This window comes from Sprattus sprattus (genome assembly GCF_963457725.1).
Source record: "Sprattus sprattus genome assembly, chromosome: 9".
Lineage (NCBI taxonomy): Eukaryota > Metazoa > Chordata > Actinopteri > Clupeiformes > Clupeidae > Sprattus > Sprattus sprattus.
In genome coordinates this window covers 25,600,100-25,744,278 of record NC_137928.1, presented here as the reverse complement: position 1 = coordinate 25,744,278, position 144,179 = coordinate 25,600,100, and the positions used below count along the sequence as shown (strand labels likewise).

At 43.5% G+C, this 144,179-nt stretch overlaps 7 protein-coding genes across 7 annotated transcripts; 2 read left to right on the top strand and 5 right to left on the bottom strand.

The window, feature by feature from the left end:
* Positions 1-23,414: 23,414 nt before the first annotated feature.
* Positions 23,415-24,365, top strand: LOC308370390 (olfactory receptor 52E4-like; the record flags this gene model as incomplete). Its single annotated transcript, XM_080845042.1, has 1 exon — positions 23,415-24,365. One exon carries the CDS (start codon positions 23,415-23,417, stop codon positions 24,363-24,365), a length of 951 nt encoding a protein of 316 aa, XP_080701168.1.
* Positions 24,366-28,001: 3,636 nt separating this feature from the next.
* Positions 28,002-28,985, top strand: or55e1 (odorant receptor, family 55, subfamily E, member 1; the record flags this gene model as incomplete). The annotated part of the gene is made up of 1 exon (XM_080844333.1): positions 28,002-28,985. The coding sequence occupies one exon, from the start codon at positions 28,002-28,004 to the stop codon at positions 28,983-28,985; it is 984 nt and encodes a 327-aa protein (XP_080700459.1).
* Positions 28,986-33,250: 4,265 nt separating this feature from the next.
* arrb1 (arrestin, beta 1) lies at positions 33,251-60,839 on the bottom strand (the record flags this gene model as incomplete). Its single annotated transcript, XM_080845041.1, has 16 exons — positions 33,251-33,356; positions 33,967-34,018; positions 34,175-34,242; positions 34,327-34,350; positions 34,705-34,788; positions 35,916-36,053; positions 36,274-36,346; positions 36,430-36,514; positions 37,354-37,489; positions 38,065-38,132; positions 38,294-38,353; positions 38,714-38,910; positions 39,385-39,429; positions 39,533-39,593; positions 40,647-40,677; positions 60,820-60,839. 16 exons carry the CDS (start codon positions 60,837-60,839, stop codon positions 33,251-33,253), a joined length of 1,248 nt encoding a protein of 415 aa, XP_080701167.1.
* Positions 60,840-64,877: 4,038 nt separating this feature from the next.
* atg16l2 (ATG16 autophagy related 16-like 2) lies at positions 64,878-88,627 on the bottom strand (the record flags this gene model as incomplete). The annotated part of the gene is made up of 18 exons (XM_080844835.1): positions 64,878-65,307; positions 67,291-67,392; positions 71,396-71,443; positions 72,408-72,557; positions 77,479-77,584; positions 77,949-78,069; positions 78,778-78,849; positions 79,376-79,446; positions 80,123-80,228; positions 81,672-81,780; positions 82,200-82,253; positions 82,991-83,074; positions 84,120-84,185; positions 85,089-85,340; positions 86,339-86,412; positions 87,573-87,666; positions 87,848-87,905; positions 88,468-88,627. The coding sequence occupies 18 exons, from the start codon at positions 88,625-88,627 to the stop codon at positions 65,214-65,216; spliced, it is 1,821 nt and encodes a 606-aa protein (XP_080700961.1). The 3' UTR covers positions 64,878-65,213.
* A 626-nt stretch (positions 88,628-89,253) lies between these two features.
* Positions 89,254-115,060, bottom strand: wdr62 (WD repeat domain 62). The gene is made up of 32 exons (XM_080844200.1): positions 114,727-115,060; positions 113,753-113,844; positions 113,569-113,631; positions 113,033-113,090; positions 111,928-112,098; positions 111,178-111,315; positions 110,874-111,056; positions 110,312-110,472; positions 109,677-109,866; positions 108,914-109,090; positions 107,922-108,091; positions 107,583-107,674; positions 107,188-107,313; positions 106,840-106,910; positions 106,397-106,518; positions 106,134-106,209; positions 105,818-105,929; positions 103,354-103,417; positions 103,067-103,189; positions 99,332-99,456; positions 98,945-99,006; positions 98,450-98,737; positions 97,380-97,534; positions 96,946-97,058; positions 96,512-96,652; positions 96,249-96,363; positions 95,557-95,680; positions 93,598-93,673; positions 92,774-92,917; positions 91,535-92,401; positions 91,046-91,140; positions 89,254-90,360 (listed from the first exon to the last, which is right to left on the bottom strand). Exons 1-32 carry the CDS (start codon positions 114,883-114,885, stop codon positions 90,121-90,123), a joined length of 4,893 nt encoding a protein of 1,630 aa, XP_080700326.1. The 5' UTR covers positions 114,886-115,060; the 3' UTR covers positions 89,254-90,120.
* Positions 115,061-115,748: 688 nt separating this feature from the next.
* On the bottom strand, positions 115,749-120,780 carry LOC308370623 (THAP domain-containing protein 5-like). Its single transcript, XM_080845304.1, has 5 exons — positions 120,637-120,780; positions 119,871-120,063; positions 118,746-119,596; positions 118,400-118,586; positions 115,749-116,219 (listed from the first exon to the last, which is right to left on the bottom strand). Exons 1-5 carry the CDS (start codon positions 120,711-120,713, stop codon positions 116,088-116,090), a joined length of 1,440 nt encoding a protein of 479 aa, XP_080701430.1. The 5' UTR covers positions 120,714-120,780; the 3' UTR covers positions 115,749-116,087.
* Positions 120,781-121,607: 827 nt separating this feature from the next.
* On the bottom strand, positions 121,608-140,789 carry ppp5c (protein phosphatase 5, catalytic subunit). The gene is made up of 13 exons (XM_080844626.1): positions 140,669-140,789; positions 137,709-137,950; positions 135,996-136,143; positions 135,463-135,584; positions 135,308-135,373; positions 135,034-135,132; positions 134,586-134,691; positions 130,105-130,247; positions 129,524-129,611; positions 128,979-129,019; positions 123,778-123,956; positions 123,447-123,528; positions 121,608-123,276 (listed from the first exon to the last, which is right to left on the bottom strand). Exons 1-13 carry the CDS (start codon positions 140,766-140,768, stop codon positions 123,214-123,216), a joined length of 1,479 nt encoding a protein of 492 aa, XP_080700752.1. The 5' UTR covers positions 140,769-140,789; the 3' UTR covers positions 121,608-123,213.
* Positions 140,790-144,179: the final 3,390 nt, after the last annotated feature.

Sequence of the window (144,179 nt, the reverse complement as noted above, 5' to 3'; positions counted from 1 at the left end):
CCCTCCCAGTAGTAGCACTGATATGCACATATCACATGGGTCCCCACTACATACACATCCCAGCCACCTGAAGTACAATCAGAATGTCATGCCTCCTTTGCCAAACTACCATCCAGGGTCACTTTGTTTCAAAAGCAAAATGAGAGTAGAACATGGTTTAATATTCCAACACTATCCATTTATGAGATAAATGGCCAAACATCAGGCAGAGTTCATGTAGTTTTATCTCCATAGCTTTTCTAAATCTAGAGGAGACCTGTCTCCAATGTGGTCGTTAATTCACCATTCTCCGTGCTAACATTGCATTGTAGAAAGAGGAGAGAGCATTAGCAGACACAGAAATGAAGCTATATTATCTATAATGAAAGGAGTGGCCTTGATTTCTTGCATGACATGTCAATACTTTGTACGTTTTTGTGAATGGGATTCATGCTTTTCAAAAATGCTTTTGATTTTTTTGTACTGGTTTTACTACCACAGCACAGAATGGTCTTATTCTTTTCATGATTAATATTATGACGTGTCACCAGGATGTTTAGACATGTTGCTCTGGTTTCTTCACTGTGTTAAACAGTGTCAAAGTCATATTGACTGTGAACTAGTCATTCCAACCATTCAAAATTAATTTGAATCATATCTTAGATAAGTAAAAACTATTAGAGGGGCTATCAAGTATTTATTGACAAATGAATATTATTGACCATCACACTGACATTATTATTATTATTATCATTATTATTATTATTATTATTATTATTATTATTATATCAATACAAGTTCAGGCAAGGGTGTAAAAGATATTATGTTAAACTGTATCTTTATTAACAAAAATGTGTCTATCCTGTACATTTTTGTGGTGTAGCATTTATTTTTGTCCTCACAGATTTCCCCTCAGACGTCACACACATCAGCACATGCGTGACACATGCAACACGTCACACACATTAGCACAAGCACTAACCATTAGCTCATGAGTCAATCAGTACTGTGAATTTGATCCAACCGTGTGGCACAAGATCAGACTCTGAGGGCAAAATGAATCATTTAATTTTTAATTGCTTCACACTGTGCCGTGCTGGCACCAACTGCCACATTTGGGTGTTAATGACGCAAGCTCCTTGGTGACCAATTAACTCTTTCCTTTTTCCTTTTCCTCTTTTTTCCAACTGTAATTTAATTGGCTAGTGACCTGGTGAAAGGTTCTCGTCCCCAATGGACGTGTGTGTTCTGTGAGGAGTCTCTGTGCTCTGGACCAATTTACGGTGTTGACATAATACTGAAAAACAATAGCAGTGACCAATCAGCGTAGCTGTGAGCTTGTTAATATGTGCATCTCCTGGCACAAACAGGACACAGGAATCACCTGGGTGTAGTTAGGATACACACAGTCTGGTTGTGTGTGCTGAGTAGATGTCAAATACCTGGGCTTAATGAGAACACAAAGTAACAGCAACTCCCTGGGCTTCCATGTCTTCTGCCCCACATTAATCATTTACATCTTTCTCTTTCTTCATCCATCTCTTTTTCTGTACTTCTGTATAGGATTATCTTGCTCGTTTACAGCATTAATGTTGAAGAGATTTTCATACTGTGTGTTCAGTTTTCTCAAACATACCCGACTGTCTATCTACCGTACTGAGATAATAAGACATGTAATTTAGCTGAGTGCAAGTAATTAGACCGTCTCATTAGAGACTACTGGCATGTACAGAATATTCTCTTTAAACTTGGAGAAACCTTTAGCTGCGGGTAATGTTATGTTCCTTTAAGTTCATGTCAAAATCTGGTGCCCCTAGACATTATGTGAAATTCTCAACAAGTTTATTGCATCCATGTCTTGATGACTGTTACAAAGGTGGTGTCAGTAAATGAATCAGCTGTGACAGACACCACAAATGATTGCCATCAATCTGTTCATGTCCATGAGAAGTCGTCAAATCACACCAGAGTAAGCTACGGTGTTCTACAAGGCTCTGTCCTTGGACCACTGCTTTTTTCCCTGTATATGCTACCCTTAGGTGCTGTCATAAGGAAACATGGCATTAACTTCCATTGCTATGCGGATGACACCCAACTCTATATGACGTCATATGACACGGATATTGTACTTTTTTGGGATCTGAATAATCCGCAACAGTGACAAATCCAGATCTTGTCCGAAAGCATGACATATCCCACTACAATAGGTGGCGCTGTTTTCATTACAGCTAGTGGCGATACAGCCATTTCTGCTTGACCTCTTCACCACTACCAACAACAAACAACAACACCCTTCAACTCAGTATGCGAGAAGGATGACGAACGGAGAGCAAGGTGAAGCTACGTCCCTCCACATGATGGTGTGCATGATTACTTTAGGAGTACTGCAAATGCGAACGGTGCATTGGATAAGAATGACAACATTTGTTAATAAAATACCTACAAAGTCAATCGAGGTTTAATCCATGTTGTTGTGGAGAAAGCAGATGGCATCAATGCTATTTCATAAAAAGTTCACACTTCTTTCATTGGACATAGGCTATCTATCATTGGACATACTGTATATTGCAACTTTTCTCTGATGACGCTCTCATTGTTTTTAACCGACGGTTTGCACTATATTTAAAATCCAGCATATGCGTGTTGATTAATACATTCCAGAATAGTCTGTTCCTTTAAAGCATAATAAGGGCAGTGCATGTTTGCTTAATAGGCATAAATATTAGGGTTATTCTCAAATTCCAATTGTGTTTAGGGGACGGGATTTTAAAGCACGGGATTTTTCAATATGTTGCGATAATTTTTCTAAAGCTCCACTAAAAAACACTTGCATGTCATCCATTCATATCGATGTGAATCAATCAATACTAATACAACTTTAACTGTGATGTGTTTTCATTTCATTTCACGACGTATTTACTGTATAATTCACGATAGCAGTTGCCCCTTCGTAAACATTAGGCTACACATTTTATTTGCTTAAAACACACAAGTAGGCCTACTGTAAAATCAGAAAGAAAATCAGCTGTCACTCGACTATTACCTAACCAATACCTTTCAAACTCGGTGATAGAATGAAGGACAAATGAGTTGTGAATTCTAGACTGATTACTGCACCTTTGAATAATGAAACTTATAAACACGTCATTCTGACATTTTGACACTACAGCATTTATGTTTCACTGCCCAGTGGTGTTTACTAGTACTTGTACACAATGTGCTGGTGGAGGATGATGTCCCTGTGGAACACTAAGGTCACGGCCCCCTCACCATCCTAGTGTGCCCGAACACCCTCAAGACTGGAGCTGAAATGCCATACATGTGTGGGGAAGGAGCCTTTAAAGAAAATGCAGGTTAGTGCCAGACAAACAAATGTTTACCACATGCTCGTAATCTTATCAGATCAATATGCATCTGCTTAAGTATGTCATACGTAGGTCTATCTGTGTTTGATATCTGATTATCTTTGTCCTCAGATCTGTGTGTCAGAAGAAGATATTGTCAAGGAAGAGATGGCACAAATGAAAAGTACTGAGTATCTCAGAGCGATTAAAATGGCCACCCAACACCATTAGGATGAGCTGAAACGTGTGGAGAAGGAGGAGAAGATGTTCTTGAAGGTTGACAAAGAGAACCTGGAGAGACGGAAGGCTAATTTTAAGGGAGAGGAAGAAAAAAACATGACGAGGGAGCACATGGAGTTCATCAGAGCATTACTGCTATTTGAGGAGAAAGAGATCAAATTAAACAGGAGAGCTTTGGAGTGATGGATTAGCCTGACGATGTCATACTCATAATTCTAGTCAGAATATGAGCCTGATCCTGACCCATTGGGCTGTGATTATGGGGCGTGTTTCAACGAGCAAGGAAAGAAAATGCCTCTTCGCTGAATTGGATACCTAGAGCCAATCAGAGCAACGTAGTATGACCATCTGATACATTAAACTTTTACCTGATTCCGTAGGATAGGAAGGACGGCAAAAACATCTTTTCAATTGACAAATGCCTTAATCGCGTTTCTCTGTCCCTCTTTCAAAATGAATGCGCCGTCAATATCTGTGAGATATGCTTGCTCCCGTTATACTTATAAGCAGTGAGGCTAGCTAGCTACTATGTGTTTCAATGGATTTTTGGTCTAAGCTTTAGCAATAACCTTACAATAATGGTCTAGAGAGCTTTAGTTAAGACAAACAATACGCTGCAACACAACTAACCGAGTCAATGTAGACATTAAAAAAGTTGTGTAGATAGCTTAATTCACATAAAATATTTCACACTAACAGGCCGAGACGCCACCTGGTACTATTTCAAATCTACCGGTTAATTCAACTCATGCGTTGGTTGATCATCTGTCCATCATCGTATAAAGCCCGGGGTTCAGGCTGGTATCCAGGCTAGTGATGGATGGATAGGTAGAGAGAAAGAGAGAGCTCAACTCCAAACTATCTTGTGTGAATGCTCTCAGCTGCTGAAGAAGTAGGAAGAAAGCAGGTGCAGGTGTATAGAAACGTGAACATGTCATTAATAATAAAAAAAAGAAATGTGGGTCAAATTAATCAAATTGTGAATAGAGGCATTCAATGCAGGCCTTACTCACAGCGCTGGATAGGTTATGGCGTGTCTTTACAGTTCAAATGTTGGTAAATGACCAATGAACATGAAGTCCTGAAGTACCATGCAGTGGAGGAATGACATCATTATACTTTCTTTACTATCTAACAATTCTGCAGGTTAGACTTTTGGCAGGCATTTATCAGATTCTTCTGATGTTATATTTGTAAGAAATGCTTAAGCTGTTTTGTTCTGATTAAAATGACTTTAAATACCTTGTGATCAATTACTCAACTGATTTTCATGATCAAAAGCGGTAAGCCTCCTGCATAGACAGCATCACAGTCCATCTGAGCTATCAAGAGCAAAGCAAGTTTGAGCTAGGGTAGCCTTACTATTTAATAAACAGATCCCCCCCCCCGTGAACACGATATCAGTTATCTGGGTTTTCATTTGACATGGTTATGGGATTTAGCAGACTTATAAAACATTAGAAAAACAACACTAAAAAAGAGAAACAATACAGCATATCAAAGTACAAATGTTAATTTAAAAACAATTAATAATAATAAATATAACTATCAAAACCATGATTATGTTCATAAAGTATGCTCTTAACGGAGCAACTTATTCGAAATCTGTTGCTTGAGAAGATTTCAAAGAAGAAGAAGGGGCCTAAGTGCTTGCTCTATGTAGTTCCGTGCTCTGGGCTCGGTAAAGCATATTGAGACCGTTTCTATTGTTACTGGCGCTATATAAATAAATACACTTGAATCAAATCGAAGAATGCACATCCAACTCAAGTTTGGACCAGGTGGTAGACACAGGTCATATATAATTATCCCAATCAATATCACGTCGTCCCAAACACTGAATATGCAAGGTTTGGTTTCATTTCAGGTGCTATTAAATGTGTTGGGGGTTATAAAATCGAACTTTCAGGAAAAAATGTTGGGACAATATTGATGTACCGGCCTAATAGCCTACTATATGCAGGATAGCCTACAGGTGCCCCACACAAAACATTTACATCACAGGGACTGAAACCACGTAGGACAGCCTACATGCTGTTTGTGTATGAGGGGAGGATTATACAAGTTGGCGTTTTGTCAATTGGTGAATCAGTGATATACAATTCTATGATATACACATTCATGATATCACAAAAAAGTAAATAAAGTAAACCAACATTTAGTCTATTGTTTGTTCTTCGTTATTTTCCCTCTACATTTAGTCATTAATTCCTCAACGATTCTTGAACAAAGATGCCAAAATCGTTTCAAGGGGTGTCACACGAGTATGTTACATAGGCTACACAAACCTGTAATTCATAATTCGGTCCAGCATGGCAACAAAGCACAATACTCTTAACCTCACAGCCATGTCCCTTTATAACCATAGGGAGATACCAAAGGCTTTAACGCAGGTGATAGAGTTCTATCGTTTCATCTCACATTTTTCATGGCAGGATTTAAGAATGCACCAGAGGTCATGGTCATATACGCTTATTTTAATGATCTAGGCTTTATATAGCAACTGCCAAAGGGACAACTTATACGTTTGTGGGCAACATTTTCCAACTGATCGCATGTTTATCTAGGCCTTTTGTCATTATCATGATGATGATGATGATGATGATGATTGTTATTATTATTATTATTATTATTATCATTTTTATTATTAATGATAGTTGTTGTTATTGTAGAAGTAGTTACAATGGTAATACTATTATTAGAAGTGGTTGTATTTAGAAGAAGACAAAAACGCTATCATGTACAACGATATCATTTGTTTTGGATGCCAGTGGAGGCAGAGCTTTGGAATACTGTAGGCAACGTCTCTTTGCTGTCGTCTATGTCACTGATTGTGAGGTCATTTGTTGCATCGGCAAGGATTACGTCAATTTGACGAAACAATGATGATATTCTATCAAAATGATTAAATGACCATAACGCTTCACATGCAAAGTGAATGAAGTTTAGGACGGCGAGAATAAGGACTATACAGAACGACACAAGAAGAAATAACGCAACTAAGTTTGTGGTGGGTTAAAAGTACATGAATGATATATTTATATGTTTAGGAAGTAGATTCGATAGCACTCTGGTCTGAAAACATATACATATCCAGTCGTAGTATATAAACGTTTCTTTCATTGTAATCTCTGAAATGGTGTTTGATTAACAACATTTATCACATTTTCTCTTTAGAGTTTATATGAAGATGAGTTCCTGTGGTGATCATTCACACCATCCTCAACCCCATCTGGTAAGTCGACCTCTTCCATTCTTCTTTAAATTAATATGACATTTGGACACTACAGCATAAACATTACGGTCATATGTCTGTCTGTGTTTGATATCTGATTATCGTTGTCTTCAGATCTGTGAAAAAGACATTATCAGGGAAGAGATGGCTCAAATGAGCATTACTGAGTATCTCAGAGCGATTCAAATGGCCACCCAACACCATTTGGAGGATCTGACACGTATGGAGAAGGAGGAGGTGGTGTACCTGCAGGAGGACCAAGTGAACCTGGAGCGAAGGAAGGCTTATTTTAATAGAATGGAAAAAAACATGACACCAGAGCAGAGGGAGTATGTCATACAATACCTCCTATTTGAGGAGAAGGACATCAAAAGAAACAGCAGAACATTAGATACATCGATAGAGAGAAAGAGAGCTCAACTCCAAAGAGATTTGCATGAATGTTCTAAGCTGCTGAAGGAGGAGGAAGAGAAAGGAGGACAGATGGTGAAGTTCCTGGAGAGCGAGCGGAAGGCAAATGAGAAACAGGAGAAAAGGCAACTTGAAGAGGAAGAAAAGCATCTCAGAGGCGATGAGGAGAGCGTTGGAATTGGAGAAGAAGAGGGCAAAAGAGGACAAGAAAAGATTGGAGAAAGCACTGATGGAACAGAAGAAGAAAGAGAAGGAAGAGCTGGTAAAGAAGAAAAGGAGAGAGGGGGAAGAGCTGGCAGAAAAGAAAAAGAGAGAGAAGAAAGAGCTGGCTGAAAAGAAAAAGATAGGGATGGAGCTGAAACTGCTATGGGTGGATATGAAAAAGTGGTTCCTGTATGGAAAGAAATAGAGGAACAGAGAGAGGAGGACAATAAGAAAGGATGCACCCACACACACACACACACACACAAAAAAAACACAATTAAATACAATTTTATGCACCCAAAAAAGCTTTTGCATTCATGTATACTTTCACCACTTGTAACTTAGTAGAATTGGACTCAACATTATAACATGTCTTCTTGTTTAATTACCTCATTATATGTCATACTGTTTTGGTCTTAGGTCCACATTCAAAAAGCTGCAAAGAAATGACATACATTGCAATTCCATGTCCTCAATACTCAATCAGTGAGGTCAGACAATATACAGTACTGAATGCATCCATATTATGGCACCCGTCAGTCCTCACTGCAGCCACCTGAGGGAGCCAAAGTCTTCTTTTATGAGACCTTTTCATGACAGATCAGATAGTTTGGTAATACGCTGTTCAATCTCTTTAAGGCTGGCAAAAAAATTAAGAACATCTTACTCACATCTTATTTATTTTTATTTCGCAATCGACAGTGACATATGTTTAACTCTATTTGGCAGACATATCACCACATATCATTCACTTATATATCCCCAAACTACTGATGAACTGATTCTACACAGTGTCCTAGAACCGGTAGAAATGGCATGAATGCCCAAAGAGAGGTACATGCAGCTAAGGAGAAGTAACAGGGCTGAGGGAAATGTTCAGAGTAACATCTGAGCATAGGTGAAACAAGAGAATGGAGAGAGGCAAGACAAATGCTCTGCTAAGAACAGCTGTACAGTCATGATCATTGCTCAGAGTTTTCTTTTTCTTGTCCAAAAGCTCTATTGTGCTATGACCATTGTCACTAATAGAAAAAGTCTTCAAAATGGCCGTCTGTCTATCAAGATCTTCCGCAGTGGTGACATCTGTTGTCATCCTCTGTCACGTCCTCCAGCTCTCCCTCCCTGCTTCCAGTGCTACTGTACCTGTCCCGGCATGGAAGTAAACTGTGGGTGTACTTCAGAACTTGCAAAGTATGTATCGTCCAATGTTATGCTGCACTTGGTTTTGAAGAGTGTGACAGTGTGAAACACAAATCAGAGCAATGAGGTGCTGATGAAATTGGCACTGCCTAATACATCCCAGATCAACCAAGGATATAATTGGTTGTGAGCACATGCATCAAATAGTTAACTTACCCTGGTGAAGGAGTCTAGAAGCAACCTTGGGAGGAGCCATGTCTTTGTGGGAACATGAGCAACTCAAGCTGGTGCTGGGACCAGGACCAGATCGTCCTTCCTACGGGGTACGAATACACCAGCCCATCTGCAGTTGCCTAGGGCGCCCCTCTAAAAAAAAATGAACAAAAAAATAGGTTTTTGCGCCCCCTTCTATATATCCAACCAAAATTTTTACATTAAAAAAATAAATCTCACCAATCTCACAGGGAAAAATTAGCCAAAAATCGAAAGAGGAAGGGGTACATTCTTCCTTGGTGTTGTCAGATCATGCTAGCACATTAATCGGTATGGATAGAGTGTGTGTCCAAGCAACGTCGACGAAAGAAACTATGAAGAGGCAAAAGACCGGGGTGCATTTCAAAAAGAAAAGAAAGGAAGAAGTTGAGAAACGTGCCAAGGAGAAAGGTTAATCCTTAAATCCTGTGCTTAGCCAAAAATGAATCCCAGATTTAAAAAAAACTTTCATGAGTGCCTCGGGCTAACTAGGAGCTAACAAGGAAGACGCACAGATAAAGCTAATGGCTAGTGCAATAACACTACAAATATCTTACTCGTTGCCTAGCACCCATTAAGGAAGACAACACAGCAACTTGTCAACAAGTGATAGTCCAGTACCTGGCCTGTAGACCCGTTCGCAATTTGGTGTTGGGGGAATTTCTCACTTGAACTGAGTTAGTGTGTCCCTAGACATGAAAAATCACAGAGGTGCTTGACCGCCATAGTGCCACGAATTGCGCAATGGTCAAATCAAATATGGCCGCCATCGGTTATGGTGAAAATCTATCTTTGTTGTTTCTGAATGTTTATACACATTTAATACATCTATTCTGATTAATTATGGTATGTGGAATTCATTTCTGCCATTGATATGACCATATTGGGTGATTGTGACCTTAAAAGGTCATGGTCAAGGTCATTTCCCTATTCTGAAGACCATTATTAGGAATAAAAACCAGGTGCAAAGTCTAATTCTACTAAATCTAGCATTTATCATTCATTGTTAATATTGTTTTTAACATTAAGGATCATCATGTCATTGTCAAATGTCAATGTCAACATCATATTTTAATAACACCATTAAGATGTTTTTCTTTATAGTCACTTTTTATTGTATTTTTTCTACAATGCTTTGTTTGAATTATAACAAGATATGAAGAGAAGAAACGTAACCATTATAAACATGAATTTTTTTATTTTAATTTTAATTGGGTGTTAGTACAATAATATAAAATAAAACAATTGGGTGCAAATAAAACTATGTAGCAATAAAAGTGATACAAATAACATCATACCAAATTAACTAAAAATGTACCATAAAGTCCCATTTCTCTCATGTGGATGCATGTTAATGGGATAGGTTTTTACAGGATGATTTTCCCATTTTTCCATGGCAGAATACAGTGCATGAAACTCTAGCAGCACGACAGCCACATCGGCGATTTTCACACTTGCCTGCACACTTACATACTGTGAGCAGACTTGGTGGTAAGGGCTTGAGACATTTTGATGGCAAGAGTGTGCCAAAGTGCTCCGTCCATCCATGTTTCATTGGCTCTAGTCTTGCTTTGGGGTCCTTGGCTGTTGCAAGCAAGTGGCATGCCGTATGAACAAGGAAAGACCCTCGTTGGATGTGGCCTCTGATCCCACTATTTGTAGGAGGGAGAGCATCAATGCCAGCACATCCACTGGTGTAGATTTCTACCCTTAGGTCATCAAATGTTTTAGCTGTTGTAGTTGACCTCGCCCCAGCCCAGACACGCACCAAGTACTTCTCAGCCAACACTGCATCTTGCTCTGTCAAGGTGTCTGCCTCTCCAAAGTTGGCTAAGTACTGGACTGGGTCGGAAGCCATAGCAGCATGTTGAGTCCCCACCTTGCTCATACAGTCATCTCCAGTCAGGATATGTGCTTTAATCACTGTCTTTGACAGTGATGCTCCGAGACGAGAGACTGCTTGATGGAGTGGAAGCAGTCGCCGCCTCTCACCAGTGCCATACTGCTGCCAGATCTCCTTCATCCCAAGTTCCTGGAAGTATGGGCTGTAGTGGAGAATCAATGCAAAGGTGTCTGTGTCGTTGGAGACTATGACAACTCTCTTGCACTGCTTAACACGAACAGCCCACTCAACATGCACTAGCAACCTGGCATCAGCCTCCTCAATCCAGTTCAAGAGGTCTGGGATCTCTTCGCCACCAGTCGATTTTGCTGGTAGCGCCTCATCATTAATGACAACAGAGCTGACAATGACAGTAGCATTGCCACCAGCTCGATTGCACACCATATCCCGAGCTAACAGCTGGAGATTCCGCTTGTTCTCCTCAGACGCCCATAACTTGTCAAGTTGCTGAGGAATGGGTGTGTGTCTGTTCATGCCAATGATGTTGATGCCTGTTGTTGAGTCTGTACGCCGCATGCGCTCCCCTTCCTTCAGGGACATCTCAATGTAGGAATCTAGTACAAGATGGATGAACTCTGGCTCTTGGCAGAGGGATGATGATGGCATTGATGACAGCACCAAAAGTAGGGAATGCTGTGCTAGAGGCATCTATCGTATCTTCGACATGAAGTCTACCACAACATGAGTGACATAAGTAGACTCAGGACTCCATTGGGTGAGATCAAGTTGAGGCTCAATTTCACTGACAAGTTTTGACTTGTTGACATGAGCTGGAAGGTCACCGTCAAACAGGGGAGATGCTGAAAGCACATCATGAGAAAGTATCTGTCGGATACTCGTGCCCCGCTCCTTAGCAATGTCCATACTCGTATGTGCCTCGGCCATGTCTTTAGATGAGACTACCTTCTTTTCCTTCATACTGATTGTCGGTGTCTTCTGTGGTTGTTCGTTGAACTGAGGTAGTTTTCTCTTTGATACGGTTGCGCTCATTTTCTTGGTCTTCTCAACTAACCTCTCCTGCATGTATGAGTAGTAGACATGCATCCCATTTTGCAGACAGTTGAGCAAGCGAGGAGCAACACCTCGGTCAACAGCCTGCTTGGTGAGCAGATTGTGCAGTGGAACTGGCACATTGACTGTCACTGAGTATGGATTCTGCCGCTCTAGCACAAAATCCAGCAGCTTTAAAACATTTTGGTTGAATGTAAGGCAGCGAGTTGTGCTCAGTGCATGCTGGAGATGGCATTCTGTCTGTTTCAAAGTGTGGTTGTTGGTGAGAAAGTTGAGGATATCAGTGATCATCCCAATCTCATGGAACAAGAGCTCAAACTCTGCTACAGAATTTGCATTGTGTGTGGCTCCTACTACATAGTGACCTCCAGGACCCTTTGACACTCGCTGAATGGTCTGCTCGACCTTCATGTCACCTCCTAAAGCACAGAACCAGCCAGGGCGATCCTGTACAACCCACTGACCTATAGAGAAGCGGCGGTAGAGCTCAGAATGTGTGAACTCTAGCACCTTGATTTGTTCAAGATACCATGAGCCATGAGGAAGGTAGTTTATGCAGTCATATTCTGCAAAGATTGGCATAGAATCCTCTATAGTAGCCACGTGTAGGTTCCAGTTTCCTTCTCTTTCAGAGATTACAGCATTTTTGATGACCGCCACCAATTCCAGCCAAACTCCAAAGAATTGGCAGAGCTCTGACTTTGCTTCACAGTCCTTCTTAAACTCCAGAAAGTCCTGATTCAACTTCTGCACTTGTTCAATCAAGGCCTCAAACTGCTCTGGGCAATGTTGATGTGCAGCCAGTGTAGTGTGTAGTGCCTCTACCTGTGCTAGCACTGGATATTCTGCTTTGTCCATGTGTTGCCAGAACATCTCCCACTGGAGCGACCTAATCACATCCTCTACAATCAGCATGCCAGTGAGAGCCCGGACATAATGACTACCATTTAACACCGACTCCATCACACCAGGTCCAAACACTTCACACTCCACCAATGCATCATCCGGGCCAGAACCTCGAAGCAGTTTACCCTGGCATCTGAGTAGAACACGGGTCCAATGGAAGGGACCCATGCAGAGGAACAGATCCTTCAACTGTTCTGCAGCTAAATATCTACAGCCAGGGCAAACACGCTTTCATCACACCAAATCGCCATTGACGCCTGACTCAGTTGTCTGCGAACACTTTGGAAGTTGGTGAGGCAATGTCTGACGGTGGCACGCTCAGTAATGGGTTTTGGTATGACAGGGAGGAAGCCAACACGCATCATCGGCACCACAGAAGATGAGACAAGTGTGTGCACAGCGGCCCATATCAGAGGGTCTGCTGCTGATGCACCGCAGCGAATTAGACTGATCAAGAATTCTCGCTTTCTAGATACAATTTGGGCAGTTGTAACATCAAGTAATGTTGCTTGCCTGTTTTCAGGATGCAGAAGCATGTCTGGTGGCAGGGCAGGTCGAACCATTGGCTTGGCATGGTGAGGTACCTCTTGGCATGGCAACTTTGTCCGCAGGATTGGATCAGCATGGCTTAATCCTGTGCTTGACACTGGAGGCTTATGAAGGGGTCTGTTCACTGTGGCATCTTGGAACAGTACTAATGCTGCATAGTGTGAACCCTTGGTACCAGACAGTGATGATTTATCAGCATAATCAGAGTTGTCCATGCCTGCCATAGTATAATCTTCCCTTGTAAAACAACTTGGTATGGGTGTCTCTCCATCTTCTGAGCATTTCACAGCATAGCTAGCAAGAAGACTGCGAGCAGATCTGATTGTCTAGTAGCTCGAGCATGAACCAATCCTGTTGAAAGTTGTGAGAAGGCTCTTGCTGCGATCTCTTGCATAAATGGCATGGCCAAGTATAGTATGCAATGGTGTTCGCTTTTCTCCACTGTGAATGCTATACACAAGTATTTGAGACAGTGCAGTTGTGTACTCTTGTGATCTCACCAATTTCCCCTCTTCGTCTAGTAGAGACTGTTCGCTCAGTAGAGGCTCTTCTCCATGTGTGAGCTGTTGCTGTTGTGGCTGTTCCTCTGCCAGCTGGCTGCCCATCTCCTCCCCCTGTGTGGACTGTCCATTATCCTCTCCCTCTGTGGAATTCTGCTGCTGTAATAGCAGTTCCTCTGCTGCTGGCTGATTGTCCTCATCCTGTAGAGGCTGTAAAAGCTCCTCTAGGTCTCTAGCACTGCTTCTAAAGAGCTTGTGCTTGGGGACCTTGAACAGAGCTGCTAAGAACGTAAGACGAGGCGCTGGCATCATTGTTGTCTCCCATGATGCTTTCAAGTCAGTACTGTCACAGAAGCTGTCTTGCAGACCAAAATCAACATCCAGTAGCACTTCTCTCAACTTGGTGCCTGCCTCTCTCATTATGTCCTGATTCTTCAGCTTGATGGCCAAGTCAGTAGTGTTAATGTCAGATGAGAAAAAAAGGTCAGATTCATTCATCCTGCTGTTGGGAGCAATTGTGACCAATTCTCCTCACCTTCTTCCAACAGGCTCAATGCAAACTCCACAATATCACTCACAGTGCAACACTCTCCATTCGCCAAAAGCTCGTCAATATATGAGAGGACACGAGCAAACAGCACTTGCTTGATGTTGGTAATGGCCGGCTTCTCTGGTGCTTTGACTTTGATGCCACGTTCATATTTCCGCATGTAGTTCTGGCGACAGAGATTGTGGCAAAACAAATCAGCTGATATGACTGATTTAATAGAGCTATCTTCATCGTCCTTCAGTCGATCTGCAATTCGTGTGAAAACTACATCTTGGTTATGCTTTGCTGCAGCAATGAGTTTCTTCGCACTATCATACTCACAAATTCTGTACTTGTCACGACATTTCTTGTGTTCCATACATCCACATATAACACAGGGCAATGTTCTTGCATCCTTGTCAGAACTTGGAGGTGCACAAGGTGTAACACTTCTCCGTAAGGTTGTTGTGAATTTAACACTTGTAGAAGCCTCATCTTCTGTCTCACACACCTTAGATTCTTCAACTCTTTTCTTCTCAATAGATGTCAGTTTGCCAGAATGAGTGTATGACTTGTAGCATTTGTTGGTATTATGGTAAACAAACATGCTATTAGCATTTTCCTCATCATCATCCCCCATCAGAGTTTTGATACGATTTGTAACCACATCATTACGGATTTTAGCAGCTTGTTTGATTCTCTCACGTCCTGTCTTTTCACTTGTTAGATGCAATTTATTATCTTCTTGACAGATGATGCATAGCCTTTGATTTAGATTGTCCTGATCTGTCACTGAAGCAACCAAATTCAAGCGTTTGGGTCCAGGTATTTTAGAATGCTCCATGTTGACTGTGTGATGCTCAATAGTGAGACGAAAACTTTGGAAACCTTGAAATCTTTTAAATTTGACGACTTCTGGTAAAATACAAGAAACATTAAACCTTCTCCTCTTACTTTCTGTGAACTCTGTGTGAAAGTGAAAAACAAATACACAGTATAAGGGCAGATTGTCATTTGAGTTAGTTTGCACGTACATGTCTTCTCTTCAGAATAGGAAAATGACCTTGACCATGACCTTTCAAGGTCAAACTCACCCAATGTGGTCAGAAATGAATTCCACATACAACAATTAATCAGAATAGATGTATTAGATATGAATAAACATTCAGAAACAAAAAAGATAGATTTTCACCATAACCGATGGCGGTTTTTTCATGTCTAGGGACCCACTAACTCAGTTCAAGTGAGAAATTCCCCCAACACCAAATTGCGAACGGGTCTACAGGCCAGGACTATGAGAAAAAACTGGTGAAAATCCAAGTATTGTATTCTCAACTTTAGCGAATGGATTGTATGTCATCTCGCTAGTTAGCTAGCGCGCCAGGAGTGAAGCTTGCCTAGGGTTGGGACAGGGGCTGGGACAGTGCTGTCTGTGTCACTTATACTTTACTCAAGAATTCAAAGACTGACACGTCTGCAAATAGCCATTCAATTGACAATGGCTGCTTGAAGATACCTTTGCCATAGACTATCCTTTTTACCTTCCTCCTCGTGTGTTCCCGGCATTCTGGTTTTTATGGTGGTTTTACAGGTAAGGCCAACGCCGTAATCAGGCACAATTCGAGTGGGCGAGAGTCGCCACTTGCGCTTCACGCAATCTGGCAATCCGCGAGTGGGCGAGACTCGCCACTTTGTGAATGAAGCGTGCTTCACTTAGGACGCAATCTGAATTGCACAGAGACGGGCGCATATGAGACATATACGTTGTTGAGACTCTTATCAAAGATCTTACTCATTCTCACAAAGACAAAACAAATAGCTACAGCTACACTTGACACAAAAGAGAAAATGATAAACAACAATTGAAAACAATAAACAATGGGGGGAAAAACTAAAAAAACTTAAAACTAGCTGTGTCACTGATATTGGCACCCTTTGCTGTTAATCAGTTTGGAAACACAATATGACTCACCTGTGGTAAATCACAAATGAGAATCACCTGTGATACATTGTCTTTGCCCATGTGACATGAATTAGCCAATGAATGACGACTTTTGCTTTTTAAAACCCCACCTGTTATTCCCTGTTCATTTGTTACAATGGTGAAGACAAAGGAGCTGTCTGAGGACATCAGAAAGGCTATTACTAGCAAACACAAGACCTCCAAAGGGTATAAGGCCATCTCCAAAGACCTTGGTATCCCTGTTTCAACCGTGCGTAATGTAATCAAGAAGTTTGCCAAGCATGGAACTGTCAAGAATCTCCCTGGACGTGGGGGGAAGAGGAAAATTGATGAGAGAAGTCTTCGAAAGTTGGTGCGAATGGTGGAAAAATCACCACGTCAACCCTCCAACAGGGACGTGCAGTCATAGGAGGCAGGGGAGGCAGAGCCTCACCTGTCATTTTGAAAAGTAAAAAAAAAAAATATTAAAAAAATATATATTTTTTTTTTATAATAATCATATATATTTATGTATTATAAAATAAATATTCATATTTCTCTAGTTATCTGTGTTACGAGTGTCATTTCTGCATGATTCCGATCATTTCGAGCATTTTTATTATCAAAATCGCTGAATTTGAGCATTTCCGGTTCCCAGTGATCAGCCAATGAACATTGGACGTGCGGTCAAGGGAGGCAGATGCATTGCAGTCTATGGGCAGGGTAGGCAGTGCCTCCCCTAGGATTGCGAAATCACTCCAAACTGGGTTTTACGCATGCGTGCGCAAGCGTAGAACCTTTTGAGTTGAGCTGAAAACGCATTGAAAAATATTGCAAGGGAGGCACGCACTACCACGGATTCAAGAAGGGTGGCGAGCGAGAGGGCACTTGTTGGGTATATAATCTGACGTTGGACTTTCTTCTTCACTTCTCTACTTGAGTTTGACAGCGAAAATGGAAGATTGCATTGCTAACCTGAAGCTGTTCTCAAAACTGAACTTTCAGTCCAAACAAGACTGGAGGCATGTTGAATTAACTAAGAACGTTTAAGTATTTTAAGTTAACACAGTAGTATTACACATTTGCATTGGAGTATTTCACGTTTCCCAACGGGACTACATATTCATGCGCAACACGAACCTAAGCTAAAGGCTGTTGATGCAGGAAAGTTGCCTTGAAGTTGTGAGCAGACTAGGTAGGTGCTAATCCTGAGCTAAACTAGCCACTGACTGCATTCACTCAAGAAGAGGACAACGGATTTCCACTGATCTATACTGATAATCGTGAGTGGATTAATTTTGTTTCACCTCAAACTGGCGGTTATGAGCTCCAACGAAAGTGCACCAACTTTAAATTATACTGGCCAGTAGAACATTTTGGTATTGTGTGCTATGTATGCGGTGTTTAACTGTTTACATGTTAATATGTTGTTTAAATAAATATGGAATTGTTTTTTCGAAGCTGTCCGAATTGGTTAAATGGTCATTTAAATTAGCATCCCACCACCGTAGTTATATTTTCTCCAGACAAAATGAAATGAGCCATATCATTGGTGGGAGGGCTACATACACTAGCTTGCAACTATTAATATGTTATTAATAACTCTTCATAATACAATAAAAAAAACAATCGTTTGAAAATAATGGTATTAGACAATAAAACAACGTTTTTTCAGTTCTGATCAGATGACAATTTTAAAACCATAGACATATATACATGTATATATTATATATATAGTTTAAACTAGAGCTCAAAATGACGTAATCACTTCCGGTTTCTGTGCCTCACCAGCTCCGAACCTCACTGCACGTCCCTGCCCTCCAAAGACCTGAAGGCCAGCCTGGAACTGTCTGGGGTCATGGTTTCAACAAGTACCATACGCCGCACACTGAACCAAACTGGGCTTTATGGGCGAAGGCCAAGGAAGACACCATTGCTGAAGAAAAGAAATAAAAAGGAACGACTGATCTTTGCCAAAGAGTACCTGGACAAACCGCAGTCCTTCTGGGAAAATGTTCTGTGGACAGATGAAACTAAAATAATGATTTTTGGCATTTCACACCAACAGTATGTTTACAGACGGCACAATGAAGCCTACAAGCAAAAGAACACCATACCCACAGTGAAGCATGGTGGAGGATCCATAATGATGTGGGGCTGCTTTGCTGCATCTGGTACTGGAGGCCTTGACCGTATCACAGGAATCATGAAATCAGAGGATTATCAACAGATTTTAGGGCGAAATGTCTTACCCAGTGTAAGAAAACTTGGTTTGAAGCGACGATCATGGGTCCTCCAGCAAGACAAAGACCCAAAGCACACATCCAAAAGCACCCAGGAATGGTTGAAAAGGAATAAATGGACTGTTTTGAAATGGCCAGCAATGAGTCCTGATCTCAATCCGATTGCAAATCTTTGGGGTGAGCTGAAATCTGCTATTGGGCAAAAAAAACCTGCAAACATTCAAGAGCTTGAAAAAATTGCAAAGGAAGAGTGGGAGAAAATACCAGCTAAGAAGTGCAAGAAGCTTATAGATGGTTACAAGAAACGTTTGGAAATGTCATCTTTGCCAAAGGGTGTACAACCAAATATTAAGGAGGGGTGCCGTTATTGCTGCACATGATGTTTTTTCTGTTTCTTCTTTTAAATTTAAACATGCAAGTTGAAAAAAATATTTTCTTTGTTAAATTACTTTGGACCATCAATTCAAAGATCCTGATGATATAAATTTGGTACATTTCCATTTATTTCTGAAGATATTGTACAGGTTATGCAAAAAATTAAAGGGTGCCAATACTGCTGGGCGGGACTGTATCTTGTACTGTCATATCATACTGTATGTATCCCATCAATTTATTTTTATATTACCACTATACATATGCAGAAAACTCTGCACTCTTCTGCTATGGTTCTTCTGGTTAGATTCCATTGCATTGTACTTATATCATATCATGACTCTTACCTCATATTCATTGTACTTTTATCTTATCATGTCACTTACCTCATATTCATTGTACTTTTATCTTATCATGTCTCTTACCTCATTCATAACTTATATTGCTACCTTCACCTGTACCTGTATCATATCTGCACTAATGACCAACTATTGCTGCCAATGTTACTACTGCTCATACCCCATATATCTTGTACTGTCATATCATACTGTATATATCCCATCTATTTATTTTTATATTACCACTATACATATGCAGAATACTCTGGCTATGGTTCTTCTGGTTAGATTTCGTTGTCTCAGTACTTGGCCAACCCCCTGTGTGATGTCACATGTGAGCACCAGTGTTGGATGTTGTATTGTAAAACGGTAAATACTTTGGTAGATTTAAGTGTAAACTTTGAATACAAATGCTAGTACAATACATGATCTGTAAGGTTGTGAGTGTGCAGTGGTAATGTAAGTTTGATTCGCAGAACGTAATAAATGACATTGCTTGACCGTGTGGCTATTTGTCTCTGTTTTGTTACCGACCACGAGAATGAGTAAGATCTTTAATAAGAGTCTCAACAACGTTTAAAGGTTACGTGTAGCTATTTGTTTTTTCTTTGTGAGAATGAGTAAGATCTTTAATAAGAGTCTCAACAACGTATATAGTAGGCTAAGATCTTTAATAAGAGTCTCAACAACGTATATGTCTCATATGCGCCCGTCTCTATGCAATGCAGCGTGGAGTGCCAGATCGCGTCCTAAGGGAAGCGCGCTTCATTCACAAAGTGGCGAGTCTCGCCCACTCGAGGAGTGCCAAATCGCGTGAAGCGCAAGTGGCGACTCTCGCCCACTCGAATTGTGCCTGATTACGTCTCGGACCTTAGCTCGGTTTTAGACAGGAGCAATCTCTCCATGCCACGACTCCAAGAGTGCTGGCACAAATTACTGTGGTGCGTGGTTCATAAGAGGGGTCTCTGTTTGGTACGTCTGTATCTGAGGGACCTGTGAGGGAAAGTACACCTGTCCTCGAAAGTGGAGCAACTTGAATAAGTGAAAGGATGAAAGAGTTTCTCCTGAGTGGGGCTGATTGGACAATCGAGAGTCCATCACCAAAGTACTTTTACATCCTCTCCCAGAGGAGGCTGATGTCTTCTTTGAGCTTTTAGATATCGGACAGGCAGAGTGTCCTTTTGTCACACATTTGGAAGCAGTCTTTTTTTGACCGTTGACTGGTAAACTTTGGAGCTCAAAGAGTCTGTTTCCACTAAAGAACTTCTCCTGCACGGGTGAACAGGGAGAGTTCTCTCAGTTGAACTGCTTGATGTGTTTGAACATTTCAAAGATCTCTTCTTTGGAGAGGATGCAGGTTCAATGTTCACTATGTGTACAGAGGCAATCAGTTTGTACTCTGATCTGTACTGAGATTTGGTAAATTACTTTGTGAAAAATCAGTACATCAAGTTGCCATGGCTATATTATGGAGAAGGTGTTTTGATGCCAGCTACAAGCCATGGGGCGGAGTTCGAGCAACAGCAACAGCAACAGCAACAGCACCGATTTCCTTATTCTCTTTTTCTGTGTTCTCTTTCACAAAGTGTTCAGCAGAGGACTTCCTGGCCACAGAAAGTGTCTCCTCAGGCCTCTTCTTTTGGGATTTCACACCAGAACCCCTCCTTGATATTGAAGAGTCTGTTTCCTTAACATGACTCCTCCTTGGTACAGGAGCAGAAGTAGCACACACCTTGGGCTGGGAGGTAGATTTGTCTGGTTCTGATTTGCCTGCTTCTTTGTGTTCAAATATTGGTGCGCATACTTACTGATTTGATCTAAAATACTTGTTATTTTAAAGACAAGTGTATTGTTTTGTTCTGTTTTATCTATTTAGTCATTTGTATATCACTTTCTAAATGAGTAAAGAAACCAAATAGATCAAACAAAACACTATCTGAGAGAGAGGAACACCAATTGAAATCAATGGTCACCTCGAGGTGGTAAAAGGACTATCTCTTGAGTCTTGAGATAACTAAGGCAATGATTCATAAACATATTTTATATTACTTTATTTAACTGACCGCGTCTTGACAACATTTTCACCGCTGACCAAAAGATGAAACGCAAAATAGTGCCCTCTGGGGGTGTTTTGTATTTATCACCAGTAAAGAAACATTCCTAGAACTCACAAGAAGGCATTAAGGTATAATGTGCAATGCCATGTCAAGTTTTGATCCCCAGTATCATGCTCAGGAAAAGCTTTGTTGAAACTTTTTGTGACACCAGCATATATTCTCTGTTTGTGATCCTTCTGTTAGTTATCATTATTAGCCAACTTGATCTAGCCCTTTATAAATAAATATACACGCATATGGAGCATCCGAACACGGACTACCAGACTCACAAACAGCTTTTTCCCCCAGGCTGCAAGGCTTCTGAATCAGAAACATTGATCCACTGAACAGTCGCCATCACCATTTACTCTCTGCTCCCCCACTCATACAATACACTTCCTAGTACATATATTTGCACAATTTTTAATTTTTAACTTAATTTAATATTCCTCACTTCTTCACACTTTAAACTGCTGCTAGCCCTTCTTGTACTTTAAATTGTTGTATGTTAATGTTAATGTTAATGTTAATGTTAATGTTATATGTTATATGTTTTATTGTTATAGTTATAGTGTTATATGTTATTTTTGGTATATGTTATCTGTATGACGTCTACTGCGTAGATGTTGCTGGCCAAGTCTTAAGAATTTAGCTGTGCTGAAGCAATTTGGTGCATTCGACAATACACACTTTGACTTTGACTTTATGTGTCCATTCAGGACTAAATGGTCAAAAGAGTTGTTAAGAACCTTTGGTCTTTTTAGGGTAGAAATACAAGATAACCAGAAGAGGGCAGTGAAGGCCCTTTCATTTGGGAGATATCTGTTCATAGAAGGTTGAAGGACCAGTTAGAATTGACTGTCATTTATCATGTGAATAAATTATGTCCATATATTAGATTATATGTATACATGATAACAAACATAAAATATTATTCTACAATGTCCATGTATTAGATTATAGATTAATATTTTATATTTGGTATTATGTATAAATATAATGTATTTATAAAAACATTATATCTGGCTCTTTATTTACTTCATTGCCTACTTATCAATCCTTCTTCATTATTATAAAGATTGAAAAAAATAGATCTAACTCTCTAGACACTGTGACACTGACTCTTAGAAGTAATCAGTAATCACTGGTCTAGTGGACTGATTACAGTGTATTGAGCTTTTTCCAAGAGATGACTCTGATTTGCCATCCACATTGAACTGGCCACATTGTGCATATTTTTCTGAGAGGTCAATTGGCTACATATAAGTCTGGAGCATTTTATATAGGATATTTGTTGTCCTAATACCCCATCATTAGGATGATGTTCTCGTCATGCATATATGATGCAATAGGCTACACAGTTCACAAAGTAATGTTCTGTGCAAGTTGCACTGTGTTCGTCCAACAAGCCATAGGGTCTATGTTCTTCACTGGTCTGCACAATGTTTTTCTGCTTCTAGGTCATATAGCCTTTTGACAGAAAAGCCATGGCACCAATGGCACTCTTCGTTTCTACCTCTGATGCTCCGTGTTTTAGATACTGGTACCTCGGATAACCATAATTAAGCCAATTCCCAAACTTGTTTAAGTCATGCGTCAGAGGCATTTGTATTTGAATATGTTCTGCAATAGGCCAAGAAAGCCATCAAGGGAGGACAAGATGGTGTACTTAAGAGCACACAGTGTCTTTCTCTTAGGGTCACCTACAGCCAGCAACAGGTCTCTAGTGGTGTTTGGGTACCCAGAAGCCCATGCTTCAAACCAGAACAGTTAATTTGCCTCTTGCCTCCTTTTCAGGTAATCATGCATGATCATTTGTAAATGCTGTGTTCAATATCGCTGCCAGTTGTGAGGACTGTACCACTGTCATTATTGCAGGTGTAATGATGTGTCATTGAAATTGTATTTTAATTTGTCATGAACACATAACCAGTACACAGCATGACATGTCTTTATTCTGTAGGATCTTCTGAGGATAAAACACGAAATAACATTCTACAGCCTGTCAAATATTTAAAATGGCAAGCCAGTGTGAAGTTGCTGTCCTCTTCAGTGTAATGTTATGCTTTTAGTGGATGTAGTAAAACTGAGACTCAGATCATGATTTGGTCCCTGCGACTGGGTCCAATGTGAGATTAACACGCATTCTCCTATCCTTTCTCCTATCCTATGCATTCTCCTATCCTTTCTAAGTGCACACGCTCAGTATTAGCACACAAGATGGACTACAGACCAGGCAACAACTCCCACAAGGTCTTCTACCTGATGGGTTTCACCAACCTTGGGGAACACCGTCGCCTGCTTTTCATTCCTTTTTTTCTGCTTTTGCTTTATACGATGACCGCAAATGCTATTGTCACTTTTGTCATTGCTACACAGAGGAAGTTGTATGAGCCCATGTACGTGTTAATAGGAAGCCTAACGCTTCTGTGTTTCTTGTTCCCTACACTATTTGTCCCTCGGATGGTGATTATGTTTTTGTCAGGCAGAAATGAGATCACCAAAGAGGAGTGTCTCTTACAGATGTTTTTGGTACACATGGGTGGGTGTTTCCAGAGTAGCATTTTGCTTCAGATGGCAGTCGATAGATTTTTTGCCATATGCTGGCCTTTAAGTTACCACACCATTGTCAACCTGAGAAATTCCATAATATTCACTGCTCTTCTTGCCTTTCGGAACACTTTGACTATTGTCGTGAAGGTGGGCTTGTTCATCCCGCTCACGTTCTGCCACACAGACGTGATGTACCACTGCCTGTGTGAACACACCTCGGTAGTAACACTGGCTTGTGGAAATGTAGCGCGGAATTACATAGCTGGTGTAGTGGCTTTCTCCCTCACCACCAGTGACTGCGTTCTCATTTCTGCCACTTATGCCATAATTTTCATAGTCATATTTCGGAGTCCTTCAGGTGAGTCCCGTCAAAAAGCCATACACACCTGTAGCACTCATTTGATAGTGATCTCTGTTGCATACTTCAGTGTTGTCTGTGCGTTTGTTGGGTACAGGGTGAACAATATTCCACCCGATGTAAGGGTTATGTTGACTTTAGGATATCTTCTGATCCCGAGTACTTTTAATCCAGTTATTTATGGCATTAGGACAAAGGAAATTAAAGTCAATGTGGTCAAACTGTTGAAGCTGAATAAGGTTGAGTCTGAGAAGACATGAGAGGACTACAGTGAAGGCTTCCTCCACTGTGTCAGATAATGAAACTGTGTCAGAGAGCATTTTATTGAAAAACTAAATCGGAATACAAAAACCAGTTCATTGTTTGCTTATTCAGAGCTTGCTTCCAAAAGTAACAACCATGAACCTACATTTGTGTGACTTTTTTTCTTCTCTTCTGCCACCTTTAATAGATCCTCAGATGTTAGTAACTGTTGTTTACTAGTTATTTGGCGTATGCTGTAAACTGCTGTCTACATCAAGATGTCTTGCTATCATGTCATTTCATCCTGTTGCTTTGCCCCTAGATTAATCTGCACCACCTATTAGGCTACATTGTTATTATCATTGTATAACAGAAATGTACTACTTCCTTACATGTGTGACAAACTGTTCATAGTGTGACATATCTGAAACCGTGCAGTTGTGCTGAATTAAAAAGTACTTTTCAGGGTGAATGTTATCTTGTAGCTCTTGTATGTATGAGATTGAATGCTTCAGTGGCAATGCCTATTCATCTTCATGGACCAATGTGACATTAACTCAGAAAACTAGTTTTGATACGTGGTTCTTAAACTAATCTCCTGTGTTTTTCCAAACATAAACTGTACATGATCTGTAATATTTTCTGTAACATAATCTGTAATATTTTCTTATGTCCATTAAAAATATAATTAATACCGGTGTTGTATGTTTGTTGGTTTTTATTATGACATTTATGTATGTATATATATGTATAATATATATATATATATATATATATATATATATATATATGTATTTACAGAAAACATTCCAAACTTTAATGACCGTTATGAAAGCACATCTTTGCTGTGCAGTTGTGTTGTGTTGTCTTCAACATCCTGAATCAGTGAGCATTCATTGTATAACTTGCACTGGCTATTAAAAATAGTGTATGCCAAACACTGATGAATGATGAAAAGGTCACATCAGTTTAGAGTCAAAACAACTTCAGTGACCTCCCGGTTACATCATCTCTCTGGTTTGTACACTCGGTCCACGACTCTAATTGCAACTGTTGATGAGGAGAACTGGCCACACTAATGCGGAGCTCCCTCAGTACTAACTAAGAGGGATGGTAATTGGTCCCTTTGCAGTGGTAGCCATGCCTCAGTAGTGCACCCTGATCCAGCTCCCTCCTCAGGAGGGGGATCTATTGTTTTTGCCACTGACTCCATGTTGGGAAAATACTTAGAGCTTGACTGGACTAAACGTGACTTGGGCCCAGAGCAGCAAAGGACCTGGCCGTGTTAGAAAAAAAAGCATAGATAGAGATAAAATGAAACTATGTGTTCTGCAGTCATTTCTTGCTATTGAGTAGCCTAGACCTATTTGATTATTTCCCACAGGCTTAGCTCATCAGTGTAGCCTATATATGCTCTCTTGGACAGACTCACTCCTAGCCTTAGTACACACGATGCAAACACTGTTTAACACACTTCCTCTGCATGCTTGAACATGACTACATATTTTCACAGTATTACTGGGACACATTGATCACTGGCTGTGTATTGAGGTATCAAGGTAAATGTTGTATTTGTACTTCTCTATACACTACAACATACTGTGGTGTGGTGATTTCACCCAGCTAAGTCACTCGCACATGCCACCATCAAGCGAAGCCCAAATATGAGGTGTCCTGTAGATAAGGGTAACTGCTGGTTCTCTGGCTTATAATATTTGTGTGTGTTTCTCAAACCATCTCTTAAGTGTTCCCTTTAGAGAAACCTTCCTTTGTATACCTTAGAGGCTAAATCCAGTAGAGTTTCTGAAATTGATTATTGTCATTAATGTAGATTTGAGCTTGTGTCAGATGAGATTATTGTCATTAATGTAGATTTGAGCATCCGTGAGATGAGATTATTGGGCATGGCTCAGACTGGAGTGCAGGTGATCATTATTAGAAAGAACATCAACAAGAAATCAAGTCAAAAGAAAGTTCCCAAAAAAGGACAGCTGTAGGCTATGTTAATCATAGGTTTGTATTAGCAAGGGATTAAAAATGAATGGCTTAATTAATTAGACTCTGTTTTTCTTTAATGAAGCACAGAATGTTATCTAACACATATATTGGTCTTACATAGCAGTCAATTGTAGTGCATACATCAAGACACTTACATAAAATGTGTAGGCTCTAAAACGTGTGCCTCTGAAAACTGTGTGAAGTTCTAGTTAAGAGTGGTCCAGTCCAACCTTACAAAAGTATCTCTCAGAGAAGGTATACCTTAGCTAAGGATGTTCTAGGACTAACCTCAAAATGTTGAGGCTCAGCTTAAGGTATAACTTACAAATGCAGCATTAAAAAGGGTTTGGGAAATTCAGTCCAATGCTCTAAAATCAAATATACAAATTCACATATAAATGTTGCCATCTACTGTGATCAATTTTTCTGTTCATTCAATGTTATTTACATGAATGATGGAGGAAACACTATATCATTTAGTGATAGTAAGTAATGTTCAGATTATCATAAGAATGATTAAAATGCCATGGATCATATATATCATCACTGCATTGCCTGAGGTAAATATTGTGTGGTTATTGCAAAGAACTACAGTACTGTACGTAAGTTGTAGTCGTTCACCTGGAGTGCACTTTATGTGTGAATACCATGACCCCAAAAGCACCCTAACAAACGTGCTTTGGCACTCTCTTATATAGCACTATGAGTTTATGACAGGCCATGAATATACATGTATGCACAGCTATTAAAAATGTGTTATGCAGCATTTGAATGTTGTTGTGTTGATTGCTGTTGTTGTGTTGCTGCAGCTGCTGTAATGATCATAACACAACTAATTACTGGTCAGTAGGGCCTAAGTGAGTTGGGGATGGCCAGCTTGGAAAATTAGTTGCAATGGTTTTTCCACAAAGGTACTGCTGGGGTGAGTTAGACCTGTAATTGGCCCCATGGCAAAGGCTAGTCAATTATAAGTTGTATTTGTAAACAGGCCCAGTTAAATTAGCTGGTATTGAAACATTAACAATGAGCCGAATGCACATGTGACTCTCGAAGGAATTGATCAGGAAATATGACAAAATATTGTTATTTACAGATTATTCTATATAGTGCAAAAGATTTCCAAAGATTTTGCACTTAACGCCAAGTTTTATACTAATGCGTAATTGTTAACAAGGTCCCTGGAGGTCGAGTGATGTCAATGGGCCATAAAGGGGGGAAACATACAGCAAAGAACCTATAAGTGGTCCATAGGGAGAGACCCCTACTCTGTATAAATAGATGCAGAATCCTCCACACTGGCCAGTGGTCATTGGACAAGTGACCACAAGAGCAGAGAGGTAAAAGAAAACAGAAACTCACTGCTAGGTACCGTATAACCGTCTTCATTAAGCGTCTTAGAGAACTTTGAAGAGCGTTATATAAATGTGATGTATTATTATTATTATTATTATTATTATGACTGTTTCAATAGTAATGTCTGAATTTCAAATCAAATGGTCTATTCCTTGATTGATGGAATATTCCATAGTGCATTGGTTTGCCTGCTGTAATTCAATATCATGTCTTTTCTTGAATGGTGATATCAGTTTTACTCATGTGCATGTTGTTGTGAAACCTTCAGGTAGGACCTCCGGCTGTTATTGTGTTCATGTGCCATGATCGAGGAAGCCCAAGGAGCCAATGTTTCACACACCATGTTCGTTTTCATTGGTTTCCCAGAGACCTACAAGCACAGGCCCTGGTACTCCGTGCCCTTGGTCCTGAGTTACTTGCTTGTCCTGGTGGGGAACTCCCTCCTGCTCTACATCATTCACAACACAAAGAGTCTCCACAGCCCCATGTACATCCTCGTCTCCACGCTGGCCGTGGTCGACATCGTGAATCCCACAGCGATTATCCCTAAGATGCTGCTGGGCCTCTTGTTTGACCTGAGCGAGATAACACTGGCCGGGTGCCTGACGCAGATGTTCATCACGCACTTCTTCTCGTCTGTGGAGTCTACCATCCTCCTGGCCATGGCGCTGGACCGCTACGTGGCCATCTGCCACCCGCTGCGCTACGTGGAGATCGTCAACAATGCCCTGTTTGCCAAACTGCTCATCTTCACCCTCGTCCGCAGTGGGGCCATCATGCTAACGCTAGTTGGCCTGGTGGTGCCCCTGTCGTTTTGCGGCTCGAACATCATCAGCCACTGCTACTGCGACCATATGGCCCTCGTTAGCCTGGCGTGCAACAACACAGACAAGAACAACGCCATGGGGGTGGCTGTTATTGTGTGTTTCGTTGGTTTCGATATATCGCTCATATTCTTCTCCTATGTCAGCATCTTGCACGTTGTTCTAAGGGCGGCGGCCGGAGAGGACAGGTGGAAAGCCTTTCACACCTGTGGTACCCACCTGATGGTGATGATGAGCTTTTATCTGGTGGGTAGTGTGACGTTCCTCTCCCACAACCTGCACACCCCCATACCCGTGGACGTTAACACCTTTCTGGGTTTGCTCTACATCATCTTCCCCGCCACTGTTAATCCCATCATCTACGGGGTGCGGACTAAAGAAATAAGGCACACAATAGTGAGAATGTTCAAGGTTCAGGCCAATAAGGTGTTTGTGGTACAAATTTCATCTGTGAAAAAGTGACACTGTACGGTATGTGGCCTACACAGAATTGTCTTTTGAGTTTGCATACTTTCATATTGTCAAAACTGTTTCATATATATAAGGGATAATGTACAGTCATTCTGCATGATTCTGAAGAGCTGTATGATATGTGTGTGTAACAGACATCTTACTCTGACTCATCTCACCCTACTACTCCTAGTCCTGTTCAGCGGTTTCAGTGTCATACAGCCTGAATGTGAATATCAATGTCTGGACGCTGAAAGATCTGATCTGGTCCTTGCCTTCACATGTGATGTTAATATGCGTCATTGTATTATATTGTCATTGTGATCAGATCTACTGTTAAATGATACTGTCAGAAATGGAATGTGTGGACAATACATTCTTTTTCTGAACACAGAATTTGAATTGCTTTCGATCAATGCATGTAATGTGTTATAATTTTTACCAATCCAGGTCGAGAATTTACTTTTGTCCTAATGTATCACCTTTGTTAAAATCTTTTGTACCATATTGTATTGCAGTATGTTGGTCTATCCTGGTCTATCGTCCTGTTTAGCCCTAGAAAATAAACTGAATGATGAAGAGAAGATGTCAATAGATGCAAGGTGTAAGCATAAACCATGTGAAAGTTCACCTGTTTCTTTTTTTAGATTCAAAAGTCTACACAAGGTGTTAGATAATAGAAACAGACTTGTCTATTATCACTATTTTTAAAGTTTCAGAAAAACTCTGGTAAAATACAAAATGCAGATCAGATCAGATCAGATCAGATCAGATCAGATCAGATCAGATCAGATGTGTTTCATTCCATTTTAAACACAGTGTCAGATCACGAGACAAATTTAATTCCAATAAAATACTTGACTAAAGTCTAATGAATCTTTGTGTTCTAATATCTGTTCACCTTTAATTCTTAAACTCTGTCCTCCTCCTCCTCTAGCCTGTCCTCTTCCTCATACTCATCCTCACTTAAGTAAACACCATTAACAAGCACCGCTTCTCATTCTAATCAGGGAGTTCAAACATCATTCCTTAGCTCCATTTATGATGGGCTTTCTGTCCCTCTTCCTTCCAGAGTATTTCTCTGAATAGAGATGGCAAACTTTTAAATGCCAGTGTTGAATTGAATGTCAGTGTGGACTTAATTGTAGCTTGCTTAATTGTAGCTCTTGTCTATAAATAGAAATGCATGTATCTTGCAGCACATGTGGAGGTGCTCTTGGTATGAGGATGGAAACGCAATGATATGGAGTTGGTTCCACCACACACAATGTTGTACACAGCATACACTGTTGAAAGTTGTTCACATAAGGAGCTATATAGCCTTTCCTTGAGACACATATCCACTCAGTCATTTTCCAACTGATTTTCAATACAGTTTGGCCCAGTTGAAGCAACATGATTCAGGCAGTCAATTGAATTTCATGGCAGATAATTTGTGGTGTCTGTCACAGCTGCTTCATTTACTGACACCACCTTTGTAACAGTCATCAAGACATGGATGCAATAAACTTGTTGAGAATTTCACATAATGTCTAGGGGCACCAGATTTTGACATGAACTTAAAGGAACATAACATTATCCGCAGCTAAAGGTTTCTCCAAGCTTCAAAAGAATATTCTGTACATGCCAGTATACAGTCTCTAATGAGACGGTCTAATACTTGCACTCAGCTAAATGACATGTTTTATTATCTCAGTACGGTAGCTAGACAGTCGGGTATGTTTGAGAAAACTGAACACACAGTATGAAAATCTCTTCAACATTAATGCTGAAACCGAGCAAGATAATCCTATAGAGAAGTAGAGAAAAAGAGACGGATGAAGATAGAGAAAGATGTAAAGGATTAGTGTGGGGCAGAAGACATGGAAGCCCAGGGAGTTGCTGTTACTTTGTGTTCTCATGAAGCCCAGGTAATTGACATCTACTCAGCACACACAAGCAGACTGTGTGTATCCTAACTACACCAAGGTGATTCCTGTGTCCTGTTTGTGCCAGGAGATGCGCATATTAACAAGCTCACAGCTACGCTGATTGGTCACTGCTATTGTTTTTCAGTATTATGTCAACACCGTAAATTGGTCCAGAGCACAGAGACTCCTCACAGAACACACACGTCCATTGGGGACGAGAACCTTTCACCAGGTCACTAGCCAATTAAATTACAGTTGGAAAAAAGAGGAAAAGGAAAAAGGAAAGATTTAATTGGTCACCAAGGAGCTTGCGTCATTAACACCCAAATGAGTCAGTTGGTGCCAGCACGGCAAAGTGTGAAGCAATTAAAAATGAAATGATTCATTTTGCCCTCAGAGTCTGATCTTGTGCCACATGGTTGGATCAAATTCACAGTACTGATTGACTCATGAGCTAATGGTTAGTGCTGGTGCCAAAAGGTGTGACGTGTTGCATGTGTCACGTGTGTGCTGATGTGTGTGACGTCTGAGGGGAAATCTGTGAGGACAAAAAAAAAATGCTACCCCACAAAAATGTACAGGATAGACACATTTTTATTAATAAAGATACAGTTTAACATAATATCTTTTACACCCTTGCCTGAACTTGTATTGATATAATAATAATAATAATAATAATAATTATGTCAGTGTGATGGTCAATAATATTCATTTGTCAATAAATACTTGATCGTAGTTTTTACTTATCTAAGATATGATTCAAATTCATTTTGAATGGTTGGAATGACTAGTTCACAGTCAATATGACTTTGACACTGTTTAACACAGTGAAGAAAAAGGAACAGGACAGTTTCGGAGCAGAACCATCCTGGTGACACGTCATAATGTTAATCATGAAAAGAATAAGACCATTCTGTGCTGTGGTAGTAAAACCTTTACAAAAAAAATCAAAAGCATTTTGGAAAAGCATGAATCCCATTCACAAAAACGTACAAAGTATTGACATGTCATGCAAGAAATCAAGGCCACTCCTTTCATTATAGATAATATAGCTTCATTTCTGTGTCTGCTAAGGCTCTCTCCTCTTTCTACAATGCAATGTTAGCACGGAGAATGAATGACCACATTGGAGACAGGTCTCCTCTAGATTTAGAAAAGCTATGGAGATAAAACTACATGAACTCTGCCTGATGTTTGGCCATTAATCTCATAAATGGATAGTGTTGGTATATTAAACCATGTTCTACTCTCATTTTGCTTTTGAAACAAAGTGACCCTGGATGGTAGTTTGGCAAAGGAGGCATGACATTCTGACTGTACTTCAGGTGGCTGGGATGTGTATGTAGTGGGGACCCATGTGATATGTGCATATCAGTGCTACTACTGGGAGGGGTTTCCACGAGGCAGGGAATACAACAGTCTCACATCACAAATCAATCTCTCTCTGGATTATCAAACAGCTACTATCAACTTGTCATGTCTAATGTAAGGCGAAATGAAATATATGTTTATATATATTTATATATTATATGTTTACTTGTAAATAGTTTACAAGTTCTCCCCTTACCCCTCTACATTTGTACACTTAGTAGTTTTCCCTGATGGAAGGTGCATTCGGCAGCTCGTACTGAATTTGGCAGTAGTCATGGTTATAACAATCCCAGTTATGTACGGAGAGAAAAGTACAGTAGATACAATACATTAAATATATTATCATTACAGAGTTGTGTCTTTGCTCATTCCTATTGATACAAAATGCAACGCAACAAAACCAAACCAAACCTAACAAAACGTTAAAAAAACATGTATTACAAAGTGAAGTTTATTTCAAGGCATGCTTCCACTCAAGTTAGATTTAGCCATGATGATAACTGCTAAGACCTCCGTTTGAGTGACCCTTATAGGAAATCCCAGATGCCTAGAAGGTGGCCTAAAGTAGCCTACGCACAGAAATCTCTCTTTCCCTCTCTCTCTCTCTCTCTCTCTCTCTCTCTCTCTCTCCCTCACCCTTGCCAACCAACACTGATGACTAGGTCACACAAGTACCTAAGATGTAGAGGTTTTGTTTTCTAATACTTGTCCCGGCTGCATGGAAAGACAAATGTAAACAAGAAACACGACGACGGCACCACTGAGTGTGTGTGTTTGTTTTCTCTCTCTCTCTCTCTCTCTCTCTCTCTCTCTCTCTCTCTCTCTCTCTCTCTCTCTCTCTCCCTCTCTCTCTCTCTTTCTGTGTTTCATTGTAAAGGGGGCCTCCTCGCTTCAGGTTTATAGCCAAAGAGGCTCTCGGTAGATCCCAGGAAAAAGCAACACCACCGCCTCAGAAGAACAGTCAACCCCGTCACACCACGCTGCGCCACTCTTCACTTATCTGTCGTTCAGCCGGGGCGAGTCTGTGCCCTCCTCATCATCGTCGTCTTTCGCCCCGATGAGCCGCTGCCGTGCAAAATCCTCAAAGATGATATCATCGTCACTGTGGAGAGAGACAGAAAGAGAGAGGATCCCTTAGCTTCATCTAACCCTTCAAACTCACTATTCTGGGTATTCACAAGCCCATATCACTAGAGGATGCAGTGTCCTGGTTAAGCACAGCCACCAGATACACATATTTGAAAACCACCTGCAGTAGTCATTTTAAGCCTTCAGTTCTTCAAACAAACATGAAAAATATATGAGAGTGGTGACTCATGAAGTGCAGCTTGTTTAGCAGTTTAACTTGGGCTATGGCTATGCTGAATTTGGCCTGAAACAATACTGGATATGCAAGCAAACACTAGTATCACAGATACAAACTGTTAGAGAGTAGAGTGTTTGTACTTCATCTGAGTAACACTTACATAGTAACATGCTGACGACAGCTGGAGTAATTCAGTATCAAGGGTTGTGTGTGTGTGTGTGTTTTTTGTGTTTGTGTTTGCGTGCTGCTGTTCCTGGTGCGGAGGTGTGGCAGCCAGGGGAGCTGGATCTGGTGGAGGCAGCTGAATGCATTATTGATGGGGCCCAGCACAAGCACAGCCTCTGTGCAAATTTCACAAAGGCTAAAAGGACGGGCGCAAGAATACAGCTGCGACAGCGGCTCTTACTTTGTGTCAAATTCTATCAAGTTGGTGTCGATGGGCGCGTCGCTCTCAGGAGCTGTGGAAGGGACAAAACACAAGTAGGGCAATTAAAGAAAAGCTTTGAAGGTTATTCAGTTTGCACAAGTTTTCCCCACACTCAGCCCTGGGTTTGTATCCATGTGAAGAGACAGAGGGAGGAGAGAGTGAGACGACTCGTGATAAAGGGACGTACCGTCTCCGTAAAAGTCTTCAATGGGTTTGGGGTGCATTAACGTGAAAGGCAGTTCCACAGCAACATCACTGTGAAGTAAAACCAGGGAATTAGACTCAATCTGGTCCCTTTACCCAAAATATGAATGACATTGTAATAAATGCTGGTCCTACCTTGAGGCAAGATCTCCCAGAAGTCTGGAAATATAAAAAATAAGTTGAAGTTCCTGCAATGTTGTCTAGTAAATGTTTATTTGAGGAGTGTAACACCAGTCTGAGTTCACACACCAATTGAAATACCAACATTAATAAACTAACATGTTTATGTCAGGCAGTGCAAAATAAGTTGCTTGGTAAGAGGATCTAAAGTAGTTTACTTCTTGTAACACCTTTATACCACCATAACTCCCACCGCAATATCCTGATTTAGAATACATCCCTGTGTGCAAAACCCATCAACAAGAGACCTGAGACTATCTGAACAGAAAATGAAAACATACAAACAAACAAAAAAACAAACAAACAAACAAAAAAAAACACACATGCACTTACCCGCCTCTAGACACCACCAGCTTGACTTTGACTTTGTAGGAGACAATAATACCCAGAATCTCCTTGTTGGCCCCTTCTCTCAACCTGAGGAAGATAAACGTAACATTTAATTTCATATTCCTGTCCCTGGAAACATGAACACAGGTAAAACGTACAGTATATGCAACACATACAGTATATGGGATAGATATAGTAGAAAAAAATATGGATTAAACTATTTGCTCGACAAATTTAACATCATGCATATCAATATACAATACTCATCAAGGCAAAGACAATACAACGACACTGTGTCTTTTCTTATATGTAAGATATAAATTCCAAACATTTACAGGTTTCCTTTCATTGTGAGGACTGCACAGAACACCTGGTCAAGCCTTGAGGAGCAGAGCCTGCGCTGTACTCACAGTGTGCTGGAGGTTAAGAGCCTGATCTATACTCACAGTGTGCTGGAGGTTAAGAGCCTGATCTTTACTCACAGTGTGCTAGAGGTTAAGAGCCTGATCTATACTCACAGTGTGCTGGAGGTTAAGAGCCTGATCTATACTCAGTGTGCTGGAGGTTAAGAGCCTGATCTATACTCACAGTGTGCTAGAGGTTAAGAGCTGTACTCACAGTGTGCTGGAGGTTAAGAGCCTGATCTATACTCACAGTGTGCTAGAGGTTAAGAGCCTGATCTATACTCACAGTGTGCTGGAGGTTAAGAGCCTGATCTATACTCAGTGTGCTGGAGGTTAAGAGCCTGATCTATACTCACAGTGTGCTAGAGGTTAAGAGCCTGATCTGTACTCACAGTGTGCTGGAGGTTAAGAGCCTGATCTGTACTCAGGGTGCTGGAGGTTAAGAGCCTGATCTATACTCACAGTGTGCTAGAGGTTAAGAGCCTGATCTATACTCACAGTGTGCTAGAGGTTAAGAGCCTGATCTATACTCACAGTGTGCTAGATGTTAAGAGCCTGATCTATACTCACAGTGTGCTAGAGGTTAAGAGCCTGATCTATACTCACAGTGTGCTAGAGGTTAAGAGCTGTACTCACAGTGTGCTAGAGGTTAAGAGCCTGATCTATACTCACAGTGTGCTAGAGGTTAAGAGCCTGATCTATACTCACAGTGTGCTGGAGGTAAAGAGCTGTACTCACAGGGTGCTGGAGGTTAAGAGCCTGATCTATACTCACAGTGTGCTAGAGGTTAAGAGCCTGTGCTGTACTCACAGGGTGCTGGAGGCTAGGTTTGTGTCCTCATGCTTCAGCTTGCCATCCAGGGCCAGGCCCCTCTTCTCCCGGTTGTTGACCAGGAAGGGCGTGAGGGTGTAGACCCTACAGAAGGTGGAACTCGGAGCTACTATGTCACTGACAGATGAAAGAAAGAAGGTTAATCAGTTTTAGCAGATTATATAATTTTTCCATATAAAGAATGAAAGATTCAAATATAATTTTAGGCATTAATGAGCATGTATCATTCCAAAAATCTCTTTCGGATGAGAAAGCCAGAGGCTTTAAATCTAATTTGACTTACCACATACAGTTACATTTGTGCAAAGCATTTGTGTGACTCTGGGGCTGTACTTACTCTGATTCTTCTGTTGCTACGGGGCACTTGTACTGGGCAGTGTTGAACAGGCATATGTCTGCATACTGACGCACTAGAGGGTCAAACAAACACTGTCCAGTTGAAATGTCTATTTTTGAACAGCAATATATTCATGAAGGAGCTAGTGATACGTACCTGAAATCTTCATTTTCTTCACTGTCTTGTTTGTGTTGTTAGTGACGTGAACATTGACACTTATGGGCTCGCCATGGTAATAAATCTATAGGGGAAATCACATGATTTGAATAAAGCTGTCGGTCATGACCTGTAACATGGGATTATGGTGCTTTTATACATTAAACATTAACATTACTAACATTTGCAAATGTGTGTAGTGGCCTTGTGACAGCAAGGTTGACTTCCTTTGAAGACTCTGATGACATGTGTTTTAGTAAGTTTCCCTGCATCTCATACAGTAATTCCACACAGCTGTTCTGCTTTAAAAGAGGCCTATGAGAGCAATGATCACTATCACAGCCGTAAGGCCTCAAATATCACATCTCACTGTCTGCCATTAAGGTTCTCAGCACACAGCCTCAACATGAGCGGTCAGCTGATTGGGAAGCACCCATCAAACAGGTCTGTGTTGAGCCTCTAGGGAACAGAGTTTGGCTCCTACTGCATTTACCTAAATGTATCACTTTATGATGAATATTGCAGTGATACACTCTGGAATTATGAATTACACAAAGGGAGGGCAGTAAACATACAATGAGACCTACAATAATGGTGTAGTTCAGGAGGAAGAATGTAAAGATAACAGCAAATAATTATTTTATTAGACATTCTATATGAATTGTTTTAGATTCTTGGGCCAAGAAATTGTAAGCGAATGCCACAAACGCCTTGAAATATATATTGGCAAACCCTGTGCTTTCGTCATTCCCTCACAATCACATTCTACCAATAGTTTCATATTAAAGAAAACAAATAAACCATAAAAAAACATAATCCACTTGCAAAACCTGGCATGTGAAAATGAATCGATGTTGGAGTCTGGAGCTATGTTGGAGCTATGTTGGAGCTACTCTCTCAAGCATCCAGCAGGGGGCTCCCTACCTCCTTGTCCAAGGAGGCCTCCAGGTGAAGGGGCTTGTCAGACATGAGGAACTGGCGTGTGGTCTCTGCCATGGGCTGTGGACCCGGCTTCTCTGGGGCGTACTGCACCTTCCTGATAACAAGGCGCACAGAGTTCCTGCGACACACACACAAACACACACAGAAGGCTGTCACAGTCAGATTACAGCACTACTGACATGGCTGCTTTCAGATGTTGAGGTAAAATTCTGGTATGTTCCATTCATCCTTCAGTGTGCTGGACAGGAGCCATCCAGATATTATATTTATAAACGTGACTGGGTCCCATCCAATAATGCGAGGGGAGAACATCCAATTACTCAAGAATCATTTCACACTTACCATTTAAAATTCATGGGCTGCAGCCCTCTCCCATTGCATGCGATCAGGCCTGAGCTAAAGTAGCTAACATGCTAATTAAAATCAAATATTCTTGAGGCTGTACGCACTCTGAGGACTCTGAGGGTAATTCTTCCTGACACATACATTCAAGGTCACTCCATTTGTCGACAGTGAACTCTATCTCTCTCCCTCACTCTCTATGTCTCTTTTTCTCCCTCTCTCTATCTCTCTTGCTCACTCTCTCCCGTAATTTGAAATTAAGTCATGCACCTTAGTGATTATGCTCTTAATAGTGTGACAGATGTGGATGATGTATTCCACATGGCTGACAGAGTGGTAGGATGACTGTACCTTTTGTGGATTTTTTCCTCAACGTTCTCTCCGCAGAAGGCTTTGACTTCAAAGTCCACCCCGCAGGCCTAAGCAGGAGAGGACCGAATGACATAAAAGAGAAAAGTCACTTCATTAAAGAGCTGGAGACGTGCAGCCGTAGTGTTACAGAGCCAAGCATGCTAACTAGCCCGAGCGAGCCCCACACACTTATCATGCGTTATAGCCTGTGAGGATGATCCTGTAGTACCTTTCCTGTGTCCTCAGGGCCTGGCTGCAGAGTGACAGAGCAGGGCAGGTTGGGAGGAATCTGTGGGTGGAGAACAGAGATGAAATTCAATGACATTTCGATGACAAACTATCTCCGATGAGTGGTAGTTCTGGAACGGGTACAGCTAAGACCTGGGCCACCTCTCCTCCAGAGTCTTCTGCCATCTGAACCTCAACAAAATGATTTCCCTATGATGGTGGGGACTGATGGAATTTCATAATAATTTTATAATAATCCATGGAATTATTCTATACAAGAGTTCAGTCAAATGGAAGCATGACGATTATGGTAAAACAAACTGCACTGGGAACAAACAAACAAACAAAGGAAAATAAATATCAGCACTGAGTGAAATCCTGTTCCAGATAACAGCTGAAGCAAAAGAAGAGAGTGGAGTACCTCGAAGGTGAAAGGATAAGCATGTTCCCCGAGCTTCTTAATCAAGCGCTCCTGCAGGCGAGTGAGGCCTTTCTTCTCCCCTGGCACTGGGGGGAACGCCTGGATGTTGGCCACAAAGAGGTCCTTTCGGAACGTCAGTCCCAGAACATCCAGATCCTCGCGGCCATAGCGGAAGGCACACGTCAGCGTGACAAACACTGAAAGGGGGGGGGGGGCACAGAGAGGCACAAGAAGCAGGGCCTTTGAGTAAGTCTTTACATAATGGAGTGCGACATCGTGCAGAACATTCCCGCTCAAACTAATATGGAAATCACTCGGCACAGTGATCCGTAACACTAAAGATTTTAGAAGGCTAAACAAGATTGAGCAGCGTAATTCTAGTCTATGGGCACAAAAGCAGGACAGTTCCAGTGTCACCAAACATAAACCTTCTCTCCCAATAAACAATAAAAGAAGATAAACCTAATTTTGTGTGCTGTATTACTAATTATGATTGTGTATAAAAACACTGAGTCACTCTTTTGGACGTGGAGTTAATAATTTCATAGGGGGGTCATCCTAGCTAGTTAGCTAGCTAGCTAATGGAGTGAGGGGCCAACTGGCAGAGCTCTGAAAAAGACCTCAATCGTATGTCAAATAAGATTTCTTTACTTTTGTCCATTTTCTCATACCTTTCCTCTCCTTCAAATACTCTGGGTCGATTAAAACAACTCCATCTGGAAGAGAAGTAGTATAAAAAAAAATTAAAAAAATCAGAGATTTCAAATGACATTTAAATGTATAATCTCTTTTAATCATGCTCCATGCAGGTACACATACCGACTGGCTCTACAAGGTCCACATGGTCAACAAAGTCCCTCTTCCCCAGGTAGACTGTGAGCTGAAAAAGACACCAAAATGTCAATAGGTGAAAATGCCAAAGGATTAAAAAAGTATGAACTGTCATTAGCACCTCACCCTTTGCATTTGAATACATCAGAAATACAGAAATACATTGTGAACTCAGTTTGTTGGGCTCGTTATGAGTCTGGCTGCTTTCTCGAAGCGCTTCAATGTTCTTCAATATTCACGGCTGGAAGTCTTGCCCACAGATTGGCCTTCTCATCTGTCTCTCATTACTGTCTGCATGAATTTGTTGGTGTGACTCTGTAGAGGGCTTTAACTTCCCAGAGCGTAAAGCTGACTCAAGCACACACACCCACGCACGCACGCACGCACGCACGCACGCACGCACGCACGCACGCACGCACGCACGCACGCACGCACGCACGCACACACACACACACACACACACACACACACACACACTCACACGGGTCTTTCATATTCTCCTCACAACCCCTTGCTTTTCAACGACCCCAATGTACCCTGCCTCAGACGCACTCCCCCCCTAGCCAGGCTGCTAAAGTGGTGGATCTGACCGTGACACAACACATGCAGACAGAACCACCGCCTCTGCTCTACTCTGCACTCTTCTCTGTCCTCGGTTACCACGGCGGCGCCTACAGACAGCCCATGGCCATCTTGACGCATGTGCCACCATGCTCCAAACGAACGTAACTTCGACCTGCCAGGAGGTCGTCTCGGGGAAATGCAAGGGCGTCTGTGTGAGAACGCGACCTCGGCGCCTCGTCCGGGGCCTCGTCCTCATGGGAGCGGACTCTGAGTCCTCCCCTCCTCTTCTCCTCTTTAAGAGCTCCGACTTTGAAAAGGCCTCTGCTAGGCCGGTGTTGGATCTCTGATATCGATTGATTCACGAGACAAAGGGGGTTTGATTAGAAAGGGCAGTTTTGATGCTGGAATGGAGTGTGCTGACGGAGGCTTGTTTGGTCCCCATTACTGACACTCGAAGCATTTCTCTGTTCTACATGAGCACCTTGTTATCAGAGTAGGGTTGTTGACCTTTAAAGATGAACACAAAGGAGAATATTACCTTGCCATTGGGACTTGCTTTCTTGAACACCCTGAAAAACAGGAGAAAAGAGCATGAATCAAATGAGACCACAGGCAATATTTTAGACAAAAAAAATGGTTAATAGCCGCACATCTGTAACTCATGTCAGACCACACCTCACTGTTTCCAGGATAGGGCCCTTACGTGGTATGAAAGTGTGTCCAGAATTAGCTATAGCAGATTGTGTCGCTTATTAATCACTATGACTTTTCCAGGAAAGCCAAAATAAGCACACAAAAAACGACTTGGTATGGAGGTAGAGAGTTATTGGCTACAGCAGTCCAACCATCACCATTCTTGCATTCGCCGTGCCACAGGATTCAGTTAAGGGCAGGGAAGTGGCTCTGGACGGAGGCTCCCAAGAAAGGGAGCAAATGTACTGCTTCAGAGGCACAGGAACGACTCCAAATGTGAGAACAGCCCACTGTGAATCAGGGCATCAGTTACTGTGACAAGAGCCTACATCAAATGAGCCTTGGGCTAAGATCAAGTCATAAACTACTTGCGGTGTCAAAGCCTGTGAAAATAACTGCTTTAGGAGACATAAAATCTTACTTTGGAACTAATGAAAGCCTTCCAAGTTTAAAATAGAGAATGTTTTTATATTTAATGATGGTTGGACCACTCTGTGACAGGAGATTCTATCTCTCTTTCTCTCTCTCTCTCTTTCTCCCTCTCTCTCACTAAGAAACTATAAACTGAATGTCAAGATGTAATGAGGATGTGTGGTCAAGGCAGAGACGGCAACAGAGTTGTTGCCATAGACATTAATAATACAAATAACAACAACAACACTAACAATATTAAAGACATTGTTTTATTTTATACCATACACATCAAGCCAAGAAGATAATACTTTTATATTTTTTGCAGAAGGCTTCTTTTATACCCTAGGATCACAGTGCAATATCCTATCTGAAGAGCCCTAACAAATTGAGATTTTATTTTTATAGTGTTTAACAGCTTGCAATGACCAGGAATCAAAGCCCTCTCACAAACCTCAAAAATCCACAGAGTTGCAATTAAACAAATCCATTAACTCTCTCATAAACACACACACACACACACACACACACACACACACACACACACACACATTAACATACACACACATTAGCACACACTCACAAACGCAGACACACACACAAACTTTAAACAGCTCCTTCCACATAAAACTCATGCTTGGGCTGGGCCAGTGATAAAACCATGTCCCTGGAGCAGTGAGAGAGCCAAGACTGTCCCACGAGCGTGTGAAGCATCGCAGGGAGGGGTCTCTGAGCCTTTTTAATTGACCTCCTTCCGATAACATAATAACAGTTTGCCTGGAATCAGCAGGCATTTGGGTGTGGGAGGGCAACATGTCCACATTATCTAATGGAGCACAAAGACTAAGAGGCACGTGGGCCAGATCTCTCTGGAGGACAAGGTTGTGGAAAATGACCAACACTGTTTGGAGAATGACATGCTGAGTAGATATGGTTGCCAAAGATACATCATGGCTTGCCATATTCAGAAATAAAATGTGTTATGGCTACAGACATAAACATGTGTTGCATGTAATCAATGACTCTTAATGGATTTGAATGAGACCTGTTGCAAACCCCTAATGCTGAGGCAAACAGTACACAATCAATACATCTAGTGCAGACTAATGTTTCAGTAGCTCATACATGAGTAATTATCAATAATGGCTTTACACTACCATGCCACTCATCACTTACGCCCTAATTGAATTGACGGGCAACTGGCAGCCAGCAAAGCAACGAACAACAGGCAAAGTCCACCCACGCACAAACTAAAGCAAAATCATTTTGCTAATTTAATACCTTGAGAAAGATCCTAAGCGCAAACATGGGTGGGTCAGCGCAAACACGCCACACTATAGCTTTAGTTCATGCTCAACAGAGTTCTCTGCTCTCCATCAATGAGATTAGGGTCCAGAGTGTGAACAGAGAGCTGTTAAGCCACATAGAGAGGGGAGCAAGGGTGGAGATAGGAGGAGGCGGAGGAGGAGGAGAAGAGATAGGAGGAAGATCAGGACGAGAGCATGGGTGGAGATAAGAGGAGGAGGAGGAGAAGAGATAGGAGGAAGATCAGGACGAGAGCATGGGTGGAGATAAGAGGAGGAGGAGGAGAGGAGATAGGAGGAAGACCAGGACGAGAGCATGGGTGGAGATATCCATCAGGCCCCAACACAGCCCACATAAATCTGCCCACACTTTCTCAGGCCCCTCTGGGGCCCGCGCTCCTCCCCATCCTACTCCTCCTCCTCCTCTAAGACACTCTGACTAATGACATCAGCATCCTCATCAAGCCCGATCCCTACTGATAAACCACTGATGTCCTCCTAACACGTGCCAGTTAGTTAGGCTGTTGTGTGTGTCTGTGTAGGACAGGGGAACACACATATTATTATAGGATCTGTACTGAAGTGTTAAATAAGTGCTAAATAGCTACTGTAGGTCTTTAAGAGTCACACACTGTTAGATTTTCAAGATGGACCTGTCGTCTAGCTGCTTGTTATCATAGTCGTCATTGCAGTAGAATACTGGCTATGTAAGGGCAATACTTGGAACTATCACAGTAAAATGCCTGTCTGTCGATGATTTGCCCTGAATCTGGGCTCACTTTACTGGATATAAACGTGTAACCGACACATTCAGCAGTCTTAACTCTGCGACTCCACGCCAAACCTTCCTCTTCTTGTCATACATGCAGAGGGCTGTCGGTTTGTGAGAGTGACACGGTCACTTGGCCTCTGACTAACAGACCATTTAGCTTCTGCAAATCCCTGTGTTGATCACTCATTTGAACGTCTCCAATCAAAGTAACCATGAAGCCCATGGCTACAGCTGGTGCAGCACACTGCGATGCAGCACAGCGCAGGCAGAAATTAATTCAAAGCAAAGGGGCATCTGCACGCCCTTCCTCTTTAAATTATGGTTGACATGGCAACAGCAGATGGCTTTTGTCACAACGTCCAGTGTTTCTTTTTTTTCCCTAATTAGCATTAGGCTATGACTCCAGGCTCTGTTAATGACCATATTATGCACTTTACAGTTGGCTGTGTCAGGTTTAATTTCGTATAGATTTTATTTGCTCAGTTGCTATGCCCACGGTGGGGCATGGAGCTGGAGGTTAGTGCTATTGTGTTGCTAGCTTGCTGCCTTCCAAGAAATATGATGTGATGATGACCAGGGTTAGCCAAGCGCGCTGTGAAAGTGGTTGTTGAACAAAACACAACAAATGTGTTTCCAGAATAAAATCGGCCATGTCAAGGTTTTCCATTATTTACAAGCATGACCAGTGATGTCTGTCTGTATTTTATTGTAAAAAATAAAATAAAATAAGCTGCGTAACAGAAAAAAAGTAGACTATTCTTCCCTCTGAAAATGTGTATCTTAAGTTTTATGTTGCCCCAGGGAACAGCTGTGCCTGTGTGTGGTTTGAACAATCTCATTTCTCTTTCATTGTTGTGGTCGTCATTTGTCCAATTGTGTTTTTCCCTCTGCCTGTGTGGGGTGTAAATCCACAGGCTGATGTCAGACTGGATGAGTCACACCCCTCTCATGTCTGTTTGTCTCCAACGGGAGGCATCTGTTGCGCCCACGGCCCAGTGCCAACACCTGTGACAGGGCACGCATTCAGCTGTCTGGAGGCTCAAATCATCTCTGCCATGCCATGCCCACTGGATCACTTGTGCCCCCACTCCCAACCTCCTCCCCCGGGAACCGGCTCTCCACTGGGCACGGTTTGCCCCTGCAGATGGACGGGTTTAGAAACAGCTTGTCTCATGAACCCTAAAACCACTTCTTCATCTTGGAAGCTAGTGGAAGAAACATTTCGACTTCAACCTGCTGCCTTGAGCTTTTTTTTTAATGAAATGAGGTTTTCAAATCTCTTGGTTTCATGGTTATCTGCATTGATTTTCAGGCTGGTATTTTTCCGTGCAGCAGGCTTAATTAGGAGGCAAGGACATGAGGCACATTTGAGCAAATCAATATGAGTACTGTGCAGTGATCAGATACACAATTAACTTAAAACCCTCCGCAACAAAGATTCTCTCTCTCTCTCTCTCTCTCTCTCTTTCTCTCTCTCTCTCTCTCTCTCTCTCTCTCTCTCTCTCTCTCTCTCTCTCTCTCTCTCTCTCTCTCTCTCTCGCTTGACATTTCATTTTTATGGCTTCAGTGGTGAAACTGCACCGAGGATCTGTCTCAGCGCATCTCTGCGTTTAACCATAAGGCTTCTTCTGCAAAGAATGTTCTGCCGGTGTGCGTTTTCAGGCTTGTAGCTGTCAAAGACCTTTTTACGACATGTAGAAAAATTATTATCATGGCAGGCTGTGTGACTAAAGCCCATGCAAGGCATCTGTTGAGCAATTTCTCTTCTTTTCACTGCCGCCCCATCCATTCAGCTGCTGGGTTTGTCTTTGTGTGAATGAATTATACATCATTCCATTAGGCACATCCACAGGCCCCGCTGCTCTGCTCTCAAGCCATACAATCTGTAAATGGTTAGGGGAGGAAGGACATTGACTTGCTTTTGATGGATGGTTGTCAGTCAGGCATCTCACTGCTTTCCAAAGGAGAGGGTAGAAAGGAATGACGATGAGAAGCTAAACAGATGTCATGATGTGGGATGATTACAAATGATGAAGACCTCGTGGCTGCTAACAGGTGAAATAAATCACACTAAACTGATTCTGAATGTGCTATGAATGCACAGCCAACATAGTATCACATGAAATAGAATTAGATGTAGATTCTTAGTTTCTAGCATAACCAGTACAGTGATACAGTGGTCTTTCCTTTTTAGTCAGAAGTCCCTGCATTAAACCTGAAACATTAAACCACTGCATTACATGAAAATTAACAAAGTAGACGTCTAACACTGTCTGTGCAAAACACGTAAACTATCGTATCATTCAAAAACACGAGGCACACCTCATCATAAGCTACCTCATCATGAAGCATCAGTAAAACACGCAGACATTGTTTTAGAATGTCTGTGAACTCTCCTCGAAAAACAGCAGCAGGAACTAAAGCTCCTGACACGGAGTCCAGACATGGTTAAAATCCCTGAGAAAAAATGTCTGAGGAAGGTCATGGTAAATTAGAAGAGCAGGGGAGGACTTAGTGTCGTGTTGCCCATGCCAGGGGCTTGGCCTGTTCCAATAGCCCAAAAAACGAAATCCTAAACAAAACCGGTCCAAATAAGAGGACGGTCCAAACACAGAGCTGTCAAAGTATCGTCAAGGGATGCTGTGCATTGCATGCGTCATACAGCAACTATTGATCAATTTGATCCAGAACAATCATGACCTGATTTAGGTCAATAACTTGTGTTTAGTTTTCGAATAAGCAAAGTCCCCCAAGTTGAAAGAGAAAAAAAGTGGGTATTATTGTTCCATTTCCACGTCTATTCTTTGGCACAATTTTTTTCTCTCTCTCTGACCCACATTCCATCTCATTTAAATGAACCACTGCAGAGCTTTTGCTTCGCTCGGAGAAGGCGGGGGCTGAGCAACGTCTTCAAAGGACCAGACAGAAACACACAAGTAGCATTTGATCCTTTCCTGCGGGGGTGGAGAGGAGAGGAGAAGAGAAGAAGGGCAGCCCAAATTCTCTGTTCTCATTTCTGGAATAGTTTATCAGGAGGATAAGTGGATTCCTGCCGAATCCTAAAGACTCATTTAAGGAAACGTGAATGTTTAACGAGAGAGTCCAAACCTTACAGACTCTAACTCAATAATAGGCATTCCCTTGATCAGTCAGAAAATAGCATGACTGTCTTATACTGTACAAGGATTCAGTTGTTCGGATTGTGGTTGTTTCTTGTTGCCAAAGACTTATTTAATTTTATTTGACTGATTGTGGTTCAGCCTCATAACGTGAGGGTAAATCACATTTAAGGCCCTGTAAATACATTTTCCCTCAAAGTTTAACTGAATCAGTATTCAAACACTGGTCAGATAATGTTCAAGAGAGCAGACAGAACTCTGGTATGGCTCTGGCTTTGATCTGGCCATGACGTGGCTCTGATCTGGCTTTGACATCACTCTGATCTTGCCCTGATCTGTTTGTGATGTTGCTCTGATCTGGCTGTGATGTAGCTCTGATCTGTCCGTGATGTAGCTCTGATCTGGCTGTGATGTAGCTCTGATCTGGCCGTGATGTAGCTCTGATCTCTCAGTGATTTCGCTCTGATCTGGCTGTGATGTAGCTCTGATCTCTCAGTGATGTCGCTCTGATCTGGCTTTGACCTCACTCTGATCTGGCTCTGATCTGTCAGTGATGTAGCTCTGATCTGGCTGTGATGTAGCTCTGATCTGGCAGTTATGAAGCTCTGATCTCTCAGTGATTTCGCTCTGATCTGGCTGTGATGTAGCTCTGATCTCTCAGTGATGTCGCTCTGATCTGGCTTTGACCTCACTCTGATCTGGCTCTGATCTGTCCGTGATGTAGCTCTGATCTCTCAGTGATTTCGCTCTGATCTGGCTGTGATGTAGCTCTGATCTGGCTGTGATGTAGCTCTGATCTGGCTGTTATGAAGCTCTGACTTGGCTTTGATCTGGCTGTGATGTAGCTCTGATCTGGCTGTGATGTAGCTCTGATCTCTCAGTGATTTCGCTCTGATCTGGCTGTGATGTAGCTCTGATCTGGCTGTGATGTAGCTATGATCTATCCGTGATATGGCTCACGCAGGCATGGATCCAACAGATCAAACCCCATCCCAATCTTGTCTCTGATAGGTCTAGAATGGTTCTCATTACAGAACATCACCAAGTGGTAGCTGACAGAGTTGGCTCTGAGTGACCCTTACTATCCTCAGGGCCGGATCGGAGGGGTGTTGAAATTCAGCAAACAGATGCAAACTTTCAAGGTGAACACATTTCAACTTTCAAATTTCCAAACTTATTTTGTGTAACCATTTCGAACCATTGACTTAAAATGTATCCCTAATCCAGCTCCTATGGTTATTAGCCAAGAAATACCCCTCAGACTATCTGGGTGTGTTCGCAAACGCAGTGAACTCAAAGCAAATACCAAACGTTCATGAACATTTGCCATTGTTCCAATGGCAAACTCCATATGTGGGCCAGATCTGGGCCTAATCCTCTGCTGACTCTGCATCCGTCTGGTATTTGGCTCCGTGAATGATAAATGACTCTACTCTGTGTGGTGCTAACCCTTCACTTCATCATGCTGCAGAGTGCAAGGGCTCTTCACCCTGATTTATCTCAATATTAGACTATCGTCATGACCACACTGATAACACACTGACATTCTTATGTCTCCCCACAGCTTCGCTTTGCAAACACTCCCTCGCTGGTCAGTTGATGAAGTATTACATCTTCAAGGTCTCTAGAAGGCTGGAAAAAACACACTGTTGTAGTGATTCAGAGCATAAATTATAAAACGTCCCTTGGTGATTCCCTGCAGTAAACAACAATAACAACAGCTCACAAAACGAGATCTTCCCAACTATCATGCGCGTGAGAGTAGGCTCATGAATTCCAGGAAGCTTTCACAACCTTACTGTTTTTTTCTCTCCTCTTCACTCTAAAATAATAGGCAGGGAAACATTCAGTCAGGCCTTTCAGAGTGTGCATTTGAATTTTTAAATAAGTGGCCCCAACGTATAATGTACAGACACGCCCTTCCTCCACTATCTCCAATGCTGAGTTGGCACATCTTTTGTGCTGAATCGCTCTCTATTTTATCATCGGGAGAGTTGGGGGTGGGGATAGGGGGGGTGGGGGGTGAGTGTGTGTGGGGGGTGTTTGAAACACTGTTTTGGAAAAAGTCATTCTCACTCAACATCTAAGTGTTGCTCTTCAGTGGAGCAAAACAGAGGTGACAGTTTGGAAATGCTTTATGAGATTTGAGAAGAGCTTGAAAGATTCTGTCAGGTCCTGAGAAAACTGATTATTTCCAGGCATAATGTTGTCCCTCACTTAATAGCCCAAGAAGATGGTGGCACTCATTTTGAGCGAAACAAGAAAAACATAGATTAATGCTGTCTACTTTACTGGAACAGTGTAGAAGGCAGTCCTTTGAAGGAAAAGTGTGCGTGATCTAGAGATTAGGCATATAATATCGAGTAATAACAAACTACAGTACAGATTTGATTTGAAATTAACAAGCCACGTTTACAGAAATACTGGTATTCATTGACTGACTTGTCTGGATTGACCCCCCATGAGATTTTGCACCGATCCGGTGAATTGATTTTATCCCTGCGTGAGTGTGTCGCCCACGTCTCCTCCCCTGCCTTGGCTGTCTCTTCTTGTTGTTTCTGCAGGGCCGAGTATTGGATTTGAATCTGGTGTTACATCAGCCTCATCATCTCTGGTCTCATCCCTCCTGGTGGGTATCAGTGTGAGCCCAGGTTCCCACCACCACCCCCCCCCCCCCACACCCCCCAAGCAGTGGTCATATAAACCAGGGTCTCAGAGCTATTGGAGAGGAAGGAGAGGGAGAGAGTGTGTCCTCCCCCACAAAAAAAGAAGAGGTGGAGGAAAGGATGGACAGAGAGGAAGCAAGAGAGAGAAAAGAGAGAGCGAGAGAGACGGAAGAAGTGGAGAAGCAACATGAGTGAGGGATGACTGGGCCTCTGTTTAACACGCAGGGCACGGGCGGGCACATCTCTGCCTGCGCCATCAGTGCCACATGTGCGTGTGCGTGTGTGTGTGAGTGTGAGAGAGCGAGAGAAAAATAGAGAAAGAATGTGTGTGTGTGTGTGTGTGTGTGTGTGTGTGTGTGTGTGGCAAAAGTGTGAGTGGGCCTTCACACTCCCATTTACTGAATTGACGGGCCATGACAGAGAACAGAGGTGGCTACACGGATAGGAGAGTAGGGAATGAAAGAGAGAAAGAGCAAAAGAGTTGAGAGGAGAGAATAGAAAGAGAGGTAGAGAAGAGGAGTAAAAAGGAGAAGAGGTAGCTGGAGTGAAGAGGACAGGAGAGGCCAAGGTAGAAAGAAGTGTGTGCTGGAGAGGAGGGTTAACCAATGAGAAAGCAAAAAAGATGAAGAGAGGAGCTTTAACCAATGAGAAAGAAGATAAGTTGGAGAGAGGAGGGTTAACTAAGGAGAAAGAAGATCAGATGAGAGGATCGTTGACAATATAGCAGAGAAACAGATAAGATAAAACTAAACAACAGAGGAGAGAAGAGAGGAGAGGGAAGGAGGAGAGAGGAGTGGAAAGGAGGTAGGAGAAATAAAAAAGAGAACAAATGAGAAAGGATGAGCGAGTGAGAGAGAGAGAGAGAGAGAGAGAGTAGAAGGATGAGAGAGGTGTAGAGAGGAGAAGGATAGAAGACGAGAGCTCAGGAGATGAGCAGAGTGGAAAACAGACAAGCACAAAAGCGGTGATCCGTGACGGCAGCAAGCCTGCCCTGCATGCATTACATCTGCTTATGTAAGAGAGGCAGCCAGGGGCTCCTCAACCATCCCCACCACCACCACCCCACTCAGGCTGCACAAGAGCTACTACAGACAGAGAGAGAGATGGGGGGAGAGAGAGAGAGAGAGAGAGAGAGAGGGACACAGAGAGAGAAAGAGTCGGAGAGGACAAACAGAAAGACAAATAGAGATTTTATACACAAGATGCACAAAATGAAACACAGCTAACACACAACCTCAGAGAAAGACAGAGAGAGAGAGACTGTAATCAGAGTGGAGAGACAAGAGGAGAGAGAGAAAGAGAGAGAGAGAGACTGTAATCAGAGTGCAGAGACAAGAGGAGAGAGAGAAAGAGAGAGAGAGAGACTGTAATCAGAGTGCAGAGACAAGAGGAGAGAGGGAGAGAGAGAGAGAAAGAGAGAGACCAACAGAGAGCATAAGTGAGAGTAGTGCCAGGGGGAATGCGGATGTCCATCAGTGCCTGTGGTCAGCTCTGTCCATTAGCAGAGAAAGATGAAGCTAAACTGCTCCACATTTTTGAGGGGTGTGAGAAGGCCCTCCCTTTCTCCTCTCCTCTCCTCTTCTATCCTCTCCTCTCCTCCCTCTCTCCCTTCCTCAACCTCAGATGCAAGCGTGGCTAAGGGACAAGGGAGAGCAAGGTGATTTATTGACACTGGCTTGAGACGATCTGACTAAGTGGAAGGATTTTCCTCTTGGCTATGTGTGGCTCCAAGCTGCCACTGAAGTGTCGTTTACATGGAGCCTAGTTTGTCAATCTGATACGGATAGCTAATACAGATAGCCCTATCATACATACGAACACTCTCTATCCGCACCTTGTTTCTGCAACGATCGCAGTCCGGGGTAGAAAGTGAGTAGATTTGAATCGGTACGGCGGCTGGTGTTCGTCTGCACGGTTTCACGCAACCTGATGACGTCACTGCCCCACGTGATCTTTTCCGCCATCTCCAACCAATATATATATGACTTGTTCTCCCTCAAAATCTCACTCATGGTGGGCCTCGAATTCACTAACATTAACCCAGTCTTCTGATTTTTGATTAGCCCCCTATCTTGATCTAATTCTTCTTATTCAGACGTAACATAACTTTCATGACCACAAATATAAATTGGCCAGCGATTTAATTTGCTTTTTTATTCATAAATGTATGTAAAATGCTCGGAGCAATGCATCGTGGGAAATGGGATGACAGACATGTCATGTTACTGTTCCAAACTCTTTATTATCAATAGAAAAAATAATTCATTTTCGCATATCCTTTAGTCTGACCACTGATTTTATTAACCATCATAATGTAATGTTGTTAATTGGAGCTTGAATGTCTTGTGTAATTTGTTTATCCGTTTGCTGCTTCCTTTACCTTGTGCTTTTGAGTCTCTTCTTCTAGGTTTTTCACGTTTTTTCATTTGTGTAAATAAAGCGCTAAAGCGCCACCCACAGGCGTGAGGTATGTACTACAGTCGGTTCACCGCAATCTGCTGCCTCCGTGTTTACGCAAATCTCTCGTTGCCAGCCTCCGTATGTACGAAATTAAAAGATTCGATTGGTGTGAAAAGTAAATCCGATTCGGAGGCCCTAGACTTCGTGTGCATTGCACCTGAGCTTTGTTAGAGTCCTTCACACACACACACACACACACACACACACACACACACACACACACACACACACACACACACACATACACACGCACACACACACACACACACACACACACACACACACACACACACACACACACACACACACACACACACACACACACACACACACACACACACACACACACACACACACACACACACACACACACACGGGCAACATGCTCTGTAGGTGATCTCATATCTGGATCAGATATTAAGGACTTAATTAAGAAGAAAAATTCTCCTGAGAGAAAGCCCCCCCTTCGACTCAAAGACAGTATGTAACACAGATGGCTTTTGCATCCGTGATGTATTTAGGTCGACGCTTTGTTCATTACTCAGAGAGAGAAAAGTGATTGACACATGATGACAGAAGTACTGATAAGACGTGCATTCAGTAATAATAACCCAGTATGGTGTAATTTAAAGGTGCTGACACAAGCGATAACGTAGCTAAGACACATTCATTCACCTGAATGCATTTACAGACTCTAAAGGGTGAACTCTAGAAAGTGATGACTGCACCTGGTTGGTTAAACTCGCTATGGATAAGATAAATATTATAAATAAGATAAAGGATAAGGGAAATATATAGGTAAATCCATATAAAAACGTATTCCACAATGCCACAGTATGAATACCATATTTGTAAAGAAATGATATTCAACTCAACTAATTATCCTGCCATTGGGAATTCTGATACTCATGAGGGATACTCCCTAAGAGATATGCCCTAATGCTTCAACACATTCTATCCTATCCTGAACTTGCCAACCAGTATTGGAGCTGACTGACTGACTCATCCTGTTGTCAGTAGCTGACACCTTTGGTCTTAACAAGCATCTCCACAGCCCATATGTAGGGGCTGTGACAGCGAGCCTTTCACACGAAAGCCCTCATAACTCTGAGCCTGGTCTAAAGCTGTCACAGACACACACTCACACTCACATACACACACACACTCTCTCTCTCTCACACACACACACACACACACACACACACACACACACACACAGACACACACACACACACACACACACAGGGGTAGGACAGGTAGAATGGAACACCGAGCCCCAGGAGGATACGGTCTGAGAAGGGATGACTGTGTACAGATGGATGGGCAGTGGCACAGGGCGACACGCTCTATGAATCCCAATGGCTGTTGTCCTTAGTCCACCCTGATTCATCATATTGCACTCTGCCACACTCACAGACTATGGTGTCCTGGAAACAGCAGACCACGCACAGCTCTGCCTTCACTCTCTGAGAGTACAACCAGGCTTTAGGCTACATATTTCCACACTTACAGTAGATCTACTGCTTTAGCAGAAGCAACAAATAATACAATACCACTATACATGTTCATCAGTATCTGGCTATTAAACCAAAGACTACAGTGTTTTTCGCTTGCACCTTGCTCTACCAGCTGAGAGCTATGGAAACTCTGATACAAAAACCACTTCTGATTCTGATTCAATTTTGAAGGACCTGGCCCACTAATCTAATGCACTGGCTTATGGTTTCAGGGTTTACTCTGCGTGTCTATGCAAGATGCTGACAAGAGGGGAACCCTGACAGGTCACTCAGTGTGATGTTGGCCCAAGCCTGACCGCTCTAGTGGGTCAATTGAACACACCCTGTGATTTGTCACTGAGTATGGTTGAGCCGTGGTATCGATATGGACATTGGTATGGTTTTCTTTTTGTTCATTTATTTATTTATCTATATATTCATGTGTGAGCTTGTGTAAGAATTAGGATCCTGAGTGGATCAGTTCCTGTTGACATGCTGGTTATGCAACATTTGGCTCCTTTGCATTGCGCTGTGGGTAAATCATGTTGTTTCATAATGTTTAATCATCCGTGTATCAACCCATGGAGTGTCAAACGCCTGCCTCAAAATACTGTTGTGATAAAACATGCTGGTCTTATAATAAAACAAATGTTCACACATTAGCACCCTCACACACAGCGATCAATGAGACTGCTCTATGGCACAGCCATACCCCAAGGATGCAGGGATGTGTGTATGTTGGTGATTACATAAAGATGGCAGGAGGCTCATTTAGCTCCTGAGAGTGATTGTGACACATTCCCTCCTGTGCACTCTCACAATTACACACAGATGTGGCGGACCATAATTCCTTTCCTGGAGAGAAACACATGGCGTGACGCATAGAGAGAGGTGGTGTGCGAGGCGTGCAACAGCTAGTGTGGCCATGTCCTTGCTGGCACAGCACGCCACATGGCTCACGTGTCATCACGCTGACAACGAGGAATGATTCAGAGAAAGAAGGAAGAAAAAAGAAGAAATATCCCTCGTTTCTGAGGGAAGCTGAGTGTGTTGTGGCAATATGGTTCCTCTTCAGGTCAGCGCTCCCTTGGTGGCATCTCTATACTGTACTGTCAGGCTTATGTGTGTGTGTGTGTGTGTGTGTGTGTGTGTGTGTGTGTGTGTGTGTGTGTGTGTGTGTGTGTGTGTGTGCGTGCGTGCGTGCGTGTGTGTGTGTGTGTGTTTGTGCGTGTGTGTGTGTGTGTGTGTTTGTGTGTGTGTGTGTGTGTGTGTGTGTGTGTGTGTGTGTGTGTGTGTGTGTGTGTGTGTGTGGGACCCACACACTGTGGGTGGGTGGGTGTGTGTATGGACTGTTATGTAGATGAACATCAGGCAGTTCATCAACACTCCCACAAACTGCCAGTAGGGTTGCCAACCGTCCTGTAAAATACAGAACCCCCCCACCCCACCCCACCCCCAATGATCTCATACTCAGGGCTCACAGATTTCATCCAAACGGTCTGGGGAGCAAAGATTACGTTCTGTGGCTCATGGCTCTGTAAATGGCAATCAAGCACCGACATGACACTGACCAAACAGGCTTCCAGCCAATCAGCAACAGGGAGTGTTCATGCTTGTGCACAGGACAAGGGAAAGAGGAGAGGGAAGGGAAGCAGAGTAGCAGGAGAGTTGGGAGTATCACTGTCTGGAGAGGCTGTGCTGGCTCTGGGGAAAGTCCGACTCGTCCTCTCTGCATGTTAGCTTCACAGCAGCAACTCTAGCGACAACCACTGTGTTTTGTGTGTCATTTGATGATGCTTCATGCTAAAATGTTTGTTTTCTGAATGAGCACTGAAGCGAGGGATGTATTGGGTTGTCCAGAATCGTTGACTCGGTGCCCAGATGCCCCAGTCATTCCAGGACTACAGACCAGGGACAGGAGGGAAATTAAAAAGGCGTGTTTGCTTGCTTGTTTGCTAATCCCGGGCTATTACCACAGCTTGCCTGGAAAGCGTGACCCTGTGACCTTAGCGTTTTAATCCCAACAGCCACTGCTTTATCCCTATAGGAGGTAGAAAGCAGGAGCGCAGGGCCCCAGAGAGAGGAAGAGAGAAGAAGAGGAACAGATGAGAAGCGGAAGAGAGGAAGAGAGGAGGAGAGGAGGAGAGGAAGGTCCCAGGGAGAGGAAGAGAGAAGAAGAGGAACAGAGGACAAGCGGAAGAGAGGAGGAGAGAAAGAGAGGAGAAAAAGAGATGAAGGTCCCAGGGAGAGGAAGAGAGAAGAAGAGGAACAGAGGAGAAGCGGAAGAGAGGAGGAGAGAAAGAGAGGAGAGAAAGAGATGAAGGTCCCAGGGAGAGGAAAAGAGGAGGAGAGGAAGAGAGGGAGGTCAAAGGGAGAGAAAGAGAGGAGACTCTGTGTAATTGACTCTGTCATTACACAGATCCTCTTATACAGTTCATAAATTTTGGGGCCTGCTGGATCTGTGTAAAATCCTCTTACAGGTGCACAGAAGTACATCCAACCACGCCTGCAGAGCCGAATTAGGTCGTTTGCCTATGTCCCTGGCCATCACAAAAAGATCTATTAAATTCTGGATGCATTTAAAAAAATTCAGACCCCCAAAACCTAAATCATTAAGCACTGCTTGCAAACTCAACAGAACCAGACAAAGATAACCTCTTAAATTTGAACACGAAACCAAAACGACTAAAAGAAATCCACAACAAAAACTAAAATGCCTACACTTCCCAATGGCTACAAGATGCCCAACAAAATAAGAAAAATAATTGTTACCTTAGATTAAATCGAAAACATGAATTAGCAATTACCTGACTAAATTAAAACAACCACAAAGTCGTTACCTAACAAAATACAGATTGGGCGACCATAAATGCAAATTGAAACTGGACGGCATAGAAGATCCTGGCAAGAGAGACACCAAAGAATTTGCTCCCACTGTGACCTCATGGAGGTCGAGGATGAAAAACATTTCCTTCTGAGGTGCACCAAATACACTCCACTGAGAAAAATGTTTAACCCTAAATTTCTTGAAAAATGTCCACAATTTGCAGGAATAGACGAAAATTAAAAAATGAGAACCCTCCTAGGTGAGGTAGAACAAACAATACAGATTGCAGCACAGTTTGTGTATAAGTGCCACAAGCTGAGAGAAAACACATAGGTAACAAAGATCAGACATCCAATCCTAGTCTATATATATATATATATATATATATATATATATATATATATTTTAATACATATGTATTCTAATTGTTTTTCTTTATCATTTATCTTAATTATCTTCTGGCTTTTTTTATTATTATCATAACACTGTCTTGTTTATCTTATATATGAATTGAATTTGTATGCTTTGACAACACAAGCACTCTTGTCATATCAATAAAGCTTATTTGAATTTGAATTTGAGAGGAGGAGAGGAAGAAAGGAGGAGCGCTAACAGGAAGGAGAGAAGTATTCATCTCCCATTTCAATGTTCACAGTGTCAACACGACTAAATACCAGATACACTTCATTTTACATATGAGATGTGTGCGAAAGAGATATATGAATATGTGTGTGTTTTAGAGAGAGATGCCGGACATACAGCTCATAGACAGAACAAATAAAAAATATTTAAACAGATAAATAGCTAAAGATAGATGGATTACAAAATAAGTCAGCCACTTCAGAGATAGATAGATAGATAGATAGATAGATAGATAGATAGATAAATAAAGAGGGAGGAGAGAAGAGATGTTGAGATGTTTCTGCCGTCCCTCTGCAGATGTGGAGAGAGTTCAGGCTGCAGGCCAGTGAAGGAGACGCCCAGGCAATCTGAATTTAAGTAACCATGACCTCCAGTGCTCCTCTGAGACACACCAAACATGACTCACATCAGTCTCCCTCTCTCTCTCACACACACACACACACACACACACACGCGCGCGCACTCAAGCACTCTGTTTTTCTCTCTTGCTTTCTCTAACACACACAAACACACACACTCAACTACTATGTCTCTCTCTCTCTAACACACACACCCACACAGTGGCTTACATGCTCCCTTGCAAAAGCACACGCATAAATCTAAGACAGGAAGCAAGATACACATCCCATCATGCACAGAGACACATGCACTTTCTCTCTCTCTCTCTCACACACACACACACAGAAAGAGAGAGAGAGAGAGAAAGGCTTCCATATTCCTGTGCACAAACACACATATACTGTAAATCACAGGAGGACACCACACACTCTTACACCCACACCTCCTTCAAAATACACACACTCATGCACAAATGCACAAAAAGACTATTTAAAAGACTAATTCATGAAAACACACACACACACACACACACACACACACACCAGGCATAGCGCTACATGGCCTCTGACCATCTCTGCAAAGTGATGAAATATGAATCGGTAGCTATTCCCAGTGCAGGTCACATTTGAGAGTGGAAGGGAAGGAGAGGAGAAGGGCGGAAGTCATTGGAGTATGTCAAGATGAAATGTGAGACAAAGGTGCAGAGATGGGAAGAAAGAGTGCAGTTCAATAATGCAGGGTTAGACTGCCGGCCAGCCGGACGACACGTTTACGAGATGTCAACGAGAGTGCCTCTGTGCTTTGACAATACCAGAGGCCTCGTTGGGAAAGAGGAACTTGATGCCCTTGTAAAAACTTGCTGATCAAATCCCAATTAGTATCCTATGATTCAGAAAGTGAAGTGAATAACATTATAGTCATCTTAAAGTCTTCAGCCAATCCAGTAGATCCATCTGTAGAGAGCTGTATATTTCCAGGGTTACACAAGACAGGTTAAGTTAATTGTGTTACAGGTCAGTAAGGCTAACACAAAAGGCCAGATCTGTCTTTCTCTCATCCGACACCTAAACAATCCATCTGCCCACTAATCTTATCTGGTCATAAATCACACCTTACTGTGGCATGCCACAGACTAGCCTATTCTGAACTAGTGAAAAGTGGTTCACATTCACCCTCCTGTCTTCAGGCTGTCTTCATTGATACAGTATCGGGGGGTGTAGACACTGAGTGGTGTAATTACAGATGTACAAAGCTTGTGGACGGGCTAAGGCTGGTTTGTGGAGGCTTTGCAGTCTGCTGACAGAGGAAGATTAAACTCCAAGAGGCTCAGACAGCAGGAAAGACAACCAAAGAGAAAGTGCGCCAAAGACCAGCACCACTACTCTCTCTCTCTCTCTCATCCACCCCCGGGCTAGATTTCCTTTCTTCTTTTCAACAGAGGTGGAGAAAGTACCAAACTCTATGACTTCAAAGTCAAACTATACTGATGGTACAATATTATTCTAATACATGCGGAAGTTGTTAAGTCAAATTTAGACTTGAATTAAAGTACGGGATACTTGCTTATGTATTCGAAAACCTGACTGCATTGTTGTATTGTTTGTGTGTGTGTTTGTGTGTGTGAAGGAGCTCAGCCTCGTCACAGAGAGCAGGAGAGAAACTGTAGCATCATAATAAATTACACCAACATGTTAAAAAGTATATTAAAAAACTGTAAGATTAGAGATTATCATTACTATGGTATTTAATAATTTGGCCCCAAGGCCATTCCCTACTAAAAGAAATGTGTTTATTTTACAAGAGTACAACATATGTTTCTGGAAGGACTTTAGTCAGTAATTTTAACTTGCCGCTTCGCTAGCTAACTATCAGTATGGACCGGCAATCCCAAACTTGGCGGGAAAATCCATGACAATCCATAAAAAGTCACATGACCAACCACAGCATAAAAACCACAACTACTACAAGCGCAGACAATTTTGTTTAAAATGTTTATCTGGAGTTAAATACCTCAAAATACTTTCTCAGGTTAAAGGCAGTGATAAAATCTGTGCGAAGTGAACAGAGCAAACATTTAAAACGACATTATGTCTTTCTTCATTTTACAAATCTCAAACATGGACTTCAGATATGGCCATGGGTGCTCTGATGTGGCATTGCCATCTTTATATGCCATAGCCATCAGTACCACCCTAGTTCTACATTATTGAACTGCGCAGCAAGCACTTTGAACTTGTGACTCATACAGCATATGGCCTATGGCATATTAAAAAGAAGAAACGATATTGTACCCGCTGATGGGTCCCATCATAGAATTGTAATGAAGTCTAAAGGACATGATTTATCTCTTTAAAATGAAGTGGAGTAATAGTCCCAAAAAATGATACTTAAATAAAGTAGCTTCAGCACTCAAGTTGATGGACTTCTTCACGGTCCACCTCTGCTTTTCAGCTGCTGTGCTTTTTATCTTTCTCCTTTTCTCTGCTTACTTTTTCTGTCTTTTTCCCCCTCTGACTCGTTATCTTTTCTGTCTGTTTTCCTCTCTGTTCTTCGCTTTAGCTTTCATCCAATTTCCCTAACATCCTTTCCTCTACTCCTCCACTCTGTCCTCCTCAGAGATGAATAGTCTAATAGACCTCACAGGAAGCTGTGTGTTCTTCAGGGGATTGGGGATGAATGAATGGATGGATGGATGGATGAATGGAAGAGGCGGGTATGTTTTCTGAGAGAACCTCCCTCTCTGGAAGATAACAGAATTGACAGAGTAACCTACAGAAAGTCATCCAGGTCTAGGCATCCAAAATGTTCGTATCACACACAAAACATCATGACAGACTGTGGCTGGCACTGTGATTATAATCACTGAAGGTGAGAGGACAAGGGGAGATCCCTACGCAGCTGGTATTGATCCCGAGGGGTAAAGTGTTTTGAGGGCGGCGTTGGGATTGGAGGGGACAAACAGAAGCGGCCAGACAGAACAATAAGTGGGTAACTTAATTGGATAATTTAATTGGCTTGTCATTATAATGAATGCTGAGGTTTGACTGCCCTCAACAGTACCCATCCTAAGGCAAGGGAGAAGCACCTCGGCTGCTGTGGTGTGTGTGTGTGTGGGATGCAACTGGGTGGTGGGGGCAGTGGAGGTTGGAAGGGGGGAGTTGGGACCAGGTGGAGGCAAACCCAGAGGGGTTTCTCACCATGTCAGCTCTGTTAAATGTCAGAGTGAGTTCAGCAGTGCTCCCCCCCCCCCCCCCCCCCCCCGACTCCAAAATCCTACCACCTCCCGACCCCAGCAGAGCAGAGATGGTGTACAGCTAGCTGCCTAAGTTCCATTTACACACAAACACACACAGTCACACACACACATACGAACAGTTATAAACACGCTGCGCAGGCAGACACATTACACTTGCAGTCCCTTTCTTGCCCTAACTCTCCCACAAACACAGAGACATAAATGTTAACCTTTCACACACACAAACACACACTCACACAGACAGGCAAGCATAGATTCATGTATTAGTCTGTAATATGGGGCTCTAATGATATTACTCCTGGCAGAAAGAGAGAGAGAGAGAAAGAGAGAGAGAGAGAGAGAGCGAGAGAGAGCGAGAAAGAGTACAGATGGCTCTCTGACTCATACATCTCATTTGTAACCTCTGGGATAATGATCATCAATACGACACAGACTTACATGCACAAAGAGAGGGACAGGGAGTGAGGCACACCAGCTCCTTAACCATACCCAGCATCTGTTTGTTTTTGCAAGTCGATCAAGATAAATAGGCAGTCCCTTTCCCACGAGCAGAAACCCTCATGCACCACCAAGGTAAATTCGGAAATTCACAAAAAGACATGACTGCTGTTACCATAAACAACCACTCACACAAAACCCTCTCCAACCTGACAACCAATGTCATCCCCCCAACCTCCAAACACCAACCACACACTAAAAAAGAGAGACTCTAAATCACATTCTTACCGTGTGCCTTTATCTCCCATCGCGAAGGTCTCTCTCCCTGTGTGTGTGTGTGTGTGTGAGAGAGAGAGGGCGAGAGAGAGAGGAGGCGAGAGAGAGCGAGAGAGAGCCTAACACCGTTTATCACTCACACAGCGAGAGGACTGGAGCAGAGCAAGAGTTGGGGGCAGAGAGAGAGAGGGGATATAAACAGAAAGAGAGAGAGAGAGAGAGAGAGAGAGCGCGCAGAGAGACCAAGTGAGCAGACAGAGGAAGAGATGTGCAAATGAGAGAAAGTACTACAGCAGAGGAGAGAAAAGAGGAGAGAAAATAGAAAGAAAAGAGAAAGCGAGAGAGCAGAGCATTGATGTAAACTGGCAGACAGGCTGTACAGCGGTGGACATTGGGATAGAGACAGCAAGAGAGGGCGAGTACGGGGGAGAGGATCTGTAACCTCGCCGACTCTTCCCGCCTCGAGAGCAGCTCAGCAAGGCTCTCGCTCACTCACTCACTCGCTCACTCCTGCTGCTGCCTCCGGACGCAATCCCCACAACGCTGACCAACAACCTCTCACCCCAACAAAAAAAAGAGAGACTGAGCGAGACAGACACAGAGATAAAGGAGAGAGAGAATTGAAAGGATCCGCCACAGACAGGCAGGTGATCCTGAGTCAGTCTCCTGTATGGATAGCCTGTAGCTTGCTGAAAGTCTTTCGGACGAGCAGTGGTTCTCAAGAGGAATTATCCAGGTTGGAGCGTGCAGATGATGCACAGGAATCCAAAAGGCAGCAATCCTTCTTTCCTCTCCTCACTGCTCTTCTCTACTGTGAGAGCCTTTCCGTCTGAGATACCACGCGCAGTGCCTGCGTCTCTCACTATCCCCCTGTCTCTCTCTCGCTCACTACCTCCCTCCCGTCTTTTCTCTCTCACTCTCTCTTTTACCTCCCCCCCCCCCAGCTCTCTCTTCATTCTCACTAAATCTTTGAGAGGATGTGGATGCCTTATAGACGGGTAGATCTCAAACATAGCGATATCTTTGCCTACCATATAAAGCTAAATGCCTCTGGACACATACAAAATGAAAGCATCCCACAGCCATGAAAACAACAATGAAGTACAGTTGAAATGGCAGGATTTCAGCAGTTCCATCATATACATATTGTCAGTCAATCCAAAATAACGCACCTCCAAACCATATGAATTGTGTCAACAGTAGCACATTCAAAACACAGCTGTTTCTGTGAATGCTTATAAAGCAAACAGCACTTAAGCGTCTAGCATGAGATTTGCCATGCTGGCCTGATTTAGGGTTGGGAGGCTGCTAAGGTGTTGACATCACTGTAAGCAACGTCTGTGTGTGATTCAGTGAGTAGACAGCAGTGGACCGAGGACTGTAGATTACTCGAGGATCGCTGCTTCACTGATGTCTAGCCCCGAGGCCATTCCACAGTTGAGGAAACCTCATTGTTACTTACAGCCGGAAAAACAGAGTTCCAGAGTCGTTACTCTAACAGAGATGTGTTCCTGCGTGATCCTCTGTGCTGTGTCATCTGAAGTGTGTCTCTGTGTTTAGTGGATATGCACGAGATCAGGGTCAGAGCTGTGTCAAAGTCTGAAGATATCTCGGCATTTATGTGACCAAGAGATTATCAAGACATCCAACGCCCACAAAGTCAAATATATGTTTTATTTCTTGGAAACACAAATGGGTGCCAGACAATACATCCCTTGATAAAAAAAAACCTGTTGGTATCTCTTGTATTCCCCCCCTAGAACAACACTATTAATTATATATAAAAAAACATCATGATAAATCATGGCGATGTAACATTATTACAGACAAACATGAAGCTTCATAAGAAGACATTTCAATTGCACAGCTAGTTTACATACAACTGTATGTGACACAAACAAAAACATGCAAAACAAACAAACAAAGAATGGGCCTCACTTTAAATACATTATAAAGGACATAGTAACACTGTGTAAGCATTGATAGATATAGATACGGTTGGAGTACAGATTATTATTGAATCTAAGCTGTTCAACAATGATAAACATCAGTTTGTTGAACTGTAATTGTTGGTAGTTATGTAATAACTGCTATGTAATGTAAAGTGTCACCCCCAAATTCCTTCCTTTTATCTTAAAACAGCAAAAACAGACAAAACTATTTTACAACACACAACTGACACCCAATGAACAAAGAACAACTTGTAGACAATTTCAAGTATACATTTATATACAGCGCTCTTCCAATTATAAACAACCAAAATGTTGGAAAGATGAAGACAAAAAACATATCTTAACGGATCTGAAGACATATCTTAACTGATCTTTGGAATTCATTTCCCCATTTAACAGAACAGACATTTTGGGTGTCTGAGGTCTTTCCTTCCGATGGCTGTACATGTTCCTTAACCAGTAATATGTTCACCTCTGACTCATCACATTTGCAGGTAACTGGTGGTGGAATGTATGCTGAGTAAAGCCTGTATATTTAATGTGTTTGTCTGTACTTCACAACCAAATCCCTACCTCACTACCTATGCTCCAGGCTGGTAGCTAACTAATTTAGCTCCAGTACTCTCTCTCTATCTTGAAGCCACAGAAATACACTCTATCCTAACAATTTAAAAGACTGCCTTCATACAATGAATAGATGAATGCTTTATAACCTTACATGTGAAACAGTCTACAGAGGAACATGAAAAACTAAAATGTCTTGAGACCTGGCAGCTGCAACTAACGGGCAAGTACCCTCTCTCAGGGAGACCATGCTCAGACATATTTAGACTAAAGAATGCCAGCTTGACCTGGGAAGGGCACACTTATGCTTGCACAGACGCATCAAACAATCTTTTCTGCTGACAACTGCACTTCTTTTACATGACTTGCATACAGTGCATAATGCTGCAAGTGACCTACTTCTCCTACAACCAATGCAGGCACTTCTTTATTAAAGAAAGGGACAAGGTCACGTTCAGAGGCACTGACGATAGTTCTGAGCTAAACTCCAGTTAACATAAAGATGAGCACGAGAGGTAAATTATGCACAGCGGCCAGACCTCAGCTTCTGGCCCCGGCCATGTGACCCATGCGGTTCAAAGTCCTGGGGGCTGATTAAAAGGAAGCAGGGTCCTTTTTAAATGTAAATGCCACGGCAGCTGACTTTGGGAGGGATCCGGCCACTTGACGTGGTGCTTAGCTGCCGGATTAGCGCCAAATCTGGGCCGAATCCCTGCCAGAGTCAGCGGGGGGGATGTGAAAGCAGACAAGAGTCCTTGTGACTGCAGAGGGAAGAGAGAGAGAAGAGGAGAGAGAGGAGACGGAAAAGGACAATTAAGGAGATAAAGAGGCAGAGGCAGAGAGAGATAGCACTGAGCAAGTGCAACATTTCAGCTCATCAATCCTTTCAGAATTGCCAACACAAATCTCCTTTTCTCTCATGAAGAAAGACACAAAAACCTTGGCAGCATTTCAAAAGCACATAAACAAACCTCTGCAAGGGTCCAAACACGCAACATCAGACAGACTAACACATGTAATCTTTATTGAGATATAAGAGTTGTTCCCCATCACACAAACACATGTATTCTTTATTAAGACATGAGCGTTGTTCCCTATTTCCAGTCCAGTTCCCCATTTCCAGTCCCCTTTTCATTTTTTCCCTTTTTTGTTCTTCACAAAACAGCAAAACAAAAACTTCACAGTGGTGAATAAGCCCCCATGAGTATAAAGTGTCACGTGAGTGATGTGGCTTCGTATGCACTGTGGTTGAATAGGTGCTGAAAACAACATTTTAGTTTTACTACAGGTCCTTTTCGGGCAGAGACACGGTTAGCCCTTGTTTTTCCCTTTTCTGTTTAAAAAAAAAAAATCTTTTTTTGTATTTTTTTAATTGCTTTTCCCCTTCCGTCAGTAAAACTACTCCCTCTGTTCCCATGCCACACTCATTATGACATCACACATTCACAGGAAGTGAGGAAGTGCTTCTACTTAGCAGTGACCCCAGAGAGGAGCAAGAGTGCCCAATTGCCTTTTATGCATACAGAAGGTCACTGATTCGTTCCAATTGGCATGAACACATATCACTTCTGGGAGAAAATACCGCAACACATATGCCGGCTCAGACTCTTGAAAAGACACAAAAAATGTCCGTCTGTACCATCTGAGGCTTTGGAAGAAATACAAAACAGAGATTCCAGCCAAGCTGTAGACAACCAACCAACTGTTGCGATCAATGTACTTTCTGCCCCCTGGAGACAGCGTAGCACCAGGGATTTGGCATCTGTGTGTTTCAGTATACCCACAGGAGCGACAGAACTTGTTCAGTTTCCCTCATCCTTCTAAAGGTGCATTGTCGTCATGGTGATGCGAAAATGAACTCGGCGTCCCCCAATCCTGCCTCTGAGGCGCTTAGATGTCGCTCCACAGGACGGCACGGCGGCTCTTGTCCACGCTCACCACAAACTCCCCCGAAAGCGACCATGCCACTGCGTTGATGGAGGAGCTGTAGAGGGGACAGTGGAACACACGCACGCACGCACGCACGCACGCACGCACGCACACCACACACACACACACACACACACACACATAGTGTTTCAGAAACACATACACGCACAGAGAATGTTCCAAACACACACAAGCACACCAACATAGAAACACACCCCAAGTTAAAAACACACCAACACCAAGTAATGCAACAACCCCCATCATCAGCTGTCTCTGAGTTGGATATGGCGCTGATCTGACCTGGCCCTCAGCCTCTCTCTGGGCAGAAAAACACACAGACACACAGAGACAGAGACACACACACACACACACACACACACACACACACACACACACACACACACACACACACACACACACACACACACACACAGACACACACAGACAGCGAGAGTCTGGCATCAGGGGACAAACTCAGCCTGTTGACCAGTCCTCCCTGCCTCCCAGAGGACACAAAGAGCCAAAGGACAGAGGGAAGAGGAGAGAGAGAGAGAGGAGAGACAGAGAAGGGTGTCACCCATTTATTAAACAATGGCCTTACTTTCTCACATGCTAACACTGATGAAACACGTACAACATTACAATTCTCTACACACAAAGCCTACATACTCACAAATACTAACCTCCCTATCACACTTCTCTTCAAACCATCTCCTCATTACTAATAATTTCACAAAACAGCCCCCCACCCCCCAACAGAAAGGGAGAGAGGAGAGACAGAGGGAGAGAGAGGTGTGCAGTGGAGAGACAGGAGAGAGGTCAGAGGGAGAGGGACTAACAACGGGCCTACTGGTCACCCACGAAGAATGCTGTTAAGAGCAGGACCACAAAGATGCTGGAAGCTGGCTGCGGATAAAATGCCCCACTGAAAAGAAATATACAAGGAAATCTGCAAGGACTAACATTTAAACTATGACAGCTACAATGACAGGTGTTGAGCTCCTGGTTCAAAGGCCCTCAGGGAGAGACTATAGATCTACAGATCAATTAGTGGGGACTTACTTCTCTCAGGGCTATCTCATCAACCCATTCCAACAATGAACGATACAATACAATACTGTAAGATACAATACTGTGCAATATGAGAACACGTCATGAAACAATACGTTACAAACCTGTACTGTTCCTCACCAAGTAAGATAACATTCACTAAGGCACAGGTTGTTTTTTATTACACACACACACAAAAACACACACACACACACACACACACACACACACACACACACACACTCACACTACCTCAGAGCTCCTGTTGCTAACTTGCTGCCCTTTAGGTGCTTGTTACCTTACCTAACCTATGCAGTGCTACATGAGTTAAACGTGATCTCTTTATTAGCTGTGCTTAGAATAATTGCACAAGCTTGAGTGGTAGTAACAGCACTTCATTTGACCTTCCTTCTAACGCCTGTGGTATTTTCTCATTAGACGTCCTATTAGTTCAGGTTCATGAAAAACACTAATTAGAAAATCCAGGTCGTTAGCTCACAACATCATAAGACTTTGCTGCTTCCTGGACAAAGACTGCAGGTGTCTTAAATGTATCCACACCACACCAGGCACATGTCTGCGCTATGTGCTGCTATGTGAGCTGCTATGTGGCCATGGATCCAGCTCTGACAAGAAAGACCATTTATGTTCCATTAGTAGTAGTATAATGACTAGCAGCAGCAACAGTAGCAATCAGTAGTTAGTTCAACAGCAGTAGTAAGCAGATAGGGAAGATGACGGGTGGCACTTGCCCCTGTTCAGCTGACTGGGAAGCCCTGTGGATAAGCGGGGGTTGGGGAGGGGGCTCCTGTTACTGCAACCAGTATCACAGCTAGCACTACATCAGTAGTTCAAGCAGTACCAGTGACAAAGCACTATATCAGACAGCAGCACATTTAGTGATAGTAGTAGTTGACTTGAAAGCCCCTGAATAGAAGAAGGATCTTTTGGCTTTTTAGGGTGACTGCAAGGCATGTGGGTATCTCACCTGTGCATGTCAGGCAGGCGCTTCTCCAGGTTTCCGGAGTGGACATTCCAGATGTAGACGGCCCCATCTGCAGAACCAGCTGCCAGGTAGCTTCCATCAGGACTGTATGGAGGATGAGAGAAATTGACCCAGAGAGAAGAAAAAAGACGTAATGAGAACAAAGAGAAGGATGGAGGGAAAAGGAAAAAAGGAAAGAGAAATAGAGAGAGAGAGGTCACTCACTGTTCATGGTTTCACTGTGAACTTACTCAATCTCAGGAACACTAGTTCACTGCTGATCATGAAATGTTACCCCCAGGATGCTGTGCTCATCTAAAGAGCGTCGTTTAGCACTGCCGACTGTGCAAGTACAGTAATCTAGACTTTTCTCATTCGTAGCTCCACGTTGTTGGAACGAGCTGCCTAGCACTACCAGAGCAGGGGCGTCCCTCTCTCCCTTTAAGAAGCTCTTGAAGACCCAACTCTTCAGAGAGCATCTCCTTTCCTCACTTGCACTTCCTCTCCCTTCCACTCCCAACTTCTCCTTATCCTTCCTCTAATGCTATCTCCTCTAACTAGTACTTAACTCGCAATTACAGTAGTTACATTCCTGCACTTTTTTATTTCTAATGTAAAATAGTACTGTTAGCCTAGGTCTCTATTGCTCATAGCTTGATTGATCTCTCCTTTGTACGTGGCTTTGGACAAAAGCGTCTGCTAAATGGCTAAATGTAAATGTGATCAGAGTGTGCCTTGCTCTGAGCTCCAGACTCTAGGGAGTGTTGATCTCAGTGTTGGGCATGTGTCGTGATGGTCGTGTCGTGCTGTGGGGCAGATTGAGCGCTGGGGTGTCAGTCTGGAAGGAGGTCAGGGGCAACAGATAGGGTAGGTGATGGGTGACGGGTGGCGTCTGCGTCTGTTCAGCTGACTTGGAAGCCCAGCGTCACTGTCATCTCCTCTCTTTCTTTGCACTTCTCTATCCTTTCTTCTTTTGGCTTCACTTCTCTTCTCATCCCCTCCCCATCTCTCTTCTCTCTCTCTTCTCATCCCCTCCCCATCTCTCTTCTCTCTCTCTTCTCATCCCCTCCCCATCTCTCTTCTCATCCCCTCCCCATCTCTCTTCTCTCTCTCTCTTCTCATCCCCTCCCCATCTCTCTTCTCTCTCTCTCTTCTCATCCCCTCCCCATCTCTCTTCTCTCTCTCTTCTCATCCCCTCCCCATCTCTCTTCTCTCTCTCTTCTCATCCCCTCCCCATCTCTCTTCTTTCTCTCTCTCTCTCCTCTCTGTAGTTACAGGCCTATGAAGGAAAAAAAATGTGGGGAAAAAGAAATGGCATTCTGGTTTCCTACTGTTGCCGTGGCAACAGCTGAGTGTATGCCGCGGTTGGGGATCTAGAAAGAGTGCGACGCACAAGGGGAAAAACACCCAGCATGTTCTATTTCATGTGTGATTATCCCTCTCTCCCTTGCTCTCTCTCGTTTTTTTTGGTCATCTTTTTCTCTGATATATAAAGAAATGGTAGACAGAGCAAACAAACACTGGTGTCTGAAGTCATCTTGCGTTGTTTTTCTGTGACCTTTTAAAAAATGAAGCTGAAACACCACTGAAAGCACTGAGCGGACTGAAATCAGTCAGGTCTACCCACAGGCATTATGAGAATAATAGCAATAAAAAAGCCCTAAGACAGTTGACTTCACAGATGCCATGGCACCCTCCAACGGTCTGAACAGACCATCTATCACCATAGAAGGATTGCTGTTTCTCTTTAGATGGAAGTATGACAAGCAAGAAACTAAATAAGATCTATCTCTATCTCTACTGGTTTGGTGAGAGGTATGCTATTGCTACCTTAACTGACGACAGAGTATTATGACATAAACTACAAAAGCTCTGAGTCAACCCAGGTCGGGACAACCAGAAGAGAAGGTTCTCAAAAGAGGTGGTATACTGAGGCCCAGCCACATCCCCCTCCCATCCAATGCCACCAAAGCCTTTCACACTTTCTTCTTTTTCTCTTTCTTTCATACACAGTTCTTTCATTCTTTCTTTCATTTGGTCTTTCTTTTATTCATTCACTCAGACTAAATTTGCACGCATCAGCTCTCTCCCAGGATTGATGAGGGACTGTCTGAATCGGGTATTTCTCACCCAATGAAACCAAACTGAGGTTTTTCACAACCAATCAAGCACTGCAATCTGCAGTATCAAAGAGTGGCCCAGAGGGCAGGTAGTCTACTGTGTGCTCCTCAGGGAGATGATGGAGGATGGCCTGATTATGACTGAATAGAGCAGCGCTACTTCCACCATGAACTCAATGGAATGGTTCATTTCCCATGATGCATTGGTGTAAGGCTGCCATGACAACATATAACTGGACTTGTGATGGAAGGGGAAAACAAAAGAAAAAGAAAGAAAGAAAGAAAAGCCGAACAAACAAAAATACAAGGTTAGATGACCAGGGCAGAATTTGGAGTATTTCACGTAGACAAGATCCAGAGACAGAGATCCACCCTCCCACCCATCCACAGCTCCCGCTCCTGCCTGCCTGCCCGCTCGTGGTCCTGTAGTAAGTGGTCATTAAAAAGCAGCCATCTGCTTATCCAACCCCCAACAAGGCCAAACACACACACACACACACACACACACACACACACACACACACACACACACACACACACACACACACACACACACACACACACACACACACACACACACACACACACACACACACACACACACACACACACACACACACACACACACACACACACACACAGAGAAACAGAAAGAGAGAAAGGCACAGCCTAGCAAAAAATAATCCGCATGATGCATTTGTGGTCACTGTATGACTGAGATTGAGACTGAGATGCACTTTCTCCATTATGAAAACTTAAAGAGTTCACGATTATAATATTTTTTTTTAAACTTAATACCACATTTCCATTCAATGACTACCATGCACAAACTCACTAAAGTACTTGGAGAGGGACAAACAGCGCCTCTGGCCAATCAGTTTGTCACAGCCAGCCATGACCTGAGAGACAGTGACCATCTACCATTTGATCTTATGTGCTTGCCAGAACCTGAGAGACAATGACCATCTAATGTTTGATCCTATGTGTTGGATGTAGAATCTGAATTCCCACTTTCGCGTGTTCATGTTTGTGTGTTCCTTTGTAGTTAATTTCTTTGTTAATATTTCCATTTCATTACCAAACCCTTTTTCGTTTTCCTTTAATGTTACACCTTGCTTTGGCAACACTGTACATGAACGGTCATGCCAATAAAGCTACTTGAATTTGAATTTGAGAGGCAGAAGAGGAGGAAGACAAAGCCTGTAGGTAATACGAATAAAATATCCTAAAAGAGTTCCCACACTGCTAAGCTGAGAGGGCTGTTTAGCCATTGGATGAAACTCAGCACAGAGACTGAAGTGATTTACCAATCACCTTCACTGCATGGTGTCAGTCAGTCAGTCTGAGTGAGTGGTGAGCATTCTAGAACGTGTACAAAGAATCACATGGAACACAGGCGGACATGTTTTAGTGGGCCCCAAGAGGAACACCTGGAGATCCTTCTGGTAAACAATAAACAGACCCCCTTAATCTTCCTTTCCCTTTCCTTACTAAAGTGTACTCATAAAAAAAACAGTTCTTTGTTAGTAACATTCCATAAGAAGAACCAACTCGTTGCCTTATCTTAACCATAACCCCAAATATTTTTTCCAACAATTCGCAGTCCACTAAGGTAAGAACTACCACTCAGTTAATTACGTACTTGATGAACAAGTTTCTTGTTGTATGACCTCTGGAGAAAGATCTAAACCATGAGGCAATTGTAGGGTTAAATAACAAAAAACTCTCCATTGTGAGACTGACAGATAATGTTTCTGGTCATAAGTTGCCATGGCAACCAGCACCCAGTGATATCAAGGTGTTGTGTCATCATTACCTGCAACCGTCATATCATTGGACATGACAGTTACAACAATTGACTGTCACGATGAGCCATGACAGGATATGGCTTTAGCCAGGACAGCTTTATGTCAAGTTCCTGTCACTGTTATAGTGGCATGTCAAAGTAAAGTGCTACCCAATAAAGAATGGAAGTCCCAAACACGCACCTGAAGATGGCCTTAGTGCTGTCACATCCACACTTGAAGCCATCAGCCCTAAAAAACAGAAGTTCAATCAAACCTCAAACAATAAATCATTATAAAAACAGTACAAAACATCACAGTAATATAAATGGACTATTTTCATGATTTGATTAAATAAATGAGTGTGTGTGTGTGTGTGTGTGTGAGAGAGTGAGTGTGTGTGCATGTGAATGGCAAATCAACTCCCATTTCACAAAGGTAAGAATCAGTATTAAGAACAAATTAAGTAATCGCTACACATCAATACCAGCACTCACACACGGTGCACGGTCGCTCCACCATGAAAAACGGCAACACAAAACGGTATGAAACAGCGTAATGGAAATGTTTACACACTTAATGAAGCACGTCCATAGCGTGTCAGTGATATATGTTCCAGTTGTTAAGGCGCCTGGAGGCACACACTTGTTTGTCTGGCTATGCTAGTGTGTAGTAAGGAGAATAGATATATTCTCTAGATACCAACTGCATGCGTTTTTTTAACAATAGGGCGCAATGAAAGAAAATAAGGCAGTAAGAAAGGAAGGCTTAACCTTCATCGTCCGTTGAAGGTTAAGCTGAAACAGTCACGTTCATTCGAGAGAGAGATCACATTCTCATAACTGTATACAACACCTAACAGTATATTGTTATAATTGTTTTATTTTATTATCAGTTATTGTTGTTAATGTCTTATTGTGAGTAATTTGTAAATTAAACTTCATCATAGCTATATAAATACATGAAAAACAGGTTGTATATGGTGTTCTGTCGGCTATCTGCAGTAAGCCTTTTGGAATGTATACAGAGCCACTAACGGATGGTGTTTATATGTATATGCATCTGTGTTTGGAGGTGTGTAAATATGCATGATGTGCAAGTATGCCTATGTATGTGTGTGTGTGTGTGTGTGTGTGTGTGTGTGTGTGTATGTGTGTGAGCATGTGTGTGTGTATGTGTGTGTGCATGTGTGTGTGCATGTGTGTGTGTGAGCTACCTGAAGGAGATGCGAGCGTTGCTCATCCTAAGGTCCACCACCTGCAGGCAATCGTCTCTGGAGCAGCTGAGTAACTGCCGATGGTCTGGGCACATGTCCAGAGACGTCACCTTCCCCTGCAGGGGGAGCTCCTGAGTACAGCTTGCAGCCCTGGGACAGATAGAGAGAGAGAGACAGTGAGAAAGAAAGAAAGAAAGAGAGAGAGACAGAGAGAGAGAGAGAGAGAGAGAAAAAGAAAGAAAGAGAGAGAGAGCAATTTTGTTTGTGAGAGAGAGAGAGAGTGAGAAAGAGAGAGTTTGTGTTTGTGTTTAAAAATGTATGAAGTGTTGGAGAGAGAGTGAGAGAGAGAGAGAGACATGCAAAACACATGCCTGATTAGACAAGGGTCAAATTCCATCTCATGATTGAAAGATGATATAGATTTGATACATGATTGACTCATATAGCACAGAATAAGATGGTTTTACAGTGAACTACACTGTTGACACAACCCTGATAGCCTGAAATTCTACAAAGGATAGATCTAAAGGCATCTGAAAGTGCAAGGCCGCCGCTGTGTGTGTGTGTGTGTGTGTGTGTGCGTGGTGGGTGTTCGTTAACGTTATTGATTTCCTGACGCTCTTTCCCTCCACGACTCCAATGATCAGCTGGGAGCGGCGAGAGGCTTAGACAGAGCACATATCAGATCAATGTCACTTTAACATACAACCCCGACCCATGGGTTCTGCCATATTGCATCCCTATACAAAGGCGAACAAGGAACCACACACATACATATAATCTCCCTCTCTCTGTCACACACACACACACACACACACACACACACACACACACACACACACACACACACACACACACACACACACACAAACACATGCATGCATGAAGAAATGTACACACCCACACCCTTTCTAGGTCTCTCCGTCTCTCTCACTCCCCCAAAGATCCAACAGTTCCCCAAATGAACACAAGGAAAGAGGTAGAGTAATGTCATAACAGAGAAAATCCCCATCATCCAGGGACGAGGCCAGAGACAATTATGTGGGCTGCCTGTTGCTAGGCGACAGGGTGAGTGGGAGCAGCAGCGAGGAGCTGAGAGAAGTGGTGTTGGCGGAGGAGGCGCGCTGGGCGGCCGTCGAGGGTGGTGGCGTGGCGTCGGCTGATGGACGGATGTCAAGGATGACTAAATCACAGCTTACGTTCCCGTATCACTACGCTCAGAGGGAGCGGAGACCAGGGAATTGTGTGTGTATTCATTTGTAATGCTACGCGAGAGGGGAGAGATGAGGCACACACACACACACCAACACACTCTCAAATACTAACACACACACTCAATCATAGACATCTAGGGTGCTTCACAAGCTCAGTGATGTACACTCACACAGGGATACACACACACACACACACACACACACACACACACACACACACACACACAAACACACACACACACATACAAGGAGAGAGTGTATCTGAATGGCTGTATTTCATCACTCCAAACATGCGACTGATTGCAGATAAAAGTGCACATTTAAAATGCCTGACAGTAATGATCACACAATGACACACACTCACACACAAAAATACATTTACAAGAAGAACTCACACACAAGCACACATGATATGAGCGAGGGTGGGGGCTGCTGGGTATGGATATCATGTGTGCTTCTGATGCTAAGCACGAGAGGTGGGATGAAACACACTCAGATGAAGCTATAGAAACGCATGGCAGATCATGGGGCAGAGTGATGCTTCAAAGACACCCCACTGCCTCAGATACTCACAGAAAAAAACACCAACATATGCATTCCCTCAGAGTGGGGAGATACAGACACAGGTGCATCCACACACACACACACACACACACGCACATGCACGCACAGACAAACCCAGGTGCGCACACACACAAACAAAAACTGCCAAACCCACTCATGCGCGCACACACACACACACACACACACACACACACACACACGCACACACACACGCACTTAGCGATGTGTTCTATAACATATGCTCGGTTAGGTCCTACTGTATACTCAAACCTTGAGCATGGAGTGCAGCCGAGTGGAGAAGACTGGGAGGGGAACGCAGCTGTCCCCCCCCCTCCCCCCCCCCCCACTAAGCCACATCTGGCCTATGGTAAACACAGCAGTGACAGCACGCCTCTCATAGCAACATCACTCCAGGGCTGTCAATCACAGGCATCACGGCTCCAGAGTTAATGAGACATCAGACGCCCGAGCTGATACCAGTCTCTCTCACACACACACACACACACACACACACATGACACACACAGACAGACAGACACACACAGACCCACACAGACCCACACACACATATGCGTGTGTGTGTGGTCTGACTACGTTCACAGAGACATACACACTCATATTGGCTCTCTGATGACAGGTTCAGTGACAACTGTCATATTAACACTATGTGACATCTTTATTGATGACCCAAACGCAAACACACTGTCATTTCAACATGACGGTTACAGAAAGTCACCATCACACATTTTTAAACACACACACACACACACACACACACACACACACACACACACACACACACTCTTGAGTTTCACGCCTAGGACTGTTTTTGATTGTTTCAAATTAGAATAAAGTCAAGCATGATTGTGTTGTGAAGCTGCAGGTGCAGCCTACAGTATGGACAGGTAAGATTTGGACATGATCTATTCCTTTCCTTTTGTCAACCTAGGTGTGCACTCGGCCACATTATGTGTGTGTTCGGAACATAGATTCTTATTGAAATGTGTGCCAGTAAGTTTCGGGTTGCCCGGTAAAATTAACTATTTACGGACACCAGGCGTCAAAAATCCAAGCAAAAACTCTCACATGTGATACACACAAACACACACACACACCTGCGGCAATGTAGTGCTTTTAGGTCAGAGCACCAGGCTGTGGTCGTGACTGGGTGAGGGAGAGCTGGGGTTGGGGGAGGGGGGGGGGGGGGTTGGGGGGGGCAGATGAGTTCTACTTCTAGCCCCCCCCAGGCTTCTGGCCCAGCTGTGCTTAATTATTCTGATTTTAAACAGCCAGCACTGATGGGAGGAAAGCATGCCATTCTCATCTGTCCTCCACTCATGCTCTCTCACACACACGCACGCACACAGACACTTACTGAGAGACATCCTCACAGCCAGACAGACACAAACAAACACACAAACACGCATAAACAAAGACACACACACACACACACACACCCCCACACACACAAGCACCCATGATGTTTAAATAAACGCACGATACATTCTCCTTCGCACGCAACCTTTTTCGACCTTTTGAATATTCATGAATTGAGCATTTTCCCTTCTCTGTCTAAATAAGCTCTCTGTTCACAATTTCAAACTCTCTCTTTCAAACACACACACACACTCTCTGACACAAACACACACACACACACACACACACACACACACACACACACACACACACACTGTACAGATACAGTCATATGCTCCCAGACAAATGACGGGCCCGCGGTGAATGGGCGTCTTTAAATGATGCATCGCTGTCTTTTGTCTCTTGATCTGTGAGGCTCCACGGTGGCTGTGGCGGAGGAGGAGGAGATATAAATACCCCATTGGTGTGATTCATCTCTGTTCCAGAGACCCACACAAGACGTGGACGCACCGTTCAGACGCGGTGCGAGCGTGACATGACGTGATGTGACGAGAGAGGACAGGACACCTGCCACAGGACGACGGTGGAGCATTATCAAGTTTCTGAAGACGGAACATTTTTGTGGAAATAATAAAAATGAACAGCTTTCACAGGACTGAAAGCCATGCCACCTGATATGGGACAGTCCCCAAGCCTACTGCGATGGCCAAGATAACCCATGTGGTTCAGGAGCGCATGTGACAGGGAGCCATGGTGTGCCGTGACGACAGCAGACAGGACAGCTGCCACACGATGACGCTGGAGCGATATCCTGTTTGTGATGGCAAACACCGTGGTGTAAATTCCCTTTTAATGAACACATAGGGCTTCCAGAAATAAAATGTACAGCTTTCACAGGACTGAAGGCCATGCAAACTGAAGTCCACAAGACCTTGTTCTGACCAAAGAAATACAGCCTGCTGCCTCGACGGAGACAGAACGTGTTAGCTTGTTGTTTGGAACCGAACGTGATGAACAGTGAAAGTAGACACAGGCATGTCATTCCACATTGTTTCACGGTCTGGGATGATAGGGGGGGCTGTCATGATTTCCGAGAACATTCATATATTCCTGACAGGGCAATTTCCTCCAGAAAGAAAATCAGAATGACATTTATTAATTTAGCTGATGTCATTTACGGAAAGTCACTGACAGCAAGGGGGACGCAATCTACAGCATGGATAATGATGCGATGTTGGTCATGGCTCAAATAAGTATCTTTCATTATTTGATCACTGATTCAGTTTTACTGATTAAACTTCAGTCTGTTTGATCTCTTGATTAAATAACTATGTCCTAGGGCCATCCTCTTTGACAGGCCCTGTCATTATATTTGGACATGTCTACATGTTTTGATCATCACATACCTTAAGGCAGTAAGACACCATCAGGATTCATCTCAGCAGTAAATGTTAATCAACTGACCTTGCCTAACTGCTACAGTAAGGTCCTTCAACTCAAGGTCCATCATTCTAAATGCTGCTCATGGAGCTCACATAATGAATCAGTGATCAATCACACTGATCCTTGAGATCTGGGATGAAACATGTCTGCCATATAAAACACAGTTTTTGGGAATTCAAATGCTCAAAATATTATTCAAACAAGTAACTAGCCAAATAACTAACCATATGACCTCCTGATGTTTCATAAATATCCCATAACTCTAAAGTTGAATAGCCACGGGGCATACAACATTATATAAATAAATATACCTGTTCTGCAAGTTGAATTAGAAGAAACCGTGTGTAAAAAGAATACATGTAAAAGTGTGTTGCAAAACGTAGGTAAGTAGCATCAATCTGCTTTAAGTGTCTCTCTGGGCTAATGGTGTTAGCTGCTGTCCCAATAAGGATATAGGGTCCGTGGGGCGTTACCTGCTGTCCCAGAAGCGGACCTTGTTGTCGTAGTGACCACTGACGATGAAGTACTCTGAGCAGACCACATCACTGCAGTAGGACAGCACCTCAATGGTCTGAATGCCTGCCGCAGAGGAACAAGGAGAGGTGGAGACAGGGACATTGAGGTGGTCAATGTTAAACAGAAATCATTTGAGAACTTGCCCCCCCCCCCACCACCACCACCACACACACACACACACACACACACACACACACACACACACACACACACACACACACACACACACACACACACACACACACACCTTCATACACACAGTGTATGTCCAAGTTTGTCTTCAAATGTATGACTGCATGGCTTCTGTGTATGTATATGAATGTGTGTTTTGACTGTATAGATACGTATGTGTACGAATGTAATTGTGTGAATGAGTGTGTGTGTGTGTGTGTGTGTGTGTGTGTGTGTGTAACTTTGCCACACTCACATGCTGCCCGCTGCAGGTCCCACACCTTCACGGTGCGGTCAGCGCTGCCAGTCACCACCTGCCGCTGGCTGCACCTGAACTTGGCCGCCGTCACCTTCCGCGAGTGGCCCGTCAGAGTGAACTGAAACAGCCAACATCACTTCCTGTTAACCTCTGACCTTTTACATGATGGTAGGCTTACGGTGGCACCACATGACTGCACATGCAATGCACTGAGTAAACACACTTCTAGTTTACATATCAACATGAAAACGTGTCAATGTCATATTCACATATCCCCTACATGCATAAAGCGCTAAAAACTGATGTAAGAAATAAAAACTTGTGAGTATGAATAATTAAACCCATATTTCAGATTTTGACAGAAAACACTTTCACTCTCTGGGCTTCCCTGCCACTGTTGCCCATCTCTCTCCTTAATTCCTGTGCCTTGTTTAAATCATGGCCCCCTCTGTATAAACTGGGACCATCGTGCCAGGCCTGATGTGCACTTAGCTTTGGGCCTCATGACGGCGGATGTTTCTTTCAGCACAGCGCTCTGCTTTCCATCAGACAATGCCTCCTGCTGGAGGATTCAAGCTGGGAGCTTTGAGTGTGTGTGTGTGTGTGTGTGTGTGTGTGTGTGTGCGTGTGTGTGTGTGTGTGTGTGTGTGGGGTGTGTGTGTGTGTGTGTGTATGAGTGTGTGTGTGTGCGTGTCCCTTGTTTAAAGGGACACCCCCTCCCCCCATTAGGTGGTGACGTACATGCTCACCAATGTCTTGCGGTGAAAATCACAGATGATGAGAGGACTGGCAAAAAAACTGAAAGTGAAAAGCTATGCTCTGTTACCTTGGGAACACAATCATCCAGCTTCCAAAAGAGGGCTGATTTGTCGTATGATGCAGCCAGAATCCTGGTGCCCTGAGGGACGAGAGAGAGAGAGAGAGAGAGAGAGAGTGAGAGAGAGAGAAGAGAGAGAGATTGGGGTGAAGGAGAGACAAGAGAGAAAAAGGGGTTAAGGAGAGAAACAGAGGTGAGAGACAGAGGAGGGACAAACAGAACAAAGACAGAGTGAAGACGTTGATGAAGAGAAACAGAAAGGCATGACAGAGAGTAAGAAAAGTGAAGGGGGTGAAGGCAAGAGTGAGGGAAGCAGGGGAGGGAAAAGAGAAAAAAAGAAAAAGAAAAGAATGCACAGCGGGGCCTGGATCTCTCCCATCCGACACTCCATAGATCCTCCAGGAATAATTAGAGCACCTCCACACCCCTCTTCAGCATACACAAGTGGCTTCCCACATAACCCAGACAGGGCAATCACAGCCAGCGTTATGACAGATAGACATGGTGAACCTGGCCTGCAATCTGGGTTCTGGGCCAAGTGCGGACAGAGAGTCCTTGAGCTGATTCATAATTAAGGTACAACAAGTGACGCAGCTTTCTCCCTTACCGTCGGGTCAAACTCAATGCTTGTGATGCCCTCGTTGCTGCCCTCTAGTGTTCCCCTGTGGTGCAGCATGCCTGGAGAGAGGTGGAAATGAAGCATGAAGGGGTTTGAACTGGAATCACAACCTGCTTCACAACGTGCCTGTCACATACCCGTACAGTTCTTCTCTGTTAATCATCAGATCAGGTGGCAGAAGTACACAAACATGTACACTAATCCTTTTATTATTGCTAACATTTTATAATACCTTCAGCACAGTGCCAGGCCAAGTACAAAGGTTATGACACAGTTACTGCATTCCTTGTCATCTTATCTAATCAACAGACGAAAATCTTGAACAGGTCTGATAGGGTCTAATGGAGGACACACATGATATGGAGCAGGTGAGGAGTCGTCTGGGAGCAGGTTGACCCCTGCTGGTAGGAGGCTGTAGTCACAGGACCGTGACAAACAGATAGAGAGAGAAAATGATAAAGGACAATTGAGAAATTAAAATACTGAAACAAAGACAGTCACTAGTGAGAGAGCAGAGATGGAGAGAAAAAGAAGACAATCAATCAAAAGAGATTAAAAATGAACAAGAGATGAGATGTGTAGGCGAGAAAGAAAGAAAGAAACATAGAATGAAAGAAAGAAAGAAAGAAAGACAAAAGGGGAAAGAAAAAGCATGCATGAGCGAATGAGAGGAGAGCCGTAGGAGGCCCATATAAGGCGCAGGCATGTCTAATGGGCATCTCCTGCACTGGGTACCTGCTGTGATGTCCCAGAGCTTGATGACCCGGTCTGTGCCACCTGTGGCCAGCAAGTTGGTACAGGCGCTGAAACGAACCGCGTTGATGCTCAACTCATGGGCGTCCTGTACAGAAACAGAGGAAGGGATCAAATAGTGGCGGTAATGAACCAACAACGCCCATATCAGAATATGATCATTCACTATTCTACCATTCTTGGACTGAAGGATCATCATTACAACAGTTAGTAGTGCGGTTTCTTGGTTAATGTACCTACACTTGATCCTGGGACAGTGTATCGATCATTCCCACCCAGCTTTTCTCTTTTCTTTCCCTTTCTACGCTTTTCAAACACAGCACAACGCAATGCAACGCAACGACACAATCTGAAAAAGTAGGAAGTTACTGTCATCCTTTAGAAATGTCCAGCACCCATAGCAAAATGACATAATTGTTTCTTCAAAGCATGCAGAGCACATTGGACTGGAAGGCTGATGTTGTGCATGTGTAGTGACAGCTCCCTACGCTGGGAATAGACACAGGACTCACCGCACAACTAGTGAGAGACATATCGCTGCATTGAAATGACATCTAGAAGTCTTTCATCTTTTGCCATCTGGCAAGCACAACACAAACGAACAAGCGTGACAATCCCCGGTTAAAAAAGCAGAAATGAAAAATAAATAAATAAATTGATAATGAAAAAAAAAAGGACTGTCACTTCCTGCTTGTGTGGGCTCCCATCAAAACCCTATGCGATGACAAACTATGCAAATCAGGCCAAATTAGGAAGTATATCACCGCAATGCCCCCATGCTCATTATGTGGGCGTTGGGTGTGATGGGGAAGGTGGTTGTTCCCTTTCTGACTGTTGCCCTCTCCATTCAGATGAAAATGGCCCTGGATGTCTCTCGGCGACGGAGCAGAGCAGAACGGGCCACACAGAGGCGCTCTGTTAGATGCTCACAGACGCCCTCTTTGTGCCTCTCCCCGGAGCTCCTCTCAGGCTCAACCGTTAGCTTCCTGCGGCCACCGTGCGTGGGCTGGGGTGGAGGGGTATGGGGGAGGGTCACTTTATCAGCTACAATGACAACGGGGTCCTTCTTAGTTCCTCCCGAGATACCCGATGATGTCTTCTGGCCATAATGACCAGGAAATGGACTTTCAAACCTAAGGAAGTAGTTCTTGTCATGCGCACTTCTCAGAAAAAGGTGAGGGGCTACAGAATCACAACAGCAAAAGACTGTCCAGGTTTCTTTTAAATGGAAGAAAAAATGTATGTTATATTGGGCTGACAAGTCTACTCTGTTTGTGGCTGGAACCGGAACCCTGGAGTCTTCATCATTACAGGTGGCAAAGCCCACAAGCTACTCCACTTCCATTTATTTAGATGAAGAACCTAGGTGGACAGACGTCTGTGTGTAGGCTTTACTACATATTATTACTCTACCAGGATGAAGATGATTAATGATGACTGTTGGTAATGACGGTAATATTGATAGCAATGCCAATGACGGCACTAAGGGCTTTGTGTCTTGTGTGTTGGCATAGCGCTGGCTAGTTCTCACCAGCGAGTGTTTGGCTACTGCAGGGACTCTGGCAGCCAGGCAGATCCCCACAGGAGAATACATGTCCTCCTCCAGACAACACACAGAGTTCCCTCTCCTCTTCTTCCTACTGAACACACAGACACAGACACAGACACACACGCGCACACGCAACGCACGCACACACCCACGCACACACCCACGCACACACACAGTCAGTGCCATCAGGACACGACCAATCTTTATGGTCTATTACACTATCTCTATGGTCTATTACATGAAACCTACAAGCTAATCTTGACTCATAGTGTGAGGGGTGTTTTTTATTACCAATTGGACTTATAGGGCAAGGACCGATCTCCATGACTGACTGCAGTATGTAAGGGTCTGTTAAACTTACAGGAGAGAATATTTAACCAACCATGAGCTATACCAAGCTCCTTTCCAGTAAGTGTGTAAGTGTCAGAGAGGCTGAGAGAGTTCTAGAAAGGTGACTGAGATTATATAGAACCAGGAGAGGAAAGGGAAATGATGTAACGAGGCACTCACTCAAAGAGATCTCTCAAGGAGCTAAGGATCCTGGGAGACGTTGCAGATGCTGACCTGAAAGTTACATGTTAATTTAACACGTTAAATTATTCATCCTCTAATATTCAGTTCAAAATTATACCATCGTTAATGGACTGGTGTTCTGCAGGGTTTTTTCCATCACTATCTCTGAAACTCTCAACTGAAGAACTAAAATAGCAGAAGAAAGGCATTACTTAAATTTGTATCGATTACGGCTTAATAATTGATACTGCCTGTCGTCATAGGTGACAAACACAGGGGGTGTAATTTGTATTAATGCCACCTGCGAAATGATGAACACTGCAGAAATACAAACTATGTATTGCCCTTGTTCAGAAAATCAATACCCTCCTATAGTCAGCAAGTGCTTCAAATAACAATAAAAACACATGTCTGCATATTCATCATTTGCATTCAAAAGAAGCAGTACCACAACACACATCACACATTTATTAACATCTAACTTTTCAGCTTCATGTAGAGGGATGGCTTAGGGCTTGTGTTATGCGATCAGCTGTTTTAAAATGATGTTGTGAGTATTCAAACATGAAAAGTCAGCAAACAATCTGACCAGGGGCGGCTGCACTCAATATTTCAATCTAATGAAACTGAAACCAGGAGGACACCCACATGTATGCCAGGGTCAAAGGTCAAATATACATTTAATTGTTTGAATTGTTTAATTGTTGATAGCTTTAGCAGCTGTAGTAGAAACCCCACATTAGGTTAATGATAGCAATAGTGGATTTGACACTCATCTCTTTGTATACCTGAACACGCGTGTATGGCATTTCTCCAAAACACCTGTGTCTGCAGAGGTGGTGATTTTCAGCTTTGGCACACTTGCCAACCCACTGTGGAAAAGCACAAGCATGCAGTCAAAGTATGACAAGGCCTGAGTCTGGTTTCTGATTGAGCAGACTTGTGCAGACATTGTTGATGTGGAATTTGTTTGTTATATAACTATTTTTTTTAGCCCCTTTCATATCCTTCAGTGTTTTGTTCTTCTGATATACTACAGGGTTCTTAAGTCAAAGACTCTCTCTCTCTCTCTCTATCACACACACACACTTTTTAACTCTCTCCTCCATTATCACACTCACTCCCCCTCCTCTCTCTCATCAATGATCATTTTTTTTTTTTTTTTTTTTTTTTACATGTGAGGGCCCCAAAGGACAGATTCTATTTGACATCAATTAGTCCCAGCTGGGTCCCTCCGACAGAATAATGTCTCTGGGTGACAAAAGTCCCACTGAAGAGACAAGCAATAATTACCCTTAGCTACACACCCCTTAAGAGACAGTCTTTCTCGCTCACTAACACATATATGCACACACACACACACACACACACACACACACACACACACACACACACACACACACACACACACACACACACACACACACACACACACACACACACACACACACACACACACACACACACACACACACACACACACACACACACACACACACACACACACACACACACACACACACACACACACACAAATGTCCCAGAGTCCTGGCCCTATGAACTCCAGAGAGCTCCCACTGCAGTCTCAGTCATCAGCTGAAGTCTATTAGCACTCCCCATTAAGCATTTCTCCCCCCACCCCCTCCCCCCACCCCCTCTCTCCTTCTCTGTACATTGAGCCTGTCTGCCTCTCTCTGTCTCTCTTTTTCTCACTCTTTCTGTATTTTTCCTTCCCTTTGTGCACAGTCTTTTTCCCTCTCTGTCATTGTCTCTCTCTCTCTCTCTTTCTGTCTTTCTGTCTTTCGTTCTTTCTTTCTCTTTCTGACCACATCAAGTCTATCTGCCTCACTCTGTGATTCTCTCCCTCTGTCTTTAGCAACGCTGGTTGAATGGAGCGTGTGGGGCCGGGAAACCTACTAGTCGATGTCCACCGTCTTCCTGGCAGCACGCTCTAGCTCCTTGTGAAGGTTGGCCTCTTTGGCCCTGAGAGGTTGGGGGAAGTTAAATAGGATGAATGTTGAAGTCAGACTGGGCTTCCTGCTAAAGCTTGTGTCACTAACATCTGTGAATAACCACAGGCATAATGCTAAACTGCTAAATGCACAACTAAAAAAAAACACTTAATGAGGAGAGAGATACAAGGATCCTGTCAGGGGAAGGAAGAGAAATATCTAATTAACTTCCTGAACACTGCACGTGCATAGCTACAAGGCTGTGTTAATATCTACTGGACTTCCTAACACTGTACGTGCATAGCTACAAGGCTGTGTTAATATCTACTGGACTTCCTAAACACCGCACATGCATAGCTACAAGGCTGTGTTAATATCTACTCGACTTCCTGAGTACTGCATGTGCATAGCTGTGTTTGCTTTGCTCGGCAGGTTTCACGGTTAGTTAATTTGGCCTGAATGGAGTTCAAGCTGACAGGCATGATCAATCAAGGAGATCACTGAACTTCCTGCAGCTGATATACAGTATATGTGTGTGTGTATATTACATCATAGCAATACAAAAATTAAGGTATATGATTCCATGCAGTACACAAAGTTGTTGATTCATTTACAAACATAAACTTTTGAGAATGTATACAAGAGAAATCCCAATCCCACACACAAGGGTTTTTCTAACACACAGTCTTTGCTTGGATGACTACCCACCATACCATGCCACAGAGCCTCAGCCTTACAAAAGAAACCTACCAGATTTGCAGGACTACTAAACTCTTAAATAATTATTCAAAACTACTGTATGTGCAACCAACAGTCATGTATGTAACATATGCACATCAGCAACACAAAAAGAAACAAACACACATAAACCATCAGACAACGAAACAGACAGAAATAATAAACAGGAGGCCCACGGATGAGAGTTGGTCTGTACCTGACTCTCTTCTCGTTGCGGTTGTTCATCTTCATGGCGGCCTCCTGCTTGTTCTTGATCATGTCCTCCACCATCTCCTGGCCCATCTCCCTGGCCTGCCGGTACTCCTTCTCCTTGTCACTGCGCTGCTCCAGCAGGGTGTCGTACTCCCGCTTCAAGGACCGGTTCTGCTCCCTGATCTGGGTCACGCTGGCCCACAGCTCTCCCCGCTCGGACTCCACCTGGGCCAGCCGGGTCTGCACCTCACACATGCTGGGAGAAGGCACAGCCACAGACAGGAGAGGATAGAGAGAACAGTTACATATATGCCACTTAGGTTTAAGTATATAGTTTGCCACTAATTAATTGCTTAAGTATTTAGATTAAGCATATAGTATGTCACTAAAACATTGCTTAAGTTTTTAGTTTAATTATATCATATGCCACATGCGGTTGTTAAAGTATTTAGCAGATGCTCTTGTTGAGCAGTCATGTACACTATGATGAAAAGGGAATAGCACCATCTTTGCTCATTAGTCCAAAGTTGTCTGATCAATAAAACCAATGCAGTATGTGTACTATTCAAATGTTAAGGACATATCATAACTATTAACACAAAGTTGGAAGTTGAGCCTTTTGGATACATAGTACACTTTGCGTCTATACTGATCTGGGAACTTTGCTGAGGGCAGAGCTCCTGCTAACAGCATCCTGTTAAGTGAGAGAACCTACTCACACATATTTCTTAAGCCAAAGGTCACATAATTACCAACAGCTAGCACTCATGGTTCAGTGAGTTCCGGAGCTGAGCATTTCTTGTACCACCAAAAATGTAAATACACACATTCAGGCCTGGGGGATGTTCAAAGTATAAACCTGAGTCAAATAACTCTGAGTAAATTGTACACCTCCTAATAGAAAGGCCTTATGGCTTCATTCTCCTGGAAAAACAAAGCCATTGGGCTCTTCTATTAGGAGGTTTACCACTTAGTCTGAGTTAACCTACCCAAGTTTATCAGTAAACCACGTACTTGGAATAACATCCAGAACACTTATTACACACTCCTGCCGTACAAAATGTACACAATCTCACAAAGGACAGGCTTGCAGACACTGTTTGCTAGCATGGAGGAGGATCAGAGAGAGCTTCTGAAGAAAGAGTCCCATTTTGTGCAGCGAGAGGCAGAACAGAAGAGAGTAGGGAACGCTCCCTCCTAAGACGGTATGCCAGACGTTCCTGTTTTTGAGCTCTGGGGAATACCATGTCCTACCTGGCATGCTGCTCTTCGAGTACGACATCTTTGATTTCTATCTTCTGCTGAAGCTGCAGCACCTGGTATGCCAACTGGGAAGAGCAACAGAAAGACAGAAACAAATAGAAATGATTAAAAACATGAAAACAGAGCAACACATATACAAGAGTTTCACCACTGATTAATTAAATAAGTGTGTCGTCAAATCTCTCTGAAATGATACAGTGTGATGCTTAGGAACCCTTCCAAAACACAGTGGAGATGGGTGAAATCGAGACAAACGCTCATAAAAGCAGATGCTGCAAACTGATAGAGCCAGCGAGTTCTTTCACATTTTCTTTTCAAACCTGACAGCTCTGTAAAAGACCTGAGGCTAAGGGTGTGAGAGAACCACCCACACAATCAGAAAGCAGTTAGGCCCAAAATACACAACTCCAATCCAGCCTTCTCTGAGCATAAGAAAAATATATGTCCCAGAACATTCCGTAAGTACTCTACAGCGCACTCTTGTTGAGTTTAAACTGACTACCACTTATCCCGGTAATGACACAAAAAATAAAACAACGATTTGTCATTCACTACATGCACAAGGAAGGAGACCATTTTCTATTCAGTGGAGTGCCACCTTAAACCTCTGCATGACAAATCAAGATGACATTTATGTTGCATTCAGCCGACATTATTCTGTGCAAAATAGACACTCATGCTGATCAGATACGCACATTACAAAACAAGTGTAAGTCTGATGATTTTTGATGAAGATTTCTATAAACAAATATAATGACAGAACTGGCCAAAGCTAGCAGTCACTAGCACCAAATGACGAAATAATTTTATAACAATTTGAATTTCATTTCGAGTGATCATTTCAATTGCTGGTTTTAGAGCTGGCACTGAACAAAAACTTCTGACTGGAAACCACGCAAAAACACCCATCTAAGCTAAGTGTCAATTCCGCACTGACGACGATGACAATACACAATCACAACACCAACAACCACAGGTACCACACACTCAGAGGAAGTCACGGCACATTAAAATCCTCACCCCACAGCCTGCAGTTGTTTTTCAGCCCATTATTTGCCCAAGAACAGCACTGACATTTGTTTTCAAATCTCTGGCAGCTAATTTTTCACAAAAGTGATACTCGTGACACAGTGAATGTAACAGTAGGTCTATCAGTGGTGATGTTGAGCTGTCTGGGTGTGGGAAACGTCTGTGATGCAGCCATGCAGCGCAACCCCTTCCATACCTCCCCCGTGGTCTTCTCCAGATCCTTCACCAGGTTGTTGTGATCAGAGGCTTGAGCTGTCAGGGAATCCCAAGTAAAGGTCACAGGGGGAGGCCTGCAAAGAACACACACAAAAGAATCACACACAAAGGTAATACCTCTGCCACTTTCAATATAAGTACTTTTATTGTATAACGTGGTGCACTCAGTGAATGCATAAACATATTTTTGTTGCTTAGTGTATGTAGCTTCAGACTATAAGCGAGAGAACTGTTTGAAGAGGGGAGATTGGCCACCTTGCCATAGAGCCCAGGATGAGAGCTCTTTGTTTGGTCCTCTCCAGCAGACTGATATCTGTTAAAGTGCAAGAAGAAAACTTCAGCCAAAACAAGATCAAAATGTCATCCCAACTGCAACAAATCGGTCAGACATCACGCCTCAGAGACACATGCGTGCTAATGGGTAGTCTAATTTACACGCATGTGTCGGTACCTGGCGGAATTCCACAGGGAAGCTTTGAGAACTTTGCAACACATAGTAGTATAACGCAATGCTTATAAGAACGGTGGAAGACATCGACATTTTTGAAGACAAGTAGCCTAATCGTGCCCATTGAAAAGCACGTATAGGCTTCAATGGCAAAACCGCCTAGAGAGGAACTTCTTCATGACTTTTATGAAGAAACTCGAACAGAATAACACGATCAGGTTTGGTGCATAACCATTTTCAGTTTATACCGTATGCTAAACATTTCATAGGATTTACTGACTGGGCCAGTATTATGACTCCTGAGGCTATTTCCTGGAAATCACTGAAAATCCGGCGCAGTCATTCAAAACAATCTGACGGGTTCAATCAAAACAAGTTCTAGTAACTTATATCGAGGCGTCGAGTACAACTATATAAACATACATACACGATCGCATGACATCCTGAAAGTTTTTAGTCTGTGACTTGTCCCGATGTTTGAGTTGCCGGATGATATGACGTTTCCACGTCTCCATGGGCTCAGCTGAGAAATGTATCCTCCCAAGCATGGTTGAGGGCGAATCCCGATGGCATTCCAACGACGCCATGATGGGCAACTCCCTGATGTTCGTCAAAAGTCATTGCTGTGCATTTCCATAATGTCACTGGAAGATACCTTTAGATTTTAGCTAGGTCTCAGGGACAACAACTTGGTCAGCCAATCAGCCGAAACTTTCCACCAGGAACAACTTCTTCAGCCAATCACAAACTCCTCTATCGTATGTCGTCATTATCATTAAAAACACATGTTAAAACGAGTCAGATTGTTTTTCCAGTCGGAAATTTTAAATTTCAGTTACACCGCTACACATTTCAATACAAATATTATTAGCAGTATTATTATTGTTATTATTAATAAATAAAATGTGATGGTCTTCAGAAGTCTTGTGTTTCTTACACATTTAAGATAAATCACTGTTAAAATAGGTGGGATACTCCCTATGCCCAAGCACTGGTCAATGTCAGCAGATGAAAGTTTAATATGTTTTAATATGTAAAGTGAAACTCTTGATGATCATCTCTTGTTAAGCCCATTTAAAAAAAGGAGAGGGGGTGAACAGTTATAGAACAACACCCTTTGAAGATGACAACTTATTTGACCTTTTAAAACTTCTCCACAGAGTGGACAGCTCAGGGCTTTTTGTGAGAGAGTAGTCCATTGATACATGACATCTTATAGAAAGGTATAAAACAATTTATTATCAAATTAAAAATGTAATGAAGGTTTTTAAAATAATACTGAACATATTTACATGTAATTTTTACACATGGAAACGAAAAAGATGACAAACAAGGATATCAGAGGATTGCACATTGATAATATTACAGACGAAAAGGAACTTTTCATATGACAAATAATACTGTTTAAACAAAACAAAACAAAAAACAAGATAAAACCATCTCTGTGCACCAGCATGCCCTGTGCCTAACTTGGCTGTTAGGATATGATATATGTAAGGTATACCAGAGGATGACCAGAAATACAAAAGAAAACAAAGGGTAACTCTAGGGTAACTAACCACTTGATTGAGAGGAAAACTCTGGTGCAGATCACAGGCCAAAACATATTGGTCAGCAGTGATTGAAAAATCCTCAGCTGGAGCTAGTATCCATTCATCTAAAAGGACTTTGTCTGATTCTAACTTGCAATGTAATAAAAGCCAGTGTAATATACTTAATTCGGCAAGTGTAAAAACCAAAACATTTTAAAAAGAAACCTTGGAAAAAGGACCACTCCTAAAATCCCAATGTTTGGTGTTTGTGAAGAAAGTACTTTTTCACCTTGGCCACATATGGACATACAAATATTAGGCAAATATCTTCGTTCAGTCAACATGTGTAAAAACAAACAAAAAAAGGTACATTAAAACTGTTTAAGGTGGCTGGTTGCTGTAAAGTGTTCACAGTAAATAGGAAGTCCCAGATTTGTGTGTGTATGTACTCCACACCCTCATGCATGTTAGAAACTGAAAGGCGAGCAGTAGGGCATTGATATCTGACGTGGATTTAAGGGGTGAGGGACTGGGACTGGTGAATGAGTTCAGTTGGTGTCCATCTTCTTCTCCGCCATCTGGAGCAGCAGCTCGGAGTAGCGCTCTAGCAGAGCCACGGCACGCTGGTCCTTCAGCTGGCGGCCGGGGGAGTCCTCTGGAGGAGGAAGAGGAGGTCGGGGCGAGGGGATGCAGACGGAGTCCAGCTCGTGACGCACCCCTACAAATGCCTCCTGCAGAATGGACAGCATCTGGGCCTCCTGATCTGGGAGGTCAGCCTGGGAGCAGAGCTGTGGAGGGGGAACAGACAGACAGCATTATATCTTACTATATCTTTACAGACTTCAATCTCATTTACCTGAAAGGTGCAGTCTGCCATTGTAATCCAAAACACTTTCAGTCCACTAACTCTCTGTTCTGTGTGTGCACTAAAAACATCAATACTGGCGTACATAGTCCTGGCTTTCTAAATAGGAAACAAAGTGGCTCGGACCATACACTATTCCAGCCAATCAGTATGCTGCTTCAAGGAGCATGTAAGGGAAAGGAGCTCTTTGATTGGCTGCTGAGCTCAAATGTCAACAGGCTTTTGCCAAAACTCGTGGCTTGTACCTTTACAACTGCTGTAAGAAATATTGACGTGTCAACGTCTACCAGACTTGGCCAGTAAGAGTCTGCCTTTCCCTTTTAGGTGTTGTGAAAGTTTCCTGATTCTTTAATGCAGCTAGAACATGTAGTCATTTCAGTTGTTTTTAACAGACCCAAAGTAAAGCAACTTTGCCTCTGAAATGGTCTCTATTCCTGTGAAGGTCATCTGAATGGTAAGTCCGTTAGCTTAATCATTCTCACACTCAAGTTACCTTACAGCATCACTATGTGCAGAACTCATCCTAGTATGACACAGGCACCGTTGTGCAGGCATTAGTGGAGAGTGGGTATTTCCCCTGAGACAAAGACCCTTGTGTTGGTGCTCACCTTGCTGTACAGACCCACGGCTCTCTTCATGGTGTGCCTCAGCTCGTTCACCATCTGGTTACACGTCTGCAAGGTCACAAACTCCACTGGATCAGCTAGAAGCCCAAAAGGAGTAACCAGTAACCAGATTAGTAGCCATTCGCCAGCGTTCAGACATGAGATAGCAATGCAACTCAAGACAGAGTACGTGTATCTGGAACATGACATCAAGAAAGAGCACTCTCAATTCCAATGACTTCTGTTCAGTCGTAAGACTACCTTAATCAAAGATCAATCAAACTGCAGGACTAACCCTGCCTACCTGACACCTAATCATTATTTTCCCTGTAAATGCATTGTATGTACCTTGAAATATTAGTACATTTCTGTAATACAAAGAATACCCAACATTTTTTTGGCTTAAATTCAGAGTACAAAATTAAACACTTTGCATGAAAATTGACAAGCCGCAGTACAGTGGGTCAAACCTCCCCCATCCGCCCTACTCACCTGAGTCCAATGGACTGGAGCATGACGCTGGGCAGTCTGGGAAAGACATGTTCTCCACGGCGGGAGATGCCACTGAACCGGGGAGGAAGTCGGCCTGCTGTGGCTGGACCTGGGGCTCCGATCTGGGGCATCCCTCTGCCGCTCCGGCTTGAGGGGGCTCTGGAGATGGGCAGTAGGCAGGGAGAGTCGTGGGGGGTATGGAGCCGAGAGGACAGCGGGGGGTCATGCTATCCTCAATGCCGCTGATGCGCCTCTTCCCTTCCTTTCCCAACGACCTCATCTCTGTTGGGGTCACCAGCGCCTGCCGGGCTGCGCCCTCTGGAGCGGTCCGCCGTCGGGATTTCTGGGATGCGGGAGACGAGCGGCCAGAGTTGCAACATTCGGAGACCGACAGATCCAGGCGGAGGGCTGCCCTAGCGCTGTGGTTGCCAGGAAACGCGCTCAAGGAGGCCGCAGTGGCCATGGGTGTGGAAGGGAGGCTGGCTGGACCTGTCTCAGAGGTGAATGCAGCGATGGTGGAAGAGGAGGCCAGAGGAGGAGGTGGTGGCAGGTTCTCCTTAAAGTCTCCGTGCTCCATGCTCAGGTCCTGGATGGAGGGGCCCCTGGGGCCCGAGGCTTTGGCTGGCTGGAAAGGCTCCTCCGTCGTGGGGCCTCTGGGGGCCTCCCCCTGAGCCCCTGTCCGGGACACCTTGGCACGGTAACTGGTGGTGGTGCTCATATAGCTCTGGTGAGAGGAGCGGAGCCCAGCATCCTTCTCTGATCCCGGGAGGGTGGGTTTGGGAGAGGGGCCGCTCAGTGTGTTTTGGGCTGATGAGGGGGCCATGTTCTCAATGTAGGACTGAGAGGAGAGGGTCTTGTCTGTTATCTCTGCAGGGAACAACAAAATAAACACATTTGCAAATCAACTCAAAAGAGGAGGAGAAGATAGGGGACTGTCATCTGGACATTTCTCATGCCTGATTGGTTGATCTACATGGTAAATGGCACCCACAGGCCCCCCGTACACCATAGGTAAAGGAACAAAACAGACCAGCCTCTTTGGCCAAAAGAGGAACCGTGAACAGAAAATTATGAAAAGGGTGCAAACCAAAATCACACAAAGACGCGTTACAGCGAGAGAAAGAAAATAAGAGTCTCAACCCCACTGTGACCTGATCTTATCATCATCTTGTGCAGCACCGTCAAACCCAGTCCAAAACACACACACACACACACACACACACACACACACACACACACCTCCCAGGGGGTTATTCCACCCAATGGCAGCTATGCTGTGGCGACTCAGCAGGGGGCGTGTCCGGCGTTGGGTGGGCGCCGAGTGCTGCTTCCTGGGCCCTGGTGGGCGGGACCTCAAGCTCCTCACCGCTTCAGCTTCATAGCCAATCAAACCATCAACACCGGCATTATTCCAAAATCATCAACAAAATGCCCCTACCCACAGGAATGAAGGCCCATCCAGCTACAGCATAGGTCAACCCCTGCCAAACCCTGTCCTGTGCATCTTCTGTCTGTCCCTGCTCCAAGAAAACCTGACTGAAGTCAGCGTTACTACAGGCCGACTGCTCTTGCTTAGCCAAATTAGATGGTCAGGCTAATCAGGACTGCTACTGAGGATTTAAGTCAAGTATGTTGAAGATGGGGGGGGGGGGGAATAAGAGTAGGACTGAGATCCACCCATCTGTGGGAAGATGGTTCCGAAAATTCTAATATCCAAAAGGTGTGTGATCCCCAAGTCAACACGGAGCCATAATTATACCCATGGAGTTCTGAGAATCAAACTAACAGGCTACCCACGTACCAGGCACCGTTTGAGGATGCCAATGACATCCTGAAAAATTCAGTCCTACATACACACAGAGATCTTTCTTTTCAGCTCAAACAATCTCACATAACGAGTGGTACAACAAAGAAACAAAAAAACTCTGCCTGCATTTCCACAGAAACAAAAACAAAAACTAATCTAATACTGTTGGCTGCCACAGATGACTCAGACCCAGCCTGCTACTGTACACTCACCAAACAAGTGGAGCAAGAAAGAAAAGACAACAGCCATGACTCACCTCGGCTCCTGCCTTCCTCAGGCACTGGGGGAAGGTCCACAGAACAGTCACTGACCTGCTGAGGCTTCACGGAGATCTGGGGCGCAAAGGGAACAAACCGTTTATGTTGAAATGTGATTACAGAGCAGAGCCTTAGGGCACAGATAATCTTAGTCTTACAGTTAGGTCCATAAATATTTGGACATTGACCCAATTTTCATCATGTTGGCTCTGTACACCACCACAATGGATTTGGAATGAAGCAATTCAAGATGTACTTTAAGTGCAGACTTTCAGCATTCATTTCAGGGTATTTACATCCAAATCAGGTGAACTGTGAATTACAACACATTTAATACAGGGGTTAAAGCAAAAAAAAATCCTGTGCCTGAACTTTTTTTGTATGTGGTTGAGTGCGAGGGGGTGTTTGGTCCTGTGGCGAGGACACATTTACAGGGTCAAAAAAACCAACAAAAAACATTTAGAAATGAATGATGGCAGATTATGGTGGGACTTTCGAAGCTGCAATCCCAAGAAGGTCAGCAATAGTACTCACTACAATATGGTACTAACACATGTAGCATTTACGATTTCTCTTGATATCAAGTATTGCTGCTAAGCTTTGTCCTTGGAAGATTTCAAGATGACCTACAATCATAAGGTGACATGTTATAAGGGTATGTGAAATTCAGTCAGTGGAAGAAGATTTGATTTGCAACCATTTCACTGAGAATATATATAAAAGGAAAGGGATCCACTTTTTAAACCGTTAAAGTGCAACAGTGAACTATAGATAATAATATTGCAACATTTCCATAATTAGGCTACTTTGTTCAAAAGAAATAATCGTAAATTAAAATATACATATTTTATTCTAGCATAGTTTTTTTTTCTAGTTTTTACTGCATTGTCATCTTCATTAAAGAAACGAACGAGGACATTGTCTATGTTGTTGTTGGTGGCTTCGTCGTCATTTAAGAAAAACATGCAGTTTTCTAGCTTTTCCGAAATACGTCTTTTGGTGTTATGCCGTGTGTTAAAATACCTGGCATGCTGATTGGATACTGACAGTTTAGTCAAAGCAATTTTGACTTCAGCTATTTTTTGGCATAAATTCAACAGGGGTTGGGCGAGTATGGAAGACAGATTGTGTTCTGCAATGAACGTACTCACGCGTATTTTCAAATTTTTAAAAGCGTTGCGTGTTGGATAGCGTGAACAGCCGCTCTATGAGCGGGGTCTAACTCATGAAGTGGAAGCACTGGAAGCACTTTTTCCCCGCTAGTTGCAAACAGTGGCTTTCTTGAGCACAAGAGAGCACCTGCTTCTCTTAACTTCTTACACCGGCTACCAAAAGGCTTACTGTCCTTCCCTATCTCTTCTATCCATGCCCAGCGCCATTTATTTTTCAATCCTTTATCAACTAGGAGGGCATCATCCCAAGGATTCTTGAATTTACTCTGCTTCGGTGTGACAGTATCTCTACTTTGGTCTCTACGTAGCATAGGGCAGAGCGATATAAAAAAAAGACGGTGCTGAAAGCACATTTTCACAAGACCCGCCCCAATCTACTTCTGATTGGCTAATAATGATATTTTGAGCGCCTGACAGTTGTGCTCCTTTCATATCATTGGCAGACGAACTCATAAACTCGAAAGTAATGGTGATGATATTGAGACGTGTGTTTAAAAAGAAAAAAATAATTATTATTTTAGACTTTTTTCCGCAGCCAAACGCCGCACACCAGAAATCCGGCACGGTGCCGGAATCCTTTAATCCCTGTTAATATGTGAACCCCCCCCTTTGGCTTAACATCAGTGAACTGTGGTTTTTGTCTGGTGTGCAGAACATTTGGTCATTAATGTCTTTTCATTGACTATACACAGCCCCCTAGAACCCAAATCCCCAAATGGCCAACATCATGTCTCCTAAGTATGAGTGCTCTCTGCTGAGTGGCCTGTCCAGGGGAGCGCTTCTTACCTGTGGGGTGTGGTGAGTGGGGGTGGGGGTGGGGGCGGGGGGGCTGCTGCTGGGGGACGACTCCTCTGTGATGCTGGGGGGCAGTACTGCAGACCGGGGGGCAGACACGCCACAACCCACACCTCTGAAAGGGCAGAGAGGACATCAGTGAACTTAGCGCCACTGAAGGAGAGCGTGTGTGCGTGTGTGTGTGTGTGTGTGTGTATATATATATACAGTGCCACTTGAAAGTATGTGAACCCCTTGAGCACTGAAGAGTTTTCTGTTGTTTTACACCCAAATATGTTTCACCGAATCTGTTACCTGCTTGACTTTACCAATTCAGCTGGGGGTTCACTTACTTTTGAAAATACACTAATTCCATGTTTCATTTAGCTTTTAGGCTACTCAAACAATTCCCTCTAAACAAGTACATGCAAATGATAAACATAAACCTGACATTTCATCTGTGGAAAATTGGTGATGAAAAAAATGAAAAATCATGGTAAAACAACAGAAAACTCTTAAGTGCTCAAGGGGTTCACATACTTTCAAGTGGCACTGTGTGATATATATATATATATATTTGTGCAGTCAGTCATGCATGTTTAAAAGGTCAGAGCTGGTGAACACTTTGCTTTCCTCCCCACAACACACTAATAGGCACAAAAGGGATCAGTACATGAGTGTGTGTGATTGTGTGTGTGACTGACCGCACGCGGTTCTGGAAGCGAGACAGGAAGCGTGTGGAGATGCTCAGACGCGGGTGGAGGAAGTTGCTGTCAGGCGCTGGCTGCAGGCTGCGGAGGTCGGTATCAAACTTCTCCGCTTTGGGACACACACACACAAACACACACATGAATATATAGACATATTTGCCCCGTGAACAGCACCTGACTGGGTGAGTGAGCAGACACACTTATGTGTATTCTTGCGTCAGCCGGACTCTGAGGGTAGAGCGAAGTTGAGAGCTCACCGTCATTGGCCAGGTTGTTGGCCAGCGTGTCGAAGTGCTGCCTCAGGAGCATCTCAGGCGCCTCCTCCTCGTCCTCGTCCTCCTCCACCCCGGAACTGCCCGTGGAGCTCACCTGACTCATGGAGTCCGTGTCTGCTGCATCTGCAGAGAGGACAGGAGACACACATGGAGAGAAGAGAGGATGAGACAAGATGTGAAAAGATGGATCGATGGATGGATGGATGGAGACGAGAAAGAAAAAGCAGATGAAGACATCATGGATGTTGTGCCAATTATGAAAGCTGATGGTTGAGAAGTAGAGAAACTATGGTGGACAACCCATGCCCTTTTCTGAACTTAGAGTAATACAGACTATGACCATGTGAGTCAATGTTAAACGTCTCTATGTTGGGGGCGGTGGTGCTGAGGAGAGGGGTCAGTAGGTAAGGACTCACGATCCATCGCCGGCTCCTGGTTGGACCCCCGGCTCTCCGCTGAGCCCACGCAACAAGCACTGTCTGGGCTCAGCTCCTCCCCTACTTCACATAAAGCCTTCACGTCAAAGTCACTGAGAAAGAGAACCAACACACACAGACACACACACACACACACACACACATATTTTTGAGTTGAGATTGAAACACAGTGCATAATATTGGTTCCCCCCCCCACTATGACCCTGGTGTTTGACAGTTCAACTGTACTTAGACAGTCGGAAACACGTGCAGCAATACAGAGACAATCAAGTCTGATTACATATTGATTCCACTATAAATGTGTCCTGCCAATTTGGAGAACATGCTGACTCGGTGCGGGTGGTTCTGTATGCATCTGGGTGTGAGTGTGTGGGAATAAGAGTGTGTGTGTGTGTGAGAATGTGTGTGTTTACCCATCTCCTCCTGTGAGTGTGGTGCTGTTGGCCGGGTACAGGATGTAGTCGCTCCTCTCCAGAGAGCTGCGTTCAGGGCCAAATAGCTCCTCCACGGCAGGCAGCGGCAAGGAGCCAGGCCTCTGGAAACCCGCCTCAAAGTGGCCGCTCAAGCTCTGCACACACACACACACACACACACACACACACACACACACACACACACACACACACACACACACAAGAGAGAGAGGAATACGGTGGATATTTAGTCACCCTTTAGTAACCTGTAGTAACCCATCCCAGAATACGCAAGAGCGAGGGTCAGCGATCTGGTTTCCGTGGTTACAGACATAGCGATGGGCTCCATTCACCTGTGGCCATAGGCGTCAGACTGGTGAAGACGGAGGTGCTGACTCGCTGCTGCTTTGCTGCAGTGAAACTGAAAGAGGGGGAGACAGATGAGGGGGGGAGTCTTTGCCCTTCATATCTTCTCTCTCTGTTTCTCCTGTCGCTGGCTGGCAAGTGCTCCCCCCACAAACACACACACACACACACACTCTCTGCACTTGCTTCTCCTTTTTCTCTGACCTCCCCCACTCCTGCCAAAAACCAGTGCCAGTTCCCTTTAAGTTTACACCACCAACCGTGTTTCAGAGGGGTGATCTCCGAGTCTCTCACATACACACAGCATGACTTAACTCTCTTCACTCTCTCTCTCTCTCTCTCCCCCCCTCTCCCTCATACAGACACCCACACAGTATGACTTCACTCAGGAGCTCGTTCTCAGTCACATGCTGTACGGGGTACGTGTGTGTGTGTGTGTGGAGTGTGGGAAAAGTGAGTCACCCAAATCAGATCACTCTCATGTGACTGGGTGAGGGGGTTACAGTGAAACAGCAGCAGTCGGTGAGTCCTGATGGGAGTCAGGAGGAGAGACCACTAAAGGCTGACACGTGGAAAATAATGTATGGATGGGTAGACTCTCAGTGGAGTCACAGGAAGCATGACAAATACACCAAACATCAATATTTAACATACCTCATGACACACACACACACACACACACACACACACGCACACAGACCCACCTTCTCATCCTCCTCCTCTTCTTCTTCCTCCTCCTCATCCATGAGGCTATCCAGGCTCTGGGGGTGGAAGTGAGAGTTGTCAGCCTCCTCTTCCTCCCCGTCTGCACTGTGTTCCCCGTCCAGTCTCTGGGGGCTTGGTGAGAGGGCCAGCTGCAAACTGCGTGTCTCCAGCAGCGAGCGAATGGCCTGGGGGTCCGACTGCTCCGCCCAGCGCCCCCGCGGCTGGTAGGGGCCCGCAGCAGGAGCAGCAGCAGCAGGGGCCAGGGGGTCAGCGGAGCTCATTGCAGCCTGGGTGGCATAAGAGGAGAGGGGGATTAAGGGAGAAGAAACAAGGAGAGAAGAAAGGAATAGAGCTGGGCGGAAAGAGAGGAGAGATGAAAATGAAGAGAGCAATTATTAAAGTCAGGGTCTGGGTCAAAAGGTACAGTCCCCTGGCATACTGTAATTATTTAGATACACGTTTGTTTACTTGTCCATCTTTCCCACAGTTCTCACCAGTTTGCGAGCCCACATAGGCAGTCTGCCATTGGTCTGCAGCAGCATGGAGTCACCAGGCTCTGAAACACAAGCAGGGATGTCCAACAGTTTAACAGCATCACTAACAAAAACATTACAGCTTTATAATAAAGTAATTCTCTACGTCGTAATACTTGAACAATTCACATTTAGGCCAGAATAATCTAGGAATAAAAATTCACCGTAGGCTAAAAGCCTCAAGAAGGCCAGGGGGAAGAACTATCAGAGATGTTCTGGTGACATCATTTCAGGGTCATATCAGTTAGCATTCCTTGCCGTTAGCCACTCCTAATGAAGTTTCTATTGACCCCAGAGAGTCTGTGTGGTCCGATCGGCGTTTCGTCAGCGCAACCTCTCTGCACTCACCCTGGTATGATTCAACCCTAGCTGGGGTGTGTGGCTCTTCGTCACACAATGCTGCATCCTCCTCTGCCTCGTCCTTCTCCTGGGCCACATCTAGTACTGCGGGCACCGTGATGTAGGTTTCTCTCCTGGACACACACACACACACACACACACACACACTTCTTTAAATCACTTGTATCGGTTGGGCTGATCACTGGTGCCTCAGATACCTCTAATAAGGTAAAACAATAGGCAGCACTGACTTTTAAGAGGCAACTACAAACATGTGGGGGGAATAAAGAACCCGATGTGGCACAACCATAAATATAACTATTGTAAGCTTTCACAAGGTAGGAGCAGCATTAGCCACCTCTGCATGAACCAGTAACTTGTAAATATGTAGAGGGAAACAGATGTATAACCACGGTCTCCAATTTAGCTCACCTGCGGAAGAAATGTTATTACTGCGGTATTCGAAGAATGCCATCTTGCGGTTTGTGCTAATACCACAACAAAACCCCTGTGTTTAATAACTTCCACAAAGGAGGTTATGTTTTCGTCGCAGTTTGTCTGTAAGCAGGATTTTGCAAAAACCATCAGCCTGATTGTCATGAAACTTGGGGGAAATTGTAGCATGGGCTAAGGAAGAACCCATTCGAATTTGAGCAAATCCAAATCACGGGAAATGGAGGTGTGCACTCTTCAAGGGCTCTTCTAGTTCATTAATTTATTGTTACTTGTTCCTTAATATGTTTAAGAACTAATAAATAAATAAAACAGGCAAACAAACCAAACATAATCAAAAAAGACTATTTCTGCATGGCATGTCTAGCTTGTCTATGAACGCTGCCATGATATGTCATTATTTATTGACTTTATTGGGTAATTATTATTAGGTTGCAGCAGTCGCTTATTGTTAAGGTCAATTCACAGTCCAGGCCACAAGTGCCTCTCGACAGAAAATTACGTCAGAGTCAACATTTGTGTCTGCTAGGGTGTCCCAGAGCTTTTTTTTAACACCTGAACTATGTTTAATGTTATATTCAAAATGTACATATTTAATTTCTGTTTTCCAAGCAATTAATTGTCAGTCGACCAGAAGGTTACGATGATGTGAAATGTTACGTGTGTGCTCAGTGAAAAAATTATAGACACCCATAGACATGACCACAGACAAAGCCACAGGCTACATGGGGATGGTAGCACTCTCTGATAAGAGTTAAAAATAGCTCCAGATAGCTTTTTTTTTATGCCACTAAACACACTGTAACAGTTCATTTAAACTGCTTACTTACGAAGTCATCATGAACACACTGGGCATGTTTCTTCCCCCTTACGGCAATTAACTACCCAAGTATGAGCCAAGTCAGGAATAGCACGTAGGGAAAAAAAAAAACAGGCTTCAGATGACTGGCTCTTTTCCAAAACCACTGGTCACAAAAATGAAACTAATACAGGTTTAATCTAGATGAACGTGGCCGTGATCATAAACACTGGAACACCAGTGGGGGTGGGAATCTCTTTTCTCCGATTCAGAGGTCAACGATTCGATTCTAACCCGGTTATCGATTCTTACCCGATTATCGATTATCAATTCTAAAACGATAAAACGATTATCGATGAATCTCGATTTTTAAAACATTTGAGTTTGCTACTCAGTCTCAAATCACTGTCTACTTTGTGTTTGATAATTAAAGAAAATCAACAGATGAATTACCTTCTCTTTTTTTTATTAGAGAAAAAGCTTTTCCTTTCACAATTATGATTTTCTATGAACAATGCAATAATCGATGCAGCTTGCATTTCAACACGAAATGAATGTGTAAAAAAAAAATATAATAATAATTTTAAAAAAATCGATTATGAACTTTTCTGAATCGAGACAGAATCGTTCTAGAGACAATCGAGAGAAATTGAAAAATGCAATTTTTTTTCCCACCCCTAAACACCAGATTATGTTTATACCAGCAGAACACAGACTCAAGGAGACAAAAGGAAGCTAAAATTTGAGTTACAGTGCCTTAATACGTTTCAAGCTTCAGCAGCTGGTATGGGAGAGACTCTGCATACAACAACTGTTGCCTGGGTTCTTCACCAATCAAAGCTTCATGGAAGAGAGCCACTGTTGAAAAAAAAGCTCCACTTTGGTCTTATCAAACCACAGAACCTTCTTCCACTTGACCATGGAGACTCCCACATGCCTTTTGGCGAACTGTAGTCGATACTTTTTTTCAACAGTGGCTCTCTCCATAAAGCTTTGATTGGTGAAGAACCCAGGCAACAGTTGTATGCAGAGTTTCTGCTGAAGCTTGAAAGAGTAGTCATAGGTCTATTGGTGGCCTCTCTTACTACTCTCCTTCTTGCACGGTCACTCAGTTTGTGAGGACTGCCTGATCTAGGCAGATTTACACATGTGCCATAATCCATCCATTTCTTGATGATGGATTTAACAGAATTCCAGGGGATGTTTAGTGCCTTGGACATTTTTTTGTGATTTGACTTATACTTTTCAACAACCTTTTCTCTGAGTTGCTTAGAGTGATCTTGGGTCTTCATGCTGTGACAATAGCCAGGAATACTGATTACTGAATACTGACCAGTGATTGGACCTTCCAGACACAGGTGTCGTTATACTACAATCACTTGAGACACATTCACTCCACACAGATCCCCATTTCACTAATTGTGAGACTTCTAGCACCAATTGGCTGGACCTCTGATGAATTAAGTCAGTCTATTTTAAAGGGGGTGAATACTTATGCAATCTCTTATTTTTATTACATATTTTTATTTCATTTACATAACTGTGTAGAAATCTGTTTTCACTTTGACATTAAAGAGGGCATTTTTGTGAATTTATTTGTCCAAAAAGCAAACTTATATTGACCATGGCTGATTTATAAAAGCAATAAAAGGGTAAAACATCCAAGGGGGTAAATACTTATGCAAGGCACTGTACATATATGCACTGAATAGGACGATCAAGGGGACAACAGATATGATACTGTCCCAAACAATGGTATGTATGTGTTATTGTTTAGCCTAAATGCACGTATCGTAGCCTACTGTTGTTTATCTGTAACATTTTAGTTGGCTAGGTTTCTTTGTCCAGAATGGATCATAAAGAAGTTGACTATGGCTCTAAGACGAAAATTTGGTATTACATTTGAAGAGAAGGTGTATGCTGAAGAACATTGGGGAGAAAAGCAGTTTGACATTGACCTGAGACGAATTTGATACGGGAAGAAGCAAAATAATGAACTGAATGCAGCCAAGTAGACCAGATCCCGACTAGCAGGTGGAGGTAGGAAGAAAGTTAGTTAGGAAACCAGCCTCGACGAATGGATTTTTTCATTCCGCAATAAGCATAATAGAGTGTCTAGAAAAATGATTAACAAACAAAGCTTTGGAAATCTTTTCCTCTGTGACTGACAGTGGAGACCATAACTTCTATGTTTATTGTTACGTTGACACTGCACCTAAAGCGCTACGCAATATGCAGGAAATGTTGAACGCATGCAATGAATGATATTAGCCTACTGTAATTATGCCCATTATTTGATTTAAATACCGGTAATAAAAGGATATAACAGAAGGTAAGTAAGTAATAAAGGCCTGCCCCAAATAAAGGCCGGTGCGCTGTGCAGCCTAAGTAAATAAAAGCCCCGGCCACTATTTGAGGATTTACGGTAAGCAGATAGCTGCAGACCAACTGAGTGTGTATTGTGTGGGTGAGTGTGTATGTGTGTGTCTAACCGCAGTGCGTGCTGTTCACTGGCAGCACATGTGTTCCTGAGGCCATCCTTCTCCCTCTTCTCCGCCAGCCTCTTCCTCATGGCGTTTGTCATCTGGGAGTCCAAGCGCCACACAAACACACAGCTACACGCACAAACACACAGGAAAAACATACATCAAAAGTTTGACTGATTTCAGTGGTTTTCCCCCAAAGTTTAAGGTGATTCATGCGACTAATGATTGAGTGCATTTGATTACATCATGTAAAAAGACAATGTCCATAAATTCTGACGGACTCCCTTGCTCACCTGTCCCCAGACACAGTGATGAGGTGCCTGCAGTCCTGACTGAACCTCATGCCAGTCACGATTTCTGAAGAGCGAGAGAGAGACACATAAAAAAAACGGAGTATAGAACAAGTTCATAAATCACCTGAACGTTTATTTGTCGTTAACAAGGGAACGGAGAGCATGTTCTTAATCCCACTGTGTAACAAAAAAAACATCCAAAAGATTCTTGTGCTTTGTAGAAATTGAAGTCAAGAGATTTGTTTTGTTCAGCGCCTACATCTCTTTAATAAGCTCTTCCCTATTGGGTTTCAGGAAAAATCACACACTAGATGCCCAATCCTCCCACACCCACAGTATTTTATAAATGTGTCTGAGGTCACCAACACCAGTGGCGGACCTAGTCATTTGGGGGCCTAAGGCGAAAACATAGCCAGGGGCCCTCTTCATCCGTCCTTTTAATGCAAAAAAAAAGGGCCACCTCAAAGCAGGGGCGGACTGGGGGGAAAAAGTGGCCCGGGAGTTGTCTGTCAGAGCGGCCCACTTAATATACGGCGCGTTGCCCGCTCAATGTATGCAAAATACCCATACACTTAACATAATTTTGGATGATTACAAAGAAATAACATTATATATGTTTTTTAATAACATTTGGATCCACAAATTTGCCTGGATGGACACATGGAATAAAATGATACTGGCTATTGTAACACTCCAAGGAAGGTAGGGCCTATAGTTTGCTAGATGAATATGCTTAACTCTGGGCTAGTATCAGATGGTTAGGCCTATATGTATAACTACAGAGCCTTTAGGAATAAATGTCAGCAGAGAAAGAGTACACAATTTTTTTGATAATGATTAGGGCGACCTACATTAAGCAATATCATTTTTTTTGTAGGCTGATTAACTCATACAGCAATACCTTTTTGTATAGTAGATGGCAGCACACAATCAAAATATTTCCCCTCTACCTACATAGCTACAGTAGCTAGTTATATGGAAGAAAGTTGCATTCAGGAGCCTTCATAAGCAAACATGATTTGGCTCCGCATTAAATTATCCCACTTTTTCATTATCCACATGTCTCAAATGTTGTATGATGCAACATAGCTTTACAGGACACATAAATGTCCAGTAACAACGTAAAGAAGGGGGCAACATATAAGTCAAAACCAACTATATTTATTGACTGATCTCGAAAGTATTGGCTTACAAAAGCTAACTAAGTCTTCACAAAGAAAATAACTCAGTGTTAGGGCAAAAAGCGAACATTCACACTGTACAACCTGAAAAGTGACAGCGGTAGCCTACAAATAAAGAAATACAGACCGCGTTAGCCACTTCACAGCGTGCTAGCCATGATTTTCTTTCGTTCCAATTCTTGGATGTAGGGTTCCACCCTTTATAGAAACCTGTTGAATCGATACATTTGGTGTAGGAAGTCCTAATTGTTTTGCTGTCAATTTATCTTAATTAGTACGCCGACAGAGAAAAAAAATCTCCTTTTCCTGAAAGCAGTTCGTCGCCACAATCGCCCTTAAGGTCCGCCGCCACTGGTTTGAACTTTGTTGTAGAAATGAACAGAACAGAACATACGATGGGGTGTAAACATCAGTGGTAATGGTAGTGTTGCATGCTGGGTGTGTGATTATGTGTGTGTGTGTGTAGGGGTGTTAAAGGTGTCTACGAGCGAGACATGCAAGTATTAGGCTAGAGTGATTAACATTTAATAACAAATAAACATAGTAAGACTGACGGAGGAGATTAGAAAATAGTAAGACAATAGTAACCATGAGTGTGAATACAGGTCACTAGGAGTAGTATAAATAGCAGACAGTGAATCCCGTTGGTTATCATGACAGGTATATAATGTATTCGCTTAAGCAAGGAAAACTGTCGCAACCGACGATATCTGCGGGAGGGCCGGTTGGTTATGGACTTAGGCCGTCCCATCAGTGCCTGGGTGGGCAATTTATCGTGGGCTTTCTGCTGGGTGAGGGCCTAAGGCAGTTGCCTAGTTCGCCTTAATGGTAGGTCCGCCACTGACCAACACGACCTTATTAAAGCCATCAACCTTGAATGTAAACACAAGGTCAAGTTCATCCAAGCCATTTCTCTGAACAATAGAAACATGATTTCTAAAAGACACCATGTGCTTGACCAGAGGCTTTTGGCCTCAAACTCTTTTGTGTCGTGGCGCCAGGTTAGATTTTCCATGCCATGCATCCAGCAAAACGTGGTGTGCACCTCCGAACTATGAGCTAAGCAAATCCAAAACAAACAAAGGATGAACACATACGTACCTATATGAATTAGCCACACACGGCCAGAACTCACTCGCAGCATGGAGAGTGAGAAAGCTATATATTTGGATACTTGTTTGTTTACAGTCAATCTTTCCGGATTGTATTTATTAATTTGTTTAAACTGTGAGACTGTTGGACAGACAGATCAGATTGAGGGTGTAGAGAAAAGTGGGGCGTACCAGAGTGCCCAAACAGGCCGGCCACACACTCTCCAGACTCGTAGTCAAAGATGCTGATGTTCTTGTCAGAGCAGCTGGTGGCCAGGTAAATTCCAGAGGGATCCATCTGAACCTGTGGAGAGAAACAGACGCAGTCTCTACGTTACCCATCTGCATCACTGCTCGAGAAATCACACTCTACTGACGTCACTGTGAGGAACGCAAGTCAAAATACAGACAGGAAAATAGACCTAAACTCTGCATTCAACATGCCATCACCACACACACACACACACACACAGACACACACACACACACACACACACACACAACTTGCCTTCAGCAGAGTACCTTCTTCACTGAGGGAGCCCTTGAAGCACCTCATCATCTTGCCACTCTTGATGTTGTACACTCTGTACAGAGGACACAAACAGCAAACATGTCCACACAGAAAAAAATAGGACGGTTCGATAAAGCCTGTTCTATTTGAAATTTTGCCGAATAGACTGATCTACCAGTCAATCCATCCATCCACCATCACAATTCCAATCATTTGAGCAGAAGACCGACAGACAGTCAGAAACAGACAGAGAGCCATACCTGACGTTGCGGTCCTGACAGGCAATGGCTGCCTGTGTGCCTGTGGCATCCAGGTCCATGTCGTAGAGGGTGGTTTTCTCTGCCACGTAGTGGGTACGGGCAAAGGACATCCCCTCCGCTGTCTGCCGGGCAGAAGCACACAACCAGAGACAAAGCACATTCAGAAAGCTACAACAAACAAATGTACTTGGCAGATACTCTTAGCAAGAAACGGAAGCAACTAAAGATGTTAGAGATGCACTTTCATCTAAACTGGTTAGAATGCTGCCTATTCGTGGAATTTTCCAGCCATTCATTTTTTCAAAGCTTCGAAATCTCCACCAGTGTCTAACTTTAACTTTGACCTGACCCACAGCTTGGACTTTCTTTATCCTAGACCTGGTATGTAAACACGATGTGCTTCAGTTACAAACAAACAAACACACACACACACACACACCTACCTGCTCGGCTGTGCGGAAGTATATGCTCTTATCAGCCCCACAGCTCACCATGTTCACATCTGAACCCTCACCTACACACACACACACACAGTAAAAGTAAGTCTGTGTTACTATTGCACAATAACATGTATTGAGGGGGAACAGAATGGGGCCTGTTTTGAGATACAGTGTGTTAATCACATGTAAGGACATGTCCTCAGGGACAGTAAAGAGGTAAGCAAAGAATGCATGGTCTTTCTGAGGCAGAGAGAGATAGAAGGAGAGGGGGATAGACAGAAGGGCAGGGAGAGTGAGAGTGGGGGAGGGAGAATGGAGAGAGTGCGGTGGGGCACACGCGCGCACACACACCGGAAAACTTGATGGCAGTGATGGAGGCCGAGTGGTCGTAGACGGTCTGCTCCAGGCTGTAGCTGTTCTCCATGTTGAAGATGTGGATGAGGCGGTCACGGCTGGCCGAGGCGAGCAGACGCAGACCTGACACACAACAGCGACAGGTCACGTCACGTAACCCTCAGATACGAGGAGACAATAAACGTCACAGTGGACTGCAGAACAGAAATAAGAATGCCTGGGGACATTCATTTTAAGAACGTTCATTTCAAGTGTACTTTATTTAATGCGAATCACTTAAGGCCATCTGGTGTTATTCTGCAATAATGAACCCCATCCAATAAACAAGTTTGAGGATTCCAATTTGGCAACACAACTTTCGTCAGTGGATTTACAAAAGAGTCTTTACAGACCCGTGTCAGTGGGTGAGAACTCCAGACACAGGACCTCTGAGTCATGGGCCACGATCTTGGCGATCTCATCCAGGAACTGCAGCTCAAAGATCCTGCCAAGAGATTAGGCCACCGAGGCAGCCAGTGAGTAGCAGGTTGAGGAAGTCGGGTTCAGACAGCTTCAGTGAGTGCACACACACCAAAAGAGATTCATGAAGAGAAAGGAGCACCATACAGGTGCTATGAAGAACACAAGTAAAGCAATGGTGGGTATGTGTAAATGTAACATTTTGGTGCGAAGGTGAAAAAAATATGTGTGTGTGTGTGTGTGTGTGTAATATATATATATACATATCTCACCGCAGGCTGCCATTGCGGTCTCCGGCGGCGAGGTGCTGGCCATCTGGACTGATGCCCAGAACCCTGATGCCTGATTTGCCGTCTAGTGATCCCCCTTCTGCCCGCTCGCCTGCCCGCTCAGTTTGCAAGTGCTGAGTGTCCTCCCCCACATACACGATCCTCATCAGGTCCTGACAACACACACACACACACACACACACACACACACACAGTCATTAATAGGCCGATAAAGCATTTGATTACACAAAAAACTATATTTATCTAATTTTGGTAGCCACCCACCACCCGCCGAGCTAACGCTAATCATATACAACTACTGCTAAATATCAGGGAAAGTGATCAAGTGCAACGTGTCAAAACTAAGAAGCACACAACAGCAGAAAAACAACTCATAGGCGTTTTACACTCTCAGCTTTGCTGTCATATCCGATCAAGTCAACTCTGACAGCTGGGTTCTTACTGTCTCCGTGAAGCAGGGCATGTCCTTGACTATTACTGGCGGACAGACACATGCATTGCACACACACACACACACACACCAATGCTAGAGGGCATCTCAGTTTGTGTCCTAGTGTATACAGAAACTCAGGCTTCTTTCTCACTTTTTATTGATCCAATGTTTTGAGGCATGGATGCATGTACATTTGTGTATGTGAGTGAGTGTGTGTTTGTCTTTCTATGTACAGTATGCTTACTCATATGTGTGTTTATGTCTACATACCTATGTATGTATGAAAATGAAATTGCATCATGATCTTCAAATATTCAACGATTTACAAATGTTTTTTTTTTCCATCCACAAACATCCTCCTTACTGTCTTATAAGTACATACCTGTGTCTGCAAGAATGTGTCAATGTGCATGTAGATCTGTGTGTCTACATATATATATATATATATATATATATATATATATATATATATATATGGTCAGTTTGTGTGTCTCTTGCATGGCTTTGGATGCTGCAGTGTCTGTGTCTCTCTTGCACGTACATTGCTGTAGACGTTGCGGCGCAGGCTGGTGGGCAGGCCGTGGCCCTGGATGGAGCCTTGGCTGGAGCCCTGCTGGGGGTCCAGGAGCCACAGGCGGATGGTGTTGTCAGACGAGCAGGTGAGGAATGAGTTGGGGGGCAGGCAGGCTGCAGACGGGGCCTCCACCTCAGGGTACGTCTGCAACAAAACAGGAGTGAACACACACACACACACACACACACACACACACACACACACACACACACACACACACACACACACACACACACACACACACACACACACTCTAGTTCTTTCACCACGCCCAAAAAACTGACAGCTAGAGGACCAATTCTATAATTTTCATAAAAAGGGTACTGGATTTAAACTTTAAAACTACCCCATAAAATCCGAACCAGGTAGACCGGGGAATGTAAAATTAAGATGGTTACAATGATAGCCCTTTTCCACCAACATAGAATGGGTTCTGGAACCGGTTCTGTTGAGGATTCTTTAAACCTTGGTGACATCTAACGAACCATCCCGCGAGCTAGCGAGTAACGTCATCATGGCTCTAGCTGCGAACCAACTTTTCAAGTCCTGAACCAGTTAGTTTTTAGTTCAAAAAGCTCAGAACAGTTCGAAATTTGGCGTGGATGGGAGATTCGGTAGCACAACAGAACCCGTTCCCCGTTGGTGGAAAAGGAGTATCAGAGTTAGGCCTTCCTGAATGGGACCGAATGGTTGCCCATTTTTCCCTTTCCCTGATCCGAGCTGAACACACCTCCAAGCTCCACACACAGCCGCTGTGGTAGAGGGCCGAGTAGACCTTCCCCACGTTCCTGATGTCGCGCAAGTCCCACACATACACACTGTGGTCATTATACACACAGGTCAGATGCCTAGCAACAGGGTCAAAGGTTAAGGCCAGCATGTCTGGGTACTTTGCGCTCTGGTCTGTAGTGAACAAGTGCCTAAAGAGTGAGAGAGAGAGAGAGAGAGAAAAAAAAGCAATACTTAATGACAAATCACCTAAAATTGTTCCATAAAAAACTAATCAAAATGGATAGTCACATGCTGCCTAAAAGGACTATGAGTCATACACTAAACTCTGCAAGCTGAGGTCATTATTTTAAAAATAAATAAATAACTAACTAAATAAAGCCCCCACAAGTTCTGTTTCTCACCAGGCGCACAAGTCTGCTCAACCTGCCTGGAGGGCCATGTGATGTCTACTTGCAGGCAGAGTGCACTTGATTTTCTTTATGTTTACACACAGGCATGTATTACACATTTACATTGCCATTTGGAGCACAAGGGTACCTGAATGTCTACTATGTGTGTGTGGCTGGTCGAATGCCCTTTGTGATGTCCATGCCATGCCAAGGCTGTGTGTGTGTGTGTGTGTGTGTGTCTCACCCTGGCTGGATGCCCTGGGTGATATCCACTCCGAGGCGGTGTGGGCGGTGCAGAGTGGTGATGAAGTGCAGGTCTTGAGGGCGGAACACTCGCACCAACCCGTCAGCACACCCACAGAACACATAGTTCTCACTCACAGACAGACACCCCGCTGAGGAAGTCTGAGAGAGAAAGGGAGAGAGGGAGAGAGAGAGAGAGGAAGAGATTGGATGCAAAACTAAATCTGTGTGGACAACAAGTCTGAGAAGAACATTGTAAATGGCATTAGTATATCTGACCACCACTGTATCCTGTGTCAAACACTTCAACAGAAGACCTGGGGGGTATTCCAAGTACATGGTTTAGTAACTCAAGAATTAAACCCCCTAATAGAAGAGTAATCTGATCTGCCATCAGTATAACTATTGATATTTAGTCACTTTAACTCCTGAAAATAGCGTTATAGTATATAACAATACTAATCAATAAACAAAGGTTTTGTCACTATGTTGTCCTGTCGGCTGTACCATAACTGGAATGAAGGAGGAAGGGCTTAGGTTCAATCTAGGGGTGTTAATCCTACCTTGAGGTCAACGCAGGACTCCAGCTGCCTCTTGTCGTTGAACAGGCACAGCAGGCCCGTGTGAGTGATGGAGTAGGTGCTGCCCGCCATGGTGCCACGCCCGCATGCCAGGCCGCAGAACGTGCTGTTTCGTTGTTCTCCCAGCAACCCTGAGCGGCCAATCAGGGGCACCGTGCTGTTCACCTAGGGGGTGGGAGCAGAACATCTACTGAGTGAGTTTGCCCTAAGAGCACTTGATTTATATTATCTGAAAGCCAATGGCATGCATTGCAATGTCTTGCTGAAGGGCATGTTGGCATAGTACCCGTCTCTCTTTGGAGGCATCCAGGTACCAGAATTTTACGTGTCTGTTGCCAGCGGTGACAAAGTAGCTGTTGTCCTCAGAGAAGGAGACAGACAGCACTCGACTGGAGACCTTGTTTGACGCGATAACAGTCCCCTTCTGCATAGAAACACACACATGGACAAACACACAGTCACATAGTGAGTGCTGGTTGATCTTATGAAACCTTGCAAACACATTTCTTCAGTAAATGATTCTGTTATACTGCTCAGACAATCTTAGATTAAACTGATCAATACTAAAAGGTACCAACTGCCTCAGAAATAGCTCATATCTCATAGGATAAAACAAATAATACATCACTTCTCCTGGACATTGATATCAGGCTCAAAATCAAACAACCTAACCAGCCACGTTTTCACAACAGTTAATATACAATATCTATTATGTATAATAGTTATTAAACAGTACATTTCCACAACAGTTAATCAACCAATCTCTATCCGGGGCTGGGGGTGTTCATGCCCTGGGCTCTGTCAAGCACCTTCAAACAATTGCATTGATTGTTTATTATTGTTTATCTGCTTCTTACTACACAATTCACATTCACTTAAAACGATTGAATGAACAGATTTCAGAAGAAATGTATGCAGACAAAAGAGGCTAAACATAAACCCCCTTCATCCATGTCAACATGTACAGTTCAGGACATCTATGCTTAACCCTGATTGGCTGGGCAGATGTCATGAGACGGGTATGTGCTCCACTTACCCTCCACTCCCACACGCTGACGGTCTGGTCGTGCTGGTATCCCACGGAGACGATATAGCTGCCGCTGGTGGAGAACGCCACGCAGGCGACCCCATACTTGTGACACTGGACCTCTGCCACCTGTGCCCGTTCTGCCACGTCCCACACGCGCACACATGGCATGTGCCCACTCTGTGTGTGTGTGTGTGTGAGTGTGTGTGTGTGAGAGAGAAACCAAAAGAAGAACATAAGTGGGGGGTGGGGGAGTTGAGGAACTTGTCAGGGCAGGACATCTTTGACTCTCCAGACAGTCATATAAGGACACAAACACACACCCACACACACACACACACACACACACACACACAAAGAAAGAACACAAACAAACAACCCTAAAGTCAATACAGTGCTTTGTTGAGTATATAGGTCAGAATGCAAAGTCTGACACATCTTGTGCTTATTTCTGCACATCAGCCCAGCAAACCCTTTTGTTTACTTCAGCTGACTAACAGGGCTGGATGAGAGAAAGAGGGGGAAGGGGATCCTTGGAACCCATAACCAGTGCACACATGAGTACATGTGTTTACAAACTCCATTTAAGAGGCTTTGCACTTCTCGTACTCTGCAAAAGGATTATGTGGGGGAATTAGAAGGGGGACCTTGTATGTTGCTTGTCATACAACACCAGCATAGCAACAAACACACGCCTGCCTCATAGACCAAACTGTTTGTTTGTGCGTGTGTGTTTGTGTGTGTGTGTGTGGTTTAAAAACCCTGCATGTTGGTACAACAACTTCCCCACCACCAACCCACCTCTCCATGGCAACAGCTACAGACCACATCAGAACACAACAACAACTGGTAGCCTAGCGCCCTGGCCCATAACTGTGACCTACGGCTGTGCAGAAAGCACTTATCCTCCTTCAAAGTCACTTGTCTCGCCATCTCACATCACTGGTGATTATAGGCATATGCATGTGTGCATGTTGACCCCGGTCAATCAATCACTGATAGACTTGTCTGCCCTCTTGTACACAAACACGGGGGAGAACATGCAGTGCATGTAGGGTTTTTTTTAGGATCTTTTTTCTTTCTGTGGATTTTAGGAATGATTCCAAGTACTTACCTCACCAGTGACCAGATATTTTCCATCCTGAGAAAAGGCCAAGGCAGAGAAGGTTTTCCTGTGTAACACACAAACGCACACACACACACACACACACACGCACACACACACACACACACACAAACCTTAATATTCAAGGCTGCAATCTGGCATCGGAGTAAAAATAGCATGGTACTAATTCATTTTGTGGACATTTCAAAATATAGCCTCACATGGAAAAGGCCTGGGAGAATCTAAATATTACTTTTTGTGTGACAAGAAGGAATATGCAGCGAATCCCTTGTGATGGCTAGCAAGATAACCTTCCCTATAACCTGGTACAGCTGGCAGCAGCTACTCTCCTTCAGACCCATGAGGGGAAACCTGTGTTTACAGGAGCCTGCGAGTGATGTTGATTGGACTAGCATTCATCCAAGAGGACCACCTTGTAATTAATAGGGCTTAGAAGAGAAAAGGGGCTAACCATAGAATTACAGGAGTAACCTTCTTTCTGGAGACCTTTGCATGCAGAGTTAAACACGCACACAGATGCTTACCGAGATGTATTGAGAATATGACTCTGCTTATTCTTCTTCGGGTGCAGAATGACAACAACGCACCTGTGATTAAAAAAATATATAAAATCTAAGTGTTCAGGGAACAAGGAAAGGCTTTCATTCAAGGGTCTCAAACACAATTTAAATTATTTAGCAAAGCTGAAATTCAGCATAGAGCTATTACCCTGCTGGATACGCGACCAAACCCGTGTTGGGGTCACAGGCCAGACCACTACTGCTAGCTGTAGTGATGCCTAGAACTTTCTCCAGGACCACCTAAAATGACAGACACAGTTATTACAATCTGCTCTACTAAGACCACCACCATAAAGTCATCTCATTCTTGTTGCTTCGAGGTTCGCCTCATACAGGCTTGTCCTTGTCATCATCTCATTTTGCACTGACGATTTGGAGCTCGCCCGGCATTCCCTAACAGTGAAGAAGCAGCAAGCAGGTGCGGCAAATGCAGCGCCAGAAATATAAGGGAAATATGAGCTCTGCTATTGGACCAGGAATTGTCCCCATTTGCGACCCACCTGTGCCCCTAAGCTACTACTATGCGCCCGTTTGTTTTTTAGTTAAGTCAGGTAGTTAGTGGATTAAACAGGCCGCGAGTGTGGCCGCTCTAAGCCAAAGGCTTCTCATCTAAAAGGCCTTTTCCAGTTCTGAAAGGTGTTGCAAAATTACAAATTCTGAATGCAATACCGGAGACTGGGCTACACAGGTCCTCCCAAAGGAACCTGATTGAGGAACGATGGGTCTTTCCATAACGTTTTATAACAAGCTTATGTCAGGAGTGACTTCCAGTGCAGTTCAGTGAGGTTTCAAGGCATAGCGTTACCAGGAGTCTGTCAGCGGGCTGACATAAAGTGTAGAAGCAAAATAAGGCTAGCACTATTACCTTCTGTAAACCAAACCTAGGGATACGCACACTGAAATGAAAGCAGGTCTGCTTTAAATAACGTTAATCAAGTCCATTCAGAGTGTTAGAGACATATTAGAACTCCAAGCTCTTTGCATGCAACTTGACGTCAACCATATGAGGTAAGCTTTAAAAGAAACAAAACAAAAAAATCAGGAAATACATTGTTTGTAACACCATCACTCAGCCGTATCTGAATTCGCAATAGCATTGGGGAAAAACCGAAAGTTACATACCCGATTGTGAATATTTCTTCTGTGAGACTGGCGAGATTTCCGTTTCAAGTGTGTAACGTTAACATTTGATGCAGAGTTGTTATTGCTTGCTTTCTTCACTGTGTTGGTCACGTTAAAATTGGCATTAAAGCCTCCGCCAAACTGCGATGTTTCCGCCATGGTGTCTTTGCAGACACAAATAAGACAAAAACCCGGAATGCCTTGTTGGCCCGACGATAGTTGTCGGTGCCCTCACACGCTCTTACTTTTTCAGGAAGACAACTTAGTTTCTTGAAGGGAATACAAAGTTAGCATTTGCTAACAGTTTTTAAGCAGTATGGATATCCGAAGCTAACAGGGTTTGACTGCCCACAGATAACTTGGCTAGCTGCCGTCAACATAAAACAATCATCCAAATGAAATTTGCAACTGGAAACTCTTCTGTAGATGTGCTATCCAGCTCAACATGAGACGCTATCCAAATGGTGAGCTCCAGAAGAAAGTTAGGTATGCAGTTCGATATGCCAACAAATATGTAGTGCTAAAATAACTTCAACACCCTCCGACTTTCCCACTGTCCTTAAACTCTTCGGAAAACTCCTACGGCAAGTCTAAGGTAAACTTAACTTCAGCCGTCAACGACGTTGTTGCGGTGAATCAGCGGCACACATTTTCAAACATACACCGCCCTCTGTGATTGCGTGGTTTCAGCATAATTCCTGGAATCCCTCCCCCATGCTCGGTTCTCATTGGACAATTTCCCAAGATTAGCAACAGCTGTATTTTCGGTTGACTTTTCAAACATAATGTCATTATACGTCATATTATAATGTCAAATCATTTTTGAAAGTTGGTACGTGTAATTGATTGAAGACAATCAATGTATTCTTCTGATATGAATTCTAACTTCATTCTTAACAAAGAAAAAGGGAAGAGTTGTTGAGAGTGAAAAAAACCCTGTTCTTTACTTTTACCAGTCATTTTTCTAGAAAACAATGTACACATTACTCACAGAAAACACAGAATGCCAACTGTGCAGGCTCACAAAATATTCCACTCAACAATAATCATATCTGGAGAATATATCTTAACAGCAAGAATAACAAAAGGTGCAAAATATATATATTCAGCCTGTGCAAACTTTATTTCCATTGAGACTATGCTGTTCCCCAAAGAGGTTGGTGCAAGTGCTAAGGGTAGCAAAAAAAAATATGGGCACATTGCCATCACATGGGCGATCCGAGGATTTTAATCATAACTATTGAATCATAACATAACTAATGCATAATATTCTTTGTAGCATTTCTTTCCATACATTTCATGATATTTTTGAGGATTGGGATTCACAGAGTATTACAGTTTAGAAAACTGCCAGTGTCATTTTATAAGTGCAGGTCCACTTCCTCCTCCCCTGTCTTCTGTTGGGCGTAAAGGTAGGCTGTGTTGTCGTCCCCATAGATGATGGCCACAGTCTCGCCTGCCTCAGTGACTGCCTCGCTGGTCTGAAGGTAAGCCTGGAAGAAACAAAGGGTTCCATTCACATCTCAAATTAGAGTGAAATCTGTATGCAGATAACAATACCTGAAAGATCAAATGTCTGATCTCACTATTGTGTGTCCACCTCCTATGTGTATGCATACATGTTGTCAATGTGTACAGTCTTTGTGACATTATTTCAGATGCAGTGACAAGCATGCTTCATCCAAATAATGCCATTTTTTGTCTAGCAACCTTTGCATATGCTTTTCATTTGATCACAATCTGAATCAGGCCCCTACATTCCAATCTCAACATATCTAGTGCATCTTTAAAGACATTTCTGAACATGTTTTCTACCTTACAATGCAACAAATAACATTTCAATAACAAGACTGCCAGACACAATAAGATTACGTTTATTGTTGATAAAGCTTTTCAGGGATGTGCACAGGAGTGTGCTAAGGTTGCTTGGGCAACTGCCCGTTTGCCCTCTTCGACTGAAGTTGCCCCTCCGAAGGAAATAAGTTGCCCCTCCTAAGGAAATATTTTATAATAATAATATTTGCGATTACATGGCGAGGGCGTGGCAGTCGCTGTAAGTGACAGTTTAAAATGATATTCTGAAAATTTGCGATTACATGGTGTGTGCGTGGCATTCGCGGTAAGTGAAAGTTTAAAATTATATTTCGAAAATTTGCGATTACATGGAGGGGGCGTGGCAGCGGCTGTGAAAATAATATTGTGTTGCCCCTTTTCTCCAGGGCAGAGCAACTGCCCTTCAAAATTCCTGTACACGTCCCTGAAGCTTTTTTACCACTGATATTTAGTTAAACACTGTTGTGAAAAACTCATCTCCACTAGGGGGAATTTTGTCCTGATTAACTACATTCACTAATAGGCATCAGCCTTACCTCATAATTGGTGCTGTTTCTGTATCAGTGTTCACGTTAGCCGGCTATGGCCGGACATTGGCCGATTGAACGCATGAATGGCCGGTATAATAAGATGTAAACGGCCCAAATGTCCGATAGAAAATATGTATGTAGGCTATGATTAATCAGTAACATATGAAAACAACAAAACAACTGTAACATAAACCTGAATATAACCAGCCTGCTAGGTCATTAAAAAAAAGTTCTGAAGCAGATTTGGATTGCATTCGGAACATGCGCTGGTCGAGGTTCCGCAACACACGCAGGCTGGTTTCCCCGCTAAAAACTGTTCACTAAAATAAACAATAACAAAATTTCAAAATGGCTAAGCAGACGTCTCTCGGTCAGTTCTTCAAAAAGACAACTGATAGCCTTGATAGGCCTAATGATTCGTCAAGAAATGATTCGACTCCAAGTACATCATCCGAGGCCCCGACGGATTTAGGAAATGCGCCTGCCAAAAAACATAAAAGGAGTTTTAAAGCTGAATGGGTCGAGCAATTCCGTTGGCTAAGGTCGGAAAAGGTGGATGGTCGTGCACAATGTTCTGTAGCATTTGTGAGAGAGCAGGCAAGTTAAACGGCTTAACGAAAGGCTCCATCAATTTAAAAAGATCTGCCTTAGTTGACCATAGCGAGTCGTCTGACCACAGAACACCCCAGCAAAGTGCAATGAGAGTGCACTGCGATAACGCCACTAAATCTAAAAGAGACGCACTCGTGGCACAAAGGAAAGTGGTGTATCACATGGCTAAACGTGACATCCCAAGTAATCAGTTTTGCGGATTGACAGAATTACTTGAGTGTTTGGAAGCTCCAGATTTTCAATGTGGTGCTAACCTCTATCAGCACAACGAGTCTCTAAATGACATGGAAATTGCAATTGAGAGGACGCTAATGGAGGAACTTGAAGGAAAACTGAAACCCAATTTAACGTCTAGCCTACTTTCTTTCAATAGGCTATTTTTAGTTCCAACATTATAGGCCTAGTTTTAAAACGTGATATGAATGGCTTTCAATATTTTTTTGACGACTACTTAGGCTAAATAAATTGCATTTATTGAAGAAACTTATGCTAATTTGTGTCGTTTCTCATTTGGAGTTTTGGTGGTTATTTAATTAGGCTATCAGTGAATAACGTCCGGTAGACGTTCCAAATGGCGGATATTCTGGAATAGCGTCAGACATTTTCCGGCCAAGAAAAAGTCTAGCGTGAACCCTGCTCTGTATATGTGTAAAGCATTTTATTTCTGCCCGTGGAGTGTTTCCTACTCTGCCCCTTACCCTCTCCAGCAGCTGAAGCCTCTCCTCATTGACCAGGTTGGTTTGCCTGAGCTGGCTCACTGTGGTCTCCAGCCCCAGCAGTTTGTCCAGGTGGCGCCGGTGCCTCTGCTGCAGCACCTTCACCTTCTTCTGCAGCTCAATGACGATGGCCTCCAGCTGCTCCTTGCTCAGGCTGTTCTTGTGGTAGCTGTGGGTGAGAAGCAAATGACAGGGCAGTCTAATAATGATGACTTCTGAGGGCCTTTAAAGTAAGATTCCAACAAGGTTTTATAGCACTGCCTAAATGTCATAATCAATAATCAAATGTCTCCCCTGATCTAAACAGCATCTTTACCACCCTCTTTACCGATGTTCTTCCAGTCGCTTTCCATGTAGTTCCACCCCATTCTCAGAGAGCCCATCCCCATCATCCTTCTCATCTTCCAGCCGCTCCAGTGTCAGAACCAGGGAGTCCGGACAGGGAGGCATGTGCTTGGACACGATAGGGACAGTGGACACTATGGGCCGCGACCCAAGGGAGGATGAGAGCACAGTGTCGGGCGAGACGTTGACCAGAGCGGCTGGGCCGCTGGCTAGCACGTTAGGGATCGTCTCGAAGTACGCGATGAGCTGGACCCCAGGCTCCTCCTCTTCTTGGAACACCTCGGCCAACTCCTCCTCCACTTCAACAGTGGACACGTTGTCAATGGTTAGCTCTGTGGGTTCTGGAGAGGCCAGGCTGCTGCATACGCTGTCTGGCGCTGCTGTGGTTCTCTGCCCCTCAGATAGCATATCTCCTACAATCCCATCAGCCTCCACATCCTCCACAGGGTCTGAGGGAGTGTCCACAACTACCACCACATCGCTGGGCTCCCCCCCGGCAGCCGTATTTAATCCCCTCACTGTCGGCCTAAATGCAACAGGAAAGTCCCCACTCAAAGCTGGAGCGGCCTCCAGCCCAGGCAGGTGCACAGGCGTCTGAAGAGACCCCATGGCACTCCTGATGTCGCTGGGGTCCAGCAGCACAGCCTCTCCAGGCTGGTCAGGGGTGACGGAAATGTTGTAAAGCTGCATGGTGCTCGCTGGGTTGTCCTGGCTTGAGCAGGCGCCAGGGGTTGAGGGCTCAGGGTCTGACGGAGTGGCCAGTGCCATCTGCTTCTCACCACTGCTACGCTTACGCTTGGCTCGTCTTTCAAAGTGGTCTACTCCTTTGCGTTTCTAGAACGGGAAAATGTTTGAGAAACTGAGCATATAACCTGGAGCATAACTGTACTCTACATTCAGGCTATGCACCCCCAGATGATAAATACCAATTACAAACTGTATGGAATAAAAACTATATATAGACAAATAAATAAGAATAAGCATAGGACACTATTACACTCTTGCCATTATACACCTCATCAAATGTCAATAAATTATTAAATGTGTATTAATTCATCTACATATGTATTCTCTCATTGTTTTCTGTCGTAATGCTTAATGCACTTACTCCTTTGTTGCCAGACAAATCGAAGATGGTCGGCACAGCACTGCTGTCCAGGTAGCGGATGCCCCAGCGTACGGTGAAACAGGACGGCAGAAAGTGCTCGTTACAGAGGTACTGGTGCCGTGACGGGGTCCAGTCTTCACGATCCATATTTTTCAACCAACTCTGCAGCCTGGCCGGGTCGTGTAAGGGGAACCTGCAGATATCCAGGTATTTTCACTTTACACTAAGACGCTTTTTAAAGGTTTCAACGTACAGTTAGCCAGCCACTCAATCAAGTTCTAGCATGTCGGATTTTCCTAACATAAGTCTAAATGTATTGCGTAAACTATCTTTTTGTTCCTCGCCAATCAGTCTCAGACAGTGTCCTTTGATGTCCTACATTATCCGTAACTGAGGTCGGCCTGGTTGGTTGTTCTATCCAAGCCTAGAGCGATAAAAGCCTAAGGACACCTTCACGAGGCAGACACATGGCTAAAGACGATTCAGTAAACACTACTACAGACGTATCCAAGGTTAAAGTGAGTATGGAGGCAGGACTATGAGTACGAGTTAAAACATCAATTACAAGTGATTTCAAGTGAATTGTATTACAATGATATATATTCCAATGAACATTTCGTTCGTTCATTTAACCTATTATTTAAGTTAACTAGTAACCCACTGTAGTAGCTTTGGCACGGCTAACGTCAGCGAATGAGCTAGCTATGCGGTTGTTAAACAAATGGAAACTAGCTACATGCTGATGACAACGTATATGCGCGCTTACTTATAGAAGCTTTTCTTCTCTGTCGTTGTGTTTCCAGAGTCATTCTTGCAGTTTGGGGCAGAACAATACTTCGGCATTGTAGACAACCCGACGGTTCAAATGCTCAAGGAGAAGATCCGACGCTGTTAGTTATGTCCAGGTTGTCACCCCAGCTGATTGAATAAAGTGACAGGGGGAAACTTCCCTCGTGCGAGTATGACGTAAAACGTTTGTCGACGTAATGACGTATTACGGACTCGGATATGCATAGAAACACGTCTTTAAAGGTGAATGCCAGGTATTTACCAGACGCTTTTATCAAACCATAGTTTGTCACAAAAGTTGATAGGTTGCATCTCGATATCTCTGATACTTCACACATCAATAAATTCAGTACAGACCAAATATTTCAGATGAGAATAATGTTCAAAAAAGCTCCTTTACCTTGCATTGTTTAAGTACACCGCCTCACGATCTTGAACATGGCATTCTGTAACTTTACCACCAGGGGTCATGATTAAGCGCGTCGTTTTTAAGAATTTCAATACTGCTGAAAGATTATTGAAATCTCAGTGACTGAAAAAAATAATTCATTCACCCACTGACTATGAAAAAAAGTATGTAGTCTGTATTACTATATACCATTTACCATTTTTAAGTTAAAAAAATCAGACCCATATGTGCATACATGCATAACTCATCAACTGTGAGGAAAGGCCTGTGAGTGTTGGTCTACATCCAAACTCTACTACCAGCAGATATGACCACAGAATACGTGACTGCTTTTGTTGGAACTCCGGTATGTTTACTATGTTTTTGAGCATCACATTCTGTCCCTGACAAGAAAGTGACTGCCACTTCAATTCAGTTACTGTACATGCATGTAGAAGTTGATTGCACAACTTGTTTCCCTCTCAGGTGTTTTTTTCCCCACAAACAAGTAATATGAAGCAGAAATAATTAAACCCACACATTTTTAAATCAATGGACTGGTGTTTTTTAATAACGTTTTTTTTCCAAACATGTACACAGGATCTCATTTAATGTTACAGTATATATACATACACATTTGTGTATATATTATCTAAAAAGGGGAGCATGGGGATCGACTGCTGTGCGCTTTTGAAGAGACAGAGAGAGAGAGAGAATAGAAAGCGAGAGGGAGAGACAGAGAGGGAAAGATAGATAGAGGCAGCGAGGGGGGGGGGTCTCTGTGGACGTCTGCTCATTTGTCTTTAATGGGTACATACACTGCCGAGGACACTGTTGAACACACACACATACACTGAGGGAACAGGAGCGTCATCGGTGCATACTAAAATTGCAGAGGAAAGAGGAAGAGGGCAGACGGCAAGGAATAAAGAAGGGAGGGAGAGAGATGTGTGTGATAGCTGCCAACAGAACGGAGATGCACTGAGTGGTAATACTGTGTTGTTGCCACGAGCTGGTTCAGGGGGAGAGGTGATAGTGCAAAGAACTGTTAAGTGCTACTACAAGACAGGTCAGTTCCTTTGACCTCCGCACAATTTGGATGTTTTGGCCTACTCTCACTCTCTCCACAAAAACTGGAGAATAAAATGGATATCTCAATGTGACAGAAAGCCCGGATAACAAAAAGAGAGGGGGACTGAGCCGAGTTGAAACCAGCTTTGCGGATGACATTTGTGTGTGTGTGTGTGTGTGTGTGTGTGTGTGTGTGTGTCTAACTTTCTCCTGAGATAACTTGCTGGTCTCGCAACATTGAAAGCACAGGTTTATTTGAATTGCAGTCAATTGAAAAATGCTGGCAGCAAATTATGGCTCTGAAAACTACGGAATCACAGACACACATTACTCCATCTCTCTGCTGGGCTGGCAGTGGCTTCAGGCGAGCTCGGAACCGGATTAGACACAGGTGGGTGGATGTAGGGATGAGGGAAACGAGAAGGCTGGCGATCGGGGGGGGGTTGGGTGGTCGTTTAGGGGAAGGGGTCTGATATTTACTTCCCCATCAATCCAAATTCGGATCTTTGGTACAATCCAGCTCTAGCTGTGCGACCTTACAGCTGAGAAAAATCAAGCCATGGAACCATTCAAAGCCTAGCAGCTCCAAAGAAAGGCAGAAAAGAAGGGAGGGCAGATCAGAGACAAGAAAGACAGGCAGACTTCTACACCCCCCTCCATTCTCTGGACCACAGGGGCTATATTGACAAATAAGGGTAGGTTCCTATTTTGCCAACACATCTTGATAAGCACTGGGTCAACCCCTTGGCTACCCAGAACTGGCACCCCACTTCCTGGAACACAACAATATGTAAACGGAGTCCGGTATGTGTATGCGCACCCTTTGTCTATGTTGTTTTGTCTTTTGTGTGTGCACGTATGGGTGTGTGTGTGTGTGTGTGTGTGTGTGTGTGTGTGTGTGTGTGTGTATCCTAGAGACCCCACTAATACCAAACCTGGAATGAGTGTGTGTTTGACTACTGGCTGCAGGGACTGTCTGGGGGTGGGGTGGGCTGCGTTGGGGGAGTCTACAGTGAACGGAGGAGAGCAGGTGACCAGCTGCTGACCAGCTGTGGATCAGCACACGGAGACAGACACGACCCAACACGACGGCCTCTACATCATTCCCATCTGCATCAAGGAGTTGGCGTAGGCCATGGGCTTGACATTCGGATGAGGCTGGAGGAGGAGGGAGAGGGGGAGAATAGACAAACATTGTAAGCCATGGGATCTCCGGAATTACAACCAGCACATACAATTTACATACATACAAAAGCCACTATACTTATTTATCTGGAGGAGGAGATCAGTGAGGTGTTGCAGTCTGGTACTGATGCAAGGCCACTTACCACAGCATTGAACTGATGAAACTCTGGCTTGAGGTCATTTCCCTTGAGGTGGATATAGGCTCCTTTATTTGCCATCTGGTCACTAGAGGGCAGCAAAGGGACTAGTTAGTGCAGGCAACAGGAGATGAGTCTCTTTGCAACAAATACAATGGGAGAGGCAAAAAAGAGAAATACTGCAAGAGACTGAACCGAAGTTGGATTCAGAAGGTTGAAAAGACAAACAAAGATAGAACACAAATAGACAGAATGCGAGAAAGAAAAACAGAAAGAAAAAAAGTAAGACAGAATGAAAGCAGGCAGGACAGAGGTCTAGATGGCAGCTGTGGCGTACCAGTAGTTGGGCGCTGAGAACACGGTGATGCACTTCCCTGAGTGGGTGATCTCGTAGCCTTCGCCCTTGACCTCGTGGCTGCGCACAATGTAGTCCAGCTTGTTCTGCTCCAGGAAGCGCTGCGTCACATCCGGTCCGAACTGGCAGCTCACGCCCCTCTTACTGATGGAGCGGCCGTTCTACCAGAGGAGGAAGAGGAGGCAGGTTTATTTAACACAAATTATTCATATTGGTCATTCTGAGTGCCTTACAAATGGGCAGATACAATAATGTAGAAAAATAAAAGATTAAAAAGGCAGCTACAAAAACAGGGAAAAAATAAAATAAACTAGACGTAACGCAAAGCGTTACAAAATATTACCGCCAAACTGTTCAGTAGGTTTTGGCACAGAATGAGTCATGGTTGTCAGTGTGTTTGTGTGTTTTTATGTGTTTTGTGTGTGTAAATTGGTTTGTGTTTCATTTTTATGTATTAAAGGAATTATTTGTGCATGCGTACATATGTCTACTGTGTGTGTATGTGTGCATACGAATGTCTACTGTGTATGTGTGTGTATCTGTTGCAGCTTTGACCATGCATTATTGTGCAGTTTTGACCATGTCAGCCAGAGATACCTGCAATTACATCACCTCATGTTTGCTTTTTCATTTTTAAGTAGGTGGCGCTATACATAAAATGAGTGGTTATGGGATGGGCTGACATGGCCCCTTTAGACAAACATACAAAAAACATGTGGCCCTCCTAAGCCCTACAGTTCTCGGGATATTCGTAGAAAACTGTGTCAGCCCACCTACAGGCCAGTTGGTGTACAGTCACATAAAAAAAATGATTGTATGGCCCCCCATGGACAAAATTGCACGAAACTTGGCATGCATTCAGAGGGTCTCATAATGATCCACCACTTTCAATTTCGTGCACTTTCGACAATATATGCATAAGTTATAAGTGACTGGACTTGTGAAGAGTGCATAGTTTGAGGGTCTGCCAGGCCCACACCCTTCAAACTTTGTAAAAGACTCTCATAACTTTTAATTCCCCATTGCTGAAGAGTAACCTGACCACGTTTGAAGGCATTACCATTAAATCTGTAGGAGGAGTTCAATCACATGCGAGGTGTGGAAACAAAGTGAAGTTTCCAACCACCAACAGGTGGAGCTATAGGTGATATCAGTCAGGCATATGTACGCGTTCGGGCCGGATCCAGCGACCACCCTAAGACATTGTCTCTGGATCAAACAATGTACGCAACAGTTATAAGACACTTTGTGTTTTGTGGCAAGCACTAACAAGTTGGCAAAGTTTGAGGGTCTGCCACGCCCACACCTTCCGACTAATGAGAAAGTCCAATATAACTTTTAGTCGCCCATGGCTGAAGAGTAGCCGGACTTGGTGCGTCCAAGCATGATGAAGACGTGTACCGAATTCCGTCAAGCTACGCCAAAATAACCCCAATGCGCAAGGGTTTTTGCAATGTTCTAGGGGGCGCTACAAAGCCATTTTGCTCCATCCATGGACAAAAACTCTATCGAAAATGGACGGTTACAGGCTTGATGTCCCTGGCAAATTTGGTAATTTTTTGAGCACTTTGACATATATTCGATTAAAACACCTCATTTTTGCTTTTTAATATTTAACTAGGTGGCGCTATACATGTAATAACTGGTTATGGTATGGGTTGACATGGCCCCTTGACACAAACATACAAGAACAATTTGGCCCTCCAAGGACCTACGGTTCTCGGGATATTGGAAGAAAACTGTGTTGCGCCACTTTCAGGCCAGTTGGTGTATAATCATATAAATCAATTTATTGCATGCCCCCCCGTGAACGGAATTCCACCAAACTTAATGTGCAGTCAGAAGGTGTCATAATGATCCCACACCTCCGATTTCGTGCAGTTCTGACCTTGTCAACTTACAATTAAAATGTTTTACAACACTCCATTTTTGCTTTTTCATTTGTAACTATTGGCACTATTGGCCGCTGTCGCGCGTCGGTCATAATAAAAAAAGTAGAGTGCTAACAAACAGTTCAAACTGGCAACAGTTGGAGCACCTTTGATGTCACCTAAAAGCTGCTTCACCAGGTTTAGTTCTAGCAGTGATCTAAGGCAGCCTTTCTCAAACTTTTTTGTCCTGGGGCCCAGTCATGTCAGACGTTGGGGTTACAAGGCCCAATGCCCCCCCCCATCATACATTATATAACTTTTTTACACCAAGGGTTAGGGTTAGGGTTAGCGATTTTACCTTACAAAAACAGCTTTAAAAAATGTGCCGCTCCACTTGCCGTTTAATATGGAGAATGAGCTTGGCGCCACTGCCGTACCAAGGTCTATAGGCGAATTACTGAACTATGCAGGTTTCTGGAAGCAGCCCTGGACTACTCTCTGCCTGACTAGCAAGTACTTGCTTGATGTTTGACTGTGGTAGGAACGGTTTTTTTTATGTATTTTTTTTTTGTTTTTTTTTAATCATTAGATTTCTTTATAATTTTATTTTGGCTGAACATGAACCACTTTTTTATCATGAGATTTCTTTATTATTTTATTTTGGCTGAACATGAACCACTGTGAACAAAAACAATAGCCTACCCCAATAACCTATTAACAATTTGGGTTGCAGAAAATAACGCGATGACAAAGATTAATGACGCCAACCTAATGCGACGGGTGCGCCTGCTTTCTCGCAACTAACCGATCTAAACGAGGAAGACACGATGACAAGGCCACTCTAAGCGTGTTTTTTGAGACAAGCCTGTTTCTGTATTTTGTCTTTGTTGCTGTGAGGTGAGAAAAGGCTGTCTCGCACAGATAGGTAGAATGGAAAGGCATCATTGTTTTCACTGCCATCTCACTAAGATGGGGATATTCCTCAAAGCATGACAGCCAGACCTCCGAGAGTGAAAGTCGCCCGAATCGCGAGTGTAGGCCTGCATCGCACGAGAGCTTCAAAAGTTTATCCTGCGTCACAGGTGGCAGATCACTCATCTCTGGATTGGCAAACGGATCTCGTACCCAATTCATTCCTGAGAGATGGGATTTTGAGGGGAAGTACAATTCGAAATGACGCAGTGTTTCGCTAAGGTGTTGAACTATAACATCAGACACTGGTCCCAGATGCACACCCTCATCAGCAAGAGAAGACACACACTGGAACATATCGTACACACCCCTACCAACTCTGCCGGCCCAGACAGAGAGCTTCTTTTTAAAGGCCATAATTTTGTTGTTTGCCTAAAAAATGTCACACGCTCTCCCCTGGATCGACAGGTTTAGTTGATTGAAATGGTCCAGTATGTCAGACAGATAAGCAAGCTTTATAGCCCAGGCCTGATCCTGCAGATGTGCGGCAAGACTGGACTGTTTACGAGTCAAGAACGCCTCGATTTCGTGTCTCAACTCATAGACTCTGCTCACCACCTTACCCCGTGACAGCCAACGAACGTCGGAGTGTAAGAGCAGGTGAACATGCTCAGCACCCATCTCGCCACACAAGGCAGCAAATAAACGGGAGTTCGTTGGGTTGGCCTTTATGAAGTTCACTATACGGACTACTTGGTTGAGAACTTCATGCAGTTCGGTGGACAAACGTTTGGAGGCAAGTACCTCTCGATGGATTACGCAGTGTGTTGCCTGAACTGACGGAGATATGGCTTTTACCCTAGCTACAACCCCTGTATGCCTACCGGTCATCACTGCTGCCCCATCCGTGCAGACCCCAACACAACGCTCCCACAGCAACCCATGCCCTGTTATGTACTCGTCCAGCACACAAAATATTTCCCCAGCAGTTGTGGTTAGAGGCAGCTCTTTGCAACACAACAAATCCTCGTAGAAATGACCCTCAAAAGCATATCTGATGTACACCAGAAGCATAGCTGCATTGGAAATGTCAGTGCTCTCGTCTAATTGAATGGCAAACCAGTTTGACGTTTTTGACCCATCTAAGATTTGCGTTTCAATGTCGGCTGCCATGTCCGCAATTCTACGACAGACTGTGTCATTAGACAGAGGGATTTCCCTCACATTTGCAGCAGCAACTGGACCTAACACCTCAGAGCAAGCACTCACTAGCGAGGGCATAACAAGTTTCTCCCCCATCGTGAATGGAGCCTGGCATTTTGATATGTGGTGAGAAATTAAGTATGACGCTTTAGCGAGTTTTTCGTTTTCTGTCAAATTGTTTTTAAGTACTGTTGTTTGCTTAACCAATTCATCCCTTTTCCTTTTAAAGAAATCCTCTGATTTATCTTTTAGATGCGCATGTTTAGTCTCTAAATGCCGGCGCAATTTCGAAGGCTTCATAGCCTCGTTGCTTAGCACAGTTTGGCAAATCACACAGATTGGCTTTGGGGGGAAGCTATCATTGGAAATAAAACCTAATTTAATGTATGTGGAGTCGTAATTTCTGGTAAATGGGCGATGTTTTTTTGCCTCTGGTTCATTGTTTACCTGATCGGTAGATGATGGTTTCCTAAAAAAGGAATCTAGCTTAACTTGCTTGGATATTTCCATGACTAGCAGCTCAAGTAGGTAAGACTGAGTGTGAGTGAGTTCTGAAATGACTGAGAGAACGTTTTCGCTGGCAGGAAAACTTAACATTCTAGAATCTTGAATACAACATTACTATTTTCGAAGCTAGAAACTCAGTCAATGGGGGAGGGGGTCTGACGAGTGACAGAACAACCGAGCATAATTTGACTGGCGCAGCGGCAGGGTGTGGACCACTAGCTTCCTCGTCGCGGACCGGGCCCATAGTTTGAGAAACGCTGATCTAAGGGCTCTAGAAAGTGTGTACCACTGAATATATTAAAGCTCATTTGGTCCTGTCCCATTCAGTGATGTATATACAAGCAGCAGTGCTTTACAGTCAGTTCTGTGACTTACTGGAAGCCAGGGTAAGGACTTCAGTATTAAAGTAATGTGGTCAGTTATTTTGGCCGCAATGTTGTACAAGTTAAAGCAGGAATGAGTGAAATAAACTGAAGAAATTCTGCTCCCTTACACACAAACACACACAGAGAGTAGCCGCTTACACACAAACGAAACAAGTAAGAACACACACAAGCACATCTACCGTGCCCTCATTCTGTAACACACAGAAACAAAAACACACATATACACATGCATGCGCGCACGCACACACACATACAAGCCTATGTGACAGGTTAGCAGGAGAGGTGAGAAGGAGCAGACACTAACCTGAGGCTGAGGGTCGGACCACAGGAGATCACACATAGGACCTGTAGAAGAGGGAGGGGGGAGAAAGAGGAGAAAAACAGAGGAAGAATTGGATTAGAGGAAAGGAGGTGACCGCAAGGCGAAGGAAGGAAAAGGAAGGGAGGTGAGCAGAGGAGGAGAAACACAGGAGGAGAGGAGAGAAAAGAGGAGGAGTAGTGGAAAGGAGGAGAGGAGAGAAAAGACCAAGGATGAAGACTAGCCAAATTCACAAACACTTCCACCAGTGTCAATACTGCATTGCAAAACATCCTTCACATGTGATTGATGCTACTGCTAATGAGACAGCTTTGCCAACCATTACAAAAGCTGTTGACGTAACAAAGGCAGCCGAGGTGTGGAGTAGAAATAATGTAAGAATAAATCCAACACCAGCAGCACGGGGCGGATGATTTTGCGGTGACTTATGTTTGTCAAGTCTACACAAATGTTGCAAGCAGGCTGGCATGTAAGAGCCAGAGACTTGCTGAGGCGTGTGGAAGGATTTGGGAACTCATCCGTAAACCCACCAGAGTCTGGTGGCTGTCTGTTCCTCTCAATTTTCCGGAGGTCGTCCAGGGTGACTCCGTCCTCACTGAACAGGCCTCCATGCATTACCTGGGAAAACACACACACACACTTTTTTACACCAACATGTCTCATGGTGACTCACTAGGTCATATCACTCTATCCTTGTGGGTTTTTAGAGGTAGAGAGAGACAAACACTAGCCAAAAGCAAAACATTCCTCACTGTCAAGTGATGAAAAGATCCACAAAGCAGTGATATCAAGTTGCACAATTCTACATCAGGGAAGGAGACACTCCCTATGCTCAACTGATTCATGATTATGCAATACTATACTCAGTCCTCATTTCACTTCAGGAAGTAACAAGACACTATTAGTCTGAAAGTTAGCGATACAAGGTATTCATATTTAGATTCTTAAAAATAATGTCTCTGTGTGAAAAGAGAGGGGGGGAAGGCAGAGAAAGATGCTTTTAGGATAGAGTGAAGGTTACCAAAAAAATAAAACACAAAGAAAAAAATTGCCATGCAACCGGGAGAGAGAGAGAGCGAGCGAGAGATATATTGTCTGGTGGAAAGCTCACCAGCACTTTGCCGTTGATGCACTGTGCGAGTGGCAGCCACTGGAAGACCTCACTGAAAAGCTGGAACATCTGCGCTGTATACTTGGCCTTCACTTCGCCCTCGAAGCCGTACATTTGGTTCATATTGTCCGTCTCGTGGTTACCTGGGCAACATACACATCTGTGAGCATAAGGCACACACAAGAACAGTCCAGTAGTTTGCAACACTTGAGGCAGAAGATTACGATGTCCTAAACAGCCGAGACTCTAGTCAGCAAACCTTGATGCACAGTTAACAGTCACTTACGATTCATGAATCCCTCCAGGAATATATAACTGCATATTCCAGAATTTTTTGCAACACTTGCAAATTTCTTTAATTCCTGCAATATTTCCACAAAGAAAAAATCTAAATGATCTGATAAAAAATACTTCCATTATTCACAATAACTTTCACTAATGTTTCTGCAAGCATGCCCCAAGTATAAAATCTGCAACAGCATCCAATCACGGTCCAGGCATGCGTTATCGTGACACACCACATGGCATGCACTGCAGCTCCCTGGAATGTCATGTTGGCGATAGCGAACTCATCTCTTAGTAACAGAAAATGTCAGGGCAAAAAGGAACCCTCAAATTCAGAGCACTAGTGGGGGCAATGTGTCTGTACATGTGTCTATCTTTCGAGTGTGTTTGTGTATGTTTTCTTACTGAAAAGATTAAGCTTATTTAAAAAGATCCCAGGGATATTATGATTTTAGGCTATATCAAAAGAGTTTGATCTATAAGCGTACTTTGCCGCAAGAGAAACCATACATTTTCCTCCCCAATATAGCCTCCTCTTCCCTCATCAGTTGTATGTATTTCATTATGATGATCTTGGTTAATTTTCTCTCTGATGTTCACTCTCGCTCAAAATAAAAAAGGATGAACAGTCAAAGCTGCCCAAAGTATGGTCCTTTTTTATTTTGAACAAGAGTGAACATTAGCCAAGATCATCATAACCAAGATCATCATAATGAAAAACATTTATATCACATAACATCACTCTAACATTAGTCAAAATATTCATCTAGTAACTAGATGAATATTTTGTACTAATGTTAGAGTGTTGTTATGTGATATAATGAGTTTTATAACACGGGTAGATGGAATTATAACACGGGTAGATGGAATCCACCATTCTGAGAGTTAGTTCCGGGGTGTGCTATATTCAACGGTATAGTAACTGTACGACCTGTTTTCATCTACCTGAGCGTTCCATATCATTGCGCACTCAAAAGGAAATATCTATCCAAGATGGCGGCGTGTTGTGGCTAATGTAGTGGGGAATGTTTCATGTGAATTAAGCTATCTACACGACTTTTTATATCTCTAAATTGACTCGGTTAGTTGTTTCTGTCCTATGCAAATGTTGCAGAGTATTGAAAGTCTTTACTGAAAGTCTCGAATATTATTTGTAGGTGACTTTTAGCGCTTAGACCAAAAACCCATTGAAACACACGTAGCTTTTGTGCTAGGTCTAACAGACGTGAAGTTTCCAATGCTATTTGTCTGTTGCATAGCAACAGCCACACAAAGGGGGACTATTTACTCTTGGCTACTGAAATGCGATACACAACGTTTGGTGTCTACAACTTTTTTTGTGCTGAAAGGCAGCTTACTGTTTACTTTAATTGTACTTAATATTTATAAAGTCGCTGGCAACCGTGTTATAAAAGCAATAAGGTACTCGAGTCAGTACGGTATCGTCAATAATGTACTTGTTCGAGGGTTTGCCGGCCCTCCGCTGCGCGTCGGGCCTAACAACTCCCTTCGAACAAGTACATTATTGACGATACCGTACTGCCTCTCGAACCTTATTGCTTAAATGTATTGCCTATAATCGTAATAGCCGGAAGTCTTTACACACGTTACTGACACCAATGATCAGAGTTTAAACTTGTTTATAAAGCAAAAAACTATCATAGGCAAATGAAAGTCAAAATTAACACAATTTTAAGCACTTTTTTTTGCATATTCCACAGCAAATTCAGTCATCTTGTCAAGGTGCTTTTCACTCAAGGTTTGCTTGAACATAAACAAGTGCCACTCCCCAAACTGTCCTTCTGCATGGTAGTGTCTATACAACAGGGAAAACATGCCTTCAGTCTTCTCTCTACAAGTTATCTGGCCTTGACATGTCAATATCAAGTTTGTTCCTGCATACTGAATTGGAGCCGCTGGGTGAAAAAAAAAAGACTTGTCTGCACTCAAGTTAATGAAGTAATTAAGCCTATTTTGGTATCCACCAAGCATCCAGCCCACACTTCCAGCTTAATTCAATGGATGGTAATTTCCTGAATGTGGTAACATTGTACAACAGTAAGCAGATACCCCATGTTTTGAAGAGGACTGTAGCCAGCATATAAGCCAGCATACTCTCCCCAGGGTTTACTTCTGAGCCCTAAAATCAATGTGAATTAAAGACAACCTAGTGGCTTGCTAAAACACCTGTTAAGCTTAAAAATGAGCTATATTGGTCTACTTTTCAATTCAGTTAAAGATGCAGTGTAGGATTCAGCAGCATCTACACCGCGTTCCACATTATTATGCAAATTACACTTTGCTCAGATTTTCCTAAATAGTAATGCACATTCAGTCAGTATAATTTTCAAGTCATCAACTGTTAGAGTATAATTCAAATTTTATTGAACAAACCTCCCAATGATAACAGTATTTTTTTCAAAAATAAAAAACTCAAAATGCAGTGTTCCAAATTATTATGCAGAGTTTCAAAGTCTCAGAGTTTCAAGATATTTTATAGGTTGTAAAGATCTAAAAACTGTAATTTGTTGAATTTGCAGCATTAAGAGGCCACATTTACTGAAATAAAAAAAAAGTTTTAATCAAAAACATCTTAACAGGTCAAGTTACATGTTAACATAGGACCCCTTCTTTGATATCAACTTTACAATTCTGGCATCCATTGAACTCATGAGTTCTTTCATTGTTTCTGCTTAAATGTCTTATCAGGATGCCATAATAGCCTCCCAGAGCACCTGATTGGATGTGAACTGCCTTACACCCACATAGATCTTTTGCTTGATGATGCTCCAAAGGTTCTCAATAGGGTTAAGGTCAGGGTAAGATGGGGGCCACACCATGGGTTTCTCTTCTTTTATGCAAAGAATACCTCTGGGGCATTGGCTGCTATAGCGGGTGATCAACCAGCTGGGGGGGCGTGTCCCGCGGTTTAAAAGTTGGCAGTTTCCTGGATTCGCGGAGGAAGAGAAGGAGAGCAACCTGCTATAGCGAATTGTCATTGAAATCTTTGGAAAACAGTGTGCATTAAACCGTATTCTTTGAGACAACTCTTTGTATTTTAAGTTCTTGTAACAAGCCCAAGAGCCAACTTGTTACAGCCACCTCCTTGTTGACGTCGTAGCCTTGTTTGGACATGGTGGCCATTCACCAACCATCCACCATTCCATCCATCAGGACCATCAAGTGTTGCACGGCACTCATCCGTAAACAAAACAGTTTGAAAGTTAGTCTTTATGTAGTCCTGAGCCCACTGCAACCTTTTTTGCTTGTGAGCTGGGTTTAGGGGTGGCCGAATACGGTTTAAGGACACTTACAAACCTCATGAGCGTCCTACATCCTGAAGTTCGCGAGACTCCAGAGGCACCAGCGGCTTCAAAAATCTGTTTGATGCTATTCAATGGCATTTTAGTGGCTGCTCTCTTGACCCTACGCATTTGTTTGGCAGAAATATTCCTTATCTTGCCTTTGTCTGAACGAACCCACTTGTGCTGTGATTCAGTGACAAATTTCGTCCCCGTCCGATGATCAATCGCAATTATTTTGGAAATATCCAATGTTGTGATACCTTGACCAAGGTATTGCACTATTTGCCGCTTTTTAGCAGCAGAGAGATCCTTTTTCTTCCCCATTTTGCCTGAAACATGTAGCTTGCTTAATAATGTGGAACATCCTTCTTAAGTAGTTTTCCTTTGATTGGGCTCACCTGGCAAACTAATTATCTCAGGTGTCTGAGATTGATTTCAATCATTCAATTAGCCCTGAGACAAAATACCACCCATGACTTTAATTGAAAAACTTAAAAAAAATTATGTTTATGACCCTTAAATCCAATTTGCATAATAATATGGAACGCGGTGTAGTGGTGAGGTTGCAGATTGTGATTAGGTCAAATATACTACAGCCTGGATTCTGTACAACATACTAAGGCCTGGATATAGTCTGCACCGCATACTACAGCCCAGAGTCTCCATTGCATACTACAGCCCAGAGTCTGCATTGCATACTACAGCCCAGAGTCTGCATTGCATACTACAGCCCAGAGTCTGCATCGCATACTACAGCCCAGAGTCTCCATTGCATACTACAGTCTAAACTACAGTACGCGCCTCTAATGAAAGCCCATCTAGTAGTGACTGTCAGCTAGGCATCAGGAATAGACACCGAAGGCCTCTGGCCAAGACAGCAGCGTGACTCACCCCGCAGCAGGAAGAAGTGGTCGGGATAGAGCAGCTTGAAGCCGAAGAGTGTGACGATGACCTCCACGGAGAAGGAGCCGCGGTCAACAAAGTCCCCATTAAACAGCTGTGGCACCAGGGTCAAGGAGCATTCCTGCAGCATTCAATGCAAGTGACATGCAAGCCATTCAAGCCAATACGCTTTTTACGCTGTCCTCTAAAGTTATTTTTTACAGTCTACAATATACTGGATATGCCCAAATGGAAATGGAATGATATTCCTGGGAAGAGCGAGATGACAAAGGAAATACTATGCACATCAAAACAAACAATAAACTAAGAAATCAACGACATCTAATTAACTCCAAGGGGGGTCTATTGCAGCTAGTAACAGCCATGTGCTGTGCTGTGCTGTGGAGAACATGTGCAGCTGAGAGATGTGTAGTGTTTCTGCGTGAGGAAAGGATACGTAGATGTTGGTCTCAGATGGTAAACCGTTCAGCTCAAAAATGTTGAGGAGGTCATAGTACTGACCATGTGTGTCACCGCAAATGGTCATTTTCTCTGTCTGTTGGAGGGAGGGAAATAGAGAGAGGGAGAATGAGCTTGCTGTACCTGAGTAAAGGATACAATGACACCATGATGAAAAATATGCAACTAGACAACAACAAACTTGTAAAGGTTTGAACACTTGCAACCGCCAGGGTCGGTAAATGGCTCCACATCTATATGGGTGTTCCTACCTCTTTAAGTGTGTTCTCAACAAGACTAGGAAGCTTGGATAAAAGCTCTTTAGTTTGGATCAGCATCTGCAACAGGGACATTTTATTAGATTTACAACATACAGTATATATGTAAGTCAAGTTAAATATGCAAACTGTAGGATTAACTTGTGTACCTGGTAGGCACACTTTCTGTGCAACTTCTTTTGGTCCTTAAACCAGGCCATCAGGTCCTTCATGAACTTCAACGTGACATTCCCCTCCTCTAGTTTGGGGCCTGTGTACTCGTCCTCAATCGCTGGGAGACAAACAGGACAGGAGGACAGTTGATGACACAGTTAAGACAAATGAACATGGGACACAACAGTTTCCCTCTCCATTTAGAAAAAGTCATTAGGCACACCACAGTCTTTGCCCTGGGTTAAAATCCACAGCAGACTATAATAAAAATGTGTTTTTGCTCAGGCTCTTTGCTAAGTAGACAAAGAAACCTCACAAACTAGTCAACAGGACCTTAAGAATTTCTTCACGGCCCTACCATACTCACAGATGTTAGTTTGAATGTGCGTCATTCACACTCGATTTCCAACTGAGAGAGAAACCACATGCAAACACACACACACACACACACACACACACACACACACACAAACAAACAAACAGCCCCCTGACTCCCCCACTAGATTGCCTGAGGCCGGAGATGACTCACTCATGTTTTCAATGTCTAGGGAGTCGACCACCGATCTCTTGAGCTCGTCACCGGCAATAGCCCTCTCAAAGGCCTTCTGTTTCACAATCTTGTTGCACTCCTGGTACTTCATCTTGGCATCCTTGTCGTTGGGCCTCACCCTTACGACCTGTGACAGGGAAACAAACAAAGCGGCAACCTCTTATTTTCTTATCTTTGCTGATTAAGAAGTGAGGTGGGAATGAAAGACCAATCTGACGTTTCTTTCTCTACAACTCATTCATTTTCAGACACCTCAACAGCTGGGAATCTATGTGACGTGTTTGTTTATGCTAGTCGTTTTACACCTCCTTCCATTCATCCAACCACATCCCCACAAATGTTTTAGTTCTCTCTATTAGTAGAACTAAATTACCACACAATTATTAAGGCCTTAGGCACTAAAAGTGAGCCAAACAACTATTTCAAGAAGCTCATGTCCTACTGTCTCCCGGAGGGATATAGAGGAAAGCACATGACTGACTTTAACCATTATGTGCGTATGTCTAAAGTGCCCAACTTGAACAGCGACTAGATGGAGATGTTTCCTTGCCCTGGAATGCGAAGGCACATATTATAACTTGTTTTCAAATCAGAGTTCCTTCTCTGTCATACACAAACACACAAAGCCACAGAATTACTAACGCCAACTCACAGAGAAGTATTACACATCAAACGATACTTGTATGAAAACATGTCCCAACTATCTCTCGCTCTGTCTGGCTCTCCGACACACACACACACACACACACACACACACACGAGCCGTACATAACTAGTGTTGCACGCAGATGAAAAGCAATCCTGAGTCATAGTCCAGTCTTGATCAAGGCCACCAGTCCCCCTCAGGGGGGCATGAGTACACATGGCCCTGTCACTCCAGCTGCACCTGGCCCTCTCACAGAGCAAGGACGTGGGTGTGGCCCGTGTTCATGCATTTATATGTGTGTGTGAGCATCCAAGTGTGTGTGTGTGTGTGTGTGTGTGTGTGTAGCCTTCATACCAGAGCAAATGTATTTATGATCATCCACCAAAAGGAGGATGACTAACTCCTCATATCACACAATGGTATCTATACGAGTGTGTGTGCATGAGTCAGCATGTGTTTATGTGAGTGTGTTCATGTGTGTGAATATTTGTGGATACGAGCAGCCTCTGTTTTATAGCATATGTGTGTGAATATTAATACTCTGCCACCAGTGGGCAGCGGAGGCTAAACTAGGGGAGCCTCACATGCTGCCCTCTCAGCTCTCCTAGTGGTTCTCACAGGCCTCCTCAGCAGCTTAGCGTGCTAATCCCTGGTCATGGCCCTGATCAAGGACACATAGCCACTCTACACCTCTAGGATGCCCTTCATCAACACCTCTCGCCCTAGTCCCTCTCCATCATCACTTCTTTCCTTAGACTCAGTACTGGTTTTGGGCTAGTACCTCGGTACCGGACACCACTTTGAAGACTTTATAGCTTTACACAGTAGATGAAATATGAAAAAATGATCCAAGGCAAGTAAACCCTATGGTATATACCACAGGCTCGTAAGGTGAGGGGTGGAAGCAGCAATAAAGCATTGTTGTCAATGGGTCAATAAGAACAACAGTCGTCCTCCAAAGGGTCTCTCCCAGATCTCACTACTTCACCGCTCATACTGACTACGTAACTCTCACTTCTCGGATACGCTGCGCAGCTTCCACTCACCGTCTCGTAGTCCTTGAGGGCAGCCTTGAACTTGCCCAGTGCCATATTGGAGGTGGCCCGTCTGTAGTACCCTTTGATGTAGTTCTTGTCCACCTCCAGGGCACGCGTGGCGTCGGCCAGAGCGTAGCCATAGCACTCGGTGCGCAGGTACGCCAAGCTGCGGTTGCTGAAGAAGACGGCATTGGCAGGGTTCAGCTCAATCGCCTCCGAGTAGTACTTGATTGCGTTCTCATAGTCTTTCTCTGGAAAACACAAAGTGCAGGTGAGGCCATCCCGAAAATGATGTTGATCTGGAGTAACACGTCTGACCACATTTTTTTCGCCATTGAAGTGCTTTGACTTACATATGCAAAGCACCTGTAGCTGTAGGTATTTGTGCTGGTCTGGGTGCACACTGACAGCATGCCGACTCAGAACAAATGCTTGTAGGCAGGGTAGCACCCACAGTGTCAGTCTAAATTGTGCATTCAATACGCAATAAGATGTCTGTCACTGCATAATAAACTAAGTCCAACACATAGGCTATAAGATTTCAGCAGCCACTACACCATCTATCTGTCCTTTGCGCTGGCATTTCTGAACAACAGACTGCCATGCATAATTTAATATTTGTGTAATAAACTTCATCAGCTTTCATTAGTTTGTCAGTGCTGTTATTCTGCATCACAGCCTCATAATTACAAAGTAAATATCTAATCTACAGTCTAAGACCACCATTATGCTAATTCATGCCAACCTGTCCTTCCCAATGACAGAGTACCTCAGACAAGCTTTATGTAAGCATACAGCAAGGGCTTGGTGTATCATAATCCCTGGAGGGGAGTGCATTTACAACCCTTTATCTTAATCAGACCTGATATCTTATCTACTTGCCTTAGTGCAACAAGCTCTGCAACCAACATCTCTGCAACATCCCTTATCACTAAACTCTGACTCCCCTGGTCAGCCCTACATGGATTTACAATACAAATACATAACATAATAACACAACAATGAGGGGCAAGGGAGAAGAGGTTCTCTTTAAATAAACAGGCCTAAAACAACAGATAATCACACAAGCACAAAGACAAACAAACGCTGAACATGACAGCGAGTGCAAATGTGTAATGCATCTTATTCTGTGCTTTCGGGAGGACCGAGTGCCACAATGTCTCGCACTGAGACTCCAAGGTATGAGCACAGGCAAACAGTTGCCCTGACCAGCGAGGGAGAATGCTTCCACAGGGCAGGAGGGGTTGATGACATTGCGCTGTCATGGAAGTGAAGAACAAGGTCTTTATCTTGAAGACTTCACAAGCAATGTTTAACTAAAATCAAATCACAATCTTGAATAGATAAGTACTGTGATGCTTGCCGCCGTTGTATCGAGATAATATTGTGCCGGAAGAAATTGCGATACTAAACTGCATCTATTTTTTATGCATAAAATAAAGTTTAAGTGCAAATTCACCCCCAGCTCTGAGCGCAACTCCAACCACTGCATCATTTGGAAAAATGCTAAGAAGCAGGCAAGGGCCTGAAACTTTATAAGACTGAGTGTCTATGAATATCATGATGTAGATCAGTTGACTGTGCTTCAGCATCAGCCTTGCAAGATTAAGGATGATTTTAAACAGTAGATGGCGTGTTGGGCCCTTTTCTCCCTTTTTTGAGCAGTTTTTAATAGAATTTTGTCAATAATAACACCAGCATTGATGTGTTCAGTCATATTTAGTCTTATTTATTCAGCTATAAAAAATAACACATTTCGCAGCTAACCGACAAGACCTATTATGTATGCAAAACACAAGAATTAAGACTAAAATTCTGATACATTTTCTCTCAATGTAACATCAAGAGCATGTCGAAAATACTATATAGATGAAACCAATTAATGAAATGATATCTGGAAATGAATTACAAACTCCTCGAGGAAGATCCAGTGTCTCCTCTGCCTATTATGTAATTGGGCCTTTCCAACGACTTGCCTTGCTTGGTGAAAGCACACATACAGCAACGTTCTGTAGTCACATTCAAGAGCATGTCCTTGTATTTCTTCGATTAACGTCACTGTTTAAAAATGCAACGTATCCTGCGACTACACTTTGTACAGAACGACGCAAAGGCCTGCCTACAAAAATAAACATTAACAACTCGAGTCACCGCCTACAGCATCGAGGGAAGATGGCTTGGCTTTTAGCAATGACAATCTTCAATGCTAGTGGGTTAAGTAGGTTGGCATTGCTGGGTAGTAGTGATTAGCCAGTGGCTATGGCTAACGTGTAATTCAGCTATTTCTTAGGCTAATATGGCTGAAAGTTGTTTGTATCATAATAACACTTATTTTACAGCCATCCATGACAACGCTACCGAATCCGGGGTTGGGTCCATTTGTATTGTATAGGGCAGTCATCAGCCTACGTTACTTCAAATGACAATCTTCAGCTTTTGGCAATACATAACTTGACATCGCCTCTAGCTATCTCGCTGTTCGCGCCGACTCAGAAGATGGCTTAGGGGCTCGTGTCTAAACTTGAAACGCGTGTTAGCCAGGTAACATTTTCCAAATGAGCTTTCGAGAGGTAGCTCGAACTCTTAGCTGACGTTGGTTGAGATGATATCCCATATCTTTACCAGTCCCTCCACACCAGTTTCCGCCAAGAAGATTAATTGTGATGCTATATACTTTAACACCTAGCCCGATAGGCTAGCAAGTTCAGTGTTGGATCTGTGGCATGGGATTTGTGTAGCGCGCGTCCCTCACCCATCTGGCTAAGCAGAGCTGAGATAGCTAAGCGCCTCTGCAGTGTGCAGTGTGCAGCCTGGCATTAGCTTGCTACTGCTAGCTGGCTAAGCTACCGGCTTCATGTGCTAGAATCCTTAAGACATGTGGCACCGACTTTTCGCAGAACGCAGGGGCGTCCAAATATATGAATCAAGTAGCAGTTCGGTTACGACAACATGGGTTTACTTGGCATTACCTTTAAAGTAATTATTCGCCTTCTCCTTGAGTTTATCAGCATTGGCATTCCGTTCCTCCTCCGCCATCTTCTCACTGCCGCTATCCGTCACGCTTGCCATTGCCGTTGAGGGCACGGTCGCAAACTCTACGGTGAGAAGACACCAATTGTCGCAAATCTTTTCGTCTGAAGACCTCTCATGCTGCAGTAAAGAGGACAGAGGGCCTGCTTCTTCATAATTGAAATGTCTACTAAATGTAAATCGCACACGTTTGCTAAAAAAAAGCGTTTGTTACACATGTATAAAAACATTAGGGTAGGGTAATTTTTAATTGTATTATTATTATTTTGTTATCATTGCCTTCTACCGAGATGACCTGATGGTTTTCCGTTATTGTGTGCATGGCCAACGCTGTATTTCATATGTTCATGCACAAAATGAAGCTCTGTTTTAAAAGTTTACGGAATCTTGTAATATTCTCAAGTATCCTTTAGGGGGCACTCTAACCCTAAACATTTTACAGTATGACCCAACAGCATTCAGCAGCTTTATCAATGACTTCCATGACTTTCAATACAATATATCACGTCATTATGAGCATTTCTTTCTCTGATGTATTGTCTAGTCATTTTCTTTTCAATATCACAATGTGTCACCTATACAAACAGCTCTTCCCCTTGGTCCTTCACCTTCTCTTAGCCTTGCACCCTGTTGATTGAGCCCACCTCCCTTCCTGTCTCTCAGTGATCTGGCTTCCTGTCATCAACTGTGGTATATGGGCTTGTGGGAAGGCAGATCTGGGCGAGCAGGGGACCGATAAAGGGCACAGGTGCCTCTATAACCTTACTCACAAAGACGTGTCATCTGACAAACTCTACCCTCACCGGTTGTTTGTCGAAAAACAGCACGCAAACCTTAAACAGAAACACACCAGCATGCAGATTTCATACTGCGCAAAAACAAGCTGTTTACTATGTGCTGGGTTAGGGGACTTTTTTTTTTTAAATATGAGCGAACTTTGCGGTTAGATAAACAGCCCTCAGCTGAAATACCCTTGGACCTGACAGCTCTGGGAAATGTCCAGTCTTCAGGAATGCCTTTCTTCCCTGTCCCACACATTGAAGCGAGTTGAGTCAGTGAGACGATGATTTATACAACTTTTACTCTTTTAACACTCATCCCATAACCACGTCTTTACCATGTCTTTGAGCTGGTCGGGCTGGTAGATGAAGGGTGTTGCTCAGGGGTTCGGGGGGGACAAACTTCTGACACAGAGGATATTTCTCCCGACTCTGTCTGGCCACCTGACTCATTGGGGCCATCCCACAACGGTAAGCAAGTGAACGGGCACGGGGAAGACGGTCTAATGAGGCCGGCCGTGATTCATGATTACCTCCTTGAGCCACGCTGGAGGAGGTGAGGTGAGCGTGCGTGCGTGCGCCAGCCAGCCAGTGTGAGTGAACTTTCACTCATCGTGCACTCTCTGAATGACTGTCCCTCCCTGATGACCTCATGAGCTTTAATCCATCCCTCCTGGGGGAGAGAAGTCATCACACACTGACCTGGCAGACTTCATTAGCCGGGGGAGCCTCAGGGGGTGAAGAGTGGTGGTAGGGGGTGAGAGGAAGGAAGCAGGAAGGGCACCAGAAAACTAGAGCAACAAGAGGAAATGTACCCAGACAGAAAGGTCTGCTGACCAGAACTATTTGCCGAGCAGGGACAAAGAATGAGACAGAGTGGGAGAGACAGAGTGGGTGGAAGACCTACATGCAATCCCTGAGAGCAAACTGACAGTGGATAAGGAGCTCCGACAGAGAGGGAGACGGAGAGAAATGGCTTCTCTCCTGGGTGCGAGATGCACAAATTTGGGATTTGCAGGGTCCTGAGAAAGTTTAAACATGCACAAATGGTTTACAGCCATGCTAGCGGTATGGACGGGATAGAGGACTGGATGGCTAAAGGTCGAGGGAAAGTGAGTGACGTTCCAGACCTCGGAGCCAGCCAGCTATCTGAATTAATGTTCACAGAGGGTACATTTTTTTGTATCCTCTAAATTTAAAATAGCCTCCCTCTCTTGTGTATCTTTGTATGTGTGCACATGTTTGTGAGCGTGTGTGTGTCTGTGCATATGATCCCACACAGTACAATCACTGGCCGCCCACTCCTTAACACACACAAACACAAACACAGACACACACACACACACACACACACAGGCGCATGTGCACACGTACACTCACACTGTTTGAGAGTGACATTTTCCTCTCAGGCCCCTGCTCCGTGTCCCCCACCACGTCCATGTTGGATTGTCAGGATGATAAGAGCTGAATGGCAGCTGAAGCAAGTGGCCCTGGTCTTGCCTAAGTGTGCGATGACTGTATCTCTTCTCCCCTTGCACTAATGAGCCATTGGCTAGAGGCTCACTGCTGGAGGTCTGGCCCTGGTAGAAGGGACACTTATTACTAACACATGTTATTTAGCAGAGGGTGGAAAAACAAGGATGGGGAGGGGGAGTCAATGGACTTCAAACGATCCCCAAAAAATCCCAAAAAGATAAGTCATGATTTAAATAAATACGTCCCAATCTACCACACTGACCACACCCTGCCGTCTCTTTCATCTCATGCACACACAAACACCAACACACATGCACCCAGACATGCACACACGCACGCACACACTAACACACACACTCCCTCTCTCTCTCTCTCTCTCTCTCTCTCTCTCTCACACACTGTCTCTTTTCTACCTCTCTCTCTACATGTCTATCATTCTCTCCATTCCTCTCTTTTCCTCCATCTTTCTCTCTATCCCCCGGTTCACATTCCTACCTCTCTCTCTATATGTCTATCATTCTCTCCATTCCTCTCTTTTCCTCCATCTTTCTCTCTATCCCCCGGTTCACATTCCTGCCGTATATCTCCTTCCTCTGGACATTATTTTTATCAGTGCTCCCAGTGCTCTGAACTTTAGTGGTGACAGCGTTGGGTGCGTCTAGCACGAATTTATTCTGCGGTTCGTAATGACACTGTGAGTGTGTTTTCCTTGTGGTGTGATTACGAGCTTGACTCATCGACCTGAATGGTCATGTTTGTGTGTTTGTGTGTGAATGTGTGTGTGTGTGTTTACACACTATTAGGGCAGCCCTCCAGGAATCCTATAGGATGCCAGAATGGAATCTCTGGTGGATTGGCAGCGGGAGTGTAAATCTGCATCTCAGAATGACATTTTACAAGTTCACTGGGGTTGTTTGCATGTTTGGGAGCCGGGAGCTGGAAATTTGATGTAGTGGAAAAAGTAACAGAACACATACCTGACTGAAAACACTACTCTTACCTTTCCATAGTACAACCCCCACCCATCCCACCTCCCTGCCCAACTCAATGCCCCCGATCCTCCACCACTAAAGAGAGAGAGAGAGAGAGAGAGAGAGAGAGAGAGAGAGAGACGACAGAGAGACGACAGAAAAGCGTGAAGTCGTGTTTACATTTTGTAAAGCGTCTGTTTACGTTTCTTGTAGGGCTGTTTAAA

Coding starts and splice junctions, on each gene's coding strand:
- ppp5c (XM_080844626.1), bottom strand. CDS start 140,768: ATGGCAAGCGTGACGGATAGCGGCAGTGAGAAGATGGCGGAGGAGGAA. Junction 129,612..130,104: donor GCATCAACGGCAAAGTGCTG/GTGAGCTTTCCA, acceptor GTGTTTTCCCAG/GTAATGCATGGAGGCCTGTT. Junction 123,529..123,777: donor TTCTCAGCGCCCAACTACTG/GTACGCCACAGC, acceptor GCTGCCCTCTAG/TGACCAGATGGCAAATAAAG.
- wdr62 (XM_080844200.1), bottom strand. CDS start 114,885: ATGGCGGAAACATCGCAGTTTGGCGGAGGCTTTAATGCCAATTTTAAC. Junction 110,473..110,873: donor AGTCCTGCGTTGACCTCAAG/GTAGGATTAACA, acceptor TTTCTCTCTCAG/ACTTCCTCAGCGGGGTGTCT. Junction 99,007..99,331: donor TAGGGTTGAATCATACCAGG/GTGAGTGCAGAG, acceptor CTTGTGTTTCAG/AGCCTGGTGACTCCATGCTG.
- LOC308370623 (XM_080845304.1), bottom strand. CDS start 120,713: ATGCCGAAGTATTGTTCTGCCCCAAACTGCAAGAATGACTCTGGAAAC. Junction 119,597..119,870: donor ATTTGTCTGGCAACAAAGGA/GTAAGTGCATTA, acceptor TTCCCGTTCTAG/AAACGCAAAGGAGTAGACCA. Junction 118,587..118,745: donor AAGCGACTGGAAGAACATCG/GTAAAGAGGGTG, acceptor TCTCACCCACAG/CTACCACAAGAACAGCCTGA.